The sequence below is a fragment of the Denticeps clupeoides genome, chromosome 8 (assembly GCF_900700375.1).
Source record: "Denticeps clupeoides chromosome 8, fDenClu1.1, whole genome shotgun sequence".
In the NCBI taxonomy this organism is placed as follows: Eukaryota; Metazoa; Chordata; class Actinopteri; order Clupeiformes; family Denticipitidae; genus Denticeps; species Denticeps clupeoides.
Window position 1 is genome coordinate 20737869 of NC_041714.1, and position 118296 is coordinate 20856164.

At 45.1% G+C, this 118296-nt stretch overlaps 3 protein-coding genes across 8 annotated transcripts; 1 reads left to right on the top strand and 2 right to left on the bottom strand.

Annotated features, from left to right (window-relative positions):
• The first annotated feature begins 1426 nt into the window (after positions 1–1426).
• Positions 1427–5372, top strand: cgasa (cyclic GMP-AMP synthase a). Its single transcript, XM_028989073.1, has 5 exons — positions 1427–1860; positions 2751–2967; positions 3045–3302; positions 4047–4146; positions 5026–5372. The coding sequence occupies exons 1-5, from the start codon at positions 1444–1446 to the stop codon at positions 5357–5359; spliced, it is 1326 nt and encodes a 441-aa protein (XP_028844906.1). The 5' UTR covers positions 1427–1443; the 3' UTR covers positions 5360–5372.
• Positions 5373–5718: 346 nt separating this feature from the next.
• Positions 5719–13795, bottom strand: ddx43 (DEAD (Asp-Glu-Ala-Asp) box polypeptide 43). Its single transcript, XM_028989305.1, is given in 16 exon segments — positions 5719–5865; positions 5982–6069; positions 6147–6285; positions 6417–6526; positions 7589–7716; positions 7803–7890; positions 8095–8195; positions 8340–8481; positions 9775–9876; positions 9998–10140; positions 10590–10746; positions 11330–11411; positions 11635–11736; positions 11811–11934; positions 12056–12111; positions 13564–13795. Coding segments are annotated over 16 exon segments (1941 nt in total).
• A 974-nt stretch (positions 13796–14769) lies between these two features.
• On the bottom strand, positions 14770–116459 carry kcnq5a (potassium voltage-gated channel, KQT-like subfamily, member 5a). 6 transcript variants are annotated; one of them, XM_028989027.1, is made up of 16 exons: positions 115906–116459; positions 45630–45720; positions 42178–42304; positions 39235–39410; positions 37472–37597; positions 36317–36427; positions 33711–33806; positions 30540–30634; positions 29444–29470; positions 24541–24761; positions 22224–22332; positions 20370–20501; positions 20088–20201; positions 19223–19336; positions 17968–18094; positions 14770–17551 (listed from the first exon to the last, which is right to left on the bottom strand). In XM_028989027.1, the coding sequence occupies exons 1-16, from the start codon at positions 116205–116207 to the stop codon at positions 16490–16492; spliced, it is 3030 nt and encodes a 1009-aa protein (XP_028844860.1). In that variant the 5' UTR covers positions 116208–116459; the 3' UTR covers positions 14770–16489. The 6 variants fall into 6 exon arrangements, with proteins under 6 accessions (XP_028844860.1, XP_028844861.1, XP_028844859.1 ...); XM_028989028.1 differs by lacking the exon at positions 115906–116459 and adding an exon at positions 108014–108231; XM_028989026.1 differs by lacking the exon at positions 19223–19336 and having other exon boundaries at positions 115906–116280.
• Positions 116460–118296: the final 1837 nt, after the last annotated feature.

Sequence of the window (118296 nt, forward strand, 5' to 3'; positions counted from 1 at the left end):
AAGAATATGGCTGATGTGTCAGTGGGAAAATACATGCAGAAGTTCTCCATCCAGCCAGTAGGTGGCTGTCGAGAGCGAATGTTCAAGATGGTGTGTGTTAGTGCAGCCTGTTGGCGCACAGCAACTACACAGTTGTTATGTATTATTCAGCACAACCAGAAACCCACCATCCCACATCTTAAAGCATCGGGCTCCTTTTGTAACAGGACTAGTTGAAGAAAAGACGTGTTTGGTTTATAAAACGCTTCATTTTGAGGACCCAGAAACACAATGTGGCCCGGTTCTTATTGCTCCACAGCTGGATAAGAGGTCTTTGTAGCCTCACGTGGCTTTGCGTGCGTGGCGTTGACCTGGTCTCTGGTGCGGGTCTCCTCAGGGTTCTCCCGTTGCCCGAAGGCATGCCGTGAGTCACCTACCATCATTAAGTTTGCTGAAGACACCGTCGTGGTGGGCCTGATCTCTGGCAACGACGAGACAGCCTACCTGGAGGAGGTTGGAAATCTGGAGAACTGGTGCCAGAGGAATCTCCACCTGAACGTCAGCAAGACGAAGGATAGTGTCTTCAACAGGAGCCCAGTGGAGAGAGTGGACAGCTTCCAATACCTCGGTGTTAACATCACGCAGGACCTGTCATGGTCCTGTCACATCAACACCATGGTGAAAAAGGCAGCATCTCTACCACCTCAGACGCCTGAGAGACTTTAGACTCCAAGGTGCTCAGGAAGTTCTACTCCTGCACCATAGAGAGCATCCTGACGGGAAACATCTCAACCTGGTTCGGGAACAGCACCATGCAGGACAGGCAAGCCCTACAGATGGTGGTTCCATCAGCTGAACGCATCATCTGTACCAAGCTCCCTGACCTTCAATCAATCTACAGCAAGCGGTGCTGTACCAGGGCCAGGAAGATGGTGAAGGACCTCAGCCACCCCAACAATGGACTGTTCTCTCTGCTGCGATCAGGGAAGCGAGAGAGAACGAGGAGGAGCTTCTTCCTGCAGGACATACGACCTTCAACCACATCAACACTTTAATACTCTCCAGCACTTTCAACCACTTCTGGAATTAATTCCCCCAGACATTTGCACACTTTCACAAAAATAGAGTTGAAAACATACAATTTTAATATTTTGGTTTATGTCTGCAATATTTGCATATTTGCAATATTGAGGTAAACAGCAGTCGCTCAATCATTTCACTGCATAACATCATACCGTGGATGACTGTGTACGTGGCAAATAAAAAATGAAATCGAGTGTTCAGTGATGTGCAGTCTTTTTTTAGTAGTTTGAGGTATTTCGCGAGGTTGGACGATCCAGATATTACAAGCGGAGGATAAACGCGCCGCAGCCCGGAATAATAATAGACAGGGACCGTCGGGCGTGGCTGAATTTAAACCCGCGCCGCGCGCCGCGTAGCCCTTCCTTTCGCTCTCGGTCCAGCATGGCGGCCAGAGGCAGGGGGGGACCGCGGAAGAACGCCGACGGGCCGAAGAGCCCCAGCCGGGGACGCGCCAAGAGCCCGGCGGTCAGGGGTCGGAGGGGCCACGCTCGGGCGCGCGGACCCTCGCCGCGCACGAGCGAGCCAGACGCCGGCCGCGCGCCCGGCGCCGCGCGCTCCCGCGGTCCCGCGCCGTCGCCCCCGCCGCCAACGACGGGGACGCGCAGCCGGGACGAGGACCCCGGCAGAATCCTCCAGCGCACCCTGGACCAGCTGCCGATCAGAAAGCAGCAGCGCTCCGACTCCTCCAAGATCATCAACGACGTCGTGCAGAAGATCCAGAAGCACATGGAGACCAAGTCCGCGTCTTTCAAAGACATACAGAAGTTGACGACCGGAAGCTACTATGAAAACCTAAAGGTTTGTTCATATCTGAGCTCAGGCGAGTCGTGCACTCTGAAATGTAAAAGTTTGAAGGCACCTTTTCATTCGACATGTTTTCTTTATTTTCATGACCATTTACGTTGGTAGATTCTCACTGAAGGCATCAAAACTATGAATGAACACATGTGGAGTTATGTACTTAACAAAAAGGGGCAGAACTGGACCAACAAGTGCTAAACACCTCTGGGAACTCCTTCAAGACTGTTGGAGAAGCATTTCAGGGGACGACCTCTTGAAGCTCATCGAGAGAATGCCAAGAGTGTGCAAAGCAGTAACCAGAGCAAAGAAACTAGAATATAAAACATGTTTTCACTTATTTCACCTTTTTTTGTTAAGTACAGAACTCCACATGTGTTCATTCATAGTTCTGATGCCTTCAGTGAGAATCTACCAACGTAAATGGTCATGAAGATAAAGAAAAACACATTGAATGAGAAGGTGTGTCTTGACTTTTGGCCTGTATTGTATATTAAGATGTTTTCAGAAGTACACAATCTCAAGTGCCTTCACTGGGGATTTTTGAACCTGGGACGCTGCAGTCATGAGCAAGTTTGTGGTACAAATCGGCATTTTCATCAGTAAGGGGATTTCTAAGTGGGCTGTTTCCACCAGATGATGTAGCAATCCAGCCAAAATATTGAATTCATAAATCTGATTTCTTTGTATGAATATTTGATTCAATATTTGTATTAAATTTGAATATTTGTATTCAATATTTGGCTTGATGGCTACATCTGGTGGAAACAGCCCACTTAGAAATCCCCTTATTCATAAAATTGCTGATGTGTCAAATCCTCGCCGCTGCATCACACATTGACCTCGGAGGCACCAAATGACAAAATTCAGCATTTTGTTCCAAATCTCAGATCCGTGATCCAGATGAATTTGACGTCATGTTCTCCGTGCCCATGACGAGGGTGGACGTCCAGCCGTTTGGGCTGGACGGAGCGTTCTACACCGTAAAGATGAAGCGCCACCCAAAAGGCCCTCTGGATGCATTCCTTTCAGATGACATAATATGCGCCAGCACAATGCTGAAGGAGTTCAGGGACGAGGTTAAAAAAGCCATCAGTGCCGCGGCGGGTAAGTAACGCGCCCATCCCGCACGCCTGGATCTTACCGGAAATGTGTCCAGGACGTGTCTAAATGTCACCGCGCAGATGTGAAGGTGGAACCCAAGAAGACGGGCTGCCCGGCCGTGACCTTGCAGCTGGACAGGAGCGGCACGAAAATTTCCCTGGACGTCGTCCTGAGCCTGGAAGTGCGCAGCTGCTGGCCGTCTTTCACCACGGACGGCATGCAAATCGGAAACTGGCTCGGCACGAAAGTAAGAAAGGAATATAGACAGCAGCCCTTTCACCTGGTGGCCAAATACGAGGGCAGTGGCTCCAAAGAGCAGGACGGAGTTCCTGCCAAAGGTAAGAAATTCAGTAATATACTGACGTAGACACAATTCTGCACCACCAGTCAAAAGTCTGGACTTACATTACAGAAAAAAAAAAAAAATAGAATAACGCAATAATAAATGTAATAAACAAAAAATAGCAAAAGCAGGCGGCTCACCAAACCGGAATCCACCACCTTAACCATAGATGTTGTCGGCGGCCTGTCTTCATTTTAGTTTTAGTCGAGTCTTTGCGTCAAGCTGTAATTTAAAGTTTTTATTGGTCATGTCCAGACTCGTTTTAGTCGAGTTTGAATAGTTTAGTCTAGGGTTGGACAAATATAGTCGTTACAGTTATAGTCACATGACCAGCATTAACGTCACTTCACGAAAAAAAAAAAAAGTTTAATTGAAAAAGACATTTAACACTACACTTAAGTTGGAAAATGGGGGGTTTCCCCCAGTCCTGAAGGCGCTGTACACTTTATCATTCACTCATGTTCATGAGCATCTCATCAAGCGGCTTTTTATGATGAGAACAATGAACAAAGGAGCAATGAAGGTTAAGAAGAAAAAAAAAAAAAACAGATTAATCAAACATACTTCGCTTCCTCCTGATTATACATATTTCGTATTTGTTGTACTCTGGGTTATGGGGGACCAACACACATGCAGGTGAGTCCAAACTGTTCACTGGTTCTGTATATCCGGAGTTTTGCTTGACATGGTTAAAATCAAGATGTAATAATTTTTTTTCCTCCCCACCTTTTTTAAACAGATGCATGGAGAATCTCTTTTTCTCACGTGGAAAAGCAAATCCTAACCAACCATGGCAACAAAAAGACGTGCTGTGAGAAAAACAAGAAGGATTGTTGCAGGTATATAACGTATAAAATATGAGAAAACTCTATAATTTACTTAACACTTATTATGAATTATGCAGCATATTAATCTAAACACCTCGTGGCACAGCATCTGTGCATTGTGTAAATGATGCTGCAGTAGGATTTTTGTTCGTGACTCAACACGGTAATGCTAACATTTCACCATTCTGAGAGTCTCTAAGTCTGCATGGTGCCTAGTCATGAAGCCTGAACTCTCCTCAGTACTAATATTAAGAATGAACTTCCACAAACCAAAAACATCAAAACAGTATTTTGTTCACATGCTCGGTCAGCTTGTATTTAAATGAAAGTCCTACGAACCTACCAGTGATCAGGCAGGACAGACCTTAGCTGTTATTGACTATCAGGTCCAACTCAGACACCGAAAATCACAGAAAGCATCCATATCATCCAAAATAACCATAGATACTTTGATTTACCTAAAATTTGATCTGTTACTGTATATTGCATATTTAGAATTTTTTTTGATAACTAAAAAGTTATCAAAAACTGTACATATCATTATTTAAAGAAAATTCTGCAACAGTTTAGTAAATTAAATGTTTTGACGGGTTTGGATTTTGCACAGTTCTGTATACAATACACGAATCGTGAATTAATGCACTTGCCACATGCATCTGCGTCATATGAGCGAAACAATGACGCCATCTTGTTATTGCTCCGTCCCTTCCTGCCCCAATAACACTAATTTGTTTCATTATATGGCAGGCGGCCATTGCTTGACCCACAGCGAGTCCAGTGCTGTGAAATTAATTAATAACTGTAGATAATAATAAAACCAGAAAATATCTTTCAAAACAGCCTCAGTGTGTGAGACTTGCCTATAAATACATTATCATCATTTACCTTTAGAAAGCAGTGTCTGAAATTGCTGAAACACCTGATCGAACAGCTGAAGGCCACGAACCCCGACCTGTCCAAGTTCTGCTCCTACCACGCCAAGACCACCCTGCTGCACGCCTGCACCAGAAGACCCACAGACGGGGAGTGGGTGTACGCAGACCTGAGCCAATGCTTCCAGCAGCTGCTGAAGGACTTCGAACATTACCTGAAGGAAGGGGTGCTCCCAAACTTTTTCATACCGAAACAGAACCTGCTGAGCTCGGTCAGCAAGAAGAGCTGCCAGGCTTTGGCCAGACTCATCGAAGAGCAGCGCAACAACGGATTCCCAGTCTTCAAAAACTGAAATCTTACAAAGACTGCCTTTAATGAATTTTATGACTTTTTTTTTTTTTTTATGACAAAATCATGAATAAAATTTTTCCAAACTGAATGTGGCCTTTTAATTCTTTAAGAAGCAGTTTATTTTTTTTAGTCGGCAACTCAAATCTGACAAAAGGGGATAAATCAAACGTTTGGAAAATCAGACAAAACTCGGAACTCAATTTTTTTGTTCTGAAGGTCAACCGACTCAGCAGCGCCTCTGCATTCTAACTGAACGTACGGGAGCAGAAATAATAGGCGGTTGTGCCCGCAACGCGACTTAGAACCCCTTTTCCTGTTCGGACCTGCACAGGAGGAAATGGCGGGCGTTTTTAAATGGGCTCAGAAGTGCCAGTTGGGGTCCCTCTCTCTCCTCCCACCTCCTAGCGCTCCCCTTCTTCCGCCCCTGCCTCTGGGACCGGCTGCTTCTTTCTCCAGCCGGTGCTTCTCGTAGCGTTCAGCCATGAGGATCAGCTCTTCTGGAACCTCCTGGAACAGGGAAGGTCATTGCACATCAAGCTAAGGTGACGGCGAGTGAGCGGTCACCGACCTGAAGAAAGATTCCGGTCCTCATGGGCCCTCAATGCTGATTCCGCAAGGTTTACCTGTCCAGCTCTCTCCAGTATGTGGATCAGTTCAGAAGCCATCTTCCAGTCTCCCCTGGTCACCAAGGTCACCGATGCTCCGGAACGCCTGGGGTGGGGCCGGACGGGAGCGTTGTAATGCCTGTAATGCCTTTACACGCCCATGATTGTCTCACACATTCTTACCCAGCCCTGCCAGTGCGGCCCACGCGATGCACATACTCCTCGATGTTGCGTGGGAAGTCATAGTTGAAGACATGAGTGATGTCATGCACATCCAGGCCCCTTGAGGCTAAGTCGGTGGCCACCAGGATACGCACACGACCTGCTCACACACAGGCTAGATTCAGAACTTTGAAAGAAGGGCTTTCACAGTCATTTCCAGAGCGGGTTCAGACTCGCAATCAACTTCTTGCCTACCCCTCCTTCCCAGTCATAGTTTCAGTCCCATCCTACCGTCCTTGAAGTCTTGCAGGGCCTCCTCACGGTCCTGCTGCTCACGATCACCATGGAGTGACTGCACTGCGATGCCGCGCAGGCACAGATCACTGGAGAGGTCGTCTGCACTGATGGGACCATGAAGACATGGTCAGGATGCAGTGGTGGATCGTAACTGGAATTCGCTACTGCGCTTAACTAGTTTTTTTGTGTATCTGTACTGAAGTATTTACATTTGTGGCATCGGAGAAACACGCATGTTCAGCATCTACATTTACCTGATTTACGATCATGTAATGTTTCCACCAGGCACGATAATCTTTACATTTATGCCATTTATTAGATGTTTGTTACAGGGACAGTACCCCCTGGAGACACTCAGGGTTAAGTGTCTTGCTCAGGGACACAATGGTAGTAAGTGGGATTTGAACCTGGGACTTTGTGGTCTACTTCCATCCTTTATAAAAAGCAGAGCCGCGGCTAGTCTTCATACACGGAAGTACGCCCCCCGCCAACTGCCTTTTTTTCTGTTTGATAAATGAAAATGTGTGTGTGTGTGTGTGTGTGTATATATATATATATATATACACACACACACACACACACACAAAAATTTATTTATTTATTTTTCATTTATCAAACAGAAAAAAAGGCAGTTGCGGTGAGAACTACTAGTCCTCATAGCTGCCATCTTAGTTTCATTTTTCCAGAACAAATAAAGTTACTACCTTTACCTTTTTTTAAAACCGCCTCAACGTACCAGTTGAGCCTGGGGGCAGAAAGGCTACTGTTTGAGTGTGCTGATGAAAACACTTTCAGTTCTTATTTCCTGGCACGGTGGTGGCCTGCAGGGTGCAGTAGTGAAAAGAAGCGACCCCGTAATCGGAAGGTTGCCGGTCGGGATCCCGATCTGCCAAGGCGCCACTGAGCAAAGCACCGTCCCCACACACTGCTCCCCGGGCGCCTGTCATGGCTGCCCACTGCTCACCAAGGGTGACGTTAAATACAGAGGACACATTTCGTTGCGTCACCGTTGTTTCACAATAACAAGCACTTCACTTTCACAAGCAATAGGACACAGCGACTGCGATCAGATGCCTAAAGTCTCTCTCTCTGTGGAAACAGAGAACTGAATGTAAAATTGTACATTCAGCAGCACTCTCTCGTTTTTTTTTCCCATTTTCACTCACATGATCTTCTTTCCCACAAAGATTAGCACTTTGTCCTCAGGCTCCATGTTGTGAATGAAGTCAAAAACGTATGCCTTCTTCTCCTCCTCCTGTACGAAGAGCACGTGCTGCTGGACCGTGTTCACAGCCTTCAGGCGCAAGGATTCATATTAAAAATTTATTCATTTGATCGCTTTGTGATGGGTAAAAAGCACTGCACAGACACGGCTCTCACCGCCAGGTCCAGGGTGCCCACATAAACCATCATGGGGTCTTTCAGGTAGGATTTGGCCAGACGCCTCACACCTGTGGGCCACGTGGCACTGAGTGGGTCAAGAGAGAAGAGAAGAGAAACCTGTTTGTAAAGTAAGAAAGTCTGTGTGTTTTCACACGGTATGGTATTTTCTTTCAAATTTATATCCTACAACAATAGGTCAACCAACGTGTGTGAGAAGTGGATACAGATTTCATTTTCTAAATTAATGGCCACACACCCAAATCACCAGACCAAAAAAAAAAAATGGGACCTGGTCATGATGGTCTGTCGGTCTGGTCGAATGTCCAAAATGATCTTCAAGATCTGAGGCTCGAAACCCATGTCCAGCATCCTGTCGGCCTCGTCCAGAACCTGCAGAAAAAACATGACTGGTGTACGACTAGAAAGGAGTAAACTGTGCAGAAACAGTGATGCATTCACAACCACGAGGGTATAAGGTGGAAGAGAAACCGGATGTTCGCCAGATAGACACCCTGGTCTCCCCTACACACTCACCAGGTACGTTATGGAGCGCAGATCGATGAGATCATTCATCTGCAGGTCATTAAGTCGGCCTGGGGTGGCGATGACTATGTCCACACCGCCGCTTACCACCTTTATCTGGGATTTCCTGTCACCTCCTCCATAGATGCAAATGCTGGATCCAGTCAAGGACAATAGGAGAGTGTCAAGGGTCAAAGTGAGGGATGTGAAGGAGCAGTGGTGGCCTAGTGGTTAAGGAAGCTGCCACAATCAGAAGGTCCCCACACGCTGCTCCGCGGGCGACTGTCATGGCTGCCCGCTGCGCACCAAGGGTGATGGGTTAAAAGCAGGGGACACATTTCCCCGTGACACCGTGTGCTGTGCTGTGTATCTCAATGACAATCACTTCACTTTCATGTGAAATGCAAACCTTGAAATGAGGACCAAAGGCAAACATGATGAAAGCAAATGGGAAAACCATAACAGTGTGAGTCTACAATGTTGAATGGCAGCGCAGCAGGATGTAAACATCCTGTAGTCAAATTACTCAATTATTTTCAACGGTTGCAATAAACAGAACAGTTATAACTGGTTTTTACAGAGAGGACTCGAAAGCTGGAAACTGAGCTACACAGCCTAGAGGACATAGGACATAACTCTAATACACTCCAGCACTTTCACTTTCAATCACTTCTGGAATTTTTTACTCTTGCACAATTTTTTTTTATTTTATTTTCTCCTTTCACTTTACTCATTTGCACACCTACCTGTTACACATATTTATACTAAAAAGATGAAAGTGTAATATTTGTTTATGTTTGCAATATTTGCATATTGGTTCATTGTTTACTTGCAATATTTGCAATACTGTGGTCTGTAGCAGTCGCTAAAGCATATCATACCGTGTATGACTGTGTACGTGCCAAATAAAATTTGAATTTGAATTGGAGAGAACACAGCATACGGTGACACAGTGAAATGGGTCCTCTGTATTTAACCATCACCCTTGGTGAGCAATGGGCAGCCATGACAGGCGCCCGGGGAGCAGTGTGTGGGGACGGTGCTTTGATAAAGGGGACCTCAGCGGCACCTTGGCGGTACAGGATTCGAACCAACAACATTCAGAGTATGGGTCTATTATCACCACTGCTGGATTCCCAATAGTACTGAGACCAGGACACTTTATAAAAGGTCCATCTCATCATTTTCAAATCATTATCATATACACTCGCCTAGGAACCAGAAGACTGCAAAGCCACAGGTTCAAATCTCACTTACTACCATCTCATCCCCAAGCAGATCAATATTAAAGTGTTAATTTAGCTGAAATATATAAAAGGAACTATTAAATATTGATCCATATTCATTACTATTTGGAAAACCCACTGATTTTTTACCACAAGTTAATCACCAAGATTCCCAATTTCTGTGCTCTGTCCCCAAACACATATAGCATGAAACTACTCACCTCTTAAAGCCCTTGTAACTGTACTTGCCGCACTCTGCTTCAATCTGCAGGGCCAGCTCCCGGGTTGGGGTTAGCACCAACATGCCAGGGCCCTTGCGCTTGCTGATTGATCGACACGCAAATATATCAATTACTACCAAGCAGAATAGTCATTCTAATAGACTGCACAAAATGGCCCTGGGTGTAAACACTTTACTCAAGGTGGTAGTGGAAGAACCCACACAAATGTTCATCTCTAACAACTTACAACTGCTGCTGGTCCATGTGGATGAAGCCTGGCAAGAGGTAAGCCAGGGTCTTTCCAGTGCCCGTCTGGGCTATGCCAATCAGGTCAAAGCCATTAAGGATTATGGGCCAAGCCTGGGACTACAGCAGAAAAAGAGTATAGGATAGGGGGAAGTCACCTAATCATCAAAAACCGCCACGATCACGGTTCCTGCATGTCACCTGTTCTGGTGTTTGTGTTCTTTTTGTTTAGAGAGATAAATACATTTTCCAGTTTAATGTGGTATCCCCCTTGCAGCCTACACAAACAAATGAATTTGACAATATATTCAATGACAAAAAAAAAAAACAAAAAAAAAAACATACAAAAGCTGTGAACTGGCAAGAGTGGTCAGGAGCTGATGACTGATAATGTAGGTCAGCAGGAAATGCACGTGCATGCTACAGAAAACGCACAGGACTCAGCAGGTCTTTCCAGTCAATACTGGTACAACCTGTTCTTCCCACTATGCATCTTGAAGGGAAAAGGTGGAATTGAGCCTCCAATATGGAAAAGTGGAATATAATGTTTACTCGCAGCAATTTTGCACCTGTATAGGAGTTGGCTTTGAAAAACCAACTCTTTCAATATTTTCCATTATGCCAGGGTAGTGTTGGAATGCCTCGACAAAGGTGCACACTGGGTTAGGGATGGATCTCTTCCCGTCTTCTTTCAAGTCATCAACAAAGATATTGTTGTTGGTTTTCCTGCAAAATAAATAAATAAATAAATAAATAGAAATAAATTTGCCCGTTAGAGACTTGCAATATGACTGGTTCATCAAATGGTGCGGTGAATTTAAATGAGCCAATCAGGGGAGCATACGTCAAACATCCTCTCAGATGTTAAAGGCGCCATTACATCATTCTATTTTCAAATTAGAGACCTGCAATATGAGTTAGAGACCTGCAATATGAGTTAGAGACCTGCAATATGACTGGTTCATCAAACGGTGTGTGATGAATTTAAATGAGCCAATCAGGGGAGCATACGTCAAACATCCTCTCAGATGTTAAAGGCGCCATTACATCATTCTTTTTTTATTAACACTAAACATCAAATTATTTATAGCAAGCTGATTCCATCGTTCATTGTACAGTCAGTACACGTGAATATGCATGTGTGAATGTGAACAGTAATTTCACTGAAAGGGATTTAAAAGAGGTGTTCAAGCGGCATGTCCATCCGAACATCCAGTTGAAATGAATGCCCAGTGGTTTTAATGAGAGCAACAGCGCCCTCCTGTGGCTACAGTAAAATTAATACGGTGAATTAAAACGATTAATTTACCTCCATGCTTTAACCTCCTCTGCACTACGGGACGCCACACTTGGTTCCTCAATGTAGAAATCCTTCTTCAGGGGTGGAAGATCTACAAAGAGCAGAGTGGAGAGGATTAATCAGCATTTATAAGATGCCCTTATATCAGTAGTGACAGGGACAGTCCCACTGGAGACACTCAGGGTTAAGTTTCTTGCTCAGGGACACAGTGGTAGTAGGTGGGGTTTGAACCTGGGACTTTGTGTGTTACTCACTAGGCCACTACACTTCCTAAATGAAAAAGTCCTGGAATGAGGTGGAAAAACCAGACACACCCTGCCACTTCAGAGCTTCGTACTTCTCCCGATTCTGCCTGATGGATGCCCAGTCGATGGGTGGCAGGGACACCGGGGCTGTTGACTCAGATGTTCTCCCTCCTAGGAGAGGACAGACGATCAAGCAGACGGAGCCAGACTATTTAAACAAACTACTACGTCTGATGGAGAAACACCAATTTCAAACAAATCACAGCTACCATTGTCTAATATCAGGTCGTCAATCATCTCCTTCGCCTTCTTCTGCACATCACTACTTCCAAAGATGACCACCTCCCCCTCGTAATTGCCGCTGTTAATCTGCAGAAGAACAACGCGGAACATTAACAGAACATATATTTAATATGAGGAACTGTGAGGCATCCATGTGCTAGGGAGAGACATCCACTAGTTTCTGTTTAGTTTGGAGGGTTTCACTTGCCTTGATTCGGGCTCCGCTGCTTTCCTCGATTTCGCGTATTTTTGATCCTCCTCGCCCTGTGATACAATAATCCATGAACTCATCATGGCCACTGGCTCATATTTAAGGACTGAAGAATTATGATTAAAAATGGTATCAGTGTTAACCACGTCCATTTTTATTCTGTACAATGTGCCAGACACCCAATGTCGACAGGGTAGATTGGTTACGAATGCAATTAGGTAAATGCAAGGCTTTCAGTTCAAAAAGAAACCTCAAATAAAAAGGGCTGACAAAAAATAAATTGCAGAGTGCAATGATAAAGTGCAAACAGAAAAAAAGCCTACGCAGAAAAGGCTTTTACTGCAAGGCCTATAGATGTTTTGCTGATAAGAAAAAAAAAAAACATCCTGTCACCATTTTGTGGCTTAAGAGATGACTGGTTGGGTCATTAGGAAAATACTTAATTTTTTTATATTTAATATGAAAAATGAACATCCATTTACCTCATTATTTAGAGAAAAAAAATTATTAGAGATCATTATCATGGTGACTAAAATTTGATTAACTGTTGCTGCTTATGGAATCTAATCAGACCTTGTGAGCTGATCTGACAACACATTCAGACAAAAGAGACCACATCTTGTAAGATCTTGTTCAAAATTTAACAAAAGCTTTTATCTGTTTTATAACACACACACACACACACACACACACACACACATACAGTACAGGCCAAAAGTTTGGACACACCTTCTCATTCAACGTGTTTTCTTTATTTTCATGACCATTTACGTTGGTAGATTCTCACTGAAGGCATCAAAACTATGAATGAACACATGTGGAGTTCTGTACTTAACAAAAAAAGGTGAAATAAGTGAAAACATGTTTTATATTCTAGTTTCTTTGCTCTGATTCCTGCTTTACACACTCTTGGCATTCTCTCGATGAGCTTCAAGAGGTGGTCACCTGAAATGCTTCTCCAACAGTCTTGAAGGAGTTCCCAGAGGTGGTTAGCACTTGTTGGGGTCCAGCTCACCCCAAACCATCTGGACTGGGTTCAGGTCCGGTGACTGTGGAGGTCAGGTCTCCACTTTTTGTTAAGTACAGAACTCCACATGTGTTCATTCATAGTTCTGATGCCTTCAGTGAGAATCTACCAACGTGAAAATAAAGAAAACACGTTGTATGAGAAGGTGTATCCTGTACTGTACATATATATATTTAAGTGATTGTCATTGTGAAACAGTCTGCTTCCTTCCACAACAGCCTAGCTAATATAATAGACAAATATAAATAACAACATACTAATATATTATACTAAACACGTTCTTGGTCCAAGGTTTAGTACACTCAATAAGTAGGCTCAAGGCGAAAAGTGGTCACATGACTCAATCCTGATTCTTCATTGGTCGGACAGAATGGATGGCGGTTCAATTTACGTACGTAAAAACAATCTTTTAAGTGGAGCATAATTAATAAACGTTTGAACACCGCACACATGATGACTTTTATTAAATTTACTTTACCGATGACTCTCCCGATGGCGGCCCTCTCCACGCTGAAGACCACGGGTGCGGGAGACGAGAAGTCCGTCCTGCCGACGCGTCCTCTCGCCCCGTCGGCCCGCCGCCCGTCTCTCCAGCTCCGCCACTGCGGACCGCCGCCTCCCTCCCCCGAGGGCGGCGGCCGCCATTCCGCTTTCCTCGGTTTATCCACCTGGGCGCCGTCTGCGTCGTACTCCTCTTCCCAATCCGACATGACAAGGGGCGGACGAGGCTTTTCGGCCCTGATCATTAAAATCGTGATAAAAGCTGGAACGAACCGACTTTTCCCCCGTCAAAACAGCAGCGCGCGGGCGTCCGTGACCCCTCGTGACCCTGCGTGACCCCGTCACGACCTCTGCGACCCACGCTGACTCAGGCCCCAAAAAAGTTCCTTTACTTAATCTCCACACATGAAAGCTGAAATGTATTTTCGTCTATTATTCATGTATTATTTCATACATTATTTTTGGCCCAGTCTGCCCAGATCCGAAGAAAATGGTTCAAACGATAGTTAAAACAAATTAGAATAAGCATACATCTTGTCATAATAATACAATCTTTAAAATGATCTGTAGGTTTTTGTGGGTCCTATTCGACTCTCATTTTTTCCTATAGATGTACATTTACGGCTTTTACCAGAGGCTCTTATTCAGAGCGCTTTACACTCAGTAGTGACAGGGACGGTCCCCCAGGAGACACTCTGGGTTCATGGTAGTAAGTGGGGTTCCAACCTGGATGAGTGTGTTACCCACTAGGCTAGGACCACTTTAGTGTGATGTAGATGTGTGAGGTTATTACTTGCACGGTTCCTTCAATATTCTGTCCCCCATCTTAGGAATTATTAAAGTAAACTGTCTTGATGTAAGATCTCTTGAAATATTATAACCTTCTTCTCAAACATTTCAAAATGCAGAAGAAATTAATCCAGAACATTTTACATTTACAGCATTTATCAGACGCCCTTATCCAGAGTGACTTACAATCAGTAGTTACAGGGACAGTCTCCCTGGAGCAATTTAGGGTTAAGTGTCTTGCTCAGGGACACAATGGTAGTAAGTGGGATTCAACCCCGGGTCTTCTGGTTCATAGGCGAGTGTGTTACCCACTAGGCTACTACCACCCTTAATCCCGACAAATATACCTTATTAATGATAACGGGCCATGAAATTTGCAGACACACACTGTTAATAAGTCTTAGTTTATTAATTTACTTTCATTTTGCAGTTTTCAATCAAGTTATGTGCACGTTCTTGTAATAAATTAATCAGCATGACATAGAATGCTAACATGGTCAAGCGTGTATTTTAAGGCCAGTATGTGTAAATAAATAAAAATAATGATGTACCGGATTTGCAGCCTATCACATAAAGTCACTGTACTGTGCAGACATTACAGTGCAATACCTCCTGAATCCTGTAAGTGTATGACAGATGTGTTGCAATGGCAAAAAAATATTACAGTCTTAATAAAATGTGAAAGGCACCGTAAAGCATTTTCAATATACATATAAGTAAACTAGAGATTTTACAATTGTGTATAATATGTACATTCTTTTCTTCCATCTTATAGCCTCAGAACATTCGCTGGTTGCCGTATTCAGTGCTTTAAAAAAAAGCTTTTGTGGTTTCTCTTCAGCAATTGACATCCCCATGTATTGGTAAATGAAACACAGTTATTGTTATGCAATGTCACACAATATCACATTTGCATCACATTCTCACATTTTCAGGTTCCTCTTTTCACGACAGCTGTGCTTCCCCATGCTAAGGCATGCCAACCACACTCATGATTCCAATGGAAGCAACTGTACTCTGACATTTATAACATTACCTATACATGGCTAGAACACTACTAATGGAACATAACATGGTGAAAAACAATTACTTCTGCAGCTTACTGTTAACCAGTGTAGAAATATCACTTAACATAACTTTCAAATGCATGGAAGAAAAGGGTAAAAAAGAAAAGCCCGTTTCCCAGTCCTGTAATTAAAAATGTTTAAGACTGCTGTGTTATAAGAAAATTAAAATAAATAATAGTGATGACTTATATCATACTGTCACTTTTCTAAGGTTAGATAAAATTATAAAATCTGTTCAAAAATAAGACACATAATGCTTTATGTATATTCAACGTAGTACCTGTTAAGTGTGTCATACCTTGTCAGTGGTGCCCCAAGGAAACCTGTATACAGGCCCATGAGCCATTTGTCAGAAAGTAAATGAGATTATTCAAATTCATCAATACATATGCAGACGCATCATTCATGCATGGGCGTTGAGAATTTGGCCCAGTATGCAACTCTATACTTGCATGCAGTAAGGCTTTGAGTGCACCCTGCATTCTCAGAGCTGAGTCTGTGACCATTATCCTAACAATAAAAAAAAAGACATTCCGCTTAAGTAAGAAAATAGGTAAGTATGTAATTAATTAATTAATTCTTAAATAATAAATGTGTTTATTATTTAAGGTATTGTCAGAATATGTCATATTTGTAAGTCCCAACGGCTTTCTAAGCCAATGGAAAATAAAGGATTTATACACATTAAAATGCAAAGTTAGCCTTAAAACATGCAGTGAGTGTAATGCAAATTGTGCTGTGGTTAAAGGGGCATAATGCAATACATAAATACTTCCAAACCTTTTTTCGAGACATGCTGAACGCATACAGAGACCTCCTACATCACCTTTAATCTCATTATTTCTCCCATTCTGTTTGCAATTTTGTCGACCTAATGCATACAATGGTATGCATTCATGAAAAAAGAAAAGAAACTTAGGAGGACCCCACATTCATGGTAGAGGTGTGAACAGATTCCTTCATTATTACTATTATGACCTCCATAACAATGACAAAAGACGAAAATGGCGCGACGTAGGAGAGGAGAGCAGAGAAGTTCAGTCTGCACTACTTTAGCCGGACGGCGGGAAGGCTGAGGGACTCAGAGCTCCCGCAGACAGGCACATTGAGTCCGGCCGGGCTGCGGGACGAGTCCCCCGCACTGGTCAGCTGCTTGGGGGTGAAAGTCATGTCTGTGGAGTTCCGCGAGAGGAAGTTGAAGGTCCCGTCCGGTGCATCAAACGCTTTGTCGCCGATGAGATGTTGAGTGTTGCCCCATTCGGCCGGGTTCTGATGGCCCGTGGACTCGCTGTTGCTACTGCTGCGGTGAGAGTGACAGTCTGCACCTGATGGCAGCATGAGGTTCTGCACTGAGAGAGACTTTCCCAGGTGCCGGTCCACGGGCGGTCCACCACTTGTAGCTGAGGTGTGCAGCAGAGGGTCCACGTCCAGACTCAGGTGCCTCCTCCAGGATCCCTCTTCTTTGGAGCTGCGCTGCTGCCGATTCCTCAGCTGCACTGAGGTTACAGACCCACCACACTTCATCTCTGCCTGAGCAGGTCCACCGACCAGGCAGTTGCTAGAGCTCTCTGGACCTGACCTGCCTACTGGCATGGATTCAGGGATCAAACCACTGGCCTGAACAAGAGGTGGAGGTACCAGGGATGGAAGCTGGAGGCTACTGATCGTACAGCTGGGCACAGTAGGTGTAGGCCTTGCCAGGTCCTGGAACTGGGATGCCCTAGAGAGGTTGTTAGGAGTGAGAATAGGGGGTGGGGAGGTGGGGAAGAAGTTACTTTCTGGTGACGAAGGCTGTCCAAGAAGCAAGGGTGAAGGGGTGAAAGAGGTGGAATTGGAGTATCCAGGAGGACATGGGCTCAGGCTGAGTTCACTGGGAGCCAGGATGAGCTGAAGGCCACGGGAGAGGTTCCCTGAGTGGGACAGCCCTCCACCATTCACCAGAGGGGAGCAGGACCGGTCTTTGCTCTGGATAGAGCTCTGATAATCTGATGTCTGGTCCAGTTCGTACAAGGGAAGTGACGAGAGCGTAAGAGCTGAGGAAGAGCCCTTCTGCAGCGCCTGCCGGTAGATGTCCAGCAGTGAGTCCAGCTTCGATTCAATTGATTGGACCTGAAATGTGACAGGCAGAGTATATAGAAAGTGAGCCTGGATGCTGTGGCCACGTAGTGTTTCAAAGTACAGGGTGGGCCATTTATATGGATACACCTTAATAAAATGGGAATGGTTGGTGATATTAACGTCCTGTTTGTGGCACATTAGTATATGTGAGGGGGCAAACTTTTCAAGATGGGTGGTGACCATAGTGGCCATTTTGAAGTCAGCCATTGGATCCAACTTTTGTTTTTTCAATAGGAAGAGGGTCAGTTTTAGTCTAACTCATTCATACAGGTTGGGGCTATTTTACATAATTTGGAAATATTTTTTGGAAAGTGAATTTAAGTGTTCTGTTTGTCTTCATATTCACACATTTAATATTTTATTTCAACAGGAGATATTCGTGTGTTAATATAAGCCACTGAGTTTACCTGTCTTTCCACTTTACACACACGTCCCAGCATACTCATGTCTTCCAGCGAGTCGCCCTCGTGGTGAGCCCTGTCCCTCACCTTCTTATCCTGGGGGATTTGTCCCTTGCCAAGGATCTGATCCACCCTAAAATAAAAAAACATGATGACCTGTAGAACCTGCACGAAACTGAGGCTTAATGTTTCAGAGGACCCCAAAGCAGTTAACCATGATTCCAGTTAGAGGAGCACAAGGCATGAATTTACACCTCCACCACAGGTTTGCATTCAGAAGAGAGACAGACAGAAAGGGATGGAAAGATGGTGGGCATGACAGAGATTGGGATGTTAATGATGAAATTATTAAGATTACTTTGGACAATCTAATTGGGATAAAAAAAAAATCTGACGTTGTCAGTTACACAAAAACATGCATTTGTTTTCTTAGAAAATGTAATAAAGAATACATATCCACAGTGTTAACATCTCAAACAGGTAATGTTACATACACAGGGATCATTTAACCCCACAGTTTCGGAAGAGAAGGAAAATCACATTAGGCACATAATTTTCATATTAACAGATATTTTCATATTAACAGATATTTTCATATTAACGGTGTAACCATGCAGCATGCTCCTATCTGAAATTGTATTCCAGTTCACAAAATGAAACCAGTCTCCTTGTTGGGGGGGGGGGATCAGTATCTAATAAGATCAGACAGAATGTAATTAGACACATAGAAAAAATACAATTAAAATAGCTGAAAGGAACAATATAAAACATGATAATAAACGACTATGTATGAGTAAAAATGTTCTTGTGAGCAAGCATAGCCTGGTTAACTTGGTTTGTACTTGGTTCTCACTAGGTTCTCACAAGGTTCTGTGAGAACACTAGGAAATAATGACCACAGCCAAATGTTCAAATATTCTGTTTGATACTTCAGTATATGAAGGAGAACATCACGTCCTGTGCAAAAATGTCGACTTTGAATGTCACAGGCCCAAAACCGGTTACTTACACTGCTTACACTATTTGAAAGATAAACATGATTTATAAACTAATCCATTCATGTACATTTTACCCACAAGGTGGATAAATTCAAACTAAAAGTCAAACTAGCATTCAGTCACACTAATTTAACATTTCAGGGAATTAAGCATTTTAAGACGAACAGATTATGGTTTAGCGTATGAGTGCCAAATGCCATGGGACAGTGGAAAGAAATGCCATGTGATCAGTAGTGCAGGACGGGGCTCTTGTGAATGCTAACCCTGGTGGCGAGGGCTTCCTCCTGGCTTGACTGTAATACAAGTGCAGAGAGGGGGAGGAAAGGTTCCTGCTTTTGCTGCCCAGTGTCTGCTGAGACCCCAAGCCTGTGGCCAGCCTGGATGGAAGAGGGTAAACACGGTGAGGCCTATTAAGTCCAGAGCTTGGGAAGGGGGGATGAAAGGAGAAAGGAGTCTACAGAGAGAGCGCCAGGCATCTATGCACCAAGCACCAGATCACAGCACTAGGACCTGAAGGGACTGCATGCGTCAAGAGAAGATGACTTCCCCATGCTAACAAAGACACCATAATGTTAGGAAGAAGATTCACCACCTTATTGATAAAGGTGAGTCACAGAATGACAGAAGTGGTCCATGTGTATGAACACGTGTTAGACCCCATTCACCTGGATGCATGCAGGATGAGTCTTCATTTTGTTATTTATTACTACAGGCTTTCACACTGGTCTTCAAGGACAAAGACCATTCAACAGAATGCAAGACATGACAGAAACTGGTCATTGGGAGGCTGAAGCTTAAAGGTCTGGGTCTGTTCTTTCCACACGTTGTGGTTCAGGGTATGTTATACTCTACTGTTCCTTACCTAGGAGTTACACTGGCCTGTGGCCTCTTTTTCCATTTTTTTAAAGGATTTGTTCTGCAGAAGGACAGTCAGCACAAGGCTAAGTCACCATTGGGATACAGCAGGTTTTCAGCAGGTCAAAGGCTAAACGTGTCTTTTCTGGTGTCAGATTGACAAACGGCCCTGTCTCAAACTGCTGTGAAATTATTTGATTCGCCGAACCCATTTCCTCAGCTTTAGCCTCCTCAATGACCCTGTCTTTTGAGGGAGACTGTGGGTCATCTGACCCCGGGGCAGAGTGCTTCCTCCGGGCCTGGCTGTAATACAAGTGCAGGGAGGGAGAGGAAAAGGTCTTGGCTTTGGTGCTCAGGGTTTGCGGAGGACCCACTATAGTGTCCAGCCTGGGTGAGAGAGGACACATATTAGATGAGACACACACAAATACACACACGGCCTTGCTCGCTTTCACTTTCTCTAACACACACACACACACACACACACACACACCTGTACTGATCCTTTTAATGTGTGTGCAGTTGTGTTTGTGATTAACACACATCTCATCTCACCTGGTCTGAAGGCTTTTTATTCGACAAAGCATGTCCAGGTGACCAGCTGAATACTGTTCAATCACATCTTTCACGTCATATGGCCGCAGTGTCTCCTTAAACTTCTTCTTTGCCACATGGAATTTCATAATCCTATTAGAAACGAATAAGTGAACATCACAGCAAACGTCAGAGAATGGAACACTGATCCAGACTCAGACCATCCGGTGAATCAAGAGTCAGACTTGATGATGGATACCAAATACAGGGTGGGCCATTTATACACCTTAATAAAATGGGAATTGGTGACATTGAACACATTTTATAAGTGGTCAGAAACATGTAAATAACTCATGAAAGAATAAAGTTACGTTAAAACCAAGCACCATTGTTTTTCTTGTGAAATTACCAATAAATTTCATGTGTCATGACCCTCTTCCTATTGAAAAAACAAAAGTTGGATCCAGGATGGCCGACTTCAAAATGGCCACTATGGTCACCACCCATCTAGAAAAGTTTGCCTCCTCACATATACTAATGTGCCACAAACAGGATGTTAATATCACCAAATATTCCCATTTTATTAAGGTGTATCCATATACATGGCCCACCCTGTAGAACCACCCTTTATTGCACTTGACCACTTTGTTTTCTGGTTCCTTAAATTCTTTAGTTCTAAATAGGTTTTTCCCGGCATTGTCTAAAAAAACATGAATCTAAGATGCCTCAGGGCAGAGGTGGCCTAAGTGGTTAAGGAAGCGGCTCCATAATAGGAAGGTTGCCGGTTCGAATCCCAAACCGCCGAGGTGCCACTGAGCAAAGCACCGCTGCCCACTGCACACTAAGGGTGATGGTTAAAAGGAGAGGATAAATTTAGTTGTGTCACCGTGTGCTGTGCTGCAGTTTTTCACAATGACAATCACACTCACTTTAGAGTTTACACATATACATATTTCTAAGCTTGCATTATAACAGTGGTCACAAGGGGGCAGCAACAAACAAAATATCCTTTAACCCAATGGAGGTTGTATCAACATACTGATACACATTATCCCATGCTTTCCCACGACTATATGAAAACCTCATATGAAATCCCAACACAACCAGACATTAATCATGTAACAGACACCAATTATGTGAAAATCGTATTCCCAGACTTGGCCTTGTCTCCATAGGCCTACTTATTTTTCTGCTGAGCTACCACTGTGCTAATAATATTGACAGTGGTAAATGGATCTTAGTAATGTGCTGATCCAACAGCCCAGTTGGAGCCCCTATTGTCCTGTAAGATGTGTTTTTTCTATCATTACCTATTCAGAAACAGCTGGTGAGCTGGTGGGCTTCACTGCAGGGTGCTGTGAATGTCTCTGGCTATCATATTACTGGAGTACTGGGGCGTCTCCATTCAGTATGGCCACAGGGGTACACTGCTGTGTGGAGAGGACGGACGGACGTAAAAAGACGGCCTGAGAAAGCAAACCCTCCTGCTGAGGTTTGTTCCTCCAGTCACCTATCCCAAATGATCCCAGCTCACCAGGTGTGACTGTTTACGTAGAACCTGACCAGTCTTCGCCAAGCAGGTTATTCTAGAGCGTGACAGCAGGGAACAGCGGGCTGTGGCTGAATGAAGCTTTTTTAATATTGTCTATACGATGAAGAGAAATTAGTTTTCCAATTAAAATCTAAAATCTCACAGACCTATTAGAGGAGGAATATATAGTCAATTGTTGCTTTTGAGGCAGCTTTCAAATGTTTTGTCATGGTAACTTTAATCTAGATAAAAAAAAAAACAGTGTTGAATATGTAAGTACATATCCACATTATTTGAGCAGAGGACTGTACTGTAGCTGGAACCACAAGCCGGACCCCATTTACCTGACAGCCCTAATGACCGACTTCAGCGGCGCCGACAGATCTTCTACAGACAGGTCACAGTGACAGCCCTTCTCATCAAAGGAGTCCTCTGGGCCCAGGTTAGTATCCGCTGAGTGAGGGAAATAAACCGTTTTAGACACTTAGTCCCCTGACCTCACAAGAATGATGGCTGGTTGAGCACTACAGCTTCTAATTCTAACACACACACACACACACACACACACACACACATGTAGCAAAAAAAAGAAATTCATTTAATTCCCCAATCCCGTGCTGAGTGAGTGCCACAAAGGGAACTGTTATTCCTGAAATACTGCCACACCACACATGCAGTGGTGCACAGAGTCCATCCCCAAATCCCAGTCCTAGCATTTAGATACTCAAAAAAAAACTTAAATAAAATCAATCAAAACAGGAGCAAGGAACAGTCTGTCTCAGCAGCAGACCGTCTCCTTCAGTGCAGGAGCGGAAGACTTTCTTTCATGGGACAGGTAGAGCATAAACCACGGCTGACAGTGGAAAGAAATAAGGTAAAGACCCACCCGAGAACTGCACAGCCAGGCCATTTCCCTCTTTCCCTCGCACCCCCGCTTCCTCAGTAAAAGGTTTTATACGGCCCTGGGCTGGATCTATACAGTAGCATGTCTGCTAGGAGAATATAGGACCTTGGGGGCCACTTAACTGCCTGTAAGTCATCATTCTACTCTGAAGAGAAGCTGTCGGTCCTAACCAGCTTTCTGATCTCACTCACACGCTCTAATGCTTCCTAAGCCATTCCCTGAATGGATGCGTATTTTAATTATAACATGGATCATGGAAGGTCAAGGGGGAGCAGTTACAAACCCCAAAAATATGGCCATCCTCAAGTGTGAGACGATTTCTGGGCAATACAATTTTACAGTTTACCGCTAACATCCCTCATATAAAGATTAGCTAATAATTGCTGTGATGGTACAAATAAATCAAGCACATTTGCCAGTGGCTGTATCGAAACACTTTATTAGATTCACTGGCGAAATTCTAGGTACCGTTTAAACGTATACTGGCTCTGCCCAGTATGTGTATCAGGATTTTAATATTAATCCTTTATAATCTGCAAGAACAATTCGTTTTTTAAAAAGTGATCCACAACCCACAAATATAAAGCAAGAAGGTGAAGCTGGGGGTCAGAATCTGACTAACTTTAAAGGTTTCAAATGCAGTGGCTGGTGAGAGAGTAATAATATATTCATAAATATAGAGAGTACTGATGATAAGGTCAAATGAATTAATAATGTCTTAACACAGCGAGTGAAACTGTGCAAACGTCTGTCAGGCACCTCACGTGGATGCACAATGGCTCTCTGGGGTGACTCTTCAATGGCTGAAACAGGAAGTGATTAACCTTGGGCCTGTCCAACTGATCCTGGGCCAGCCCTGCACTATCCCATGTCATCCTGCTCTGCTGTTTCCCACCCTCCGCCACTGATCCCGGGCCAACGGCCCTGCGTCATCCCCATCGGCCCCCGAGAGCCGCCACCAGCTGGGCTTCTCCTGGTGACTCACCACAGGATGTTCTCACACTGCTGTCCTGTGCACGGACTCGGCCCACACATTTTAGCGTCCAGCACCACGAATATTACTAGAACGTCCATATCATTACAACTTCAGCAACACATTCCATCCGCACATGAAGGGCCACAGCAGAATTTGTTTGGAACGGTCCTCTCACGCAAAACCCCTTGTACACTGTTTCATCCCAGAATGCATATGGGAGAGGGAGACACAGAGGACGGGAGACCTCTGGAAGCCGTGAAACTCCCTTAGGTACTCACTGTGTACAGAAGACACCACCACGGGGACAGAACAGAGCAGAGCAACAAACAAAGGCTTGGATGAAGAGGACACGAGGGACACGGCTGGCCTTGGAGGTCTGGATGTTAAACTGAACCGCAAAAACACTAATGAATCTGCACACAAAACCAGTCGTCCACACTGATGATAATTTCAATTTTCCCTGACAAAATTTATCAGGAACGACACACCGACCTTTTTTTCCTTCTATTGTCATATGGCATCTTTAATTTCCCCCAATTCTATACAAACTAAAGGGCATCTGCTGCAGGTCACGTGTGGCCGAGGCTCCTGGAAAAAGTCTCTGAGCTTCTGGTCTGTATTTTCATGGACACATCCATGTCCCAGCCACAGGCACGAAATGACCGATGGGACAGAGTTACATATTTCTGTTCTGTCAGTATAATATATGACCCTTAACCAGGCCAACGTGTCTCTCTCTCTCTCACAAATTCACCGACACACACCCACGCGCGGCTCTGACCTTCCGGTACAGGACGTGACTGGCTCTTAAGTCGCAGCGAGGGCCGGAAGCGCGTGCGGTCGTTGAAGCTCCAGCTCTTCTGCACTTTGGCCGGGCTCGTGCCCTCCGCACTGCCGTCCGTGGCAGGGGAGCGCCGGTCGTTCACCGACGTCTGCCGGCTCTTGATGCTCTGGCCACGAGGGCTGGCCATACGCACCCGTTCCTTAAAGCTGAGCTTCTGGCTGCGTGTGTGGGGAGATCGGGGGGAATGGGGTGAAGAGGACGGAGAAATACGTGGAAAGGGTTAGAGGATCTGTGGCAAAGTTCATTCTACTCTGGAGTAGCGTGCTACACACAATTAGCAGTAAGGGTGACAAATCATTTGTTGAAACAGTCTGTGTCATTTAAATAAACAGTTTCTCATTAATGGAGAGTGACATAAACAGTACCGGCCATAACACCACACTATGTCTGCGGTATTACGTATGCACATACGCTAAAGGTCAGTTTACATTTGCTCACGAACATCTCTGGCGCTCAGCTTCGAGCGGACCTATAGTCCATCCTGACACGACGAGGGAGGTTTACCAGCATGCCGTGCGGCTGATGCACCATATATACTGAGGTCCAGAACCCGGGCCACTGACACACAGACAGGGGGTTAACAGTGTCCATACCGAAACACATGCTGGCTGCAAACACAAGTCAAATACATGTACGTGTCTTTAAAAACGGACGGAAACACATCCATTGGATGTGATATTATGTTTATAATTAGTCTGGTTATAATTAGTTCGTCGAGACATTAAAACGGACCCAGTATTTGACCCAGTTCAAGGGATGTCTTTGTGCTTTTGGGGGGTTGTTAGTAGAGTTATTATGGTGTGGCAGAGAGGGCGCATGCAGAACATGCTCATGCTCAGGAGGGCATGCTTGCTGGGGCTTTTACCGTACGCCTTAACTGAGTTGAACTGAGTTTATGAACAGCGTTTGTCACGACCTACTGCGTTGACACCTAGGGCACCATTTTTGAGCTGGCAAGTGTGGGGCAAGTTGCTGTAGTAGGATTTACATGAATATATCAAATATGAATGATACGCTGGTTGTAGTCTGTATCGTACAGGACCTTTTTCGTTGCTGTGTAATTATTTCTGTCACCCAGAATACAATCTTTAATTTTGTTTTTATAAACAGCCTTAAAATGGGAGGAGCCTGACGCTGTCATGGCCTGATAACGGGGCTCTAATCATGGATTAGGCCTCCGAGATTAGAGATTAATGATCAATAATTAATTAATGGTTTTCAATTATTCATTAATGATTTCTTTTTCGTCATAATGACTTCCCTCTTCTGTGCCTCCTTCCCTCACACACCCCGAAACGTGACATACCCTACTTCATTATTCTGGATGACTGAAACCCAGTGAAACTGAAAACTGAAACCAGTGAACCAGCCCCACGCTTTGTGAGCAGTGCTGCACTTCACAGCAACTCAAAAATACTCCCCATAATGGCAAGCAGAATGGAAGAGGCCTGAATGTCTGGGGGACATAGCACAAAGGAAGAATTTCATCAGAATGCTTGAATTTAAGTGCTGATAAGCCTACATGTTGGTAGTGGGCATAGTGCCACGGTGACACAGCAAAATTTGTCCTCTGCTTTTTAACCATCACCCTCGGTGAGCAGTGGGCAGCCATGACAGGCGCCCGGGGAGCAGTGTGTGGGGATGGTGCTTTGATAAAGGGGACCTCAGCAGCACCTTGGCGGATCGGGATTCAAACCAGTGACCTTAACCGCTAGGCCACCACTGCTCCACCCTTTCTTTTTTGAAGGAGGGTGTTTAAATTGTCCAGAATTAGGACATCTGTCAGTCATTCCTAAAGACTCCTTCCATTTTAAACTCAGTTTATAAAAAACTTTGTCACAGACGGAAATAACAACACTGAAACAAGAATGGCTGGTGGGGTAGACAATTCCTGTTTTTACCTATTTATCTCTGGAAACTGGATATGACATTAGCAAACATTCCCCATGCGTTACGTCAGTGTTTCCCAACCCTGGTCCTGACCCTGATCAATCTCCACACTCATTATCAGGCCATTAACACCTGACCCTAATTAAAATAGGGTTGGAGGGAAGACTTTCCGGCAGGAGTTCCTCCAGGACCAGGGCTGGGAGACACCGTGCTACGTCTTTTATAGTGCAGTGAATATCGAGCCCTACAGTTGATATGATATATGAATAGTAAATGTAACTAGTTTGCTTTAAGGAAGGTACAATACACAAAACCGACAAGGCTTTCTCTATTAAAAAAGATAAGACATGATTTTACACAAAATTATGCATTAATTCTGCCTGTACAGGCCAAGAGTTTGGAGGCACCTTTTCATTCAATGTGTTTTCTTTATTTTCATGACCATTTACGTTGGTAGATTCTCACTGAAGGCATCAAAACTATGAATGAACACATGTGGAGTTATGTACTTAACAAAAAAAGGTGAAATAAGTGAAAACATGTTTTATATTCTAGTTTCTTTGCTCTGATTACTGCTTTGAACACTCTTGGCATTCTCTCGATGAGCTTCAAGAGGTCGTCACCTGAAATGCTTCTCCAAAAGTCTTGAAGGAGTTCCCAGAGGTGTTTAGCACTTGTTGGGGTCCAGCTCACCCCAGGGAACCATCTCGATGGGGTTCAGGTCCGGTGACTGTGGAGTTCAGGTCTCCACTTTTTGTTAAGTACGTAACCCCACATGTGGTCATTCATAGTTTTGATGCCTTCAGTGAGAATCTACCAACGTAAATGGTCATGAAGATAAAGAAAACACACTGAATGAGAAGGTGTGTCCAAACTTTTGCCCTGTACTGTATTTTCTTTACCTTTTTTCTTCCGGCAGCAAGCAGATAGTAATAATATATAACATTATGTGTGCCTGGGTGTCATGTCAAAACCCTCTGCCTTTGTGAGAAAGGGAGAAGCAGTGTAAAAGGAGTACCAAGGCATTTTGTGTAATTTTCAATTGCTCATGCATCTGCTGTTAGTCAGCATTCCAACAGATCATGTGACCGGAGCAAAGGGGGATGCTGGGTACCTATATTTCCGTGTGGTATACCTCCTGAAGAGCCTCTGCCTATCACTATGAACCTTACTAGGAGCGAGGGGAAATAAATAGACAGAAGAAGCAAAACTTTACTCGCCGTGCGGCACATTACAAAAACGGAAAACAAGAATCTGGATTGCCTCTGGCACAGACTGATCATTCTGCCTTCTTTACTACAGATAAAAAGCAATTACACACAAATGCAAACTAATGCACACAGACCAGCAACAGATTCCTGTCACTGTCATGCACGGACGTTCCAAATAATTATAAACAAAGTTTTGGTCAGGTATCCGTTGAAAATGGCTGAATACATTAATCTGTGTAAAAGCCAGTAGAGAGCCTTGCGAAACCAATGACTTGTGAGTCCTACATTGTCAGGTCATGAATAAGTAAATAATAATTTAAAAACGGTCATTTGCATGTTAAAGTAAGGAAGGTGGCTCCACTGCCCAGCCTTGGGTTCACTTTTCTGGTTTCGGAGAGAATTTCATTCTTTTGTTCATTCAGAGCAGCCTGGCTGTCTTGTCTGTAGGCAGCAGTCATGTGGGATTCTCTGTATTTACAGGGAGCACAAATCCCATTAAAAAAGCTGCTATGACAATTCGGGGAAAAAAAAAATTACATTCAAAAACAGTTCATGCTTTGAGTCGCCTCTGACAATTGTTCCCAAAACTCCAGTAATTGGTTTATTCCCCCCTCGAATTCAGGCAGCAGACAGAGAAAGTATAATAAGATATAATAACGTAATCTCATTATGAAAGTATAAAAGTAATCTCACTGAAGTGTCTACTCCCAGCATAGCCTGCTCGATGTGCACAAATTGCCTATTAAACGCAGGCAACACACCGAGCGTTTGGGCCCGAGTCCTGAGAAGAGACACGCGGACACCTGCCCAATTTCCACGGCCCTGTTCTTCCCACATCTTGTCAATTTATCTGTCTTCCATTTTCCCTAAACACCCCGTCCGTCTGGTGATGTACACACACACCGCCGAACGCTGGCTGGTGTTTAATCACTTGTATAAATACGGGGGTGAGCGGAAAAAGTGCATCATGGTTCAGTCATCAGGCCCGAGCGGGCAGACACAGTGCAGAAAGTGAGAAGCGACAGCGCTCGTCCCACGGCGGCCGTTCCCCCCGCCCCTCTCTCTGTGCCATTAAAAAGACACATTCCCGAGGGGATGTTACACCAGCGATACGCACGGCTAACAGCAGGGGCCGTAACATTCGCCAGCGTCGCATCGACGTCGTCGGCATTGTTCAAAACCAGAAGAGGTGCTGCTGCTCGGCTACGGTCAGAGAAGCAGAATTATCTTCAGCCTGGGTCACGTGTGTCACTGTGAGCCAATTATGAGATCATCGTGCCCAACGTTGCGCCAACGTTGCGCCAACGTTCTCAGAGCATTTATAGCTGTTATTCTGGTGGACCGGTAGCTCACGAACTCTCTTTATATCAATATTTGACAAGAAACATTCCAGGAGGGTAGGTTAATTACCAGACGGATAAAATTAAGCAGAAACAGCAGTGAAAGTTTGTCAGATAGAAGCACGGAAACTTACGTTGCTTCCTGACGTAGAAACCAAATTGAAAATTCTTGTTGGCGTGTGTTTGCAAGTATGACCAAGGTTATGTGTCTTCAGGGTTTTCAGGAGATAATAAATAAAAAAATGCAGAGCTAAACAGCAAGGCTGCATACTTGTAATAAGATTTTTTACGATTCTTGTTGTTCTTATTTGTCTGAAACATATTTGTACCTTTTTTGTATAAAATAAACACAATTTTTATAACAGTGCGAAGAATGAATGGAGTGAAATGTGCATGTACCTGCTGGAAGCCTCGCCCTGGTCTTTCCTTCGGGTGTTTTTTGGACCGAGAAGAGAGAAAGGTGGAGACATTAGTCCCTCACGCACAACCAGACACCAACAAGTGAAAAACACAGGCACTGTGGCTGGGAAGTATAATGAGAGCGTGTCTTCCGAATTTTCAGCCATGTTTCAAACACACGCACACACACACACTCACGCACACACACGCACACACAAAGAACAGACTGAAACTGAAAACTATACCAAAACGAGAGCAAACAACACAGAAAAAAACACTATTAAACAACAACGTCAGTTTTCTTCCAAGGAGCCACAACGACATAGACGGCAAGCAGTCATGCCAGCGAGCAGGCGATGCACAAACAAGCGCGCTAACAAAGCTCAGGCAAGGACAGAAGCTTCAAGGCGAAGAAAAGTCCAGAAAAGTTGTACATGTGTAAAGACACACTCATATTTTTGAGCACTTTTTATTTTTATTTTTACAGTAACGATGACATGTGTCATGGTAGGAAATTGGAAGCAATATTAAAAACTGTAACAACACTGTTCACAGTTTAACTCTAAATTTGAATTTCAATGAAAATAACATCTAATTGTATTCTCTTATTATTTTTTATCAACTTCTATGATTGATATTGCCAAGCCCCGAGTGGAATGTTGTTAAGTATACTTGGCCAAAAATCTCTAATTTGCTAACAGAGACTGGCGTATTTGGGAGCGTCCGGTGCTCAGAAGCGCTTACACAGCGCAGATCTTCATTGACCATGTGTCCTCGACTGTTGGCAAGCATGCACACAGCACTGTGTCAGCTGGAAGTCTGATAGCTGAGGCACGTTTCTTAACCTTTATACCTCCGGAACCTGCTCCGACATGCTCGACGACTCAGAGCCTTTTAACGTCACCAGCAATGTCATAGACGAAATGACCAACATGACTATGGAAGGACAGGAGGATAGCAGCAGGATCAGTTTGTTTGTCACAGAGGATGGGCGGAGGGGTAAGCGTGGAAGTGGCGTTTACTCAGAAAGTGGGAAGATGGTAGATTGAAGAGCCCAGACACCAAACACAACACCAGCTGCCACAGTTTTACCTACTTTAAAGGACTGCAGGTATGCAACGCCTTCAAATGAGGCTTCCAGGTAGCAATGGAAACCGAGTTCTCATCAGCCGCATAACTACGCCAAACACACTACGTGCAGAGTATACGAAGGGAAAAGAGCAAAAGAAAAGGAATCCAAATTAAACAGAAGCAAAATGAAAATGAGGCCCAAGAGAGAGGAGGGGAAAAGAAAAAAACCAAAAGGAAAGAAAAGAAATAAAAAAAAAAAAAAAGAGATTAGTACAAACCAGTACAGGTTACAGTGTCATCATCAGTTGTCTGCATTGATACATGCCTTTGGGGGGGCAGTACACTTTTATAGTGGCGCCATGTGGCGTTCAGGTAGACCCGGCTGGCGTCCGTGGAGTAGAGGCGCCACGCAGCCTAACACAGGGGAGGAGAAATACACAGTGGTGCAGAGAGACCGGGGACGTGGTGAGGGTGCAGCCACAACACACACGACCCCCTCCCGGCAAAACGTGTTCACCCAGATTTTTTAAACCGACCACCGCTCACTCACACACTCAACACGCAATGATCAGTTTATAGTCGCCAATGAAGCCACGGCCCGGGATTGAAACATCGGCCTGGGACATGTGAGCCCACAATAAATTTAAAAAAAAATTATTTATACAATAAATGTAATTATTATGAGCATTATTATATTATGGTGTTTTCATTTGCTACAAAGCATTAAAAAAGTGTGGTGATTCCATCATTTTGCCAGGGGTTGTGCACATTCACACACTCTCACACACAAACAATAGATATAAGATTAGGAGGCACACACTTCAAATAACACAATGACATTTAACACAACCCAGCACAGTACTGTAAGTCTGTAAAAAAACCCACTGAAGTCGCAGTGAAGACAATAGTGAGCAGCCCATAGATCATCAGAGGTGGGTAGTTAAAGTTATGTAATAAATAGGTAATGTAATATATAGTAAAATGATGCATTAAATAAGTCAAACATCAGCATCCAGCACAATGTCGGTGAGGGAATAAGCAGAGCAGCCAGGTTGGAATCTTCTCACAGTGTGCAGGTCCACAAATCCAACCAGATGAATCAATTTTCTTTCCTGTCATGTAGCTTAATAAACTCCCATGACTCGCCTCATATAAATTTCGACACATCCCTGGTGTTAGTCCACCGACCACTTACCCGCATCTGTGTGTGTGTGAGAGTGTTTGAGTCACTCAACTAGACCTCTGAAGGTCTGCTGTGGTGTCTGGTGCAGTCAGACCAGGCTGCACTGCCATCCCCTACACCGGTGTATACACCCAAGTGATTCTAATCAGGATCAGAATGCCACGTATGGACAGGAACCCGATTCCGGTCAATGGTGTCTCTTAAGCACAACAGTATAAAGCAACAACAATATACAACATAGGCTGAATCTTATACTGAAACAGAAATAACATAACACGACTGTTCCTGTGTCGGCTGGTCCTGGTCTGCAGGCTTCTAGGTCGTCTGCCAGAGGGTGTCCAGGGTGTTTAATATTCCAACGAAGAATGCTAATATGTATGGGAGCACTTTGTCTTGAAGTCTTATGACAGGACTGGTTACTGGTTACTCTACGGGTCCCGATACTTTTCATGAAATCTGTTCCGAATATAGCGGCCATCTAAATTTGCACGTTTTAATACATTCCCACACATGAGCACTGCCTCTGACTACTTCAACCCACCTCTTCAGATCATGCAGTCATACAACAACAACACACACACACACACACACACACACAAGGGGATGTTTTGATAGTGGAATCACCAACGTGTGCCAGTTTCTATGTCAAATCGGAGTCTTTCGCACAATGTGTGTGACAAGTTCATAGTATGCTGGTCACGTAAGGAATATTACAATCGTGCATTTTCCACATTGTGTTCCACTGCCAAAACTGCATGGCAAGAGATGAAGAGAAAGAAGAGTTGAGCTGCTGCGTGGCCCACAAAGTCTATAGAAAACAAACTGATTGGATCAGAAAGACAAACTCAGGTCCCATAAAGCTGCATCCTGCAATGACCAGCCGGGAAAACTGAGCTGTCTTCAAGGCAAAGGACAGGCAATAAAAGACACATTTTAGCCATAACACACTTGTGAGGCCAGTCCCTGCACAATGGAAGCCTTTCATGTATGTCTGTGTGTGTTCATGTATCATGAGCATTAAAAATAATAAAATCTCTTTCCATGATCGCTTTGCCTGCTAGGAAGCACAGCATACCTGAGGGAAATCCAAAGTGAGAATCCCTTCCATGGAAAAGCAACATCAATATCAGTCAGTGTTTCCTTTGGAGCAAATAAATCATGGCAACGTTCAGTGATTCAGTTAACTTGGAGGGAAAAAGATCATGATTCTTGTTTCTGCTGTGTCATTAACGAAGACCTGCACACCAGATATTATACTGTGTGTGTGTGTGTGTGTGTGTGTGTGTGTGTGTGTGTGTGTGTGTGTGTGTAAAATATGTGGCAGTTTAGGCCTGATAATAGACATGTCTATTTTCATCAACAATAATGATCTTCGAGCTTGGCCTTCAGACACTGTAAACTTTAGCTAGGTTAACCAGACCTAAGTAGTGGCCAATGGGAAAAATGTGAGTCGATGGTGACAGATCAGACTAGAGAAGTCAACAGATGTAAAACCTCACAGCTTGTCCACAGGGTCTCTCCACAGTGTGCTTCCAGTGAAGTATATATGCAGTTGACAAATTAAAGGAAAAACCAACCAGGAGTGTCCTTTGAGGCTTAAGACTCCTGTTATTCAAGTTTTCTATGATTAGAAAGAACAGATGCTTCCCGATTGCATTTTCATGACTGTGCTGGAGACACTATTTAAGATGGTGTTGGATTGATCTGATGACGGATCATTTAATTTAACCATTTTGCAGGAATCATCATCCTGGAACACATTTTTCAACTTAGGCTGATGTTTCAGTCATTTTGCAGCTATTCAGGTTTCTCCTTTAAATCGTCTCTCATCTGCATGTCTGCAACGGTAGCATTCTCTGTAAATCTGAGGATGTGGGATGGATTATAAACCTCCTAAAGGAGTCAAGGTGGAGAACAGGAAGTGTATCAGGTCAAAATCGTAAGAAAGAGTCCTGCTGGGGGGGGGGGTCATCGCTGTTTTTTCGGGGCGGGCATCAGCGTTCAGTTCTTTACCTGGATCAGGCTGGCAGCCGGGTTCCTCCTCTTCTCGAAATGCTTTTGCCGATGCTGTTCCTGCACTTTCAGGGCGAAGCCTGAGCCCAGGATACCCTACAAACGCACAAACACAGACATGCGCTCATATGCTTTCTTTGGATTAAGGTGTTAAGATGAAATACTCATGAAGCAAATGTTATCAGGGAATAAAAACCAGGGGCTTTTACAAATAAACCGGCTATAAGAGCTGACACAGAGCAGCACCCACTGGCTGTTTAACCTTTGCGTTACACCAGCTCAGCAATGTGCAATCAAAGCATACACTTTTTTTATGAACGTGTCCAAGCCTACCGAAGAAGAGTGCAAACATTTTGGGAATAATATCAAGAATAGACATTATAAAGTGTAGCATAATATGGCCTGGTGTCAAGAAGGGCAGCAAACAAACCACTTCTCTCAAAAAAAACATGACGGACAGACTGATATTCTGCAAAAAGTACAGGGATCGGACTGCTCAGGACTGGGGTGTAGTCATTTTCTGTTGAAGCCCCTTTCCGATTGTTTGGTGCATCTGAAAAAATGGTTGTCTGGAGGACCATCAGACCTGTCTCGAGCCAACATTAAAGCGTCCTGAGACCATTCATGTGCGGGGCTGCTCAGGGACACAATGGTAGTAAATGGGATTTGAACCTGGGTCTTATGGTTCATAGGCGAGTGTGTTACCCACTAGGCTACTACCATCCAAGGGAGTGGGCTCACTCACAATTTTTTCATAAGAACACAGCCATGAGTAAAGAATGGTGCCAAAGCATCCTCCAACAGCAACTTCTCCCAACCATCCAAGACCAGGTTGGTGGTGAAGAACAATGCCTTCTCCAACATGATGGAGCATCGTGCCATCAGACCAAAGTGATCACTAAAAGGCTCAGGGAACAAAACATTGAAATTTTGGGTCCATGGCCAAGACACTTCCAGAACCCTGATCCCAATTGATTGACCGCATGTTAGGGCGAAAAAAAGTCCAACACAGCAAATATTGACTCTTTGCATAAACTTGATGTAATTGTCTATAAAAGCCTTAGAAACGTACAAAATGCTTGTAATTATACTTCAATGCACAACAGAATCAACCGACAAAAAGATGTAAAAACACTGAAGCAGCAAACTTTGTGAAAACCAGTATTTGTGTCATTCTCAGACATGACTGTATAAGCTGCATTTCATGGCGCACACACACACACACACACACACAAAAAAAAAAACCCAAAAAACATCAATAACCCGACCACACAGAGAAACAGACTGCGGTATCTGCATCCAGCTCTCATAAAAAAGCACAAATTTGTGTTAGAGCAGAGCAGATGACGCGTCTGCCGCATAAATCTCCGCCGCACACGGCGCGAGAGCCTAAAAAAGCGCTTAATGGAGTGGAAATAGTAATTATTTCTCCACTGGAAGGACATCTAGCACCGAAAAAAAAGATCCCGGCTGATTTAGAACTGCTCAGTGTGGCCCACAGGACACCGTCTGGCACCTGAAGTAGCGGTTGCTTCCCTCCCGCCTCCCACTCTGTTTTTCACTTACACACCGACGCTGACAACGGAGCGCGTGCGAGCAGCCAAAGGCAATAACAGGGATCTTTTCACTCACGTTTTACGGGGTGATAGTGGCCTAGCTGTTGTCACCCCCGAACCCAGCTTTATAGGCCCCGTTTTTTTTTTTTTTTTTTTTACCACAAAGTGAAATTATTGTCACAATACAACAACATGTGTGCTCTGCATTTATCCCATCACCCTTAGTGACCTGTGTGGGGACAGTACCTTGATCAAGGGGACCTCGGTGTTGTCTGCAGATTTTGTTTGACTTAAATGTTACCTTTCACGGCCTGTGTCCCATATTTGCACTGTATGTTGCACACATGCACTTTATGTCAGTCCATTGTTTAAATGTTACATGTAGCACCCGGTTTCGTAGAAATGTTGTTTCGTTTCACTATCTACTATATAACATGTATGTTTCTGAAGTGACAACAAAGCTCACTTGAACTTGAAGTGGCGGTTCAGGATTTGAACCTGCGACCCTTCGATTGCAAGTTCGCTTCCTCACCTGCATGGCCACCACTGTCCCAAAACGTTGCTCCCGGTGAGGCGCAACCTCGGCATAGCTCATCACACACTGCCTTATAAGTAACACACGCCAACCGATTGTGCCAGTGGAGCTGCACGAGACCTGCACTTGAGGAGTGAGTGAAAGTCATCAAGGTACATTCAAATATACCAGTTAACATTTAACTGTTGGCTTATTATCATTATTCTTATTCTTATAATGGAAAGAAAACTATGATGCAATGAATGCAAAATACATATCTATCTGACTGCCAAATTATAATATAATAAACATCTCTAATGGTGGCTAATTAATATTTAATATTTTGACAAGTAGTAATTTCTCCCTATGTGTTTACTGATCTGTTGGTGGTTATTTGACAATAATTTGCTACTGTGACTTACAAAAGACCAATCTTACAATTTACAATGTTGCTTAGGAACCAGGTGGATTTAAACGACTAATTAATTGCTAATTATTGGGCTGAAATTGAAACAGACTGTAACTGTGATACCCACCGCAGGAAGGGCAAAGAAAGAGATGCCCAGCAGGGCAAAACCAGCCGACAGCAGACGTCCCGTCCAAGTCTGTGGCGTCTTGTCCCCATAGCCGATGGTGGTCAGGGTGATCTGAGGTCAGGGGTCAGAGGTCAAATAAGCACCACAACATGATGTAATTCTTTCTGTGTAAAACAGACTGACAGGAGCATGCAGGAAAGGGGAATCGGAGAACCTTCTTCTTGTGATATGTTGAACTGCTATAACTCAGCGTGTCGCGAATAAAGTGCTCGATCCTTTTAGTGGAGTGCTATTCATGTCTCATTAAGCCCTATGCTCCATACTTAAATCCATTTTAATGCCTGAAGCATAATAGAGATGGGCTACACATCATCTGGGAAAAACATCAGCCGGTCTGAGAAAACGCTTGCAGCCGCGGCCTCTCACTTTCCCTTGCTAATGTAATAAGTGAGAGGTTTGGACTCGTTCTGGGCAGGGCGTGTTTTAATAGTGCGGCCGTGCCAAAGCAAATTCGCAGGATCAAGACAGAAAGAGAGCTCTCTGTCATCCGAACGTGGCACAGAGGGTCCTCTGGTTTTCTCCTCTGCCGGCGTGGCGCAGACAGGGGATTGGTCGCGGCCCAGAGTCAACAGCAGCGCTGGCCGCGCGGGGGAAGCGAGGCAGGAAGGCACGTCTCTGTGTGCGGCGACAAAACGCCTCCCCCCCCAGACGCTCCTGCCCTCGGCTGACCTCCGCCTCACGAGTTCACCTCGCCAAGCAGCAAGAAGAAAAATGAGGTCCATTGATCGAAGCTGTGACAACTTCTTTACCCCCCCCCCCCCCCCCCCCCCCCCCCCCTTACCCTGTTTACTGGGGCGGGGAGGTGCAGGGGTGTCTGGAAAAGCCCCCCTGTGAGCAGCAGGTCAATAATAAAGCAACGCAGTCTTTTCAGGGTCTGATTAGGCTTAAGGTATCTGATGACAACTGTCCACCAACCATAACACAGACTCATATAATTGTATTGATTTGCGTGGCTTATGAAAGGGGGGGTAATGACTCTGTAAATGGAAGTTTCCACTTGATGGATAAACACTCCATGGACGTATAGAACGGTGAAAGATGGATCGTCCGCCATTTGCTATACGGTGGTCGTGTAATTGCAGTGTGTTTACTCACCGTACCCCACCAGAGAGCGTCGGCGTAGGTAGCAAATTGGTTATTGACTTCCTTCTCCACCAAGTACACCAGGAAGGAGGAGAAGATGAGGACCAGGAAGCCAATGTACCAGGCCGTCACCAGCTCCTGCCAGCACACAACAGGGCATCAGAACATTTCTGCCTGGTCTTCACCTGATTGGGTGTCCGCTCCCCAACGAGCCATGCTGACCTTGCGCTAGGCCCTGTTTTACCAGCCAGGTAAGCTAAGAAGGAGACAAAAGGCCTGAGCGCAGGTTGAAAAGAACAACGCAAGTGACTGGGAATGTCTGGGAGTAGAAAAGAAAACAAGTCCATTAACTGTGGTCGCCGGACGGTTCAACGTGTGCCCGCAATCCCACAATGGCTGCGCTAAAAGGCGGGACTCTGAGTGCACGGGAAGTGTGTGGTTTTTTGGCACTGTGGAGGTCGGGATCCGACCGAAGACTCTGCAGCACGCAAAAGAGCTGCACACACTGAGCTCTATATAACTCTTATAGCACAGACACTGGTCCAGACCTGCTTACGCAAGCAGATCCCTGTTCAGAAAATCCCACATACAAATGGACTTCAGACTGAAGGAATATGAGAGACGGTCGGTTAGGCTGGTTAGGAACATTTTGCTACCATGGGTTAGGTCCAAAAAAAAAAACGGTGCAATGATGTAAAAAACGTGATATGATTTTCAGGGACCAGATCTTTCATTTCATTTTGAACTGGGCCACAAACTGATTTTTGATTAATTGTTAAAAAACCCCAAAACATCATGATTATGCACATGAGACCAGGCTGTGGGACCTTGCTCTCAGTCTTGCCAAAACGATTAAAAATGTATTGCCTAATTAACTATTGTGGAGCCCTTATCTATTCTCATTCTGTAGTAGTACGTAAATATACAGATTAGAGTCCGAGCCTGACAGAATTCAACCTGAGCCCGACTCGACCCGGGGCTTTTTAAAACTAAACTAGGAAATGTGCCGCGAAATGAATGGCTTTCAAACATAATGGCCAGAGGCTAGCCTCCGTTTCACCTCCACAGCATCCATTTCAACGTCTCCTGACAACGACGGCCAAGAATTTTATACCAAATTAATATTTCATAAAAAAAAAATTACATTTAATAAATCAAATTTACAACATGCTAAACAATTTCAATAAACAGCGAATCATTCGTAAAGTAAACGTACTACAGACCTTACTCATGCTTTCTGATCGATCATTTACTGTGCGCAACCCAGGCCAAGACTTACAACTCTAATACCGATATATTTGGAAACAATCCTGTATCTGCCAGCAATGCTTACGTGATATCTGTGACATCCAGACAGAAGAACGTTTCAAGCAAATAGGGTCGGGTGCGTAGTTAGTTCCTCCTCTCCAAGATACATGTAACTAGCAAGCAGTCCTTATTTGTTTGTACCTGTCTATTTCTGTAAAACCTGCATGGACACTTGATGTGACACTTGCGAACATCTGTTATAGTGTGTTGAAAATAAGATAAGATAATCCTTTATTAGTCCCACAAGTGGGAAATTTACATTGTCACAGCAGAAAGTGGAAAGTATGAGACCAGCAATTATGCCGACAGTATAATATAAAATGTTCCCTATACAAATAAGTAATCTTGAAATAACTGTGGATGAATGCATTAAAAATATATATGTATATTTTTAAAAATATGTATGTGTACCTATGTACAGAGTGGACAGGAGCCTTTGTGGAGGACCATGCAGGAAACATGTTTACCTTACTGTGAGCGTAGACTACAGACCCCAACAACTTCCACGTGCCGCCCCTCCTGTCCATGCGCACCATGCGCAGGATCTGAAGGAAGCGGAGGCTTCGCAGGACGTAGGTTGCGAACATGTTGCCCTGGCTTCCTGCCGACACCACAATGATGGAGGCAAGTAGGACGATGATGTCTGTTGGAGCAAAGAGGTCAAGACAGAAGACTCCATGAACCCAGCAGAAGCTCTGCTTTCAGAGGCCGCTGGCCACAATGACTTTTTCTTATGTCTTAGGCAGAAAATAATTCTCAGTGATGAAATAATAAGGTTTCCTTCAAATATCTAATATCAAATATCTTTCTTGCCAGGAATCAAAGGGAATGAGAGCCCGAATCTACGTCATGCAATGATACGAACTTCAGCCTGCATATGCATCACAACAAGACAGAGGACCGGGAGAAGCCACAGTAACATCTGAGGAACACAGCTAGAGCCACGTTGGGAAAATATTATCTTTCTCTCAGATCACACAAGGTTCTGCCTCTCCTAGTAAACACAGTGGGAAATTCTACTGCCCTACAAATCAGTGGAGCTGAAGAGTAATGCAGAGGTACGACTCTATACACTGTATACACATATGGCCTACAGTTAGTGAATAAGATTGGAATAATTATTAATAATACATGGATGACATAATAAAATCAACGGCATTCAGACACTTTTCGTTTCGTCGATTTAAATATTCTCACTAACACTAGAAAAAGAAGTAAAAGGCTAATAGTGTGCTTGTGTTCACCTCTTGGATGGATGGGTGGAGCTTGCTCATTACCATTCCCCCCCACAGTGTCTCCACCATCTACTGTCTCTTTTTCAGTCTGCTCTGCCATGCCCAACTGATCAGGTGAAGGGAATTTTTCATGCAAACTGAATGAGAAGAATCCAAAATGAAATAAAAATGGAAGAATAGGACTGCAAATCACATATGTGATGCTGAAATGCCTATAGAGTATAAAGGTGCCTTCAAATAAAATCCCCAGATATTAATTAAGAGTAGGAATAAAAATAGACAGCATTGTTCCCTGAGAACTAGGTGATGTCATGATCCGTTCCGGAAGGGGCTACTCTGGGTCCGGGCCGGAGTTTCATGTTGGTCCTGTGTTATTATGTATCCTGATTGTGTTCACCTGTGTATAACTGTATAATACTGCCCTGGTCGTGTCTGTTCAACTGTTATCCAGAGCGACTTAGTAGTTACAGGGACAGTCCCCCCCTGGAGCAACTCAGGGTTAAGTGTCTTGCTCAGGGACACAATGGTATTAAGTGGGATTTGAACCCGGGTCTTCTGGTTCATAGGCAGGTGTGTTACCCACTAGGCCACTACCACCCTCATGTTTTAAACCCGTTTCGTGACGTCATGCTTATGCGTCCTTCTTCATCGTCATGTCCAGCCATTGGTCCAGATCTACTGCCTTGCCATGTCAAACCAGCGTGACAGGCGATATTTTCCTATTTTTCCAATATTTCACAATAACAGTACCCAATATTCCTACTTTTCCAGGGTGGTAGTAGCCTAGTGGGTAACACACTCGCCTATGAACCAGAAGACCCGGGTTCGAATCCCACTTACTACCATTGTGTCCCTGAGCAAGACACTTAACCCTAAATTGCTCCAGGGAGACAGTCCCTGTAATACTGATTGTAAGTCGCTCTGGATAAGGGCGTCTGATAAATGCTGTAAATGTAAATGTAAATGTACTTTAATAGTGAATTAGCATAAATAATAGCATGTGACACCTGGTACAAACATTAAATCTAAATATGAGGTGCAAATTTGTTTTATACGTAGTAACAGTTATTTATTGTCACAGTCTCCAAAGCGCAACCCCACCCTATTTAGAACATTCTCTCAGGGCTAGGGCTCCACGAACACATTCCGTGCCTCCGTTTCAGAGCCTTGCATGACCCGCTCCCGGTTGGAAATGCGCCGTTTCCTTCCTCGCGCTGGAGGCAGATCTCAGCGCCACCACCCACGCCCACGCCAGAGGGGCTCAGAAAAACAGCGGGCATCCTTTATTCATGTGTCCGTACAGCCGCAACCTCGCCTACTGACCCGAGGCTGAGCGCGTCTGATGCAGAACAGGATGCTGGTAATCGCCGCATGGCCTGTAGGTTTTGTGAGGAGAGGCTGTCTGGGACAATAACTAGATTTGCTGATGACACTGTTGTCTGCACTTTGCCAGTTATCATTTCTCTCACAGACAGACACTTACACACACTAAATAATTAATAATTTCATATTTGTTGAGCGTACCAAAGTGCTTAAAATGCAATAATGTCATGATCCGGTCCGAAAGGGGTTACTGTTGTCATGTGTAATGTTCCCTAATCATTTTCAACTGTGTCTAATGGATAAAGCTGCCCTGTTCGTTTCTGTTCGCCGTCAGGTATTTGATATGTTCCATGTTCACCAACGTCTCGGATGTCTCCCCTGTCCTGTTCTTCGCCCATTAACCCCGGTTTCGTGACGTCGTGCGATTACGTCCTTCTTCCTTGTCCAGTTTCGTCATCCTCTCCGCTCACCTGACTCGTCATGCCATCATGGTTGTGACAAATATTAAGTTCCTCTACACCCAAACAGCCCTGTCCTTAAACTGAAAGCAAATCTTTCAGTATTTTACGTGAAATTGCTATTGATAAATCTTTATTCCCCATCAACGCTGATCACAGCACCCAATTTATTGCCTGCCAATTTATCATGACGCTTATACAGCAGCAGTGAAGCAGAGCCCCCCGGTGCTGCGCCATAACACCCCACACCAGGCATCCTTCGACTGCAATGCAACCACACACACACACACACACACACACACACACTTTTGTTTTAAGATTGATGGGATGCATTGACAATCAAGAGAAGGTTATTGTCAGGAACGGGTGTGTAAATGCTGCTCTTCACACCCACCTATGACACTGAAAGGCTTCCTGGCGAAGCGCAGGCGGCCCTGCCATCCTCTGTAGCGACAGCAGCAGCCGGCCGACCAGATGCGGATGATGTACTCCAGACCAAACACCACGATCATCACGAACTCCTGAGGGTCACACAGCGACACACTCGTCACAGCAAAGCACGTTCTGTCCGGCCCAGAGTGAACCGCAGGTGACGTTATATTCGGTTTAACACCGGTAGAGACCACAATGACACAAACTCAAGAGCTTACACATTCTAACATGTAATCACTGACGATATTGAAGCATAATTGGGAAAATTGGGCAATTAATGAAGCTCAGTTATCTTGTTTTCACCACAGTCAGAGTTTACTTACTGCCCATAGACAGGTTATGGCAATTTTAATGACTTCCGTCCCCTGCTGAGTGGCTGAGTAACATTTTTATCATTTGAGAGGCTTATTAAATGTCTCCCAGAAATTAATTAAGTGCCTTTGTTTGTGGTTTTGAAAACCTGCAGAGAGGCATAATGACACCCACACACTGCGCAGCTAAATGCACGGTCTAAATTCAGCTTTTTAACCCCCAACTGCAGAGAGCCACAGTGGCAGGTCAATAAATTACAAACAACAACAAAATTATACATATTATCTGTATATTTCTAACAATGTCAAATAATGAAAAAAGCTAAAACATCGCTACATTCAATACATGAACAGTTATATATATGTTGGTTGTACGCTTATGTTTATGGTTCATAGCTCATGCAAATATGAAATATTCTAAATTATTAGAATATTACTCATGATCAAAAAACGATACCCAGTACAGAAATTCCCAACTTAATATCTAGCAGTCAATACTTGGTTTAGGGTTAAAAGGCTAAAGCTTTTCTAAATTCAATTATGAAAACCCATGACCTTTATAATGACATTATAATGGATTGGGATAAACCGGTATATCTCTGCACCGGTATTGCTTTATAATTGTAATATAATTTGGTATAATATCTCCACACTGGTATTGCTTTATAATATGTAATATTGTGTACAGATAAAATAAAAAAATCAGAATCAGTGAGAAAGATGTCCTCATATGGTCCAGCTGAAGGTGGTGATGCTAAGCAACATCATTCAGTCTGCGGTCACTGGTAGAAAAAAATTCTATGAAGCTCCATTCTGGCCAGCAGGACTTTCAGGAAAGCCTGGTCATTTAACCCCAAAAAAGGGCACCACAGTAATAACATTTCGGGCCACCGGGTCATCGCTGTCTGTATTTAGGTTCTTCTAATTTGATTTCACGCTCAGCACTTTATTCAATAACCAAAACGCGTATGAACCAGAATAAAGAACCTGCCCTACATCTGGGTTACGGGACGAAGGTGCTGACATCAGCAGAACGGAGAGCGAGAGCGAGAGTTTCAGCGTGAATGAACGTTTGTCCCCTGCCGTGCCAGCGCGGCTACGCCACGTACAGCCAACGTAATTAACGCTCAGCTAATTTATCATCCGGTCCCGGGCCACTACGCTAATGAGCGCGAGTGTGTGTGTCCCAGGCTATTTTCTTTTCTAAACCCTACAAGATTAAAACATCTGCCAGCGGCAGAGATAACAACGGGCCTGACACTGCTGTTAGCGAGGATATTAGAGAAGAAAAGGCATTTGGGATTCATCATGATTTCTTCTGACATGTAGCTGCTATTTAAAGCACATTACATTCTTATCCCTCTGAACGATGGAGGTTCTTGCTTTGTGTTCAAGTGAAATAGGTTTTTGCGTAAGACGTGACGTTGGTATTTGGTGTTCCGCCATTGGTATTTCCACCTTGAACAAAGATGCAGGGCTCTGTTTTACAAACACACGCTAAGCTAGTGCAATGTACAGTTCAGGCCAAAAGTTTGGACACACCTTCTCATTCAACGTGTTTTCTTTATTTTCATGACCATTTACGTTGGTAGATTCTCACTGAAGGCACCAAAACTATGAATGAACACAAGAGTGTGCAAAGCAGTAATCAGAGCAAAGAAACTAGAATATAAAACATGTTTTCAGTTATTTCACTTTTTTTGTTAAGTACAGAACTCCACATGTGTTCATTCATAGTTTTGATGCCTTCAGTGAGAATCTACCAACGTAAATGGTCATGAAAATAAAGAAAGCACGTCGAATGAGAAGGTGTGTCCAGACTTTTGGCCTGTACTGTAAGGCACCGTGTGATTTACATAAACAGGTAAAACTAAAAAGAAGTTAGCTGTACCTTGAAACCAACTACACTTTTAGTTGGTAAGTTATCATTTCTGAGTATCAAACGGGAGAAGCCAGATGATTGACAACTGTCACACATTCTGGGTAAACATTATTAAAGATTGTGCTTCTTATTTTATCGGTTTATTTCTGAAAATCCCAAGGACATATCAGGCAAACAAGCCCCACGCTTAGCGCGAAACACAGCAGTTCTAACATAAGATCCATTGTTAAGAAATATACTACAGATCTCATACGGTTTCTATGGTTCGGCTAGTCTTTAAAATAACAGTTCCACCATAATTTTTATATTTCTGTGAGCGTGGAGTTTGCGCGCAGTTAGAACAAAGCTTCCAAAAATATCACATAGGAGGGAGAGGAACTGTCTCCTTCTGACCTTTACAACTAATTAAACTAAAGTTCATGTGGCAGGTGGAGACGAAACAATGCACAGTTGTGAAAATGGCACCCTTGACCAACCCTATTATTTTACACGTTCCTATACACGTTCCTGCCCTTGTCTGAGGGCTCGGTGACCTGGACGCTGCACTTCAATCATCTCGGCCAGCAGGACGTTGGATCCTAACGCCAGGGCCACAGCCGGCCGTTCAACTGATCCCGATATCCCTGTTTGCAAAGCAGCGAGGGGTCCAACTCCAACTGTTGTTCTCCAGGCAGGGCCCAGAGAGAGGAGCAGCTGGGTTATGTAAAAATGATGCGCTTGTGTGGATGTCGATATGGGATACGCGAAGGAAGAAGAAGAATGAAATTGTACTGACCGAGTGCCTATTTTAATAATAACAATAAAAACCTATTTTAATTTTTTATATATATCTTTTTGATTACTGTGTGAATGGAGAAACTTTCAATACATCAATACATTTATGGAAATTCAGGACTATGATTAATGATTTTAATCCTTGAGATGTTTTATTAATGTTTGGTTTGGTCAGAAATAAAAAGTATGACGATCGTAGTTGTTTGGGTCAGTGGTGGCCTAGCGGTTAAGGAAGCGGCCCCGTAATCAGAAGGTTGCCGGTTCGAATACCGATCCGCCAAGGTGCCACCGAAGTGAGCTCATTTTTGCAGACACCTCGGATTGTGTGTACTGGCACATTTTTAATTCCTGTTTAATTGCTCTATTACTGGGCCAATAAGCAGACACCCTCCATGACAACATGTTGATCCATATTTCCCAAATCAGCAGCCCCGGCTGGGTTCTCACCAGTATGAGGAGGCAGTGGGAGGAGAGCTCCAGATAAGGTGGGATGGTGGACAGGACGGACAGGACCAGGCAGCCAAACACCAGGATGAACCTGTAAAGGAGATAACAGCACAGTGTTTGGAAATCAGCATCCATCCTCCATGCTGCCCACATTCAGACCATTAAGTCACCGCATCGTGAGCGCACATCTTCATAACCGCTGAACATGTGGCACAAGCAGCAAGCGTGTTACTGACTGATTTTTCTGCAGTTTTCCTGCTCGGAGAGACGGCTCCTATTTGTAACTGGCCTCAGTTGAAATGAAGCCACACACGCCCTTTGATATGTGCACCACACCCTGACCCTAATTAACACATCAAGCTGAAACATCATAATTACATGAACAGTCGAATATATTTTGGTTGTATGCTTATGGTTATGGTTCATAGCTCATACAAATCTGAAATATAGTGTCAGAAATTATTAGAATATTACTCATCCTCAAAAAAGGATACCCGTTGCAGAAATTCCCAACTTAATATCTAGCGGTCAATACTTGGTTCAGGGTTAAAGGGCTAAACCTTTTCTAAATTAAATTATGAAAACCCATGACCTTTGTAATGACATTATAATGGATTGGGATAAACCAGTATATCTCCACACCGGTATTTCTTCATAATATGTAATATTGTGGTACAGAACATGCAGCATGATGAGCCACAGATAACGTTCTAAATCCCTTTCAGTTGTAATGAAGCCGCACACACCCTTGGATATGTGCACCACACCCCGACCCTGACCTCTCTGGCGTAAATGAAATGAAAGTGGATTCTAGTAAAATTGGCCATTTGCAGGAAGACAACAAGAATCTGTTGTGTGTGTCTTCATGCAACCAAACACACACAGACAGTGACACAGTGTCAAAAAAGGTTCAATCTATTTCTATGGAGCACTCTTTCAGCACACATATTTCCAGTTTACTCCATTTTCATGTATGGCATTTACCAGGCACCCTTATCCAGAGACATTTACAATCAGTAGTTACAGGGACAGTCCCCCTGGAGACACTCAGGGTTAAGTGTCTTTCTCAGGGACACGGTGGTAATACGTGGGGTTTGATCCTGGGACTTTGTGGTCTTCTGGTTCATAGGCAAGTCTCCTGCCCACTAGGCCCCTACCACCCCACCCTTACTATCACACAAGGTGATGCATCAATGTGTGTGTGTGTGTGTGTGTGTGTGTGTGTGTGTGTGTGTGTGTGTGTAGATGCTACATCCCTTTGTTGTGGTACGCAGAAGTAGATGTGTCACGTCTCTCTGTACCGTGAACTGGATGAACTCTGTTTAACCTCTCTGATGGTGGGTTAAACAAGTCCGACCACCACAATGCTCCAGTTGCGGAGGTCTTCTACAAATCACTGATTCCTGTGAACTATAGTGAAAGTGAAGCGATTGTCAGTGTGAAACACTGCAGCACAGCACACGGTGACACGGTGAAATGTGTCCTCTGCTTTTAGCCATCACCCTTGGTGAGCAGTGAACAGCCATGACAGGCGCCCAGGGAGCAGCGTGTGGGCACGGTGTCTTGCTCAGTGGCACCCCAGCAGCGGAGGGTTCGGGATTCGAACCCTCCGAATATGGATCCGATTCCTTACCCGCTAAGACACCACTGTCCCCATAGTGGCGGGAACAGTGAAACAGTAAAAGAGCTGCCTCTGATTCATTAGCTGAGGAAATGGCTTTCTAATTTGCCTGAGTGCTGCTTTAGGACATGGCGGGTCAGAGCTGAGGTCGAGAGGGTAATGAGCTAAAGATGTGCAGATGTCTCTCACACTACTCTCTCACTCCATCTTTCTTTCTCTCTCTCCCTAACACTCACATACAGTCGCACGTACCGCAGGCTGGTACATAACACATGGACATAATGGTCATCACTCCAACACAAAGGTCAGAGTTCCTGCTGGGAGAATCCACCCACAGATGCACCCAAGGACACTGCAGAACCTCTCTTACAGAAAGTGGGGGTGAAATAACAAGTGAGAAGTTAGATTATTTATTACTTTAAGTCCTCACCTCTGCACGTTTCAAAGCTAATAGATGATGAAGAATTGATAGATCCATTTGACAACATGCTGAATAATTGATATCTTAACTCGCCCGAGCCCTCCCTGACGATCCTTATTTTTTAAAAAGTGGACGTGATTCAACAATGAGACCCCTTTGATGCTTTGTGAGCTTTTGATGAAGCAAGCAACTGTGTAAATGTCAAGGAAAATGTGGGGTTAATCAGAGTCTCTTTAATTGATGGCAAGTGTGATCCTGGGAATAAATGCTGTTCATTTAGCATTCAAAAGGAGCTTCGGCAAAGTATTATTTTAAGGGTGTGCACACATATGCACACTTATACCAGCGTATAGTACTTTTCTCTCTTGTATTTTTCATTGTACTGGTTACAGGTCACATTAAAGTCATTTTAACAGGGCTGCAAATCCACTGTATTTTCCTTGTGCCTCACAGTGCTTTGAAGTCGATTTTGCACCAGCAGATCCCCCTGTCCCTGCGTGTGTAACACAACAGAGTGGCAAAATCGACGCTCTAACTAATATTAGCTATCACCTTCGTTTTCCCATTTTATAAAAAAATTGTGGGTGTCATTAAGAGATGACTGAATATTTGATTAAAATGTTAAAAACATAAAATAAACACCATTATTATTATTGAAAAAGTTCTCCATTACGCTGCAGGTATGATTACATCAACAGGTCAAAAATGTTTGTATGATTATATCATTTTTTTAAATAACATTATTAACCATTCTCCTTGTAACCAGTTATTTATATGAATGTAACAGGTTATTCATGGTTATTGCAACCGGTTATTAATTAAATGATTAGGAACATGTGACCTGGTGGAATACCTGGTGGAAGGAGCATAGAATAGAAAATTCTCGGTGAGTATGTTAGGATGAATGCACTCATACGATTCATCTGAAACACAAAGTCAGTACAACAACATCTAAAATCAGTATCTCCTGAGTTATTACTGCTGGGACGTGATTTATTGGATGCCGTGTACAAATAGGCCTGCTGCATCTGGATTTGATTTGGTCTCAGCTCCTAATAGCCCTATTCTGTCTGAAGGCATGGACACAGGAGGCTATTTCTGGCAAACACAGGCGTGCACACACACGCTCACAGACACAAGTAAGTGGCTATGACAAATGCATATGCAAGCACTGCAGGGACACTCACAGAGAAGTTGGTATACAACAGACCTGCCACACAGAGGCATATAGAACAACCTTGTGCGGTGGGTGCCATTATTCCTCAGTGTACCCACGTCAGTCGGACAGGAACGGGTTCACAATAAACTGTAAACTGTAGTCATTGCTGGTTACATACGGTCGCTTTACATGCATTGTGTATTTCTACTGATTTCCGGAGTCCCCTGAAGGCCCCTCAGAGCCACTCTCTCTCTCTCTTTCTCTCTCACACACATGCATGTATTTAGATAGTCACAAACACGCCACCCCACTGTGTCTCAAGTCGGTGAATGGTTTGGGGGAGAACGAGGCTGTGGGGACACAGAGGGAGGGAAAATATTAAAGCTTCCTGCAGACCCAGACATAGCAAAGGTCCCATCAGGCAAAAAAAAAAAAAACACCACCCAGCACGGTGGTTTTATGAGACACGGTGAATATGCGCACAGAAGTGTCTTTGTGGGTGTCTGTGTGTGGCGGAAGTGGAGGGATGATCACTGGACACTGAAAAAACAAGGCCCTTAGGTAAACCCGTTTGTATCTGCTTGTTAGATGTGACAGTTGAATGAAGGTGTGTGTGTGTGTGTGTGTGTGTGTGTGTGTATCTTTAGAGCTTTTAAACAGACGAATGTCTCGACAGAAGCCCACAGACGGGGTGTATTGGCCCGTATTAGAGCCCCGTCGCTGGCGGAAGGCTGGGGCCCAGGTCTGCTCTACTGCTTTCAGCTCAGAGCTGGAATTTCAATCATCCCCTGATCACATTCCCAACATCTGCTTTCAACAGCCTGACCACCAGCGTGGGCTGTGGCGGGCACCCGGCCTCTGCAACACTAGGGGCGTCACGTCAGTGGGACACTGAGGCAATAACATGCATGCACTTCATACACATACAACACCATAACGATTCACACAAAAACAGAGACACAGATATGATATTTATCATTCCAGTCAGGGAAGAAAGCACAGAATTCGGACATGGTGGAAAGGTTTTTATCAATGGACAAGGAATTATTATAACATAAAATAAAAGTCACAAGGGCCGAAATGGAGCCATAGGCGTGTGACGGTTGTCAGGAGCTGAAAGTAAAGTTAAGTACATAACTGTCAACTTTAATGGGTGCTGCCGACCTGATTTTTTTATGGAGTCCTGACTAGTTATGCTTAACTGGGCCAATCTGAGATTACTCCGGACTCCATGATTAGACATTTGATTATTAAAAAAAAAGGCCAAATGGAAGGCCAAATGCGCTGTAATTCACCTGCATTTTAACACGTGATTTTACGCTAAGCACACTTTAAATGCAGTTTCTAAGGCCCGTTGCAGACCACGCGATACGCCTGGTCCACAGCGTGGTCTGTTTTAGCAGACGTCTGGTCTGACCCGCCCACTTCTCCTCCCACCACGAAACAGCGTGCCCGTCAGCCCACTGAGGCACCACTGAGCGAAACACCATCCTCACACACCGCTCCCCTTTCACGCTGTGTTTCACCAAGGGTGATGGTTAAATGCAGAGACCACATTTCGTTGTGTCACCGTGTGCCGCAGTGCTTCACAATGACAATGACTTCACTTCTTACCGCTGCATCCCTGCCACATCAGCACCATCTGAGCGGCTGTTTTCTGCAGCTGGCAACGCGGCCTCAAAATAAAGAGCGAGCCTGAGCCGGGAGCGTGTGGACATGCTCACATTTTTCATTTTTGCACTGCAATGCAAAGTGTCTGAACAAAGGGAGTGAGAGAGAGGAAGTGTGTGTGTCAGTGTGAGAGTTTGTGAGTGTGTGCATCTGCGAGTGTGTGCATTTGCAGTGTAGTGTAAAGAACGAGTTCTGACATTTAAACAAATCCTGTTAAATTTTCTGATTTTAAAATCTGATTCTTTGATTAATAATAATAAAAAAAATCGGCAGATTAATCGATTATTAAAATATAATATAATATTATACACACATACACTATTTATAAACATCAGAATAATGTGGCTCATCTGTGGATTTCAACTTGAGAGAACTGCACATAATCTTTTGTAGAAATTAATATCTACAGAGAGACTTACACCTGCAAAATTACCTGAAACTCTTATCAGTTTCATTCGTTAAACGCAGACAATGTCCCCTTGTTGGGTGGTTTAGGTATAAATAATAAAATGTTCTATTGGTTATCAATAAGGATCCTCCTCAACAAAAAACAAGTGACCATGAGTTAAGATCCCTTTCAATACAGCGCACACATGACTACTGCCACCCCAGGGTGAGAGAGTTTCGCTGTGCGAGGCAGGTCCCAGTCTTTATTTAATGTTTCATTACTTTGATTTATGTATTTCGGCTGTCTGGCCGTTGCTGCTCCACAATTTACTGTAAATCTCCATCGCTAATGCAGCGCTGATACTGTGTTGATAATACAGAACCATTAAAGGTGCTAAATATGGAAAATGGCAGAGGAAAGTGGAAAATGTTCACAATGGAAAAACGGGGAAAGAACAGATAAGCTGCAGGAGAAGAAAGGGAATTGGCATTCGGCTCTTGGCATTGGGGTTGGTTCATATCGTCGTGACATGATAAACGTGCTCATTAATTTTGGGTCAGATTAATCTGAAATACACCGTGAGCGGGGCGCCATCTGAAACTCAGAACCATCTGAGTTATAACTGTGCAGAACTGAGTTATTGGATGCCGTGTACAAAGCCTCGTGCAGCTGGATTTGATTTTGGTCTCAGCTCCTAATAGCCCTTCTCTGTCTGAAGGCATGGACACAGAAGGCGATTTCTAGAGCACACACACATTAATAAATAGTTAACAAGAAGGTAATATAATGAACCGTCATCTATACACATTTGTCCCACATTTGTGATAGAGTAGAATGTTTGGATTATACACACACACTGATGCAGTCAGACAGATGTTAATTTTTAGGAAGGCCATTTCTGATTCTATATTACAATAAAATATATGTTGTAATATATGAGATTATTACAACAGAGGTGATGCTCTGTTGTAATAAATCCCATGTTAATAATCATGGGGGTGTGTTCCACGCCCCCCTACGACTGATCAGTACCTGAGCAGGTCAGTAGCAGACAGACCGGTGGACGTGTGTGTCTGTCAGTACGTCTCAGTTTAGAAGTTGCACGTCCGGCCTCCACGTTTAGTTAAATGAGACGCTGTGGCCTGCAGGTCGACTACAGCGTCAACTGCTGAAGTGAAGCCCTTTGAAATTGTGTGAGGGCACGCAACAGAGAATAAAATATATATGTTTCTCCCTTTTATTAGTAGCAGCACAGGATTCAAAAGTGTTTTCCTCGGCCCACGTTTCTTTGCTGTGAAAAAGTCTGTGTAATGATACGTTTGGTAAACGAAGGACGCGTTCGTGTTCCACGTACCCTGCACAGAAGACGTGACATCATGACATGACATCAGGCTCACACATTACCTGTGCTTCACCACCGATGCATGGACTAGCACTGCACGTAACTAGCAAGCTGACCAAAATGCAGCCGTTAAAGCCCAGTTAGAACGCTTCCATGCCCAGTTACATGCCAGTGCTGAATCGTAGCATAAACTACGCTTATGACAAACACAACTGAGGCTTTTTCAGAAGGACACACACACACATGTACAAATGATCACAAAAGACTAATGTACCAACCTTAATACAAGTAATACAGAGTTTTTTTGTGTTCGCCTATTCGAGTGGCCATTTTCACCCACCTCTGTAAGGCCAGTTGTGTTGTTATGGAAATGTTCAATGACAAGTACCTTAACACACACACACACACACACACACCGACGCAGACAGTATATCAGTGGAAACCAGATTCTTGTACCATTATACTGATGTATCCACTGACCCCAGGTCAGATCACAGAGAGTCGGACAGCACAGCTGGATCTGGAAAAGTGTGATTTACAGCCCAGATTAAACACTACTTGGAAAGCGGGAGTTTTTTTTTATGTTTTATGCGTTAAGTATGTTTTATGCGTCCATACGCTATTTTCTACGTGTGTGTGAGGAGGAGGGGAGTGTGTGAGTCAAACATCTAAGCCAGACCATCCTGTGACTGCTGGGAAGTGGTACTGGCTCTCTCCTCAGACATGAAAGAGTGTGTAAGAGGTCAACTACGTGAGAGGTCACCGTTTTCCTCACACACGCACGCACACACACACACACACACACACACACACACACACACACACACACTCACACGCACACACACAGCCTGGTATCATTATCTGTTTCCTCCTTTCTTTCACTGCCAGGCCATAAATTCCCCTTCAACCAGACAAATGAGGAGGGTTGGGTGAGGGTCCTAAGGAGACAAGAGAGGAGGGAAATTAAGGAATCCGACAGAGGAATAGCGAGACGGTTAGGTGAATGAGTCTAGACCACATAAAGCTTTAGGAGCAAGAGTGTGTATGTGAGTGTGTGTTTTTGTGCCCGTTCTGTAGACATTTACATTTACATCAGACACCCTTATCCAGAGTGACTTACAGTCAGTAGTGACAGGGACAGTCCCCCCCTGGAGACACTCAGGGTTAAGTGTCTTGCTCAGGGACACGATGGTAGTAAGCGGGGTCTTCTGGTTTATATGCGAGTGTGTTACCCACTAGGCTACTATCTAAAGTGAAGTGATATATAAAGTGAAGTGATTGTCACTTGTGATACACAGCAGCACAGCACACGGTGCACACAGTGAAATTTGTCCTCTGCATTTAACCCATCACCCTGAGTGAGCAGTGGGCAGCCATGACAGGCGCCCGGGGAGCAGTGTGTGGGGACGGTTCCTTAACCGCTAGGCCACCACTGCCCCTTTACTACCACCCCTTGATACTAATGATACATAAAATATACGTTGATGCATGGGCTAGCACTGCACGTAACTAGCAAGCTGACCAACGCATAGAGGTGTGAAGTGTGTAGAGGTGTGAACCTCACTGGTCTCATGATTCGATTCGGTTACGATTACCAATGCCTTGATTTTTCGAAGCATCACAATGCATCCAATCAATTTTTTTTCGACATTACTTCATGTTATGTTTTCAAATACGTCAGTGAGATGATAGATGTGAACAATGCATTTTTTTGCCGTTCGTGGTATCTGGTGAGCTTGAGCGTGCAACTTTTTGCAATTTGTGCACTTTTTCTTGGGGTCAATTTCTGCTGAAATCCCGACTCCATATGGAGATCTGCGCCGGCAGAAAAATCACCAAGCAACCAGATTATGATATAATTCATTATGTTCTGCACTGCATCGATGCAGAATCGTCCACATCTGCATCACGATGGATTGATTTTGAGGTTCATTTCAACATCCCTACAGTCCTGCTCGTGGCCATAGTGCTCAGCTACATGTCACAGGTTATGCATCCAAGACGCACACTGCTGCAGGACACCACTCACAATGTCCATGAGAGTTGCCCTAAAATACTGAACACATTTGCATCAAAAAACATTTGCATCAAAAAACTAACCATTTTTTTATATTAAACTCTGGCCAGCAAAGAGAAATGTTATTTTTTCTGTACATATGACAATAAACTAGGGCTGTGCGATATGGCATAAATTTCATATTGCGATATAAATGTAACCATAGACAGTAGGTGGTATATATTTGATAAGTAAATTTAAATGAAACTGTTAGGGTAAAAAGGGTAACTTTTTGTTAAATGGCAAAGGCACTGCAGCAGGAAGTTGTATAGTAAACCTTTTACAGATCCAACAACATATAGCATAACCGTATACCAGATAAAACAATATCTGGCCAATTCTACTGAGAGTGGACCCATAAGGCCAGTGAAATACCAGGTATTTGTATGATGCAAGTGATTATGTAAAATGTAGAGTTTACACAAGAACTTTTGACAGTAGATATTTAAATAACACTATGCTGGTTCATATTTTATCACGCACTCCATCTGCATGATTCCACTTTTTTTTTAATCATAATGACTAGGGCTGCACGATTTGGGGAAAAAGACATATTGCGATTATTGAGATCAATATTGCGACATGCGATTGCGATGTGATAATGGACACTTGCTTGTATATCAATGAAGAGTCGCATACAAATAGTGAAATGTTTAATTTCAAAGTGAAACATACAAATTACTTATAACAACCTGAAATGCCCAGTGCTTTCAAAATACAATATTCTACAAAATTAAGTAATCACAAAAACTCTTTTACATTACTGTCGAACGACAAACCCTGGTAAGGCTAAACAACTGTTTTCATTATATTTGGCCATTATAAAATCCCGTATTATAGTTCTTACGTTTAACCAAAACGTTGTTTGGAGGCTGACTTGAACACAGGAATGCATAGCTTCGCTAGCTTAGCTAAGGTTAAGACTTGGCCAAATATATTCAAAACAATTGTCCAGCCTTACCTATGAAATGTAATCCCTGGTTTGGAGCGTACAGTGGTTTGTACAGCCCCAAGCAGCACAAGAGTGAGCCATTTTTTGCACTTCTCTCCATAGACATGTATATGCTTCACGCCACAGCACAGCCTATCGCAATATGGCGGCGACGTTGACGTACGATGCAGCGCGTCATGCGGCGTCTAACCATATGTCTCCGAATCGAAAGTCATGTGACCAAACACGTCACATCCGACTGAGAGGTGAGACGTGAGATGTGAGACTTCAGTCAGCTTGCAAACTTTGAGAGAATGGATCGGCAACATATCCGATCCAATCCATGTACTAATCATTTAAATCGCAGCTTTTTGCGTTCATGTAATCGCACAGACTGAAATCGCGATTACGATTGCGATTAGATTAATCGTGCAGCACTAATAATGACTTTTTTTGCACCGGGCGTTCTGTCGGCACCCAATTGGTTCTGCGCCTGTGGTGGTTCAGATTGGGCACCGACACACGTGCTGCATTTAGTAATCTAAGAAACGTTACTGACAGATTTTTTACATTTATTTATTGGGTCTGCAGTATTTTTTAAACCTTTTAAACACTAGATTTAAGGATAACTAGTCATTTTAAATTATGTTTAAGGCATTGTTTTTTTTTTTAGACTTGAATTTAGGACTCTTTAAAGATCCACGGAACCCTGCAGTGTGCTCTGTAGTGACAAACAGGCTCTAATGAAAGTGAAGTCACTGCAGCACAGCACACGGTGACACAATGAAATGTGTCCTCTGCTTTTGGCAGACATGACAGGCACCCGGGGAGCAGTGTCTGCGGACAGTACTTTGCTCAGTGGCACCTCAATGGCTCAGGCTTTGGTTCAGGATTTGAACCTCCAATTACGGGTCCACTTTCTTACCCACTAGGCCACACACAACCCCACCACGCACTGAATGGGTGACAAGAATGTTTGTTTGATTCATCACAGTTCCTCCTGGCAACAGCTACATTTCTCCAAAAAGATGCCATTCAGCACTGAGGGTTTGTGGTAGGTGTCACGTTTGATAATGTGTTTATGCAGGGCCTCTGTGGGGGAGGACGAAGCTGACAGCTCGAAGAAGGATGTGTCTTCAAAAGGACACATGTGTACACACACACCAGAAATCTGTTTAAATAGCAGACATAATATAACACAATTTCTGTTCAAAACATTAAAATTTCCCACCTTTCATATAACAGCATGACCTTATTTTCTGACATTGCTGAACCTGTATGTATGTCATTACTGAATCTACATCAGATTGATGGATAGAAATCAGATTGAGGCCATCAGATTAATGGATAGAAATAAACAGTGCTGTACATGAACACGTATTTGTATTTTTGGTGAACGTAACAGGTCCAGGAAGCCAGTTCAGGTATTGCACTGACACCCAATATGTCTGGTGCTGATGGAACAGATATACAGAGATCAAAACATGACCTAGCTCATTTAAACATTTCTATGAAGTGAATGGAACTTTTTCAGTGTGAACTGGCTCAACAAGGAAGTTATTCCCAACACATGGCAGACAGATGAAGCCCATCCAGGGCTGAGAATGACTGCTGTCCAGGGTACTGAAACCCCTCAGAGGGCACCAGGACCCTTCCTGCTATGCAAAATATCACACATTTGGACATAAGTAATACGCTCAAGCAGGGTCTTCATCCCAGTTGGTTCTGAACAGAAAGTATTCTGTGTCGCCGTTCACCTTTTTTTAAAGTGTCGAAGAACAGATAACAATTGTGTTGCCATTTGTTTATAATATAAGATCTATGTACTAACAAATAAATGCTAAATATGTGTTGCTTCTATATTAGTCAGATTGTTAACTTATATAATAGTCTCATACTGACGTTTTTTGGACACATTTAGTTAAAAACTGTGTCTATAGCCTTTCTATAGTTTCTAATAGCATCATATTTCCAAAAATTATTTCAAGCCATTTGTTTATTGCATTACTTTCATTTTATGTAATGATTGTTTTTGCTTTTCCCAAAATGCACCTGTTTGCGGATGCTTTCCACCCAGCGTTTTTTTTTTTTGTTGGACCCAGCGCCCACCAGGCCTTAGCAGAGAAAAGGAGCAGGAACAGACCAGCCGCCCTTTTTGCCAAGACCCTATTAACTAATCCCCCTGTTTACAGAGAGCTGAGCGGTACCTTACAACCCCGAGAAAACACTACGTTTCATTTCTAAGCAACTACTTACTGCAGCAGAACCGGCCAGCGGCTGTCGACATCAACGGTTCCTATACCATTAATCAAAGGGAACGCATCCAACGTCCATGCTTAATTATTCCCCAGTGAGGTCATGACCTTTGGTAAATGTCTGTCAGCAGAGTAGGTACATCGCATGGGCAGCAATTCTAAAAAATAATAATAAATAATAAAGAAATGAAAAGGCCACTGAGTTCATTAATATCAGGATTTCTGTGAACCACATAACAAAGTTAATACATTCCTTATTTACTCGTGTGATTATTCCGATTGAGAGAGGAACCCTACCATTACATTTACGATTTACAATCAGTAGTTACAGGAACAGTCCCCCCCTGGAGACACTCAGGGTTAAGTGTCTTGCTCAGGGACATGATGGTAGTAAGTGGGGTTTGAACCTGGGTCTTCTGGCTCATAGGCGAGTGTGTTAGCCACTAGGCTACTACCACCATTATATCCAGTAATGCTGAGTTATAATAACCCAGTGGCAACTCAGGGCAAACCGATCAAGGGCCAAATTAGATTCCGTTCAGACTGCAGGCCTTCATGGCCGATTCTGATATTCGGCCCTGATCTGATTTTTCCAACTGAGGTCACAGTGTCATGACAAAAATCGGATCAAAGTCACATAAATGAGTACGGGGTCGGCCCTGATGTTGCTTTGTTATTTTGTTGATGAGAAGATGGTGGCAGAGATGGACGGGCACGGTGATCTCTCCTATATCCATCCCCCACCCGTCTCTGTCGCTGCACACTAACCTCCTGGCCCCTGCTCCACACCCGGGGCTCAGACAGCAGGACAAGAGACAGGCGGTCATGACTCCGTAAAACATCAACATGCCGCTGTGTACACCAGTGTTAGGCATGCTTCCTCTGGCTCCAGCACTTAACAGCTGCAATTGTGTATTCTGAAGCAGGAAGGTTGTGTGTGTGTGTGTGTGTGTGTGTGTTGTCATAGCTCTGCTGAGAGCCACCTGTGGAGGTCCATCCATCAGAGCAAGGACAAAGAGCTCAGTGCACACTGCAGCCCCAGCCAGGGGAAGGGGAAACGGGGCAGACCGCTTCTCAAATTCCCCCTCCTCAGCTCCTTACCGCGCCTGCGGAGGGCGACGCCCGAAACCGGAGCAGCCACACGGCATCTCTTTACTCTTTACAGCTTCTCTTCTTCGAGATACAGATACTAGCAAACGGTCTTTAATTTATCCCCCCTTTAATTTATGCCGGTTTGTTACAATGCAATGCTTGAAAAGCACGGAGATGCAGGTTCAAACCTCACTTACTACCATTGCTCCTCTATAGCAACTAGTAACATTATGTCGTTCTAGAAAAGGGCATCTGCCTAATGTCATGTAATGTGCTTGATGGTGCACTTTCAGAAGGGTCTGTACACAAGGATGGATGATTTTCTTCTTTGTCTTTGGATAGAAGGACAGGACAAATGACATGCCTTAATCATAGTGAGCACAGAACCAGGATGAAGTGCCACCAGAACAGTAACTGGTGACATCTCTGATGTGCTTTATGTGTGTGTATGTGTGTGTGCGTGTGTGTGTGTGTGTGTGTGTGTATATAAAACATGACAAGGCAAAACCAAGAAATTGAGACAATTCTTATTCCCATCACTCAATAGTAATTATTTCTTAGACATTAGGTAAGCAAACACACACACACACACACACTCACAAAGCCAAGTTATCTGAGCAGTGAACTGTGTGGTGCAGGTGAAGGCTGGTGGGAGATAAATGGGTGGGAAGAGTGGAGGAGTGGAGAGCTGGAGCATTTCTGCTCTCAGAGGCTGGGGCTCATGCAGCGTGGGTGAGAGAGCTGAGGCCAAACACTAAATGCACACACATGCATATGCATATGCATGCATACACACACACACAGGAAACATGCCGATGCAAACAAATGTTAAGAAAATGTAAGAAAATGTTATTTCATGGATAATTTGAAACAAACCCCACAGAAAACTGTTCCCTCAGAGTCCACTATAAATACACAGCACACAATTAGACCACAGGAGGCATTTAAAAAAGTTTTTTTTACAAAAATTAATTAAGCTGCTTCTTTTAGAGAACCAAGTGTAGTAGACAGTATGTACCAAGTATAAAGACCACTATGCACCTTTTATGACTTAACCCAATCCTAAATCTCCTGAAATGTAATGTTTTCATGTCTTTATGAGGACACTTGGTCCTCACTAGGTTATAAACACGAAACACGTGCACACATTGCCGCACACAAACTTTTCCAAACAAGTGCAGAGATCCTTTACAGGCTGGGTTGCTTGGAGATGGCGCTGAGAGCAGAAAAACATTATGAGCGGGACGGCGCACTGGCGTGCGACACCTTTAGTAAGAGGACATTCTCGCGTAGTAGGCCGTGCGCACACTCACGCCGGCCCAATCGCGACTGGTCGCGCGTCTCCGCGACTCGCACTAGCCCCTTTGAGCCACCCGTGTCACCGGCCGACCTCGGAGAAAGTCCGTCTTTGGCCGTGAGTGATGATTGGATGGAAAGCAGACGTATGAAAGCTGTTGCCCATGTAAGGAGCCGTTACAGACGTCTTCCGATACACACAGATGCTCATGCACACACAGCCGCGTTTATAGCAGTCATTGCAGAGAAAATATTAAGGCCACGTTTTCCTGGTGCAATAAAAGACACAGAACATTGCCAATGTCATAGTATTTCTGGCTTCTGGAGATAAATAGATAAAAAAAAACAAGAAAGGAATGCTTACGTGAGCAGGGTTTGACACACATGCCACATTTGCCACTAGACTAGAAAACTTTTCTAAAGGACCGACCAACAACACTGACTCAGGCAATGTCTCATCAGAAAAGCTGAGAGAATGGAGCATTGTTGCCACACCCAAGTGGGCAAGTTCCTCCTTCGAAATCTCCCAAAAAAATGGTTGGTTTGTAAATACATGCACCTACACTATTTCACAGCTAATTTATTAGTACCTCTTTAGTTCACATGTAACTATTTCTAACACCCAAACCTTGAATTCTAATGATATTTTTTCAAACAAAATAAAAAAACGTGCCTATGGACATTATTGCAAGCCCTCATGCGGCATACCACTGATATCTTAAAAGAAATGGAGGAGGTGGGGTTAAACTAGCCATGATATTTACATGTAAATGTAAATGTAAATATCATGGCTAGTTTAACCCCACCTCCTCCATTTCTTTTAATACCACAGGGTATATCAGTACACATCATAAACATTTACCAGACGCCCTTATCCAGAGTGACTTACAGTCAGTAGTACACTCAGGGTTAAGTGTCTTGCTCAGGGACACGATGGTAGTAAGTGGGATTTGAACCTGGGTCTTCTGGTTCATAGGCAAGTGTGTTACCCGCTAGGCTACTACCACCCTATAAACACGGGCTCTACTGCTGTCGTCTTGGGGCCAAGACGCTACAGGCTGATTCTCCTCTATTTAAAGCTTTCTGAGGGACAAAATAGAGAAAATGACGTTAGCAAACGCTGGAGACGCACAAAGTGTCTGTTGATATCCACGCGGGAGCACGTCGGGTTGGTGGTTTTTTCCTTGTGCGAATGCTCGCACAGTTCGCTCCGGCTAATGTGCCAGGCGCACCCCGTTGGGCAGCACCTTGCACCACTTCATGGGAATCCGTACTCAGCAAGGGGCCATTAAGTGCCTGTAAAAACCCACTTCACCGCTGTGTTTTTTTCCATGACAAATAAGCCACTCGACTGCCGTTTTGCAGTTTATTCATGTGCCAGGGCCTTATTCCGCCTCCCCCTGCGCTCCTCTGCTCTCTCAGCCCGCAGAGATGCCATCGAACAGGTTCCGGAGGGCCACAGGCCGGCAGCGCCGCTATTTAAATGTCACCGCCCAACGCCGCGCGGCTGGCATTTGAGTCCCATTACTGTAAACCTGCGTCAGAGGGCTTCTGGTCTGTGACTAATGGAGTCTTGTTCTCGCTGTAAAATACACACGCGGTCAAACACACACACACACAGATGTAGAATGCATATGCATGAGGAGAACAGCTAAAGCATTTAATGCCTCCATAAAGCTGTGATTAACACACACACACTCACACACATGCTCATGGGGGGGAGGTAATTTGGGGATATTACGCCAACAGATGGTTTACCGGTTAGTTCTCCGTCTCCATCCTGCGCTGGAAATTGAGTCCTGGATTACAGCAGAAAGAGCTGACAAGGCTCTGATTGAGGGGGGGCTGTGGAGATTTCGGGGGTCCCAGGTCCATTAATCACGCCACCAGCCCCCTGGCCCTTGCGTGAGGGAAGCGGGACGTCAGCGTTTCCCACCAGGGCCACCAGACTACGAGAGGGGAGAGCCGGCGAGGGGGCAAGAGCAGGTGGCCACCAGCTGCTCACCCCCCTCATCTCATATCTCATCAGGTGTGTCCAGAGTTGGCCTAAGGGACAGAGCAGGGCATCCTGGGAGGGACCACGTGACACAATCCACAGTCCACATTATTAAAATAATGTAATTCATTGTTGTAAATTTACTGCTGTAAATTAATAACCGGGGCAGTGGTGGCCTAACGGTCCTGCAATCAGAAGGTTGCCGGTTCGAATCCCGTTCCGCCAAGGTGCCACTGAGTAAAGCACCGTCCCCACACACTGCTCCCCGGGCGCCTGTCAGGGCTGCCCACTGCTCACCAAGGGTGATGGGTTAAATGCAGAGGACACATTTCGTTGTGTCACCGTGTGCTGTGCTGCAGTGTATCGCAATGACAATCACTTCACTTTCACTTTAATTAGAGATTTTGGGCCATTGCGACCACAGCATACTAGTTCAGTTATTCAAAAGTCTAAACGAGCAGTATTTATGCCACGATTAAGTATTTAAACGCAACGCTTTAATAAAGGATGAAGCCACGATGAGTTATAGAGCAAGATGATACTCAATCATCAAAATATACGACTAGATTTATGTAGCTGACTTATGTGTGTGCGCACAATGTACGGCCTGATGCTTGGATGTGACCTGACTGCTCACACTACACGAGCAATACAAACATGTTGAACACAGGAGACGAAGAAGACCCCACACCAGTATCGATGCTTTGGCCGTTTCGCCATTTTGTGCACAGAAAAATCCTAAAAGAGACGTTGGCGCATATGGCTACACTGGGTGATTTATCACTATAAATATATTGTCTTAGCTGTTGTTCCGGTCATGATGAGCGGGCAAGGCCACATTAAAAAGATGGCTGCTTGTATTTCATTTCTGTATTTTGTTGCAGGTGACAAATTTCAAACAGGTCTGATTTTCTCACGATCAGCCGATTGCCGGACTTGGCCTGGTTGGGAGGGATGAATTGGTGTCCATATATCATGCTAGATCTGTAAATCTTGTAAATCAGTCGGGTTCGGGTTGGGTCGAGCTTGCATGGTAAATGGTAGTACCAGTTCCTTCCATGCGATTTACTTGTAAATTTGTTTTCGGAGATTGGTAAAAGTGTTTTGCACATTGTAAATTAATTTTATTAAATGTTTAATGAATTTGGTAATTTAATGAAATGGTAATTTGATTTTCAATTCTCAGGTGGAGCGTTTTTCATTATCGCGAGAGAGATGTGAAAATGGATGCTGAGGTGAAACGGAGGCTATATATTTTTTTTGTGTAACTGTATTTACAATTGTGGAGACTTTTTACTTTTACTCTGGTACGTTTCAATGTCAAAAATCGTACTTTTTACTCCACTACTTTTTCAAAATGCATTTGTTCCTACGTGTGTCTATTCAGTCCTATAATCTTCACAGATTCAGCTTCCAAAGACTTAGTATGTACCAAAAATATAAAAGTTTTCTGAAGCCACAGTCCCTGGCAAGACACCCTGAGCAAGTCTCCAAGTTGTGCTGGATAAGTGCGTCTGATAAATGTTGTAAAAAGTACATTTATAATAATTTTAATAGTAATCAGTGGCAGAGAAATGAATGGCATTCCACAAATAAATTGTCAAAATTTAACCAGTAAATTAACATTGGAGCCACAATAAATCACTTTACTTTTACTTTTGAGGCTTAATTACATTTGAAGGCAAATACTTTTGTAGTTTTGCTCAAGTAGAAAATTACATGGAGGACTTTTACCCTGTACCCTCTACTTTTACTCAAGTACATAGCTCGTGTACTTCATCCACCACTGCATACACATAAGCAAACCCACACAGAGGTACATCCTCTGTTCTCATAGCAGACAATTTGGGTCTAAAGCACCAGAGCTTGTTCTCACTCCAAAACAAATTACCGTCCAAACCGCGATCAGACACGTTTAATCAGCACAACGTATTCAGTCTTAAGAGCCACTCTCTAATTTCCAACAAAGGCATGAAATTGCTGTGCATGCTGTGGGCTGGTCTGATGTTAATTGTGCTTGAAAATCCGCTCGTGCTCTCCCCGGAGGGCCAGACGCTGCTCTAATGAACCCGCGGCCTCGTGCGACGGCGACTGACAATCAACTGTCATCACCAGAATGGCTCAGGTCGCGGAGCAGAAGGTTTTCTCCAAAGTCCGGCTCTGTCGCGCCACGAGTGAAACCGCTGTTCTCTGCTCCTGATCTCTTTACTTGTCATTTTTTTAACATTGCAATTTGAATTATATAAGGGGTGGACAGTTGGCAGGCACCCTACTTTCTACAAGTCACCAAGTCGTTTTGACTCAGATTTCATTGTCCTGCAGTCTCTTGCTGCACCTGTTTAGCTCACAGTCATATGATTAAGCATGGATAAGGAGATGTCTGAGCTCTGTGGCGGTGTACATACAGTGAACAGAGGGACGCAGGTGATTAGTAAGATGGATCGGTGGGTGCGGAGAGGGAGAAAGAGGAACCTGCGGGGTGCTGACTCAGCGCCGCTCCTTACCCCAGCAGGAGAATAAAACATAAATGAGGGCGGAAGTGCATTTGGGGAGATCGAGCCTCCCCTCTCTTCTAGATGGAGGGGGGCTGGTGGCTTTCTGCAAGCCCAAAATAACATGGCCGCTGTTAATCAGACCATTCGAATGTCACCACAGAGGGCCACCACAGCCACCAACACTGTAACAGCTAAAGCTTCAGGGATCTTCAAATGGACCAGTAGCATCATAATGGACACGTAATGTACACCACGACACTGGACTAAAACCTACTCTGCACTGTCCAGCACCTCCAAACATTGACAGATGCTCTATACTACACTTTGGACATTCTCCACCTCTACAACTGTAGGACTTTTTCTCTTACTGGACAAATCATCACCAACCCTGCACTGACACCAAGTACAGGCTCACTGCACCCTGGAAGGGCGTCCCTCTCTGTATCACTTTTTTTGTGGAGTGTGGTGTCAACTGTAGAGTTGGTTCAAAGCCCATTGAGACGTACTGTATATGGTTATGGGTTAAATAAGAAATAAATGTTATTTTTTGTTGTTGTATGTCTGCATCACACTAGCTGAGTTTACATGAAATGTTCATATTTCTCTCTAAATGAGATTCTCTGAATTAATTTAAGATTTTGTTTTTGTTGAGATTTTCACAGTAAACATAACATTTAGCATAGCATAACATTAATTTAGAATTAATATAAATTTATTAAAACATGACAAAGGTTTAGCATAAGTATAAATATTGCTGATTTTATAATGCTTAAATGCAGAAATTAACTTAATTTAACCATTAAGGGGCAGTGGTGGCCTAGCGGTTAAGGAAGCGGCCCCATAATCAGAAGGTTGCCGGTTCGAATCCCGAACCGCCAAGGTGCCACTGAGGTGTCACTGAGCAAAGCACCGTCCCCACACACTGCTCCCCGGGCGCTTGTCATGGCTGCCCACTGCTCACTCAGGGTGATGGGTTAAATGCAGAGGACAAATTTCACTGTGTGCACCGTGTGCTGTGCTGCTGTGTATCACATGTGACAATCACTTCACTTTTTTTTTTTTTTTTTTTTAGATTAAATTAATGTTTAAGCATAAACACTAGCATGATTCGCACCTGTTAATATTTTTCGGAGTAATTTTTTTTGGAGTAGTAGTATGTACCTTCAGTACATAGCCATTAATGATAAGCTTATTGATCTAAATCAAGAACTGTGCAGCACAAGCAATTGCAAAGAAATGACAAAAACAACGTTTTTATTGAGCACTGAACACTGGTGTAATGTTGCTCGAGACGTCTGCGCTCCTTCTAAAGTGCAGTAACATGACTGGCAGGTCCATCCACTGTCTCATGATTTATTTCTGATGCACCTCTGCTGTATAAAAATAGGGCAAATGAGGATGAGCCTCATGCTTGTGTCAACTGGTATTAGACTAAAAGATTCTGTACAGACAGGTACTGACACAAATCCTCATTGCTGCATTACAAATGGATGGTACATGACAAAATCCTAACTCATAGTTTTCTCTTGATGTGATGAGAGATGTTCAACTCGATTTCACGGAATTTGACATTTACTTCTGCATTGCTGTAAACTGATGAACATTTTTTTTCATTCACTTCCCTCAATTGACATTAGAACCTGCTGCTGTTCGTCACAATCTGGTACTTCAATGTCCCTCCATCACTGAGGCGCTGCCTCCCCGGCTGAAGACTGCCACAGTAGATGCTGATCCTCAGTTTATAACTGCTGCAGGGCCGAGGGCACAGCGCCAGAAAGGGATATAAATGCTTCATGCTGAATTAATAAAGGAAATGAAATCTACTTCCATTTCACCTGCTGTAACCTGCAAGGTCCAATATGCCTAGAGTCATGTGGAGTGATTGTATTTAGAAATTACATAATTGTTTTTTATGGTCAATTTTCGCTCAGTCCCGGGACTCGGGATGCACACATGCGCTCACACACTCATACCTACGGACAACATACGGATAATATGTTACGCAAATAATAAAATGATGAAACGTGTCGGTGAGAGTGAGGGGTGTTCCTGAGATGACCTCTCACCCACCGCTAGACATTACATCAATCAAATCGGAAGGAGCGCGGCGTTTGAAGAGAAAATGAGGCGAAGATGGCACCCTGCTGTCATTTCTTCCTGTCCACTTGAGTGGAAGATAAACCCTGATTTAAGTTGATGCCGGCGTGATCGGCGGGGCGGCGACGTTGTGTGTGGTCCAGGCGGGTGGCTGAGGATGTTTCAGCTGCGCCCAGGCGCTCGGCACTCTGGCAGCTGGGAGGGTCGGGAGAGGGGCAAACGTTGGTGCCTTGATCAAACACATTTTTTCGCTTGAGAGGACCTCCTTTGAAGCCGAACACTCGATTAAACACACACGGCCTTATCGGGGGGAAAACATTATTCTAGCTGATTAAACCAGCGATTTAGATCAATATTAGTCATGTTGAGCCAATTAGAGGCCGTCTGGGCCGCTGCCATGCCAGTGTTTCCAGTGTTTATGCTAACATCAGAGGCGCAGACCCTGCCTGTCCAGCTGCAGATGCAGGCCCCGCCCAGGACAGGAAGCGAGGGGCGTCGCCTCGGACGGCTCTTTTTTCCTCCACAGTTGAAAGCAAACTGGTCAAATTTGGGGGAGTAAACTACATTCGTGGAAAATAAGTGCAAGCATGGTTCATCTGTCATTATCACAATGTGGCGTGAAGTAAACAAATCCGGACACCGCTTTTCATTTATTTATCTCGTGATCAGGTGACATTGTTGACGTCCATGGATTTCCATCTGCTGATATGAGGGTCATCTGCTAGAACTCTAACATACCACCTCAATATTACATCATAATACATAACTGGACTACAATAACCACCAAAAGAAAAAGACTGGGCAAAAATGGCCAGCCGAGACGTGCCGAGACGGAAAACCACTGCTGATTAAGTAAAATATGGCATTTTTGCTGCCAGAGGACCTGGAAGGCTTGCTATGATGAATGGAACCATGAATTCTGCTGTCTACTAAAAATTCCTGAGGGTGAATGTCCTGCCACCTGTTCGTGACCCCAACCTGATACACACTTTGGTTCTGCCCCTGGACAATGATCCAAAACACACCAGCAAGTCCACATCTGATTGGCTGAAGAAAAAATCCTCCACAGTGCTTTTCCACAGTCATTTCATGTTATTGCAAATGCATGATTGCAGTTGTTGCTAATAAGCACGACCCAACCAGTTATTAGGCTTAGGGGGCAATCACTTTGTCACACAGGGTCATGTAGGTTTGGAATTACTAATAAAATCATTCACTTAACTGCATTTTACGTTTACTTATGTTATTTTTGACTGATATTTAAATTCATTTGAACACTTAAATGTGAATAACATGGAAAAAGGTAAGAAATCAGAGAGGAGGCACACACTTTTTCACACCACTGTATATGTGATGGGAAGGGCAAAACCCTGACTGCACACTAGTGCCATGAAATGATCACCCGAGCAATGATGAGACTTTCTAATTGGCCATGCTAATGAGCCCTAAGAGTAGCCACTCTTATAAGCACTAGATAAGTGCTCGGATGTTAACTTAAAATGACAAAAGGGTTATTATAATCAAATGTAAACTACAAAAATCGAGACGCTGGTGAATTCGAAAGCTATAATTTTGTGTAATGGAGGCACCAGATTAGTGCACAGTTCTCCTAGAAAATAGTGTAGCTAAAAGCGAATCAGATGTCTAATGTGGTATTAACGGCCGGATGTAGGCAGGAAATGGAAAATTGCAGGAAATGGAGGTGACCCATCTTCCATTTTTGGGGACGACTAACAATCAGTAGTTACAGGGACGGTCCCCCCTGGAGACACTCAGGGTTAAGTGTCTTGCTCAGGGACACAATGGTAGTAAGTGGGGTTTGGTTCATAGGACAGTATCTTACCCACTAAGCTATTACCACCCCATGCAAGGAGAAAACAGGTACGATGCTTCATAAATGCCCAGTAGGTAGAGCTTCACCACAATAACAGAACATGGTGCTCCTCTGTCCTCTGCATTCGTGATCCCGCAGAATTAGCCCGTGTGAAGTAACTTTTTCATCTCTCAAGGCCCATTAATCCAATATCAGTCTAATCACATCAGCTCCTTCTGAGCAATGCACTGGAAAAGCTGTTCATCTGTTTATCAGCTTCCTTTCATACATCTTTGCAATATACTGGAGCCGCGGCTCTAGCAAAATAATTACGTTGAAAGTCGTGTTTCTTGCTGACGTTCAGTAAACAAAACAGAAAATTAATACGGTTTAAGAAAGCACACACAGAAATCACCAGAGACCAAAGGGTGGGTTATTAAATATTTCTTTCGGGTTCTGTAATTTCAGTTAATTATGCGAGAGACTTACACATTAAAATGGAACAACAACTAAATGAAAATGTGCTCGTCGAGGAAACCCAGTCCAGCTCCACTCGCTTCACGACAGCCGCTCAGTTAATACTTTTTTTTTTGGTGTCAGCTGCCATCCCCCGAGCAAATAAACCGGCCCGGCGCTCCGATTCATCAGGCCTGCTTAGAGACAGGTGCTTTTAATGCCTCATTTAGCACATGGCTAAATACGGCCACGGCCTCGGGGCTGAAGCGCGGCACACCGGGAACAAAGCGATGCAGCAATGTTTCCCGACTGGGATCTCATGAGGCTTTCTCTGGTTCTCTCAGGGCTGCAGAAGTGAAATCTGATGAAAGTTTTATTTGGTTTGAGCGCTGGCACCCCTGTGGTTTGCTGGTGTTGGGGATTTAAACGTGTTGCTGTGTTGGTGCTCTAGACATACAGATTGAACAAAAGACACTTCATTGAACCCAAAGAGAACTTTAAAACTCATACACATGTACAGTTGTCCAGAGTTTGTATTTATATGATATTGATATGTTTTGTGATGATACTGTATTGATACAGGGGACATCAAATATATTTTTCTATACAAATTTAGTACTTTCTATACAAAGTTCTGACTTGTGTTTGTCTGAATTATTAATGTAATGTTATTCACATAGATCATACACAACATTTGGTATTTCAGCGCTGTTTTTACATTTTCAGTAAACTGTAAAATATCTCAATACATACAGTATCACAATATATCATGATATAATTGTATAGTATCACAATATATCATTGTATAATTTAATAGAATCACAATATATCCTGACACGTATCGTATCGTATCGTGAGATCCTTGCCTACACACACCCCTAATAGATAGATATGTATTATTATTACTTATTTTAATATTTTTACTTTGTGTTTACTATGTTTTATCCCACATAATTATATACATGAAAGGTGGCTCTGAGACGAACAATTTAAATAGGGGTAATAATGTTATACAGTAATCTATGTACAACAATACAACTTTTATTATTTAAGGTTTTGCTTTTCAGCCCGTAACTAAATTGCTAAAAACCTGAGTTGGTTGGAAGTAATTAAGATTATGAATGTTATTTACTTATGACAGATTGGCCAAAGAAACTAAATGGAGGAAAAAAAAAGGAATCTCTTCAAGTTCAAAGTGGCCATTCTGAGTGTGAGAGAAGTGGCGATATTTTCCATCCATTAGAGTCCTGGTGCCACCAGATGCAGCAAGCAACTGACTTTCCACATTGTCACTTAACTGATTCATTTTAAAATAATCCCCACCACCGGAATCAATTTCTGAAAGAGCTTCATCATGGACACAGTCGCTCTTCCGGGCACAGGTGACACTTCAGATGGTGCGATTTCACTTCAGTGCCCTACTGATAAATCTGTCCACACTCACATTTGTCTGTGTATGCAGACAAATTTTTACATGCTTTTACATACTTTTGTGCAGAAAAAGTCTGTGAAGTCAAAGACATCCTCAGAATTTACAAGAATAAACATAAAAAAATCGCTAATGATGTTTGTAGCCTAGTGGTTAACACACTCGCCTATGAACAAAAAGACCCAATCCCACTTACTACCATTGTGTCCCTGAGCAGGACACTTGAGTGTCCGGGGGGGGACTGTCCCTGTAACTACTGACAGTTAGTCGCTCTGGATAAGGGCGTCTGATAAATGCTGTAAATTTAAACGTAAATGTTTGTGCATGTGGTGTTAAGATCATCCAGAAGTAGTGGACACGAGAGCTGCCAATCATTAGGCTCCTTCTATTTGAAATAATAATAATTATTCACCAGAAAAAAACATTCTCAAAGATTGTGTCAGCTTGTTTCACTCTATCAAGGTGCAGATAATTACTAACCTTGTTTTTCTTTCATGTAAAGCCCGAGCTAGCTTTTACCTTTGACCAAGCCACATGCTTTGCACGGTTTGAAAAAAACGGCTTTAAGGTCTAATGAATTTATATCGGTCTTAGTGTCCCTTAATACTGTATTTGATCCAGTTTGATCCAGTCCCACAATGAGATTTCCCAGGACATGTCTGTAGCTTTAAATGCAAATGAGGAAGAGAGAGGCGGGACAAGGGGGAGAGCGGCCTATAGAAGTTGAGCAGGCATTCGCGGAAATTACATCAACACCATTCACCAACCAAAATGTTTGTGAGTCTTGCGTGATGGAACTGAATCCATTTTTACATCCAATCACAGAGAAATCACAGAGACAGGATAGGGGAACTCATATTAATGTTAAATCATCTCATAAAGTGACATTTTTATGTCATGGGAACTTTAATTTATTTCAACGAGCCATTATTCTGGGTAAGGAAATATATATGGAGCTACTGTATCTGTGTGTGTTTGTGTGTGTGTGCGTGCACGATGTTGTTGTGATGAGAGGCTCGGGCAGTACGTAATGGAATCTCAGCAGTCTTGTGTCTGGCTCCCTGCGGCCTGTCTCATCCATCCTCCAACCTGTGTCTGGTCATCTGCACACAATCACACACAGACACACACACTCACTCACCCGGCCGGCTTTTATCTCCGAGCAGCCATTAAGCTCACACATGAGCGCGGGCATGCGCCAGCGCCGTCGAGCGGAATGCGCCGCAGCTCCAACGCGACGGTACATCATCGCTAACTCGGCTCTCAAGAGCCACGAGACAGAAAGACATACAAACGTCTCCGCCTGCAGCGCCTGCGGGGCCGTGTAAATAACACCTCGCTGTGTGTGTGACATTTTATGGCGCTCGACCAGTGACACCAAATTACAACAAGCACAGAGTGTGTTTAAAACTATTATAAAAAAAAAAGAAACAGTTTAAATACTCTAAACGGTACAAGGCTGGAAGAGGCTTTAAAAAATAATCAAATCCAGGCTCATTAGTGCGGCTTTAGCACAATATCGGTCAGTTTAGTCTACTGGAATACCGACTGTCAGGGCCGCTCTTCCAAACGTCATTTTAGTTTATTAGTGAAGAACAATAAAGTAAAGCTCTCTTACTCCCTCTCCCAGGCTCCAATAAATCTCGGGGTCTTCACAGGCAACACGATGTCACCAGAAAGCGCTGGAAAAAGGCTGAAGGAAGAGGGGATTGATGAGCAGGAGGAGCGAACAAAGGGGAAAAGACAGCGGGGGGGGGCTCCCACTGACTGATGAACCCTTCAGAAAGTAAAAAAAAAATATCGAATTTTAAAATCCTCTACCGGGCGTAGTATATCAACGTACCTTTCTACTCATGTATATGAATTAATTCCACGAAAGCGCTAATGATTCACTAAACGACTTGTAATGCCAGACGAAAACCGGTAGACAAACAGAGGGATCAAGCAGATCTACTGAAGCCACGGCCGGAATCGTTTCACGTCTGTTTACGGATGAGCTAAGCGCAGAATTAACGGCTCAATTTACAGGAGTCGCCCAAATTAACAGACCTCAGCATTTCCAACTGTCCAGCATGTGTGGTGCAGCCTTTTTTATTCTAACATTTATTATTCTAACATTTATTCTCAATTATTTCCTGCCCCCATAATGAAGAAGTTACATATATATACATATATTTACTGTAATCAGAAGGTTGCCGGTTCGAATCCCGATCCGCCGAGGTGCCACCGAGGTGCCTTGGAGCAAAGCGCCGTCCCCACACACTGCTCCCCGGGCGCCTGTCATGGCCGACCACTGCTCACCAAGGGTGATGGTTAAAAGCAGAGGACACATTTCAATGTGTGCACCGTGTGCTGTGCTGCTGTGTATCACAAGTGACACTCCACTTCACTTTTAAAAATTAATAATTACCTCCCACCATAGTAACAATGAAGCCGAGCGCTAGATACATTTCGTCATATTTCCTCGTACTAGCTTAACGTTTAACTTACGTTCATCTCATTATCTCCGTCTTCCTACGGCAAAAGGCAAACGCCATTTTTCGCTTTCATAGCATCATAGTTGTTCTCTCTGATCCATAAGCAGAACAGTCCTGCTTCTGCAGACTGTGCAGACAAGAGCTCCAGAATATTCCCCCGACTTCTGCTCACTCGTCCACAGACTGGGTCCCCGTTGCCCAATTACGGCGTGGGATCGAGCGCCATCCAATCCATCAAAGGTTCAATCAACTTGCCCATGTGGTGAAATAAAGCCTGTCCAGGTCCAACGAACGATATTCTCTGGTGTGGACAGCACTGGCCACTCGCTGTCCTTGTCTGCCTGGCAAACCTATGAACGATAGGTGCTGGACAAGTGAAAAACTGTCACCTTTGACCTCCCCCAACCGGTACACTTTCTGTCCTCTGTGTTCAGCACCTGATCATTTTAAGCCTCCGCGCATCTGGAAAACATCCCCTCTTTGGCCTGGCTTCAAACAGGCCACTCCAGGAACGGACGTGCCCACCCCTACAAAGGAGGTTTAACAAGCCGGCTGCCCCCACCACGAACCCTCGTTAAGCCAGGGGCCCGTCGGATGTTAACTCCGCTACCGGGCCAGTGAAAGCGGCCCATTAAAAGCCTCGTGGAAACGCGATCTGGAGCAGCTCGGAGGAATCCGTCAGCCAGCAGCGTGCCCAGGTGTGCCAGGCCGGAGAGGCGCCGTGGCGGTTGGGCACGGCCAATTAGAACCCACACTAGACGCAGCATGCTCACCAAACCACATGAATGACTAAATGCAAGTGCCCGCCTAGTGCATATAAATTCTTCATTGCAGCTTTATTTGCTGTTTACAGTGGCGTAATTACACTTATTATGGCAGCGTGGCACAAATGTTACAGTCTGGTTGGCTGTTGCCATGGAAATGGAACTGCGAGATGGGCCTGGAAGGCCTTTTTATATTTAACCGGTTGCAACACAGCACCACTGCCCTACGGTTTACAGAAAACTGATCCGTAATCAGAAGGTCGCCGGTTCGAATCCCGATCTGCCAAGGCCAGCAGAGCAGAGCACCATCCCCACACGCTGCTCCCCGGGCGCCTGTCATGGCTGCCCACTGCTCACCAAGGGTGATGGTTAAAATCAGAGGACACATTTCGCTGTGTCACCATGTGCTGTGCTGCAGTGTTTCACAATGACAATCACTTCACTTCACACAAACCGCATAAAATAAGCCACAGACACAGGTATACGATAGGAAATTCACTACAGGAGCCATTTACATTTACAGCATTTACCAGACGCCCTTATCCAGAGTGACTTACAATCTGTAGTTACAGGGACAGTCCCTGGGTCTTCTGGTTCACAGGTGAGTGTGTTACCTGCTAGGCTACTACCACTGAGCCATTGTGTCGTGTTCTGTGAAAACTGCAGGCACAGTTCCAAACTCAGGGGCCTAGCGGCCTGCGGTTAAGGAAGTGGCCCCGTAATCAGAAGGTTGCCGGTTCGAATCCCGATCCGCCAAGGTGCCACTGAGGGGCCGGCTGTCATGGCTGCCCACTGCTCACTCAGGGTGATGGGTTAAATGCAGAGGACACATTTCACTGTGTGCACCATGTCCTGTGCTGCTGTGTATCACATGTGACAATCACTTCACTTTAAACTCACTGGAATGCATCAAGAATGCATTTCTAAAAAAAAAAAAAATTTCTCGCCACGATGCGACTCTTAACCCTTGATTCTTGAAGGGTTAAGAATCTGTGCGGCACAGCACGTGGTGCGTCCTCTGCTTTGAACGCATTCACCCTTAGTGAGCAGTGAGCAGACATGAATGGCGGCAATATGATATGTTGCTTTCCAGAAATGCTGCACATACACTCCTTGGCCACCTTTTTGGTCACCAGAGACATAAGCGCAGAATACTGAGCAGCATACGAACCCCCCATCTCATCCTGCATCAGTTTTCTGGACACCAGCTCGCTTTTTTACATTAGCTGCAACCGTCTGACAGCTGATCTGACCATGGGAGACAGAGCGAATCCTGTCCGGCTAAATGATCGCATTTGGCTCAGAAACCGTGCCCGCCGCCAAAGCTGAGACTGGAGCGTCGGCATGTATATGCAATTACAAACACTCGGCCTCCAGCACGCAACAGAAAAGTGCACAGCGCATCAATAATATGACAAAAAGCAAAATGCAATATTATATTCACAAGCCGAAATTGTGTAAACATGTACTTTGCTAATGACGATGGGTCAGTTTCTGAAAATAGCACGATTGTAGGCTGGATATGATGTGTGTGACCGGTACTTTATATGAAGGAGAAAATCCTATCCACGGCTACATGTACACGTATATGAGTGTAATCCCAACCTCCAACCTGACCTATAACCCCACACGCATCACACAAAACCCCAACAATGGCGGATTTGTTCCTGGTGGTGCTACAATCAGCAGTTGCAGGGACAGTCCCCCCCTGGAGAGGGACACAATGGTAGTAAGCGGGGTCTTCTGGTTCATAGGCGAGTGTGTTACCCACTAGGCTACTACCACCCTGAGTAATGAGTATATGAGTATATGAGAGTGTATAATGAGTATATGAGAGTGTATAATGAGCATATTTCCTTTTTCCAGTGGAACAAACAGACAAACAGTTGGAATGGACATGCAAGTGGGAAAGTGTGAGAAACTAAATTAAACTTGAAACACATTCTTCACACACACACACTGTGTTTTGTTCAGCACAGAGTCATGCACTGTGGTCTTTTATAGACGATCATGAAATGACATTAACTGCATTCTGGATTTTAGAGAGCTTTTTAACAAACAAACAACACTTAACAAGCTGGCTTTTTTTAACGCCTTTTGTTTTTCTCTGCTCTGTCGCAGTGTTCGAGGGCCAAGCCACTCTCTGAACCCCACATAACCCACAGCGCGGCAGCGAGTGGATAAATGCCTCTACTTTGTCTTGTCAACAGGGCTGTTTGTTTCGTCTGTCTTCGTCATTTTGGCCCGTTAAAAGTTTCACTAGCGCCACCGCTAGGGGGCCGGGAAACAGCTGGTCCTAAAGGACGAAGACGGTCGGATTGCCACGGTACCCGTCACTTCGTGCACTTCCCGCCCAGAGCTGCCGGTCCTGTCTCAATGTGGAGAGGCCGCGAGAAGCTCCCAAGCTGTAGAGAGGCACGTACGTGTCACAAAATGTGCCAACGGTACAACTCGATTTGTTTTGTTTACTTCCCGAATGGGGTCTGACCTATGACCTGGATGCAAAATTCATCCTGACCGGAGATAATCCCCACATATATATTTCCACAGACTCCACAGGCAGGGATAAAGAGGACGACTAACAAACAAGGGACAATATGCCGCAGAAAGACAGGACAGAAATAAAAAAAGACCACTGACCAGACGAGGACATGACACAGCAGGCATGGAACAGGTCTGCCGTCTGTTTTATTCATGTTACGTCCTTAATTATTATGCTGCCAAAAAGAAGCTGTTCATTGTTCCTGGAACAGTGACAGTAAAGATCATTCTACTCCAAATACTGATGTGCCGATTCAGATTACTCATCTTTTGCGTGTTTTGCATAATTACGCATAATCACATGACTGCCAATGCAATCAAACCCTCCTAGCCATACATGGATCTGTTGCAGTTTTAAACTTTATAGCAAGAATTAATTGTGATTAATTGGGATTAATCAATTGCAACATGTGTGATTATCTTATTATACCCATTCTATCATTTTCAAACGTCCTCTTTATCCCAACACTTAAGTTCCCTTTTATTCCCTGCCTCTCTCTGGATTTCACTCCCTCACTCACACGCCTCCGACTGCTTACCAGTCTGGCTGATCGCGGCATCTCTCAGGGCCGATGAGCAGTTAGCCAGTCGCCATAACAACAAAGTGAAATACTTATTTTTCCCTTGGTGCACCGTGAGAAAGAAAAACATTGCTTCTATAAATGTGTGTTTACCTGACTCCGAATTTGAAGAACCCAAAACATATTGGTGGGACTGTTCTATATCACGTCCCCATTTCTCTTGACCACGATATCTTCACTGGGTTTTACCATGACCCATAATCCTTAGTCGAAGGTAAAATTGCACAAAGCGTCAACAATAAAGGGAGCGTTAATAACAGACAGTAATATACAGCACGGTACGTTCTATTCTGTTCCACTCACACATGCAAGGGCTTATTTAAAGATGACAAAGTTTAAAATGCTGGAAAAGAAATGGAGGGTATAACAGGAAAGAGGGAGTGGTGGTTTGGTATTCCTGGAATGAAGTAGCCCTGAATTTACACAAAATTTGTGTATTTGTTTTATATCTTTGCATCGAGTACACAGCCCATCATTCTCATTTATTAACAGCAATATGATGGATTTTAGGTGGGTAGACAAGGTGAAGTGATTGTCATTGTGATACACAGCAGCACAGCACACAGAGCACACAGTGAAATGTGTCCTCTGTTTTTAACCATCACCCTTGGTGAGCAGTGGGCGGCCATGACAGGAGCCCGGGGAGCAGTGTGTGGGGATGGTGCTTTGCTTAGTGGCACCTCAATGGCACCTCGGCGGGTCAAACCTTCTGATTACGGGACCGCTTCCTTAACCGCTGGGCCAGTGTGCCTTCTCAGTGGGTTTTTAGAAAAATAGTCTATGCTAGTACTAGTACTAAATAGTCTGTGTTCAATACTAAATAACCGCTTCTTCCTAATCTGGTCATCTAGTCATCAATTCACCTAATGTGAATATGCTTTTGAATGGTGGGAGGAAAAGGGAGAACCCAGAGGAAACCCACACAAACATGGGGAGAGCAAGTAAAAACTGCGGCCAAATGCAGATTTCACAACCATGTCGCCCTGTATTGGCACCAACATATCATCAGTACAGTCTTATTACAAAGGTCTACAATCGGAAGGGTTTCGGTTATATGTTGTGACGATATACACTCTGGTAAAACGTGAACGCGCCCTCCTCACCCCTGACTGGGCTGAACCTCCTCCAAAGTGAAGTTGGCAGGATGCACTTTGCCTCCATTACCCTGCAGGTGCGCACAAGCCTCTCCGGTCTGTGAGACAAACACACAAACACATTCCCCTTTGGCTTTTACAAATTCATATCAGGATGTGGGAGCGAACACTTGCTCTTAAGTGACCACCGGACTGGTTTGGGTGGGCAGAGGCCCCCCGGAACTGGGCCACGGGCCTATGCTCTCTCACACACCGGCAAGCACCTTATGCAAGCGGGCATTTTTAAGTGTGAACAGTTACATGCATAATTTGATAAATGTCCTCAGCGCCACTGTCTCTCATACAAAGGTAGACTTGACAGGTCTTTTGTGTGACAAGAAAGGAGCTTTCACTCCTCCTGAGATCCCATTCGTTACTTTTAACAGCCGCTACATTAACGCTGATCCCATCCTGTTCTTAGAGGCTCATGGACATTAAATCAGTCGGCGGAGGGGGGATTTTAAACCCAGCACAGGCAACAGCTTTTTAAACTTTTTGTATACATGTACAACGTGTTTTCTTTATTTTCATGACCATTTACGTTGGTAGATTCTCACTGAAGGCATCAGAACTATGAATGAACACATGTGGAGTTCTGTACTTAACAAAAAGTGGAGACCTGACCTCCACAGTCACCGGACCTGAACCCAGTCGAGATGGTTTGGGGTGAGCTGGACCAACAAGTGCTAAACACCTCTGGGAACTCCTTCAAGACTGTTGGAGAAGCATTTCAGGTGACGACCTCTTGAAGCTCATCGAGAGAATGCCAAGAGTGTGCAAAGCAGTAATCAGAGCAAAGAAACTAGAATATAAAACATGTTTTCACTTATTTCACCTTTTTGTTAAGTACATAACTCCACATGTGTTCATTCATAGTTTTGATGCCTTCAGTGAGAATCTACCAACATAAATGGTCATGAAAATAAAGAAAACACATTGAATGAGAAGGTGTGTCCAAACGTTTGTCCTGTACTGTATATGCAGAAGCAGATGGGTGTGAAGGAAGAGTGAAGAGAAGAGGACAGCTATCTCAATAGAACCTGGGTGTGCCTCCAGCTTGCTTGCTGCATCGTGTAGGTCATTAATCACTTGGTTAACAGGTAAATGGATCAACAGAGTCTGTCCTACAGACGAAAGCCCCGGTTCCTTTTCAGCGAGGGACGTATTCATGGGAAGCGTTCCACTGTTCACCTGGTGGCAACACGGTGAACAGTGGAAATAAGACCAGATCAGTAAGGTGCTCATCCTGCAGCCGGGCGGGATGTTTACGGAATGTCACACAGGGGCGGATTCCTACCGTCCCAATAAAACTTTTGAGCACCAAAGTCCCTAGTAGGAGAAGCGAGCGGCGTCCAAAATAAGCGGCCGAGTAGAAAAATCGCCGCGTGAATTATTCCAGGATACACAGACCTGCCCCGGGGGCGGGAGCCGAAGAGCGTGCGTGAGAGTGGCATCTTGCACAGGGGGTATGTGACAGGTCCGGCCGCGGTGGCTGCCAGCGGTAACGGGCGGGATTAAGAGTAGCTGACCCTCCCGCTTCGGGCCGTGGGCCAAGCGGACAGTCCCTAATGCCGCTTATTCAGACGGGGTAATCCTGTGAGACCCGGGCCCTGAAACCACACGGCCCCCGACCCGGACCTGCCGGTTGGACTCGAGTGTTTGGTTGGACAGCCGCAGTAAGGCATGCAAAGAATTATTTTAAATATTCGTCCAAGCGCCCAATTTAATTATTGGGGCAGAGGTGGCCTAGCGGTTCAGGAAGCGGCCCTGTAATCAGAAGGTTGCTGGTTCGAATCCCGATCTGCCAAGGTGCCACTGAGGTGCCACTGAGCACCGTCCCCACACACTACTCCCCAGGCGCCTGTCATGGCTGCCCACTGCTCACTCAGGGTGATGGGTTAAATGCAGAGGACAAATTTCACTGTGTGCATCGTGTGCTGTGTATCACATGTGACAATCACTTCACTTTTTTTTTTTTAGAAGGGCTGTATGGGGTGGTAGTTGCCCAAAAGACCGCAGAGTCAAAGGTTCAAACCCCACTTACTACCATTGTGTCCCTGAGCAAGACAGGGACACAAAAAAATAGAAATATTGAAAATATTTCTTTGCAGTGTGGGGTCTGACCTACGACCTACCGATATGTCTGTGTTAAACATGCATTCAGCCTGAGGAATTTATTGTCCGGTAGCACATGCGGACATGCGGTACATGCGTGTCATTCAAACCAGGGGCCGCTGCTGTAGCCAGTTTAACGACACCGTCTCGGCCCTCCAGCGGAGCGACGGAAATATTATCCGTTTAGTTCCAGCCGGGATCTGCAGCAATGGCTGTAGCGACGGGGGGGGGGCGTTTATCTACGCCAGCCATCGTGTTTCGGCAGAACATCTGACGTCATGAAAGTGCAGACGAGCCAGAGTTTCTGTATTCGTGTGTGTGTTTGTGTGTTCTGCCTCACATCCGCCCACAATCGCACGGGGCAAACACTGACACAAGTGAAGGAGCCATTAGGGAGATATTAGGCGTGACAATCGAACAATCGTCATGACGTCGACACGGGAGCTTCGGCATTGTGCGCGTAAACCCAGGTTAAACAGCCGTTCGTCCATCCTTTCAACCTGCCTGTTCCCATAGCACCTGGGCGTGGCCTCTTCCCAAGATTTCCTCCCACAGTCCCTTGTACTTCAGCACGGGCAGCTTCTACGGTGACAAGCCTGTGATTAGGGTCATTAAAGATAATAATTCAAGTTTCAGGGATCTTCAAATGGACCAGTAACATCACAATGGACACATAATGTAGACCATGACACTGGCACTGACACCATTTGCAGGCTCACTCTACCCTGGAAGGGGGTCCCTCTCTGTATCACTCCTTCCCAACGTTTCTTCCTTTCATTTTTTCTCTCTCCTAGAGTTTTTCCTTGTGTGCAGAAGGGTCAAGTGTGATGGGGTGTCAACTGTAGGGCCTGACAAAGCCCATCGAGACGTACTGTATGTTATTTGGGGCTTTATGAGAAATAAATGCTGTTGTTGAAGTTCTGGCCTCGCGTTCGCATGGAGACAATGCTGACGTATCAGCCCAACCTCCAACATGACCTTTAAAACAGCGTTCGGGACGTCCTCCGTGTCTCCGCGTGGACGGCAATGTTTCAGGTGACGCTCCCGTGTGCACCGAAAACCCGTTTTAGATAAAAGGACGAGGCCTTCGATGAAATGAATTCATTGACATTCAACACGGTCAAGGCGACACACAACTGTGTGTGTGCAAGCGTGCTGTGTGCGCGTGTGTCATATTGACAGCTGGGCGGAGAATGAAAAATTGTGTCCAAGTCAATTTTCACGGCGCTCTCCTGCCAACGAAGGAATTGAACGCAACGTTGAGTGAAACTTTAATAATTTCACATTTCTGCGTTTGAAGCCTCAGTTACAGGGTGAGGGAGAGAAGTGTGGCAAGTGTGTCAGGGACGGGAAGACAGATGAACACTAATAAAAGCAGCATGGCGGGAAGTCTGTGCAGCAGGCAGAGAGGAAAGGCTGGAATTTCCGTCCCCTCTGCGGCTGCTGCCTTCCTTCATGTCCACGACCGTGGTCGGCTGTCCGTCTGTCTGTCTGCAGCAGGTCACACACACACACACACACACACACACACACACACCTACAGACACAAGCACCCGAGGTCCTCAGGATTCAAGATCTCTGGGACAGTGTAATGACCTCTCGCTCACTCTCACTCACCCACTCTCCATCCGTTAAACCTTACCGGGGTCGTGGAGCCATTTCTGGGCACAATCATACACACACACACACACACACACACACACACACACACACACACACACACCTGATTTATCTGAGCAGAAAAAATCCTGAATCTATAATGACAAATTTCTTAATTCGAGAATTAAGTTGAGTTTTTGAGCCTCTAACCAGACGCGTATAACCGGAATGTTGCACTGTGCACTGTTTTCCATCGTTTTCATATTAAAACTGCCAGAGTCTCCCAAATTCACCTTTTTGACAATAAAAACTGCTCAGTAAAACACAAATTAGCACAACTAAACTAAACTAAACTAAACTAAACTAAACTAAACTAAACTAAACTAAACTAAACGCATAAGCTTAACCTCCTACAAACTACATTTTACTGTAATATACTCTACTTTTCTGAACTCATGCTCCGTTCATGGGCCACAAGACACTCCAGGAATACCAGGAATGGAATACCAGTACAACAGTCCACATGACAGTGAAAGTGAAGCGATTGTCATTGTGAAACACTGCAGCACAGCAGGTCGGTGACACAACGAAATGTGTCCTCTGCTTTTAACCGTCACCCTTGGTGAGCAGTGGGCAGCCATGACAGGCGCCCGGGGAGCAGTGTGTGGGGATGGTGCTTTGCTCGGTGGCACCTCGTGGCACCTTGGCAGATCGGGATTCGAACCGGCAACCTTCTGATTACGGGGCCACTTCCTTAACCGCTAGGCCACCACTGCCCCACTCTGATGTGTATGAATTAGTGGTGGGCCGTTATCAGTGTTAACGTGCTGCGTTAACGTGAGACTCTTATCGGGTGTTAAAAAATGATCGCCGTTAATCTATTCACAAAGTCGGGTTGGGAGCTGGGTCTATACTACGCAAGCTATTGTGCCGGAGTTAAATGGTTACACTAGATTTATAAGTATATTTCTTCTTTCTTGTGTCTTTTAGTTTAGTTTCTTATTTCCTAAAGACTTTTATTTTGTTTTTGAGACCCGGTTCAGGTCTCTTGGACACATGGCGTGAGCTGTGAGGTGCGTGGGGTTTGTGTGCAAAAAGTTATTTCTTTCAATTTAATTTACGTACATATTAGGAATATTTTGCATGTGTGTTATTTTGTGAATTTTTTTATGTTCTTTTAATACTGTATATTGTAGAGAGAGGTGCAGAAAGGCGCGATGTTCTGACGTGACCTTGCTTTTTGTACAGAATACACTTTGCACAGAAAATCTCTTGGGTGTCAGCTCATCATTTGCGGTTCAAGAAACGAAATCAAAAAGTTACACAACGCAGAAGAAGAACCACTACACTATGATGACTTTCACCTTGATATTTTAGCGTGGATGTATACCTAGCCGAATTGCACTGTAGGGGGCGAGAACGAGTCTTCGAACTGTGAAATTACCACATCAAACGTGACGTGGTAACATGGATGCAGCTATTTAACTGAATAAACAGTTGGTAAACACAAGTACATATTATTGAACATAATTTATTTTCATCACCAATTATCATAGTAGAACAGCTTTCTCAAGCAGTTTGTGATGCATTTTGGAAACAGGAGATGAGCCCCTGGTCTAACGCGCCACCAGGCTTGAGAAACCCGTTCTCAAAGACTTACTTTTAGTCATTATTTGGGTAGCACACATATTCTGAATGCCTTCGGCAGAATTCAAATGAGCCATTTTAATCTAGATTAATTTTGTTTACTCTAGATTAATCTAGATTAATTCCAAGATTACAGTGAGATTAATCTAGATTAAGAAAATTAATCTATGCCCACCTCTAGTATGAATACATGAATACATCTGATGTATTTAAAAATCAGTTCATTTTCTGCACCTAAAATTTCCAGGAGAAAAGATGGCCTTCGTACTCTCGCATTTTTTCGAAAAATTTCCTGTTGAATGGCATTGAAAGCACTGGCTCTGGTGACATCCCTAACACACACACACACACACACACACACACCTGACTGTATTCATCTGGCCAGTTATTCAGACAAATTGCAAAAAAAATTAAAAACTTTCCCAAGGCTCTTCACTGAATTCTTCGATTCAGGCCTGAACTGTAGGCTGCTCTCCCTCAGGTCCGTTTCAGAGGCTGAGAACCTCAGAATTCTCAGCTGAGCTAACACGCTCACACATGCCTTCATCGCGAAGAGGAGGGAAGGACTGGGACCCTGATAACAGAGGGGCCCGAGGGACGGAATGGACACGGACGGATAAATCAGAATAGGTGACGTAAGGGAACGAGACGCGGGGATAATTACGCGGAACTAAGCTGTCATAACACCGGTCTAAATGCAGCAGGTCCCGTTACCACCAGCAATGCCTCCATTAACGGGCGGCAGAAATAACCACTCGCCTCTCTCCCACGCCCGAAACGATGGCCCCTTTAAAAGCGCGTAAAGCAGGCGACACGCCGCCATCAATCACACGGGAACCAGCGGCTGAAGCGCCGGAGGAAAGGGAGGAAGACGGAGCGCAGAGGACTGAGGTGTTTATGAGTGACGCCATACCTACTGTGGTAACATCACAGCTACAAAATTCTTAAAAAATAAGACAAGGCCCAGATTAGGCAGCAGATTAGGCCTTGCAATCGATGCTACTAGTTCCTCCAAACAGACATTGGGACCATGGTGCATAGTTGTTTGTGAACGTCACGGGCTGCATCTGCCTCAGTCGCCATGCTGGCACGGTCAGATGTGCCAGCCAGGAAACATGATATTAGGCCTCAACGCACAGAGTGAGACAACATGACTATCTTCATCCGACACATTCAATCCTCCGGTGCGTGAAATATTAAAGAGCACATGCCAGAGATTGGGGTGACATAAAAAATGTAGCGGCTCATTAGAGATGACCTACATAGGGGATGTCCGTAAAAAGCCGAAGACAGTTCAAAAAAGGAAATGAAGGGATTTGGAGAAGAAATGCCCCCTTCCTAATAAGACAAAGAGAAAAGCAGAAAAGAAAATTTCTAGAATTGATGGTTGTACTTTGTGTGTCCATAGGATTTGTACTCATTCTAAATGGTATTTTTTTATATATACAAACAGTACAGGTCAAAAGTTTGGACACACCTTCTTATTCAACATGTTTTCTTTATTTTTATGACCATTTACGTTGGTAGATTCTCACTGAAGGCATCAAAACAATGAATGAACACATGTGGAGTTCTGTACTTAACAAAAAGTGGAGTCACCGGACCTGAACCCAGTCCAGATGGTTTGGGGTGACCTGGACCAACAAGTGCTAAACACCTCTGGGAACTCCTTCAAGACTGTTGGAGAAGCATTTCAGGTGACGACCTCTTGAAGCTCATCGAGAGAATGCCAAGAGTGTGCAAAGCAGTAATCAGAGCAAAGAAACTAGAATATAAAACATGTTTTCACTTATTTCACCTTTTTTTGTTAAGTTCATAGTTTTGATGTAAATGGTCATGAAAATAAAGAGAACACGTTGAATGAGAAGGTGGGTCCAAACTTTTGGCCTGTATTGTAAATACATACATTCATACATATACATATATGTATGTCTATATATATGTGTGTGTGTGTGTGTGTTATATGTTATGTTATATTTCTGCTGCTCTTCTATTGTTCACTTTCGGCCAAGACAAATGCTAATTTCCCAGTTCTGGACTAACCTTATTTTATCCTAAAACATGTGGTCAGCGGTCAGTGGGGTGCCATTTGAAGTTGAAAGTCCACTTCATACAAATGAAAAGGAAACTATTCCCCAAAAGTTCCTTTGATCTAAAAGTTTGCTTGATCTAAATGCCCCAACAAATGTGGCGCCAGCTCCTCGTCGCCTATTTTGAGGCGCGGATTTGGCAACCTGCACTAACGCCAGAGGAATCTGGGCTGTTTCCTAATTTCCAATAGCGCTTGACAGTAGCCATGGCAGCGTCACAGAGGATTCCATCCTCGTCCATCATTTCTACCTACACGCGCTCATTGGCCTGTTCTGCCTTATTATATATATTTTATAAAGCCTTTCATCGCATTTTACTCTAAATATGTTGGCACTTTCAATGTACAAAGGGCCCTATAACTTGTAAATGTATATTTTCACCTTTCTAAATTATAATATTAAGCCATTATCTTAATTACTCTTATACATCTGTGGCGCTTTTAAGAATATTTGACATTTGACAGGCTTGACAAAAGAGCTGCAGAATTGTGCAGAGGATGGAATTTGGCTCAGTGCTGAGCGTAAAGTTCCCTTACCAGCAATCGGTATCGATTGGCTCCGTTTCCAGAGGTCAGCAATCATAAAAAAAAACTGACCCGTTCAACAAATTTTCATTTAAGGATCTGACGATGCACTTGTACCTTCTCTCCGGCCGTATTCTTTTCCTCCTCAGCCCCACTGCGAAGTCTTTTACGAGCCTGACGCACCTTCTGCAGAGAGGGAGTGAGAGTGTGTTTTATTGGCCGGGACGGCTGAGGGTCTCGCCAGCGGCCCCGGCGTTTCCAGATGTGACTGCTGCCGCTGCCACCCCCGCCCTAGCGAGGTCCGTCTGCACTGCAGCGGAGTGGGACCCCATAAACCGCGCCGAGAGGCTTCATAAAGAGCCCCGAACTATCCATCTAGGATGGGAGGGGCCGCCTGACATCACCGCTTTTTCCTACGGCGGCCTGCGGTGCGAACGCAGGGTCGTATCCGGTAGGTGTTCCGATCCGGCGAGCGCCGGCATTTCAAGATTGACAGGAAGAAAGAAACCTCCGGTTTAAATAATTATTACATAATTTACTAAAATGGGAACAGGTGAAAAGAACATTGATTATCTGCATACAAAGGGCCCTATCAAGGGGTCAAAGGTCAGAGGCAGTTCTTAAAGCTGACGTCTCGGATGGATCCGAGCACAAGTCCCGCACGGAAAGTAGAACGCTGTATAAAAGACGCAGAAGACCGAATTATTATCCTCCTTCCTGGTGTCTTATTATACCAATTCACACATTTACATTTACATTTACAGCATTTATCAGACGCCCTTATCCAGAGCGACTTACAATCAGTAGTTACAGGGACAGTCTCCCTGGAGCAATTTAGGGTTACGTGTCTTGCTCAGGGACACAATGGTAGTAAGTGGGATTCGAACCCGGGTCTTCTGGTTCATAGGCAAGTGTGTTACCCACTAGGCTACTACCACCCTTGCACACCTTGCACAACTCATAAACAGGGGATTTGCTGGCCAAGAAGAAGCACATAGTCCCTCACGGTGGGACACAGTAGAGACACAATGACCGGGCAGGGACAGGGCGTAAACCACACACAATCAGGAATTTAGGGAGACACACACTCCTTCAGCAGCAGGAGATTTACGTCGTCCACACGGACGTTTGAAATGAATGAAATGTTTTTTTTTAGCTGCAATTTGTTTCACTGCCGTTGGCTTGACGCTGTTCCGCGCTCGTTGGAATTCTGGTAGAAACTGATGAGAAATCGTTGCGTGCAGCGTTTATTTGACGTCATTCGAACCCGCAGCCGACTGAACGCTGGTGCTGGACGCCCGTATCGACGCTCTGATTTGTTCCGATGAGCCATTCGGTCCACACCCACCTGACACCACGAACGCCTGGTTCGGACGTCCACGTGAACGAGGCCTCAACTCTCATCTCACTTCCGCATCTGAAAATATGATGTGAAGTAATGCACCGTGAGATCAGTGAAGGTTCCGCCATGTTGCCGCCATGTGAGTGAAGTGAAAGTGAAGTGATGAGTGAAAGTGAAGTGATTGTCATTGTGATACACAGGACGGTGCACACAGTGAAATTTGTCCTCTGCATTTAAGCCATCACCCTTGGTGAGCAGTGAGCAGCCATGACAGGCGCCTGTGGCATCTAGGCGGATCGGGATTCGAACCGGCAAACTTCTGGTTACGGGGGCCGCTTCCTTAACCGCTAGGCCACCACTGCCTCTCTTGGCGTGCAGTGAAGCGGCCAGCAGGATGTAAAGCGCGCCGATGGAGGTGGGAGTCGCGCTCGGGGTGTGGCGAGATTGGCGCCGCCCCTCTCTCCCTCACTTCAGCCCCTCCTCTTGCCGGTACACAGAAGCTCCCTTGCTTTGTAAAAGCCCCACTTAACCCTAATTGCTCCCAGGGGGACCGTCCCTGGATAAGGGCGCCTGGTAAATGCCGGAAATGTAAAATGTCAGAATCGTGTTACAGGGCGGGTTACCAGAGTAACAAGGTGCAGGAGAGTAGAGCTTAATATTTTATCTCATACGAATTCCAGAAAAAGTATCCGTAGACAGAACGAGTGGAGCCTTGAGTCACAATCACGATCGAAATAGTGCATTTCATATTGCAACTGAAAGTGACTCACATAAGAAAATATGGTGACAATTGCGGTAAAAAATATAGTGACAAATGAGCAGGAAAAAAAAAAAAAAAAACCCAGGAGCACGAGGGGACAGAAATCCTGACAGCAGAACCCGATCCAGCTGGAAAGAATGAGTGCGAGGCGCTCTTCCGTACCTTCATATCCCTCCAAAGAACACTGTGGCAATAACAGCTTTAAAGAGGACACACACACACACACACACACACAGCCAGTCTCTACACCACAGCAGGCAAAGTCACACCAGCCACAAATGCCAGAACTGACAGGAAAATTCCAAATTGAAGTTCAATTCAAGGTAAAGTTTATTTATATCGGATCATTTCGGAAAGTGGCAATCGGGGTTCATAGAAATATATGAAAGAATGGAACTCTGCTAAAAGACTGAATATCGAAAAGTTATCCGAGGACATGAGAGACACACACCTTTAATTAGGCAGAAACACTAAAAAAAAATCCTCTTCTGCTGAATTTTAAAAGGTTTAAGTAGCATGCACACACACACACACACACACACACACACACTTTAAGCAAGTTTGTAAGTGAACCACAGCAATGGAAGTCCAGTTTTTAAGGGTTATTTCATTTCTGCTAAACGCTTGAAAAAGGTCAATCAGACTCCAACACATTTTGTTCTAAATAAATCAAATAAGTCTACCGATGCAACAAAATACACACACACACACACACACACACACACACACACACACACACACACACACACAACTTAGTGTATAGTGTATTAGTGTATAAATAGGTACAATCATAACCCTGAGATGGGTGCTTTTTCGTAAATGAAACTGTTTAAATGAATTTGGTAAATGGCACGATAAACGCATTTCCGCATCCTGACCTCCGTCTGGCCGAACGATGTCAGTCAGGGGCTGAATTCGCTTCAGATGATGGTGACACGTCTGACGGTGACGCTGGCGGCGTGTGACGTCAAAGTGGCCGCGCCTGTGCCAGGAAATGCAGAAATCTGAACGCTCAGATTACTGCAGACATTTCTGCCGGTGGTAATATCCACATGTTTTATATATAATAATAAAATAATAAAATAAAATAAGTAATTTCTATTTTCGTGCAGTCTACCTGTTAAGAGGACGGCCAGCCGTCACGGGGCCCGGGAGGTGCGAGGGGATGAACATGGAGATGAAAAGACAAGAAGCGTGAAACGGCGCAGATCTTCGGTGCAATTATGACATCCCGAGTCTCTGCAATTCAGATGGCGGCGGGTTGGCATGGTTTTAGTTGCTATGGTGAGCTTGTGGGATCCTTGAACCTCCGCTCGAAGGCGGCCCGCTGCCATTACAACACTGACCTCGGCAAATATCAAGACATGTCAATCCTTTAAAAAATTCTAGCCCTGAATTCATTTTATTTATAATCTCTGCGCCCCGGCAACCCGCTGACTCGCTCGCCGGTCACTCGGAACGTGCCGCCCCGCTGGGACGGGGGACGCAGTGACAGATGATTCCCAACCTACTGAGCAGCACCCACTGCAGGAAACAAAAGGATTTATTGCTTAATTTGCCAGCGATACTCACTGGTGACACCGCCGTGCATCAACCCACCCAGTCTTATTATTATTGACTTTTTATTGGGATGGAGGAAAGGTTAATGGATGGCTAATGCTGTGCAATAATCATTAACACACACACACACACACACACACAAGGATGTTCACTAGATCACCAAAATCGTGAAATAAATCACAGAAAATCCGTCTGATGTTTTGCTCACAATTATGTTTTGCTCACAAGACAGGATCTTGTGTCACGTTTGCAAATGTGACATCGTGAGTTAAGCGAATAGCTTTGTCTAGTGTGAAACACTGCAGCACAGCACACGGTGACACAACGAAATCCGTCCTCCGTATTTAACCGTCACCTTAGTGAGCAGTGGGCGCCGTGACAGGCGCCCCGGGGAGCAGCGTGTGGTGGACGGTGCTTTGGTCGAGGGGTCCTCAGTGGCACCATGGCGGCTCGGGATTTGAAACTGCAACCCCTCGGTTACGAGTCCAGATTCCTTACCCGTGTAAGATTGGGCGTGGCAGGACCATGCTTTTGTTTTGCATAGCGGCCGTCTGCAAGATGAAATGTGACATTCCTGTGCCTTTGTGGTGCATGAAGATTCAACACCTCTGTTTTACACGCCTGTTGGACGGCCTTTTGTCAACCTCCCCCGAACCAAACGTGTGAGGTGTCGGCCGTCAGGACCGCCCACTCTCTTTGTCTTCCCCAGATGGGAGGCACCGGGGGCGTGACGTCAGAAACAACAGGTTCTGATTGGTCTATGACAACTTCCTGTAGGCCAGTGACAACTTCCTGTAGGCCAGGTGTATAAAAGATCTATTCACATGTGGAAAAAGGACTGAGCTTTCTTGCTCAGGGGTTTTTCCTTCCGGCTTCCGAGTCTTTTCCCATTTTTTCTCATGGCTTTTTCTTTCCTTTCCTATCAATCCTATTGATCCAATTTTAGTGAGAGCTGTCAGTCATCACTTTAAATGCTGTTAGAAAAAGCAGAGTGGGTCTTTTTTTGTTGCATCTGTTTATTCCCGAAAATGCAGAAGGCAAATTTGGTGGAAGATGAGCGAAAATGCCCCACGTGTCATGAAAATAGGGCCCACTTTATGACCAGCGATGAGAGAACTGCGGGTTAATGGGCCCGACAGAGGAAGGCGCAGGAGACACCCGCGTTTATTTATATACGATGGCCTCTGGCACATTAGAGAAAAAGGTGCTCTGGACCCAGCATCAGACGAGGCGAGATGGTCAGATGACGAAATAAAAAAATCGAAAACAGAGAAGAACAAGCGAGCGGGTGGGATGAAGGGGCGCGCATCACTCTCTCTGCTCCACTTAGTGGGAACCAAAAAAAAAGAAAGAAAAAAGACAGTGAGAGATGTGAAGAGCGAAAGCGACAATGAAAGGGAGGAGAGGGCCGCTCACGCCGCGTAAACCCCCACGCTTCTTCTCCACGTCCGTCTCCGCTGAGCTACGTACAGCACTGCAGGTCACTTCCTGTCTACCGCTGTCTGCGTCCTCCGGCCTTTAAACTCGCCACGTGACGCGTGACGTTACACAAATGCCGCCGCGAGAGGAAGCAGATTCGCTGGCGTTCACTTGATGCTGGTTAACGTTTGTCTGGATTTATAGGCAGAAATTGACACCAAGAAAACGTCTCGTGCGGCGCAGCCGACCAGAATCTGAGACTGGATGCCTGTGTGCTCACCTGACGCCAGAAAAACGGCCGGTTCAGACGTCTGTGTGAATGAGGCCTTGTCTCTCCCTGAGCAAGACACTTAGCCCTGAGTGTCTCCAGGGGAAGACTGTCCCTGTAACTACTGATTGTAGCTTGCTCTGGATAAGGACGTCTGGGTGGTAGGTGTGGTAGTGGCCTATTGGGGTAACACACTCGCCTATGAACCAGAAGACCCAGGTTCAAACCCCACTTACTACCATCGTGTCCCTGAGCAAGACACTTAACCCTGAGTGTCTCCAGGGGGGGACTGTCCCTGTAACTACTGACTGTAAGTCGCTCTGGATAAGGCCGTCTGATAAATGCTGTAAATGTAAATGTAAATCTCTCGTGTCATGGAGGTATATGAAAACATAATGTGAAGCGATGTAGAAAAATGTCATAGAATCGATTCATGAGACCAGCGAAGGTTCACAGGTGTGCAGAGTGCATGTTCTTCATTAATAATAACCGCGTGGGAGAAGGAAGTGGCCCCGGACAACATGACTAGGCCACTGCCGTTTATACACAGACACGTGGAGGGGCCGGGAGGAGAGGAATACATATCGTCATAACAGCATGGCTCTCAGTGCAGACGTCGGTAACCTGTTCCACAGGGTTAGGGGACTCAGGAAACACAGTCGGAATTCCATTTATCCCGGGATTTTCCTGCCGGACTCTAACCTCTAACTGTTCCAAATCACTGAGGGTAAAAAAAGACCCAATAAACTGATGGAAGGCAGTTAGAATCTAGTAGGTTAGTATCAAAATTCTAAATTTTATTTGTCACGTACGCATTCATACACGCAGTGAAATGCTTCAGCGACTGCTACAGACCACAGTATTGCAAATATTGCAAGTATTCAAGTGACCCAATATGCAAATATTGCACTTTTATGTAACATGTAGGGTGCAAATGAGTAAAGTGAAAGTAAAGTAAAAAAATTGTGCAAGATTCTGGGGGGGCCCAGAAGTGTATTATCGTCCTATGTCCTCTGTAGTGTTGTTGTGGTAGTACACCAGACATACCCTGAAAAGCTATAAATGTACTGTATGAACGGTGGGTTGTCACCAGTTACTGTACACAATAATGTCCTTTTCTGATGTTCTGAAAGGGCAACCGTGTTCCTCAGCCAAGCATCAGATATTCATGCTCAACAGGAAACCCGGAACCCCGGATCCTGATCAGTACCTCGCCTGAGGTCATACGAACACACTGTTTATACACCTGTTGGTTTTTATGAAGGAGATGCGCCTTTGATGAAATGTGCTCGCTCATATAATGCAGAAAACACACAAACACACACACACACACACACACACACACACACACACACACACACACACCAACATCACTCAATATTTCAATACCAGTCCTCTGTTTCCTCTGATAAAATAACATTTTTCCCTTGGATCCAATAATGATGATTCCAGGTTTTCATAACAGTATAATTAAAAGAGCAACTGAACATCACGACCATAATCTCCATACCGTTGTTGCGGAGACCCTACTGTCTCTGGAGGACATGCAGAAAGCACCAACGGTGTCTTTTCCATGAACCTTTTCCAAGGATTTGAGCAGACCTGTTACAACCAAACAATGAACACAATCAAAATGAGCAGTGACAGCAGGATGGTGGATCACTTTGTCGAATTAGAAGCTCACTGATGTTGTCTCGCTTGGCGCTCGTTCCAGAAAGGGTAACAAGCCTGGTTCAGCGGTTCACAGCGGCAAGTTTACCACCGGTACCCAGACGTCCTGGCAGACAACACGGGGAGAACGGGCTTTAAGCAGGAGGCAGACCACATTTAAAGTAAAGTGACTGTCATTGTGACACACAGCAGCGCAGCACGCGGTGCACACAGTGAAATTTGTCCTCTGCATTTAACCATCACCCTGAGTGATGACAGGCACCCGGGGAGCAGTGTGTGGGGACGGCGCTTTGCTCGGTGGCACCTCAGTGGCACCTTGGTGGATCGGGATTCAAACCGACAACCTTAACATTACAGGGCCGCTTCCGTAACCGCTAGGCTTACTACACTTTGCCTTCCATTTCTTTCCGGTTAGTCTCACACCGCTGAAATTCGGAAAACACCAACACACTCCAGGGGAGCTCACAACAATGCAATGGTCAAGCCACACAAAACACAGAGCGATAGTGAAGCAAGCACAGCGCACAACGTGACACAACAAAAGGTGTCCTCAGCGTCTTACCAAATAAATTCTTGATTGGGGGAGTGAATTAGATGAAACAACGCAGCATAAATGATCTGCGACGGTTCAGCAATTTTCCACTTCGCAAAAAGAAATCATCAGAAGGGTTAAAGCCTTTTAATTAATTTAAATGTTTTTATCGACTGTGAAAGCGCATCTTCTAGGTCGTGCCTTGAGCTTACAAAGCAAAATGATTACACAGAGAATGGCGGAGCGAAATCCATTTTAATCGTCTCATCAATATAGAGGACTGAGTTATGGGACTTTAGACCAGAACATATGGAGGGGAGTCCTTGTAAAACCAATAACACCTCTTCAATTAACATGATGGAATTAATTAGGAATTCCATAAAGCAATCGGTAGGGTATCTCCGTTACAGCATTATGTGACACCGTTAGGAAATGGTCAATTATCATACCCCGTGGGGAATGGCTAACTTGTAGCATGGATAAATAATAATATGTATGTACTTATTTGGTATAATGCATTCATAGAACACATTAACGATTCAACATTCCAAAACAAATGGTACAATCATTTTTGTACATTTTTTTTTACTTTACTAATCATGTTTAATAATGGACACATGGGTTCATGGTTTGAAAATAAGTGTGTATTTTAGTATACACTTATTCAGTATATGTACAGTACAGGTCAAAAGTTTGGACACCTTCTCATTCATTTTCATGACCATGTACATTGGTAGATTCTCACTGAAGGCATCAAAACTATGAATGAAGTTACGTACTTAACAAAAAGTGGAGACCTGGCCTCCACAGTAACCGGACCTGAACACAATCGAGATGGTTTGGGGTGAGCTGGATGAACAAGTGCTAAACACCTCTGGGAACTCCTTCAAGACTGTTGTAGAACCATTTCAGGTGACGACCTCTTGAAGCTCATGGAGAGAATGCCAAGAGTGTGCAAAGCAGTAACCAGAGCAAAGAAACTAGAATATAAAACATGTTTTCACTTATTTCACCTTTTTTTGTTAAGTACAGAACTCCACATGTGTTCATTCATAGTTTTGATGCCTCCAGTGAGAATCTACCAACGTAAATGGTCATGAAAATAAAGAAAACATGTTGAGTGAGAAGGTGTCTCCAAACTTTTGGCCTGTACTGTACATTCAATGCACAATATATGTTATGCAACAACAAATACAAAAATGCTTTCAGCCAGAAGCTGCATTCTATCCAAATCTGATACCCAGAGGTGACAAATGAGACGGTGTCTAGTTAAAAAAAAAGAGAGTAAATGGCAGCGGCCTGGAGAAGTTCCTCTGATTCAGCGCCAGTGTCAGCATCTTCCCGTATCCTGCCGATGCTCTGCAGCTCGACTCAGAGCCCAGATCTTTTTATCTGATGCAATATCACTCAGCTCCTCCGCCAGCCGTTTCTCTTTCCTCTCTGGCTCTCCAGATCACACTAAGAGTCAGCGCATTCAGGGCCAAACAAAGCAGGAAAAAGAAGACGAGGGGTTGGGGTGAGATATAATGGAAAGGGCTCAAAGATGGACACGGAAAAGGGCAAACGCACTCGGTGCCGATGCAGTGATAAGAAATCTTGCGCCAACAACAGGTAACAGCTGAGTAATGGAGCAGATGAAGACAAACGTGTTTTAAGACCATCTAATTAACTGCTGACAGGTCCTAAATTACGAGCAATATAAGCCAATGATGCCTTAATTATACAGATGTTACCATGCACCGTGAATCAGTAAAAAAAATATGTCATTCTTTATTGTCATGACCATTTACGTTGGTAGTTGGTAGTTGGTATGAATGAACACATGTGGAGTTACTCCACAGTCACCGGACCTGAACCCAATCAAGAGTGGCTTCCCAACTCATGACCAAAATCATTAACTGCTCATTAAGTGGTGGCCTTCATTCAAATCAGCCACAACATTAACACGTCTGAGAGGCGAAGTAAGTAACAAGCAGCACGTTTCCAGGCAGAGTTTAATTCAACTAAGCCCACGGCCCGAGCCGACCATTTAATCACCCTGCTGTCCTCAGCCCGGTCAATTTATTGACTGACATCGACATCTGACGGGTGGCCTTCTGCTTGCTGGCATTGTGTTTTTCCAGCTTGACCAATTATGTCACAGACCAAAGCAAAAAACATACAAGGGCTGATGGCAGAAACTGGTCACAGGTCTGCATATTTCATACTTGCTTTACATTTACATTTTTACATTTACAGCATTTATCAGACACCCTTATCCAGAGTGACTTACAATCAGTAGTTACAGGGACAGTCCCCCTGGAGACACTCAGGGTTAGGTGTCTTGCTCAGGGATACAATTGTAGTAAGTGGGATTTTCCTGGGACCCATACGGGTCAAAGCCCAGACAGGAAGCTGCGGGTCCAGTTCAGATGCAGGATTGACATTCTCTGGATTTCCTCTAGACTTCCTCCAGACTGGCTACCCAGCATATATCATGCGGTGAGTATTATTAGGCAGCAAGTAAACTTCTTGCAGTTGAATAGTTCAGGATGCCTTTCTCTTGTAGATCACCTGCGGAAGAGATGCAGGCAAGTAAATTGTTAGATCGGGTGGTAGTGGCCTAGCGGGTAACACACTCGCCTGTGAACCAGAAGACCCAGGTTCAAATCCCACTTACTACCATTGTATCCCTGAGCAAGACACTTAACCCTGAGTGTCTCCAGGGGGGGACTGTCCCTGTAACTACTGACTGTAAGTCGCTCTGGATAAGAGCGTCTGGTAAATGCCGTAAATGTAAATGTAGATAATTCACCGTGGTGCTTGCGAGTTTGTGAGACCCTTAGACCTGGAAAATGTTCCAAACCCATCTCTAGTCCACAGCCAGGAATGGTTAAAAACGGTTTTGAAAAGATGTGTAAGGCCACGAAGTCAGCAGTTCATTGGAGGAAAGCAGAGATGAAGCTATTCGGTGCACAGGAGTGGGCTTGACCTCCTCCAGGGCAACGTGCAGGACAGTTTCCAGTAGCAGAAGGTCCCATCGGATGCTGAAAGCAAATGTTCACCTACGGTCGCATCATTGTGCCTCAGTAAATAAATAATCATGCGTTCAATCGGTTTCTCTTCCTTCATCGATGACAATGGGGCAGTGGTGGCCTAGCGGTTAAGGAACCGGCCCCGTAATCAGAAGGTTGCCGGTTCGAATCCCGATCCGCCAAGGTGCCACTGAGGTGCCACTGAGCAAAGCACCGTCCCCACACACTGCTCCCCGGGCGCCTGTCATGGCCGCCCACTGCTCACTCAGGGTGATGGGTTAAATGCAGACAAATTTCACTGTGTGCACCGTGTGCTGTGCTGCTGTGTATCACATGTCACAATCACTTCACTTTAATATGGTGAACTTTCAAATCCTACACAGATAGAGTAGAGCGAACAGACATGACGGACGTTGTAAGGGGGTCATCTGCTAACGCTGCCAGAAGTTACAGGGCGGTCAACTAGTTTACGGCGAGCTGTTGAGTGCGTGATTAACTTTCCTGTCGAGAGCCACGCGGAATCGCGCACGCGTGACAAGGTGGGGTGGGTGACTGGCCACCTGGCACAAGGCGTACAGCTAATAACGGCGGGACACGATGCAGCCAGACGTCCGCATTTGATCTCTTCCTCTAATTTAATTCCAATTAGAAATTGGATTAGCGCACAGCTGTGGAAGCCAACGTGCCGTCTCTTCTTTGTTTCGGTTTGCTTTGTAGCGTTTGGTCCAGGACCTTTTCTCAATTATGAAAAGAGGAAGATTTACGGCGCAGGGGGAAAAAAGAAATGGATGCAGACTCTCTGGCAGCAGGCAGAGAGTGAAAGACGGAGAAAACAATAGGAAAAATTGAAGCAGAAGAAAAGAGTGAAGACAGACTGAATAGTTTAGACTTGCCACAAGAGCATGCACACCAGTTACATTTACATTTACATTTACATTTAACATTTAAGGCATTTGGCAGACGCCCTTATCCAGAGCGACTTACAACGTGCTTTCAAGTTACCATGGATGAAGTGATCAGTTCTGGTTCTCTAGGACCCCCAACTATGAATACAATCTTTTTATTCACTCTGTTGTAGATTCTATATAGAAGTCAGACAATAAGAAGGTTACAAGTTCATCTAAATATTCTTTAAAGAGGAAGGTCTTGAGCTGCCGTGTGAAAGTTCTCAGTGACTGAGCTGTTCTGACCTCGAGGGGAAGATCATTCCACTACCGAGGGGCCAAGATGGAGAAGAGTCTAGATGAGCGTCTTCCTTTTACCTTCAGAGATGGAGGGACCAGGCGAGCAGTACTGGAGGCTCGGAGTATACGAGGTGCAGTGCGACGAATCGCTACATGCTAAGTGTGGGTCTTGTTCGCTTGCAGGGTGGTAGTAGCCTAGTGGGTAACACACTCGCCTATGAACCAGAAGTTCAAATTCCACTTACTACCATCGTGTCCCTGAGCAAGACACCCTGAGTGTCTCCAGGGGGGACTGTCCCTGTAAATACTGATTGTAAGTCGCTCTGGATAAGGCCGTCTGCTAAATGCTGTAAATGTAAATGTTCACACTGTGCATTTGTATTGTATAGTATATAGTATTTATTTATTGCGATGTTCCACTAATAATTATCTTGACTCTATCACTTATTTCTTCGTTCTATTGTCTACAACCATTTGGTCGTCATATGCTAAACGCAGTGGTGGAATGTAACGTATTTGTACTTCGTATTTGTAAGAACATTTTTACATATCTGTACTTTACTTAAGTAAAAATAATAATGTATAATTTTGCGGCAATTATCTGTACTTTCTACTCCACTACATTTCTACAATTTATGCCGTTACATTTCATGAACACTATTTCCTCAAAATCTTGCATGAAAAAATAGTTTGCCTATTGCGTTCTGGCGTTGTTTGCCATTTCCTACCAATCAGGCTTTATTAGCTCCAATGATGGCAGTTAGCAGCCCGAGCTGGTAAGATTTAAGAAATTGATTTGAGTACAAAGGAGCAAAGAATGAGTCCTTGCGATTTCTTTGCATCCCATGCCTGCCTCAACATAAAGAATTGTTGGCATTTAAAAACTCCCCTTTGAAAAAACATATAGAGGTAAGCTATGCTATGGTATGCTATGCTTTTGGGTATGTTATGACATGTTATGATACTATTATCTAGCAAAATGTATGCTGACATACAGAAATAGTATAAAAATCACACCAGTGTAGCTTCATTATTTTTTTAACACGGTGGTAGGATAAAACTGGTTTATTAGCTCAGAGAAGATAGCTTAATGTTTTTGCTAGCATAATGTCCAGCTCAGTGTTGTGCCAGTTCACACTGAAAAAGAACTAGTTCACGTTCATAGTTAATTTTTTTAAATTTTGAACCAAGTTCACAGCTCAAAAAATGAACTAGTTCACGTTCGCTCTTTTTTTTTTTTTTCCGTTTTTTCAGTCCATCAAAATGTAAACAGACTGCTTCTGCAGAGGCGTCCGGACTCGAAGCTCCAGTCATGCTAGCCTGTAATCAGCAAACTTTAAAACGTGAGCGGCGTTCAGTCTCGCCAGAGTCAACGTCACTCACGTTCATAATTTGTAAACTGATTCGTTCAGTTCAGCGTTCACAAAAATAGGAACGCGTTCATTGAATGCGTTCATGCACAACACTGGTCCAGCTTGGCTGCAAGTGGTGCTTTCCGCCTGTTTGACAATCAGTAGTCATCTCTGACTAGAGATGTGATCACAATAGACCAACACTCCTGTATTTCCTGATTTTCTCACATATTTCAGGACCCCTCCAATTCACTTAAATGCAATGTCTCGTAATTTTAAGGTTTATATACATAGTTTAACGCAGTAAATAGGTCTAATAATATACTTGATTGTGCTAGTTACTTTGTTACCACTGGTGTTTGGTTACTGTTGTGTTTCCCTTTTACTGCTCTTATCAGAAATTTTGAATAGTTTTGCAAGTACATAAATGATTTAAAGACATATCATGTCCTGATTGGTTTATCTTAATGGTATATTAGTGGGTAATACCTAGTAGATAACTTGTCATCCACATAATTCTAAGGTAGACACAGTATTGCAGAGTGCACGCACAATAAGCACACCAAACTTTCCAATACACACATACTGTATAATTGCTTGTAATTATTACGAGCAATGGCATCAGTACAGGCATTAGTCAGTATATGTACTATGCTTTTACAAAATGGCAAACCCCAGAGGGTGAGACAAACCATTGTGTGAGTACTTTTACTTAAAAAAATACTTTAAAGTAAATTTAAAAGTACTTAGGACTTTTACTTAAGTAAGATTGTTGATGTAGCACTTCTACTTTTACTTGAGTACATATTTTGCAGGTTACTTGTACTTTTACTTAAGAACAAAGCTTCAGTTCTTCCTCCACCACTGGTTAAATGTCTCGCTACTTGCTAAGTGTCTTGTTCACACTGTGCATTTGTATTGTATAGTATTTAATTATTGTGATGTTCCACTGATAATTATCTTGACTATATGTTATTTATTTCAGTGCCACTGCGCCCCGGATGTTGACTTCCTGGCAGATTTGAACGCCACTAACGGGACACCTTCATTGGCGACACCTCATCTTGAATGAGAAGCGAGCCTCAACCAGCTCATCTCTGAACATCAACATTCTTGTTGTCCCCCGCCAAGGTTCAGAAATGTCCCAGAAAGCGTCAGCAGGACACCACATGGCTGCAACATTCGTTCTGGACTGGATCACTGCTAGCAAGACTCCAAAGTTGTGCTGGCCTCTTTATTCGTGTCTGAAATGAGACGTCAGATTTTTACACAGAGCCATTTACATTCATGGCATTTACCAGACGCCCTTATCCAGAGCGACTTACAATCCGTAGTTACAGGGACAGTCCCCCCCTGGAGACACTTTGGGTGCTCAGGGACACCTGGTTCTTCTTTTGAACCTGGGTCTTCTTTTTTTTTGATTGTCACTTGTGATACACAGCAGCACAGCACACGGTGCAAACAGTGAAATTTGTCCTCTGCATTTAACCCATCACCCTGAGTGAGCAGTTGGCAGCCATGACAGGCGCCCGGGGAGCAGTGTGTGGCACCTCAGTGGCACCTTGGCGGATCGGGATTCGAACCGGCAACCTTCTGATTACGGGGCCTCTTCCTTAACCGCTAGGCCACCACTGCCCAGACTGGTTCTGGTTCATAGGAGAGTGTGTTACCCACTAGGCTACTACCACCCACACCTACTTGATTCTCGATTCTCACCTCAGGTTCATTAATGACTTTTTCTGTCCTGTTGGGGTTGACAGACGGCAAGACCCTACAAAAGCCCTCTAGAAACCCCCCCACACAGCATTGTAATAGTGCTTCATAGTACATTAAAAAGGCGTAATGTTTGGCTGTAAGATGAGTAATTACTTGATGAGCGGCACGAAGCGGCGAGAGCGGACGACTGTACGTGCGAAGGGACGCACTTATAGCGGCCAACCAGATGGCAGTGTGATGTATGTGGTCCAGGGAGCGTCACATATGGGCTTATGAAACCCAAACTAGCAAGAGAAAAAAGGTGAGAAAGGAAGAGGGAGTGAAACGGGATATTTTCGCCACGCTACGTGAGACATAGTAGGGCGGTGAAAGATTCACTAGGACTCTTGAATAAAAGCACTGCCTGCATGTTTGCTTTGTGGCGGACGTGGTCCTGAGATGAATATGTCTGAAAACATTGTATTACAAGCATATATTGATTCTAGATGTTTCTGGTTTACACCAATTTGTGTGTTAATGATGTATATGTATATACTATTTTGCATTCAACACGGGAATGGGTTTAAATTGTCCAGAATGAGGAAGTAGGGTGAGTGAGAGCTGTCGTTTGTTGCCATAGGCTCCTCCCACTCGATACTTGCTTTATAAAAACGCCATTCAAGCTCTTTCTGGGTGACAGAAATAATGAGTAAAATGTCTAGGTGGGCAGCTAGCTTGGGCTCAATGGTGGCCTAGCGGTTAAGGATGGTAGGGTGGTAGTAGCCTAGTGGGTAACACACTCGCCTATGAACCAGAAGACCCAGGTTCAAATCCCACTTACTACCATTGTGTCCCTGAGCAGGACACTTAACCCTGAGTGTCTCCAGGGGGGACTGTCCCTGTAACTACTGATTGTAAATCACTCTGGATAAGGGCGTCTGGTAAATGCTGTAAATGTAAATTTAAGGAAGCGGCCCCGTAATCAGAAGCTTGCCGCTTCGAATCCCGATCCGCTGAGGTGCCACTGAGCAAAGCACCGTCCCCACACACTGCTCCCCGGGCGCCTGCTCGCCAAGGAGGACACCGGCAGTGTTTCACAATGACAATCGCGTTCACTTTCACTAGTTCCTCTTCCCCCCTCTCTTGGACGTATTTCTTTCAATCTTGAAGTCATGCTTGATGTGACATTTGCAAACAATCACCATGCACTGCAGGTCTTATATGCTTTGTATATTGTTAATTGACACGCCGTCGACACACGGCTATTGAACTCCTCATCTGAAACATTTTGGAAAGTGTGTGGGTTTTTGTGCAAATGAGAACACATGTTGTTCTCATCAACCTTATGTGGAAACTGCTTTTTTTATTGGATTGAAAACTATAAATGAACCATAAGTATTGAATCAAAAAACAGATATTTTAGATTCTATTGCTGTGTATATTCAGTTAGATGCACCTTTTGGAAATGTAAAGAATCATAAAACAAACCCCACAACAGATAACATTGAATATGCTGAACTGGGAGCAGCAGCCCTGGTGTTTTTATTTTTATTACCCGTCAAATTCCCATTTTAACATTTTATTTCAACATTCCCTTCTGTAGAACTGTGTGACAAATGCACATTCGTCAAAAAAAATCTCTTCTGCTCCGATGCTCATTTAATTACACATCCTGAAAGAGGAAAAGTGAAAAGGTCACCTGCTAGACCTTTATTTAGTTTTTTGACTTTTTTTCACCCATAGCAGCGTGATACTATGATTTAGCCAAAAACGACACATTAAACCCTGCAAGCCATGCTTTTTAATTGCAGCAGTCGGGGTTATTTCTTGTCTTTATGTGTCCAGCAGGGCGGCAGGACCCTCGATTAAGTGGGGATTCAAATAGTGCTAAATAATGCACATAATGCACATGGTTTCATCGGCAATGGATGCTTGTGAAAAAGAGCGTGCTGCATGGGTAGCTAGTCGCGCCCCACCAGCCAGAATTTCTCCTTGAGCTGGCGGCTGCCTGAGGGTAAACGTACGTGCGTCGCACGAACACGACGGTGGGTGACAGAGACACATTCGGAATGTTGCCTAAACTGTCACAGTGGCCTCCGGAGAAGAGTGCAGAAGACCACCGATCGCGCTAACTTCGTATCTTCGTATCTCTGTATAGCCCCGGAGCAATCGGCTGGCCGCTTCGACTGCCAGACTGACGATTCGTATCTAATCGCGAGCCGAGCAACAAAACACATAAGGCCTACAAACACAATGAATCTTGTGTCATGACGACCCTCCGCAGAGTCCAGAGGCCCTTTAAAGCTGCACGGAGCGCGCGGCGCCGTGCTGAGGGAGGCATTTTATCTGCGAGCGGGCCAGCAGTCCTCCTCTCGACAAGTGAGGGTGGGCAGGTTCGTATATTTATCAAGTCAAGGCCCCAAAAGTGCTGATCCAGGTTAAACTTGCCCTTTGCAACGAAATGGCATTTAATATTTTACAAGTTCCACAAGTTCAAAGTTTCCACCAGTTCAAACCATTTTGCTGCATAGAGCACAGTGTCTTGTGAACTGGTGTAGGGCCAATAACCCCCCCCCAAAAAAAAAACACTTCCAGGACACTTTCCTTTAAGGTCAAGGTGCAAAGGTCAAGGGGTCACACGTCCTCCTCTAAGTGCCCCTTGCGACGCCTGGCCTTCCCATCTGCGGGAGAGGAGGAGCAGGTGGCCCGACCCACCCACATGGCCACCTTCCAGGCGGATCTCAGCACAGCTCCGAGTCACGCCGCTCTCGCACCCCGACCGTGCGAGGCCACTGCACTAGCAACCAATTAAAGAGGACAGAAGTAATTGAGAGTTGACGTGCTAAGTGAGGGGTTCCCTCAGGGGGTCTTGAAATTAATGTCATAAGCGATACATCGCGATGCAAATGTGGACGGATCTGCATCGCGGAATATACCCGATTCCGTCATAGTGACTTTCTGGTGAAATGAGCGCCCTCTGAACGGCGTACACGCTTGACGCAGCGTTCGTTTTAAAGCTCGTTACAAATGTACCGATATCGGTACATTTACATTTACAGTAGGAGCGACTTACAATCAGTAGTTACAGGGACAGTCCCCCCTGGAGACTGTCCCGTTTCAGTCCGTGCTCACCTGAAGCTACGAACGGCAGAAAAAAAGCGAAAGTGATTGTGAGACACTGCAGCACAGCACACGGTGTCACAACAAAATGTGTCCTCTGTATTTAACCATCACCCTTGGTGAGCAGCCATGACAGGTGCCCGGGGAGCAGCGTGTGGGGACGGCGCTTTGCTCAGTGGCACCCTGGCGGACCGGGGGTTCGAACCGGCGACCTTCTGATTACGGGGCCGCTTCCTCAACCACCGCTGCCCATAGTTAAAGCTAACAGCTTCCGAGATCAGATGAGATCGGCCGTTCTTCGGCTGGTTCAGATGTCTGTGTGAAGGAGACCTCTCGCTGATGTGAAACATACCGTGAAGCAATGTAGACGATATAACCGCAACCGAAGAGAATAGTGAGACCAGTAAAGGTTCGCACCTCGCCCAACAAAGTGGTTAAAACATGGCTCTGCAAAGAAGCTGATCTAAACCTCATCTCCTGTCCTGTAATTCTGCAACCGAAGCAGGATTCGGGGATGCAGTGGTCGGCTGCGGTGCTTCCAGCAGTCCTGCCCATGCGGGCGTGGATCCGGGAGGACGTCCCCTTCACCTCCGCCTGGTTCTTGTCTCATCTCAGGTGCCTCCATTAATGCCTCTGTGGTTCCCGGAGCTCTCTACGACGGTTGGGCTTCCATCCGTCCCCCAACTCCGGTTTCCCACGCCCCGCAGAGTAAACAGAGCGCCACCGGCCCATCAGGGTCCCGGCGCTGCCCACCTCGGCCTTTACTTAACAAGGGCAAGAATGTGAGGTTCACTCTGTCATCCATCGGCGTGTGTCTAAACAGGACAGTCTCTCCTTTATTCATCGGGCTGAGGCGGAAACTCCGGCGCGGGGACAGGGAGCCGGGCCTGGAGCTGCAGTCCAGCTGGCTGGGCCGGGTGGTCTGCCTCTGAGAGACAGAGGGTCCCAACACGAACACCAGAGCCATCCAGAGTCGCACTAATACCGCGACGCGGCTCGCCTGGATTACGAGAAAATAAAAGTTTGTAAATCTCAAGAAAAGCCCATAACCAAAATGATTTGCCTCAATCTATAACTGAATCAGGTCAAAGAGAGAAAAATAAAAGAATATTTAAATGGCTGCTTTACGGTGCAGTGGTGGCCTAGCGCTAAAGAAGTGCACTCGTAACTGAAAGCGCCAAGGTCCCCCTTGACGGAGGCACCGTCCCCACACGCTGCTCCCCGGGCGCCTGTCATGGCTGCCCACTGCTCCCAAGGTGGTGGTTAAATGCAGAGGACGTGTTTCGTTGTGTCACGCTGTGCTGTGCTGTGTATCACAATGCCAGGATTGGAAGGCCGGATTTTAACCCAATTGTAGACCAACATAATACATTAACTCATAAAAACCAAATGCGGACGTCAGATTCTGAGAACGGGAACTGTGATATGACGCCATGATGAGCGTTCGGTACTTTCCAACCTACGATGCATTTAAAATTTAACCATTTTTTTTTTAACCCTTCCGATAAGATCAAAACCAATCAAGGGTGGTACAGATTACTGTTTATTCATTTGTCACATTTATTGTTTAACATTTTGACATTTATTAAAATAATTCATCTCCATTTTTAATATTTAAAAGCTCCTCAAAAGCCTAAAAATTAAATAAACAAACAAAAAAGATGCACCACATGTAGACGCACCAAAGACGCACCAAAAATATAATTTTTTTTAAAAAGACCTTCGGCACGGCCGTGTCTGTGTGGGAATAACCGCACGTCTCCACTGTACCCCTCCACACACCTTTGCAGTGGAGTGCAAAGCTTTTTTACGTTTTCTATAACAACAAAAATGCAATAAGCTGTTTGGATAAAATCAGAATTCCATATATTCAGAATATAGCTTGCAGTTTAGATTGATAGATTAACTATAAATCGGCCCATATCGATGCTACGTTTAGTGGCCTCTGTCTGTCACCATGCCACCAAGGTCTCCTAGTCACTCTAGGCGGGTAAATGTGTGTCCAGGAAAGACCGGCCAATGTTTATTCGGCCCAGCAGACCCCAATGCCAGCCTCCATACACACACACAGTACCGCTCATACACTGTGCCATTCATATGTTATAAACACAGTCCGGTGTTCTCTGGCAGGAGCCCTGGTTGCCATGGGCAACGTCCCCATGGTCAGGCCCCACTCGGGAGAACTAAATATCAGTCCGTTGATTTAGATTGTGGGGGTGTGTGAAGAGCTTGATGTCGGAGTGGAATGTGAGTGCGTGTGTAGAGGAGAACGAACCAGGGATGGATCTCTAGGCTGAACTCATTTGGTGGAGGAACAAGAGAACTCCAACACCCCTGCATGAGGCATGCCCTCCATCTGAAGACAGCCCCCACCAAATATTCCCATTGGTCATGAAGCATGCCATTGTTTTTATGCCTGCGGTGAGTAATGTATTAATCACAGCTCGGCTAGTGTAACTCTTCTACCTGATATAATACATTTACATTTACAGCATTTACCAGACACCCTTATCCAGAGCGACTTACAACCAGTAGTTACAGGGACAGTCCCCCCCTGGAGACACTCAGGGTTAAGTGTCTTGCTCAGGGACACAATGGTAGTCAGTGGGATTTGAACCTGGGTCTTCTGGTTCACAGGCGAGTGTCTTACCCGCTAGGCTACTACCACCCTCTTCAGTAATCAGTAATAACACAGTTACACAGTGTTATTTTAGGACTATGCCGGATCACGTAGCCAAGCATTGCCCTCAAAAGCACGGGTAGGGGCCGTCAAGGACAGTATAGAATAGCCATTTTCCCCAATGCCACCTGTGGAAACGTCTCAGAACCCGCCCTCCACAAAGCAAAAAGCCTGATCCAGTCAGGATAACTTAATCCCGATGGGCCTGATGACAAATGGAAAAACTCAGACTGGTTAAATGTTTCATTAGCCCCTCACACATCTGCTGAGCTTCCTCCATCACAACACATCAAAGGGCGAGAGCGCGCAAAAACACCACAACAAAAGCAGCCATCTTTAAATAAGCTTCACAATGACGCCACAACTTTCTCTTGATTCATCCCAGCTTTCTAGAGCTGGATATTGGATTCACACAAGTCCACACACAAGCGTGGCACGTCAGCAGGGACATGGACGGGGACACTGCTGGCCGAGGAGAGTTGGGTGTGACGATGAAGCACGGTGAGGATGCACCACGTGGCTGCAGACACAGGAAATGTTGAAAAATGACAATATTCCAGCAGGAAGACCGTCTCTCCGTGAGTCACACATGACTCACGGCATGAAGGCAAATGCAGTAATAAAAGCCACAGATGTCCACTTATTATGTTTAATAAGTGATACTGCATCTATTTTTCCTGCACCGTGCTTATAATAATCAGACCTCCTTTCATACTAATTTGCGCCATTTAGGTCCTGCACTTTATTGTACTTACGTACCTTCCAGCCTCCTTCCTAATACGTCTTGTTTATTGCCAGCGTATATCTCTATCATCTTGTCCTGATTGTTGTTGGTTTATAGTGCACTCTCCCTGCACCCCGTGCTTTTACCCTCCATTACCCACCCCCGGCCGTGACACAATAATGCATTCCTGCATTCCGCAAATATACAGCGGGGTTTCAGAAGGGCGCACTAATGAGAATGCTTCTGTTTGTAATTTAATACATTTTGTTCATTACAATATATGAGCTCAGTACATCAGTTTGAAAAGTTGGCTTAGTGCTTGGTCATTTTGAGTTAATATGGTTACAAATTTGTTTCAGAATTAACAGTGACACAATAATAGTACAGTCATTTGCATAGACTCCACCCCTTATTTGCTGTTAAAGAGGCTGGTCGTAACTGGAGGCAGGCCTAATGTGGGACGATTGGTGACCCACCCTGACAGTAATGTGCCAGGACCTTCAGTCTGGCCTGGTGCTAAAGACAAATAGGCTCTCTTGTAATTAAAACCGAATAAAATATCATGAATGGCAAATCGGACTATCCTCCCATGCACATGCAATGCAACAACCAGGTAATCGCCAGAGATGAGACAAGGTGAAGGCCATTATCTGAGGTGACATTTGTGTCACCTGCACCTCATCTTGTCCTAGTGTGTCCGGTTTTCGTTCTGTCCTCCACCGGGTGTGAGCTGTTATATACTATTTTCATTTTGATTTTGCCTGTGACTTGATTTGCACCATCAGCGATTGGAATAACGGGAGGAAAATCAGCAATTAATCAGCAAATTATTTTATTTTTAATTAATGTTTTTACCCACTTTGGCAACGAGCAATTCAAAATTGATAAAGCTCGGCGAACGTAAGCTCTGCTACAGAAAGACATTTTTTTAAACATTATAAGTCACTTTCCCATGTAACTTTTATAATGCTGTAACATAAGAAGCAACTAGCAACTATAAAAATATCATTTAGAAGCTAGGCCTCGACTTTATCAAGGGATAAGAAGTCTGAACAGGAAAGTTTGACAACTTACCCTTCACCATAACCAGCCGCCAACTTCGACCTCTAAAAGGCTGAGAACAGGAAGTCGGCCCCGCCTCTTCCCGAGTGGTTCAGGTGGGCATTCGTAGGCTGAGATAAAAAGAGAGCGGTGGACACGAACGCGTGAGCGAAGAGCGAGGACAACACAATTTTCCCATTCGGAGGATGAATCACCCACTCTTAACTCCTGCCCTGTGGCGGACCTCGACCCACCACCACACCTCTGTAGCGTCTTTATGCTTCAAAGGCAGGAGATAAAAGAGCCCAGTCTGAAGCTACGACTCCATTAAAAAGATGCTCCCACAAGCCCCTCCTTAGCAAGGAGACGGGGGGCTTCATAATGCCAATGTGCATGTGTGGGAGGTGGCAGAGAGCATGAATCAGCTGGACTGTTGATGAGAAATCCGCATGACCAACTGCAGCAGCACGTTACTGCACCACCATCGGCTTTCTACCCCTCCAAACACAGACCCCAAAATCAGTATTTTGAATCTGATGCGTGCAGCTACTGGGAGCCAGTGGAGGGAACGTAGCAGAGGGGTGGTGTGGGAGAACTTGGGAAGGTTGAAGATCAGTCGTGCTGAGTTCTGTATTAGTTGTAGAGGCCGGATGGAGCAGATTCTGGGATTTTGGGATCCAGTGGAGGGGGTGTAGCAGTGTGGTGGTGTGGAGAAGTTGGGAAGGTGCTGCTGGGTTCTGTATTAGTTGTAGGGGCCGGATGGAGCAGATTCTGGAATTTTGGGATCCAGTGGAGGGAACGTAGCAGTGTGGTGGTGTGGGAGAAGGTGGGAAGGTGCTGCTGTGTTCTGTATTAGTTGTAGAGGCCGGATGGAGCAGATTCTGGGATTTTGGGATCCAGTGGAGGGGGTGTAGCAGTGTGGTGGTGTGGGAGAAGGTGGGAAGGTGCTGCTGTGTTCTGTATTAGTTGTAGAGGCCGGATGGAGCAGATTCTGGGATTTTGGGATCCAGTGGAGGGAACGTAGCAGTGTGGTGGTGTGGGAGAAGGTGGGAAGGTTGAAGATCAGTCGTGCTGCTGCATTTTGTATTGTTGTAGTGGCCGGATGGAGCAGATTCTGGGATTTTGGGATCCAGTGGAGGGGGTGTAGCAGTGTGGTGGTGTGGGAGAAGTTGGGAAGGTGCTGCTGTGTCCTCTATTAGTTGTAGGGGCCGGATGGAGCAGATTCTGGGATTTTGGGATCCAGTGGAGGGAACGTAGCAGTGTGGTGGTGTGGGAGAACTTGGGAAGGTGCTGCTGGGTTCTGTATTAGTTGTAGGGGCCGGATGGAGCAGATTCTGGGATTTTGGGATCCAGTGGAGGGGGTGTAGCAGTGTGGTGGTGTGGAGAAGTTGGGAAGGTGCTGCTGTGTTCTGTATTAGTTGTAGAGGCCGGATGGAGCAGATTCTGGGATTTTGGGATCCAGTGGAGGGGGTGTAGCAGTGTGGTGGAGTGGGAGAAGGTGGGAAGGTTGAAGATCAGTCGTGTTGCTGCAAAGCGCCGTCCCCACACACTGGTCCCCGTGCGCCTGTCATGGCTGCCCACTGCTCCCTCAATGCAGAGACCACATTTCACTACGTGCACTGGGTGGTGTGGTGTGTCACACGTAACAACCAATCACTTTCACCACTTTCAGCTCAATACAGGGACCTTTCACGGCCTTTTAAACACGGACGATTCTGCATCCATGCCGTACAGAGCGATAATTGCGGTTTATTAACCCATAATTATGTTGCGTGGTGAATTTCTGGTGCCGGCAGTGACTGTGGCGGCCTGATCTAGGTGTTCGTCCTCGTCCACATGTGACGTTCGAAAACCAGCGCCCTCTGAGCAGCACACGCATTTCAATTGCCGTTCGCCTGACACTGTTTTGCGCTCGCCGCTGTTTTACGCTTGTCGGGTTTCCGGTGGAAATGGCCGGCGTACCTGACGGCACAAACGGCAGAAAAAAACGGCTGGTTCAGACGTCCGTCTCATCTCACTGCCGTATTTGGAATCATTTCATGAAGTCGTGTAGAGAAATTGATGGGATGCATCGTGATGCATGGATGGTAGTAGCCTGGCGGGTAACACACTCGCCTGTGAACCAGAAGTCCCAGGTTCAAATCCCACTTACTACCATGGTGTCCCTGAGCAGGACACTTAACCCTGAGTGTCTCCAGGGGGGGACTGTCCCTGTAACTACTGATTGTAAGTCGCTCTGGATAAATGCTGTAAATGATAATCAGCGCACCGGTAATCGTATCGTGAGACCAGTTGCGGTTCGTGCCTCGTATATCCCAAAATTTGCAATCAAGCAGAAACCGATTCCTCAATAAATGAGGAAGAAATGCGGGGCTTCAAACGTCATCAAGCTCCTCTCATTTAAACCCGCAAAAACATTATTAAAGGTCCCGTTCTGGGGTGCAGAAATAATCCCACGCCAACACGGTAGTTACATTTGCTTTCTTTTTTTATTTTAAATCCCGAGGACGCCTCTGACCTTAAACTACCAAGCTGGCGCCAGTTTTAAAATGGTGCCCTGAACGAGCAAATATTGTACTTAAAAAAAGAGGTTAAATATGTTCTCTCGTCGTTTTTCCCCACACATCTTTTTAGGACGGATGGCTGTAAAAGTCCGGTTGGAATCTACTGGAATCGGCCCGTTTCCTACTTCTCACCTCTGTGAATAATCTAGGGTTGAATTAAGCAGGCGGAGGGTTCCAGAACCCAGAAGCCCCGGCTGCTTCTGGCGGAGCAGGGCCGGCCGTCGCGGATGAAAGATGCCCACGATCCGGACCCGGCGTCTGCGTTGCGTCAAGAGCCCGGCGAAGATCACACGTCGCTCCCGCTTTCAAAGGCCACGCCGCCGCGCCATTCGTACTGCGGCTGGAACACGGCCCTGACACCCTGTTTATGCGCCGCTTTTTGCACTTTCTCAAGATCTGTAATCTGTTTGGGTTTTTTTCCATTGAGTCCGAGCCAGCGCTCGGGTTTTCCGCGCAGTTAAAGACGCCGGTCCGGCCATCAAAGCGGCACAAAAACAGTAACACTGCGTCAGCGCTCCAATACGGTGAATACAGTGCAATAAGCCTCCAGCCACGTGGAGATTATGGTCGATTCCTTTTTCTGCAGTGAACTGGATCTGGTTAAAAAAGGAAAGAAAGTTCAATTAGAAAGTGATGTGATTGTCACTTGTGATGCACACCAGCACAGCAAACGGTGCAGGCAGTGAAATGTGTCCTCTGCATTTAACCCATCACCCTTGGTGAGCAGTGGGCACCATGACAGGCGCCCGGGGAGCAGTGTGTGGGGACGGTGCTTTGCTCGGTGGCACCTCAGTGGCACTTTGGCAGATCAGGATTCAAACCGGCAACCTTCTGATTACGGGGCCGCTTCCTTAACCGCTAGGCCACCACTGCCTCAATATATGACGTTTATATAACATCATATATTGACGTTTTCATGACAAGTATGAATTTTTTATATTGCATTCACACGCAGAAAGGGCCGGTGATGTAGTCTGCATACGATGAACAACACCGTTTTAATCATACCTGTAGAGCACGTTCAACTATTATAATTGTGGACTTTCTGTGGCTGATGACGCTCGGAAATGTCACCAGATTTGGGGATGGACGCCTTTGATTGATCACTTTCATCGACACATCGTCCTGTTTTTGTAACCTTTACAGGCCATTAAGGTTGCGGTGTTTTAATGGTGCTATATGTGACGCGAGTCACTTAAAGAAACTTGGATCAATTTTTAATTACACAGCAAATGCATAATATATGAGGTATATGAGGTAGGCTGACATTTACGTAAAAGAAAAAGCAGCAGTCATTTGAGGCAGATGAAGATGAGCGTTCAGCCAATCCGACTTCACACACGCACAAAATGAAAAAAATAATGAAGAGACAGGATGTTAGTGTCGCTTGTGACAGTTTTGCATGCGAGTATGTGACATTTGATGTTTATTGGTCAGTCTTGCTCTGGTCAGAATGGAGGCAGGCGTGTCAAGCTGGGGAGGAAAGGTGTCACCTAATGCTCCCCACATCCCATAATGGGGCAGTGGTGGCCTAGCGGTTAAGGAAGCGGCCCCGTAATCAGAAGGTTGCCGGTTCGAATCCTGATCTGCCAAAGTGCCACTGAGGTGCCACCGAGCAAAGCACCGTCCCCACACACTGCTCCCCGGGCGCCTGTCATGGCCGCCCACTGCTCAACAAGGGTGATGGTTAAATGCAGAGGACACATTTCAGTGTGTGCACCGGGTGCTGTGCTGCAGTGTATCACAAGTGACAGTCACTTCACACTTTCACATCTAATACACAAGAGCTGCATTCTCACCTGCGCAGAAGCCGAGGCAAGTGTTTCGAGAGACAGTTTTTGGAATGAAGAAGGCCTGAAAAGAACGTGACAGATGCCAACGAGTATCTTGTACCAACAGTGTCAGCACGATCAACGTGACGCATTAATTTATGCACACACAGCGGTGGCCTAGCGGTTAAGGAAGAGGCCCCGTAATCAGAAGGTCACTTCCTCTTCTCCCTCTACGAGATCACTTGGTGAGGTCATTTCCTCACATGGCTTCTCCTACCACTGCTATGCGGATGACACACAACTCATCTTCTCTTTTCCTCCCTCAGACCTACATGCTGCTGCCAAAATCTCTGCAGGTCTAACTGACATCTCATCTTGGATGGCAGCTCATCACCTAAAGCTCAATCCCACCAAAACTGAACTAATATTCATTCCAGCAGATTCTTCACATCAGGATCTGGCTATTTACCTGGACAACTCACAGCTCTCTCCTTCTACAACAGCCCGCAACCTTGGAGAACCTTGGACCCTCCATCTCTGAAGGTAAAAGGAAGACGCTCATCTAGACTCTTCTCCGTCTTGGCCCCTCGGTGGTGGAATGAACTTCCCCTCGAGGTCAGAACAGCTCAGTCACTGTGATGCACCTCGGTGGCACATTGGCAGATCGGGACTCGAACCGGCTTCCTTAACCGCTATGGCCACCCCTGCCCATAAGTTGCTCTGGATAAGCGCGTCTGCCAAATGCCTTAAATGTAAATGTTGCCGGTTCTAATCCCGACCCGCCAAGGTGCCGCTGAGCAAAGCACCGCCTGTCATGGCTGCTCACTGCTCATCAAGGGTTAAAAGCAGTTGTTGAGTTTCGCTCCATTTCTCCCAACTAGTGAGCGTGAGCGGCGCCATGCGAGCACAAAACCACATGGACACCCAGGTCCCGGCCCAGAGCCCAGTTCATATGCAAAATCAATATCGGTCCATATTCTTGAGATTTCTCTTGCAGTTTTGTGTGTTTTGACACAGTCTTGTACAAGACACACACATATCCGCCACACACACACACATATATATGTATATGTATGTGTGTGTGTGTGTGTGTGTGTGTGTGTGTGTATATATATATATATATACACACACACACATATATACACACACACACACACACACATACATATACATATATATGTGTGTGTGTGTGTGTGTGTGTGTGTGTGTATATATATATTTATATATATATGTCCGTGTGTGTGTGTGTGTGTGTAGCCTAGCAGTTAAGGAAGCGGCCCCGTAATCAGAAGGTTGCCGGTTCGAATCCCGATCCGCCGAGGTGCCGCTGAGCAACACACTGATGGGTTAAATGCAGAGGACACATTTCACAAGTGACAATCACTTCAATCCACGTGGTCCGTCTTCGTGGTCGGACGACTGTTGTCCGAGTTCCGCAGGCCGCAAAGAATAAACGTCCCAAGCAAATAAAAGCGGCGAATGTTCTCAGCCTGTAAATAGCTCCTGAACGCGCACGGCCACAAGGACGCCACTTCCTGTCACCACCAGTGCCCCCAACAACCTTGTTTTCATTGTAAATCTCATTTCATTACCAACGGCACGGACTTGTCCTCCCCCCGGGGGGGTCAGCTTCGAGGGACCGCCGATGGCAGAAATAACGTTGGCTTGCACTCCGCTCACTTTCCACAATGCTCGCGTCGAATCTCCGACTCCAGGAGGAAACCGGAGGACCTAGAGGGACGAGGAGAGCATGCAAACACCTTCGTGCGAGGTCCAGGAGGGAATGGAGCCACATCACTAACCATTCGGCCTGGAGGGACACCATTAGACACAGTTTAGGATCATCGAGAAAAGCTGCAGTAACGCTCGCTGGCCAGAAAAGGCTGATTCGGAGTTCAATCCGAATTAAAATGGCGAATCAGCATCACTGCATCTGGGACGTATCGGGGATTTCTGCTCCTTTCCAAAGCTTCGTGGCATCAAGACGTTTCCACAATTTCCCCGTAGCATCATGTATAAAAAGCACATATGGATAAAATATGTCATTCCTGAGCTCATTTCTCTCTTACATTTTACATTTACAGCATTTACCAGATGCCCAGTCCCCCCCTGGAGACACTCAGAGTTCAGTGTCCTGCTCAGGGACACGATGGTAGTAAGTGGGGTTCGAACCTGGGTCTTCTGGTTCATGGGCGAGTGTGTTACCCACTAGGCTGCTACCACCCTGTGTGAAGGTGCCCGGGGCGCTCCGACGTGCCCCCAGCCGCGCCGGGCGTTCCCGCGCCGTCACACCGACAAATGACGGTTCCTGCATCCAGAGCAGATGCGACGGCCTCAGCTGTCCCCTCGGAGCAGGAAAAGGACCGTCGAGCTCGTGCCTCAGGGCCTTCCCTCACACACACTCACACACACTCACACACACACCCTCATCTCAGCAACACTTGTTCAGCGGATGTGAGGCGCCGGGTCTCCGCGCAGACTTTTAAACCAACAACAACATTTATTTCTTATAAAGCCCCAAATCACATCCAGTACGTCTCAATGGGCTTCGACAGGCCCTACAGATGACATCCCCCCCCACAAAAAAGAAAGGAAGAAACATTGGGAAGGAGCGATACAGAGAGGGACACCCTTCCAGGGTGGAGTGGGCATGCACGTGGTGTCGGTGCAGGGTTACCGTACAATATAATAAAACGAAGGGACCCACTTAACGTCTGACCCGCCCCTCCGTTCATCAGGCGACAAATGCAAACTGAAATACAGGACAAGCGCTTGTAAAATGAAGAAAGGTTAAAAAAAAAAGAATCTGTACACTGAAGCACAGTGACCACACGGAGTCTGGACAGACTGGTCCATCTGACACATACATGAGGAAGGTGACCAGGGGAACCAGGGACATTTTCTAAAAGGATGGGACATGAATCTGGGGAAGGTTCTGGGGAACCTGAGAGCGCAACAGGTGACAACACGGACTCTGGACAGACTGGTCCATCTGACACATACATGAGGAAGGTGACCAGGGACGTTTTTTTTTGCGTCGCTCTGCCGTTCTAAAAGGATGGAACATGAATCTGGCCGTCGGGCATGTTCCGGGGAACCCGAGAGCGCAACAGGTGACAACACGGACTCTGGACAGACTGGTCCATCTGACACATACATGAGGAAGGTGACCAGGGGAACCAGGGACATTTTCTAAAAGGAAATGGGACATGAATCTGGGGAAGGTTCTGGGGAACCCGAGAGCGCAACAGGTGACAACACGGACTCTGGACAGACTGGTCCATCTGACACATACATGAGGAAGGTGACCAGGGGAATCAGGGACATTTTCTAAAAGGATGGGACATGAATCTGGGGAAGGTTCTGGGGAACCCGAGAGCGCAACAGGTGACAACACGGACTCTGGACAGACTGGTCCATCTGACACATACATGAGGAAGGTGACCAGGGGAACCAGGGACATTTTCTAAAAGGATGGGACATGAATCTGGGAAAGGTTCCGGGGAAACCGAGAGCGCAACAGGTGCGAAGGTCCCCGGCCGGACCCTCGCGTGGAAAAAAGACGGCAGGGAACCTGCTCTCCACTCACACGAACGCGTGGTAGACGAACGCCCAGCCCCGCGGCCTCTCCAGCACGTTGTACAGGTAGTTCTGGAGCCTCCGGTACCGCGCGTTCCGGCGGCCGCTCTGCGCGCTGTAGGTCAGCGGCTTGCCGAGCAGGCTGAGCCGGGCGCCCTGCTTCCTGCGCGGGCAGTCCACACCTGTTGCGGCCGGGGACAGCGGCCCGTCCCCCGTCATGGCACCGGCCTCCACATCGTGCGCCCGCCGGCCCGGCGAGGTCTTCATCCAAAGGCCGGGGCCGCCGTCTTCTCCGCCGTGGCTGCGCGGCATGGCATCACCGCGCTCCGGGGACGCGCACGCATGGGCCGGAGGGTCGGGGGTTCGGTCCGGGGCGACGCGACGAGTCGCCTTCACCTGCGTCCGAGAGGCGCGACGTTTGGAGAGCTCCGCCCGCGGCTCGGAGCGTCTGCGTAAAGGGCGCCGCGATTCGGGGTTCTGGAGGAGTTTCCACCTTGCGGGTAGAAATGTGGCGAGAGGAGGGCATCGCCGCACACGGACGCTCTTTCTTCCCGCCTCTCTCCCTCCCCGGGTTCGAACTCCGTCCAGACGCGCACGGCAGTCGAGCGCCGCCGGCGGGGGGTTGCCAGGTGGAGGCAGAAATTCCACGTTCGGTCTACAATGAACTGTTCTAAAACTCAGCTTTGCTGGTGGGGCAGTTGTGTATTAGCGTCCTCTGCATTTGTGGGAAATATGCATATGAAATATGAATATTATATTTTTTTCAATGTCTTATTTCAATGGCTTAAAATTACATGAGTAAAATTATATTTTGTTCGCATCTGTTACTACTGATTTTAACATTTACTAACCTATACTGAATAATTTAATAAAAAATTTAATGTAAATAAAAAGTTTCAATCATGTTTGAAAGGGTGGCAGTAGGCGAGAGGGTTATGAACCAGAAGACCCAGGTTCAAATCCCACTTACGACATTTATAGCATTTTATAGCATTTACATTTACATTTACATTACTACCATTGTGTCCCTGAGCAAGACACTTAACCTTCAGTTGCTCCAGGGGGACTGTCCCTGTAACTACTGATTGTAAGTCGCTCTGGATAAGGGCGTCTGGTAAATGCTGTAAATGTAAATGTAAATGTAAATGAAAGTATTTACACCAACCAATGAATTGGCTGTGCATCTTTCCAGCATTACGGACCTGACGTGAGGACAATTTTGAGCAGAAAGGGTTCTTGTTTATATTAAGTAATTCTGTGGAAACAGATTTTTAATGTCGAAGTAGATTTACATTTATGCCATTTAACAGACGCCCTTATCTAACGCGATGTACAATCAGTAGTGACAGGGACAGTCCCTGCTCAGGGACACGATTGTAGCAAGTGGGGTTCGAACCTGGACCTTCACAGTACCACCCTGAAAGATAATGTCACATAAACTGTCCCTATTTTCGGTACGTGTTCCAGCCTGTAGTTTTGTCTTTTTCTTTCCTGCCCCCTTTTATGAGTCCCCGTCACTCTGGTTTTGTTTTAAAAACGCCCAACCTGGCAGCCCGGCGCAGACGCGCGGAGCAGCTGCGACCCCCGGACCCCCGGAACCCCGGAACCCCGTTATCTCGCCGAGGTGCGTTTCTGCAGTGCTGAGCTTTTTTTTTCAAATAAAGAATGAACAACTTTAATTGACTATAAATAAAGCGAATAAAGCGGCCGATCGAGGGATTTTTACCGATGAACTGGCGGGACAGGGACACCGGGGACAGAGTGTAAATGCTTTTTTTTTACATGGAAAAGCAGCAGACCTTTTTACCACTGCAGCTGTCGCGACCGCTGGGGACTCCCGCGTCTCTCTCCGACCACGTGGTCTGTCGCCAAAGTGTCCCCAAGGGAAAACACGCAAATTGACGCCCCAGTTTATAATTCCTACTTCCGTTTTTTACTATATATCTATTTTATAACGTGGAAGACAAATCTTCAGCCTAGTGACGTCCTCACGTGACCACATGACCCGAGAAACCCCTTCTGCCGAACCAGAGCAAAGGGACATGGTGGCTTTTGGTGGCTAACACGCAATTCGTTTAGATCAGAATATACCGTTTTAATTATGGATTGTTAATGTGTGCTTTGTTTTTTTCATAAATTCCTGGAATTAAAGATAACGCTGAATATTTATTTATCGAGGAGACTCGGTTGATTAAGCTACTGGGACTGGGATTCATTTTGGTTAAATTATGAGGAGAGCTATACGTCGACATGGCGCTTATTGGCTGTTTGGCGTGGAGTGGCTTCATGGTGTCGTTTTTATTCCCGTACTGTCGTCAGGTCTCCGTGAGGCGTCCTGTCCCCCCCGGGCCTCTTTTGTGAGTTTTCCGCCCTCTGCTGGTGAGACGTGGTCATCACCACG

Excerpts from the sequence above, each read along its gene's own strand:
- cgasa (XM_028989073.1), top strand. The coding sequence starts at position 1,444 with ATGGCGGCCAGAGGCAGGGGGGGACCGCGGAAGAACGCCGACGGGCCG. Across the intron at positions 2,968-3,044 it reads AGCCATCAGTGCCGCGGCGG|ATGTGAAGGTGGAACCCAAG; the intron begins GTAAGTAACGCG and ends GTCACCGCGCAG. Across the intron at positions 4,147-5,025 it reads AACAAGAAGGATTGTTGCAG|AAAGCAGTGTCTGAAATTGC; the intron begins GTATATAACGTA and ends ATTTACCTTTAG.
- kcnq5a (XM_028989027.1), bottom strand. The coding sequence starts at position 116,207 with ATGCCGCGCAGCCACGGCGGAGAAGACGGCGGCCCCGGCCTTTGGATG. Across the intron at positions 37,598-39,234 it reads TAGTCTACGCTCACAGTAAG|GAGCTGGTGACGGCCTGGTA; the intron begins GTAAACATGTTT and ends GTGTGCTGGCAG. Across the intron at positions 36,428-37,471 it reads ACGCTCTCTGGTGGGGTACG|ATCACCCTGACCACCATCGG; the intron begins GTGAGTAAACAC and ends CCCTGACCTCAG.